This window comes from Nyctibius grandis, chromosome 9 (assembly GCF_013368605.1).
Source record: "Nyctibius grandis isolate bNycGra1 chromosome 9, bNycGra1.pri, whole genome shotgun sequence".
Taxonomy (NCBI): domain Eukaryota; kingdom Metazoa; phylum Chordata; class Aves; order Nyctibiiformes; family Nyctibiidae; genus Nyctibius; species Nyctibius grandis.
The window spans coordinates 18,451,439-18,595,617 of record NC_090666.1 but is presented as its reverse complement, the minus strand read 5'-3'; the positions used below and the strand labels follow the sequence as shown (position 1 = coordinate 18,595,617).

Genomic DNA, 144,179 nt, shown 5'->3' with positions numbered 1-144,179 from the left:
TCTGAATGCATAGACTGCTTCCTAATTATGTGTTTCCTAATTCCATGGGGTGTTTAAAGCTAGGGTTTGGAGGTATTTTCAGAATAATAAAGATAGGTATATTGCAAACCATTATTCTCCCATTTCTGCACCTGTGTTTAATTGCCAATAAGGCACTGAACAAAACAGAGAATTAAATTAAAAGTTCAATAAACACTGATCAATATTCTTGTAAATACCAAGTCTATAAAATGATCTTCTCTTTAAATGTAGTTATACTACAGGTACCATGTAGGCAATCCACATTTGAATTTCATGTGTTTCTTGAAAGTCTAGTTAAATTTCTTTCTAGTAAAAACATTTTGAATCTAGGAATGCTGTCAAAAAGATTATAAACCTGCCTTTATTCTTAAACTGTTGCTATCTTCTGATTTAGCATTAGCTCACAATCAGCTGAATAAAGAAGTCATCTTCTGTCTAACATGTAAATAAATCATCAGCTTCAGTTACTTTACCACTAGCTGTTTGTCATTCAGGAAAATAATGGTTAATCAATGACTAATCAATGAAGATGTGTAACATATTAGTCTGCAGTCCTTCATCATCCTATTTTCCTCAATTGCCTGGGGGTTTGTGTTCAGTACTTACAGAATCGATTACAATTGTGAGTGATCATTCAGCTCATGTTGAGAGCCGTCAGCTGTGCTTTCTGCTAGGAGTTTTTACCCTCCTGTTTAATACGAGATGCTAATATTTAGCTGCATCTGACAAGCTAGACACCATAGTAGAAAATTTTATAAGTAGTGCTTAAGTAACTAATTGCAACACTACATGTCACTTGATGAAACTAAACTTTTCCTGACTTCACAATAACCATAAGCATTACTGGCTTGCTGTGGAAAATTAAAGGAAAATAGCTGTCTGCTTGAGTCTGATCATGCCTGCAGGGAAGGTCTAAGAAAGGCAACTGACAATGATGCCTTTGTGCGTAACTGCAGGGGGAAAACAGATAATTCTTCAATTTTAATAAAAACTGACATTCTTCACCATATGACATTCATGTGTGTGCTCAATTTCCTACCAGAGCCACCAGAAAAGTTGGACCCACAGACTTTTGATACAAAACAACATAAACGGGTAACAAAGGTTTCTATAACAAAAGTAATGTTTCACTCTTGACAAGACTGCTTTGAAGCAGATTTAAGCTTGTCACCAACATAAGGAGGAAAGATTGGCTGTTGTCCCCACACACACGCCAAATATATTACTACCAATGTATAGGTTTATTCACTTTAATTATTGTTTTCATACTTCTCTTAGAAAACGCATGTCAGTGGTAGTCATAGGGTGTGATGGTGGAAACTAATAACTGTTAATGTATTTCATTAAATATTTAGAACTGAGCAGTATTGATTAAAACAGCAATGTGCAAGTGCGCGTTTCTAGTAGTTTTAGCTCCAACAGCTCCCTCTTGTGATTGAAATGTCAAAGCTCCCTTGCCTAAACTGAGCTACCTGGGGATGTTATGCTAAGCTTACCAGCACTCTTTCCACAGCCAATATTAAGAACAAGATGGAGAGAGAAGTTGCCTTACCAGAAAATCATGCTAAGATATCTTTTTAACTTAAAACATTGTAATATAATTCAATATTCGCCAAATTTAATCTAGAAAAATAAAAAGGGTCGTTTTTCCATTAATTTAAGGAATATAACTCACCTAAAAATTATTTTAATATTGTAGGGTTTTGTTCACTTGCCTTGTTTTTAGTTGATGCAATAGACAGGGAAGATAGCAACAGACATGAGGAAACACTTTCCTGCCACAGAAGCTAAAAGCTGCACTGATACTCATGGTGCTGAAAAGAATCACTGCCTGTTTTGTTTTTTTGTTTTTTACACAGTGCACAGAAACAGTCCAAAAACATCCTCTAATTCTAAACAATGTGACCCATTAAAAATAGCTACAAAACAATGCTATTTCCTTGCTATAGAGAAGAGCATTCTCAGCATTAAATCTTATTTCTATGTTTTTGTGCTTCATCTGTATTGGAAATAAAATTACCTTTTGCAAAAGAACAGATATTTGGAACTTTTTGGGTTTATATACAGACTGATTGTTATAAATCACCAATTTCTAACATGATCAGAGAAACTGTCAGTGTATTTAGTATTACTGCACACAGCAAAAATAAAACCAATTAGCTATTAGTTACAAGACTAGTACTAGCCAAATAAAAATATAAGCCCTACAAATTATGTGTAGCAATGATCTCCCTACAGTCAAGTAACAAGCAAATATGGTAAAGGAATAAAACTTAATGTAACTATGTAGTTGTATTATCCACAACAGTTGTAAAAGCATGACAACAATCATTATATTTAGCCTCCATTTTGGAAGAAACTGGTGTGTTAATTTAAGATCACTCAGCTAAGCTGCCCCCAATGATCTGAATATAATTCCTACTGGTAGCTTGGTTGTTTTCCCCCTAAAGCTTCCTATAGTACACAGAAATATTTAGACATGATCAATTCCTTTTAACAACATCTTGAACACCCATTCCAGCTCCCAGCCCTTCAGAATGACAACACAAATAATTTCTCTGAAAACACAAAGTAAAGGAAACAACACTTGAAATCATGGATGGCATTTTTAGTGCAAACCCCTATTGTTTCTCATTTGTTAAGTTCTTGCCAAATTCTCAAAGAACACAAACAGGCAAAACAGATCCATTCCCTCTTAGTTATTTGGTGTCTACAGAATAGCTGTATTTTGTTGGACCAGTTAAGACAAAAATACTTGTTCACTTATATCAAGTTCATGCTCTCAATTACCTTGTTTTGTCAGCTGACATTTTTTCTTTTGGTCTGGAAGGCCCTGGCTCATGGTAATGCTATTATCAATAACAGTCAGAGTATGGTGACTGTGTGCAACTAAAATCTTCTCGTTTATATCTTTGCAAGCCAAACTGTGTTCTGACATTTCATGAAAATGCATTTTTAACATACTTTTCTCGAGTGAAATTGCTAATCTTTGTATTTAAAGTGAAACATTTACACCAAAACATCTAAGCAATCATATTACGTAAGAATGACAAAAGCACTAATTTTATACAAATAATTGATACGAAAAGTCTCATGAACTATGATATGATTCCTGATGAACAGATCATTTTTCTTTTTTTTTTTCTTTTTTTTTAAAGATATAATCATCAAAACAATGACAAATGAAAGACTCAGAAAAGGTTATGACTTGACAAAGTAACATTTTTAAAACTTGGACACCAATCAAATTGATATAAGCATCAGTGATGCAACACTTTCTGACAGTAAAGTCTTTACCACTGTCTAAAACATATAGAATAGCCTATTGTGATTGCTTAACGTCAACTTTTGTTCATAAGCTCTTTTATAAAAGTGAAACAGGGAAAAATGATTTAAAGCATTTCAATTTGTCTATTTACCTTAATCTTTAACTATTCCCATATGTCTTAGCTACATGATGTATGACTCGCCATAAACCAATTTTTCAAAGATATACAAGACAGAAAAAAGTCAGGCTCCTAACCTTTTATGCACTGAACTTTCATAGACAGCTGGCAAAACAAAACACTTCTAGGCTTCAGAAAAAGCTGTAAGATTATTTTTCTCTCTTGATTTTAAGGAACATTTACATCTGTTAAATAGGATACAGTTGAAATATTTCATCATGGCAAACAAACAATCTCAAGGAAGAAAGGTCTTTTTAAAAATTTTAATTAAACTAAAAAGTTGATGGCTACTATTTTAATAGAACAATTAGACTTCCATTTGGGAAGCAAACACTAGAGCTGTGCACTCTTTTTTGAACATCAAATCCTGATGTTAAAAAACGAAAGTGGTGCCATCTCACTTTATGGTCACATGCATAACTCAAAGTCACTAAGTCTAATGACTGTTTTTCCAAATACTTAGTAGTAATGCTCACTTTAACATGCACCATTCTGAAGCACAGGGCAATGCAACACACACTTTTGCCTTTATTTTATCAAGACCTTCACTGGCAACTTAGAAAATAAGAAACACACTGCAGAATAAAAGTGTCTGACTCACCTAGAACAGTCAGTAGACTGGAGCAAGGCAAAGATGTGTTAGTTAGCAGAAAGCTTTTGTTCCATCCAAGATGTTGCAGCATCAGATACTTTTGGTCATTAGGAGTAGGCAGGATACCAGGTAGGATTATTCAGAAACATGCTACTCCCACTCTAAAAAAACAATTAAAAACAAAAACAAAGAATAAGAATATGCATGGACAGAAACAGGTTGTTTTCTTTTATATGATAAATACACATTCCTAATTCTATGTACTGTGGTAAACCAATTAAGAAATATAATATAATCTTCAATTTACATTAAAAAATTACATTTTTTTTTGTTTCAATTTGAAATTATTTAAATAAACTTCTACATTAAAGGACAGAATTGTGAACTTCATAACTCGGGATAGCTTCTTGTATCAACAGGAGCTAAAGCTTTTCAGTAAGTCTAGCAACATACATATTGTCTGTAATTTGGCATCGCTATGCATTTCAAAAACATTTCATGTCTGAGACAGACCAGGCATAGATACCTGACAATGCAGAGGAGTGGGCTGTGTGAAAGTTTTCTAAGACTATTATTTTCAGAAATCTCACTGTCATAAAATCTGTGCTAAAACAAAAAACCAAGAAGGCACATCTATAGAAAGAGGAAAAAAAACCCCACACCCCAAACTTACAACTTTAGAGAAGGAAAAAAAAAAAAAAAATAGTTCTCATCCAGAATATATTCTTATATATATAATATATATATTGGATCCTAGAATTAAAATGGCTGTTTTTTAAACTTCAAGTAAGCTTGAGAAACTGACTGCAGATCATGTATACAATGTAGGGTCAATGCTGTATTGAATTTCTAGACCATTTTCAGACTACCTTCTGGCAATGGAAGCATTTTGACCACTGACACTCCCTATGGGTATATCTGACTATCCTGGTACAATGCACCGTTCCCCATTATTGAATCTACAACAAACTGCTGTAGGTTATTCATTGATTGAGTGTTTAAGTGTATTCTTTGGGAGTAAATGGAGAACGAAATCTGTAAACAATCACGCACACAAAATCAGCAGAATTCTTCATTCAGAGATGGTTTTCAGTTTCAACACTTAATTATCCGTATTATTTTATAACAACTCTGTCACTTTAAATGAAGACGCACAGGAATTTTGCTTTTAAAACATACACCAAGCCACAATGCGGAGCTGCACATTTTATCTCAAAGAAAAATTAAGCCATCATTTGTCAATATGACTACATAGGGACATAAGGTTTAAGCACATCTGTCATACTTTATTCTAACATCTTTATCTAGATCAATTACAATATGCACTATCACTGTTAAATAACCAATATAGATGCAGACTGCAGCTCTATAATATTCCTAAAGGAGATTAGAACAGATATTAAGAGCTACATTTTCAGAAACTCAAGCAGTAACTGTGTGCTTATACACCTGTATCTTTAATCAAGATATATTTTGATATCACAGGAAAATGTTCCTTTTTCCACTTTAACCAGTGCAAAAACCTCTTTCTTTCCTATATATATAGCTCTGAGTTCATTTGTACAGTTTGTCTGCCACTATGTATTTATAGCTATTGCCTGAATCAGTGGTTCACACAGTACTAGCTAAAAAAAAAACAAAACACACAAATAAGACATTTAAAGCTTACTTCATCATTATTTCCACCTTTGATTTAACAAAAAAAATGGTCATCCTGAGAATATATACAAATGATATGATTTCAGCTTGAGAAAATGTATTTGTATGTGTCACTGCAATACAAAAAGCATAATAGAAAGGTACATTTCTTAGAGTTAAATCTTTAAGGTTAATTTTACCATAAATCTACAATGCAGCTTTATTATTCCCTCCAATTCTCATTGGGAAAAAAAAAAAAGTAACTGCAGTATCATTACTTTCTATTTCAAAATAGCATCCAATACAGGAGTTTTCATCATGTGAAGTCCCTTCCGTGCATGTAGCAAAGATTTGACTGTGCTCCGAAGAGCTCAAAGCTGAGCAGTTTGGAGCAAAACACACAGTTAACAACCTGTTGAAAATAACTTTTTTGCTCTATGAACTGAACTTCAAACTATATTAGGATTGTTACACTAAAGTATGGAAGAAGGAGGAGGACCTGCATGCTCTGTGCACAAAGACATAGCAATGTAAATTGAGCATAGACTAAGTTAAAAAAAAAGTGTCCGATCTGTCTATAATCAGATAAAATATAAACACCTAGGTATACATATTCACAGACAAGAAAATATTAGGGTGCAGTAGAGCAGGACTCCACAAGTATCATAATTCAAGCATTCTAGCCATACATGCACTGCAAGAAAATACTCCCCGGTGCCTGCCGGCACCCAGAAACGTGTGTCTCTGTTCAGACCTGCAGGTTGAAGTAAGATCTTCAGCAGGATCCCCTTGGAGACATCCCCTCAGAGAGAACCTTACATTCACAGTCAACCCAGAACGATTCAGTTTAGACAATCAGGGAGTAAGACTGAAAGTTGCATCATGGAGAGCATCTGTTCTGCAACTCAGACACTCCCAATAGGTGCTTTTGAGCGGATACTCAAGTGTGTTATTAAATCGTAGTAAGGTATCAGTTTCCTCTGGTGCCTGACAAGGTTCAAATCCATACCTCCTACCTCCCCAGGGGTCAGCTCAGCCATCTGCCAGTAACCCCAGCCTACGCTTTCCCTTCCACTTCAGTGGAATCATGCACACATACTAGATAGGCTAGTGTGGCACCGGGCAGATTCATATTCTGAAATCCAACAGTACCAGCCTCTAGATGTTTGCCTAATTCCATAGATGTCCAAAGCTGTGCCCAGGAATGGGATTCAGTTGTATCCCATTAAAAGTACTTTTGTAGGAATCCTAGAGTATTTTGCCTGGTCTCCAGCTGCCACTTCAAAAACATGCAGGTTTCTGACAGTATATCTTCTGGCCACGTGCAGATACGTTGAATACTACAAGACTGTCTAAAACAGCACAAAGTATCTACATTTTGACATAGTCTACACTTAAGCTGGCAATAGCCCATAAGGTTCCTAGGGCATCTCAGACACCAGAGGCAGTCTGTCTATATTAGCTTTCTTGAGACGTGATGATTAGCACAGTCAGGGTAGCCACAGCTAATATGGTTTCATTTTTTTAGCCTATAGTTCAAGTATCTCTTCACAACACTCAGTGGACTATGGAGACTTACTCTCCTGTTCTGCTTCTAAATAAGACAAGAAGCATCTCATTCTTGAGCACTGAACAACCTTGTATTCATATAGCCCACTGGGAAGCTACCTTTATGAACAAGATTTCATGCACTTTGTATGAAACAGATAATGGGTAAAACACAAACAGCCACTGGAGCAGGAAGCAGAGCACAGATTTCCCATTCCTAGCAGAGTGCCTCAGCCAGGAGTCCTGCTTGTTCCCTTCAGGCCAACACATCTTTTCTGCAAAGGAAGGGAAGAGCAACCTAGATATAGTATAAGACAACGAGGCCTCTCACTGAAAAAGGAGGTATGGGTTTGAACTTTGTATAGGTTCAAGTCTCCACCAGTCCAACTGATGCTCCTTCTGCTGAACACCTCATACCAGTGGACAGAAAATTCCTTTCAGGAAAGGAATATCCTGTGGCACTTTTTGTAAAGAAACAGCTCCAAGGATCAAACACCAAGAGATAACTTAAGGTTATAAATATCACATAGAGGTAGATGCTCAAGCTCTGGGGAAAAAAAAAAAAAAAAAAGAAAAAAATCAAGGCAGTGCTCCAATACCACTGTAACCATGATTTCTTATTGACTAATTTAGATGGCTGCCTTATATAAGTGTTTTCGCATAAAACAGATCAGTAAATCTCTATCAGTCAAAGAAGCCAAAGTAGAGGTTTCATGTTGCAAATGAGGCCCCTAAATATCAGGTATTGCTACAGGCAGTGTCATAACAGCTCTACAGTGACTCTTTCAGGGCATGTATACCTGCAGGTCCAAACACACAACTAACTGTGCAGGCTATACAGAGGACTTGGAAGCACTTTAAACCTCACCTTGAATCTCTTATGGCTGATTAACTTCAATGATAATCCTGTTACATCACAGGGCTTCCTTTGGAAACGAGGGCTTATGTCATCATGGGAATTTTCATAATACTTCAAAGCAAGGCAATCACAAAAACAGATATAGCAACAAGAACAGTAAAAGCTGGGGGGTTTTGTTTGGTTGTACTTTTTATAATCAATAAAGTTCTGTGGCACCAGTAACTATGCTTTCTTTGTAAGCTCATCTTGTAAGGTTGGGTAAATCTAGTAACAGCAGTATTTGGAAAAAAAAAGGTCACTAGAGTTGTGTATTCTTTTATTTTAGCTGGTAGGTAAAGAAGAGAAAAATGAATTTCTTCCTCTACATAGTAAACACATACAACAAAGCAAACTCTCTTCATAAATAACTTTTCCTTTGGGACAGTTCTCTACACACACCTATCTTTAAGTGATATTAACATGGAAAAACTAGGGCATTCAACATCTTTCTGCTCAAAAATCTATTATGTCACTGTTCCAATTTAAGCGTCGTCAGAACTTGTGTTGTAAACGCCCAAAGGTGAGGCTTAGTCATTTGACAGCAGATGTTTCACTCCCCAAGTCAAGTTCATAGATTTGTTGGAAGAAATTGGCTCTGCTGCAATATTCATTTCAAAGTTGTTCTGTTTTAAAGGTAGGGATCTTACGTGTGATTACATTAAAATGGCCACGTGAAAGAAGTCGGAGCCCATTTGGGTGAGCAACTTGAAACCTGGCAGGGATGCAGCACTTGCCATTAAGGCCATGCTGGGAAGAGCTCACACTCAGGAAGTGACAAGGCTTGAGTTTGCACACATTACATTACCTCTGCTCCCTGATGCATCTATATTAAAACGCAGCTTTGAAATACATGGTCACTTCCTTTTTCAGTCATAATACCTACTTTCTATAGGCAAACGCATGTAGCATCCTATGTTACATATTCCCAGTCAGAGAAAGTCTTCTAGAACATCCACAATGTACGTGTACAATAAGAAACACCATTCTAGAATATAGCAAATGAAGTGCAAACAACTGTTTTATGCTTTCATTCTGCCAAATGCCCAGTTACCTGCCCCCACTTTTTTTCTTGCACCTAAGGGAGTCCTCACTGATGGCTGAAAATAAATTTGTTCCATGGTTGCTACTTAAGTCCGTAAGCTTGCCACAGGGCAGAAAGACTTACATCTTTAGGGTGTACCACTGCCACTGCTGAAAATATGTCACTAGAATCATCTCAGATTTTACCAAGCATGTGCTAGTGAGCACTGTTTTAGGAACTATGAGGTAAAGGAAAAACAGATTAAGTTTACTTTTCACAAACAGTCATACTCAAGAGAGAATAATTATTATTTTGCCTTCCTTTTTTTGTGGACAAGAAGAATGCATGATACACAGAAAACTCTCTGAAGATTATTTAGGCAGGGATCCCGCTTCACTCCCTAGTACTGCAAAGTTATGCCTCACCTTCTCTTCCTCATCAAGGAAAGCTTCTTCATTTCCAGTTATCATGACTTAGAATTTTATCTGTTCTGTAAAATTCTGTAGTAAGAAAGGCTAAAGGAACAAGTTTTTTTAACAACTTTGTGTTACTGCTTCTACTATGAAGCTTAAGGGGGAATGGCAGAAGCAGGTAGGGCAACTTGCAAGAACCCTGGTGAATCATAGAATCATTTAGGTTGGAAAAGACCCTTAAGATCATCGAGCCCAACTGTTAACCTAACACTATCAAGTCCACCACTAAAAAAGGTGATATATGAATAGTCTGGTTCTTTGCCTGTACAACTGTTAAACTCTTGCATTTGGGAGATAAGACCTGAGAATTAAGTAAAAGTAAGAATAACCTTGACAGTCCTATCCCAGGAAACCTAAAAGAGCAAAACATCTCAGAAACAGCCTTTTGAAAGGATTTAGCTCTGATCCACCCCAACCCCAATAACAACAATTTCCTTCTTAGTAAACTATTTTAAGAGAAAAAAAGTGACAGTTAAAATGGAAGACTTCTATATTTTTGAAACTTTATTATTTGCAATTAGTAGATTTTCTGGGTACAAAATTGTCTCTTAATAACCCAAGACCCTTTTCTACATTAAAGGTTTGTTGGTCTTGTACCTTGACAGATTCAAGGCCCAAAATAGAAGCAATACAAGCATATATCTTATATCTTTAAGTGTTATGTGGTACTAAAGGAGAAAAATAATTTTAAAAGCTAGACTGACATCTGAATGCAATAAAGTCACTTCTGAAGGTGCTACATTTTGTTCGTATAAAGTATAAATGAGGTAAGTGTATTTTTTTTTTTTACATCACAGCACAGAAAATAACTGTTGATCTAGAACAGCTGGAAAAAATTAGTTATTGACACATCAGTTTAGAAAAGTCTTAATACAGAAGGACAAGGAAAGGGTTGCATGTCTAACTTTACCATAAGAGTGACACTTATTGCAAATTTAATTACCTAATATGCATATTTGAAAGTTGTCTGAAAATAATCACTGACAACTTATTGTAGTTGCTCGTGGCTATATAGGCACGTTTTGGATAACTAAGGTAGGATTATTGCTAAGGCATCTGGTACAGGTGGTGGGTAAATAGTCAGTTCTAATGGGGGATAACAGCTAGCAATAGTATCTGGTAAACCCTGAAGAACTTTCTCTTCTTCCTTCTTCCAATAATTCTGCTACTTCCAAGTTAGAAAGAAAAAGTCAAGTATGTCTAACATGGTGGGGAACCCAGAAAAGAAATATAAGGCCACCTGATTGTTGCTCACAAAATTGACCCTTACCAACCTATGAGATTGTCCCTCTGTACTCAGCACTGGTGAGGCCACACCTTGAATACTGTGTTCAGTTTTGGGCCCCTCACTACAAGAAAGACATTGAGGTGCTGGAGAGAGTCCAAAGAAGGGCAACAAAGCTGGTGAAGGGTCTAGAGAATAAGTCCTATGAGGAGCAGCTGAGAGAACTGGGGCTGTTTAGCCTGGAGAAAAGGAGACTCAGGGGAGACCTTATTGCTGTATACAAGTACCTAATAGGAGGTTGTAGCGAGGAGGGTGTTAGTCTCTTCTCCCAGGAAACAAGCTATAGAACGAGAAGAAACGGCCTCAAGTTGTACCAGGGGAGGTTTAGATTGGATATTAGGAAAAATTTCTTCACGGAAAGGGTTATCAAGCAGTGGAACAGGCTGCCCAGAGAAGTGGCTTAGTCACCATCCCTGGAGGTATTTAAGAGACAAGTAGATGTAGTGCTTAGGGATATTGTTTAGTGGTTGACTAGGTAGTGTTAGGTTACTGGCTGGACTCGATCTTAAAGGTCCTTTCCAACCAAGATGATTCTGTGAAAATAAACAGACTTTGCCTATAGCCAGCTGAATGCACAAGGTGAGCAGGGATGTCTGATTGATAAAACATACAACACTAGGAAGCCCTGGAGCAGAGAGACTAATCCATGAAATACAAATTTGAAGGAAATAAAGGGGAAAAAAAAAAAGCAGCCTCCCAGACCAGACTGCAAGCTCCTCCCAAGGATGATAGCTGTATAAATTTTGTGTCATGCCTTCTGATAAGAAACAGCTCTGAACATAGGATATGCATGGTGCTGTCACAGAGGTACCTGCCACAGAAGCACCACCAGCCACCAAATTATCTTGGTCAATGCCAAAACGCAACATAAAACTCAAAAAGAGCTATTTTAGTCTCCCCTCAAAATATTTGAGTACTTCTACGTCAATTTCAGCTAAAAACAAGTCACTGAAAATTAAACATAAACATGAAATTATATACATGCTACTAAGGACAAAAGTCAAGTTCAATTGTGTTTGGCTGCTTGGTTCAAATGTTGCTTCCGGACATCAGATAACACAATTCAGAAATCAGGAAGTTTAGATTGTGATTACATTTGTCCCATATAAATGCTTGCAAAGATTTCACTAGGACTATTTAAATGGAAGCATGATTGAATTCTTTCACTACCTAAATAATCTCCAAATGCCAAGGCATAACACAATGCCTGCAATCATACAACAGGGTTGTTTTGCCCTCCTTTCAGTTGACTAGAATATGCACATAACCCTATTAGGATTACAGAAATGGATAAAGGTTGCATGACACAATCTTACCTTGCCTTATTTTTTTTTTTTTTTTTTTAAACTGTAGCATAAATAAGGTCACATTCTCTGTAACACAGAGACTGGGCATGGAGAAGAGCCCACGTAAGAGTTTTACTTAATTCAGGAAATTAAATTGAGGCCCTTTCTATCCCACCATTTTCCAGCAAAAGGGAACCCAGAAGGGAAGAAGAATGGTAAATTTGCAAATCAGATTAAAAGTGTTAGATTTCTCAGGGATCTGAGCTAGACACTGTCACTTAGAAGAAAAAAAATTGCTTACGAGTGATCTCCTGCACAGCAGGACTTTGGTTGTGGTTACTTGCAACCTGCTTCCTGACAGCTACTCATCCATTCTGTGCTCAGGGAGTTTCAAAGCAGAAGGAAACACTGTCCTGAATGCTTGCTATTAAACTGCTCTTAACAAAATGAGTGGACATCTAGCATCCAGCCCTATTAAAACATACACAAGAGTCACTTGGCTCCTTCAAATGCTGTTTAAAGTACACTGGATTTCTGATCAACAGAAGATTGTTTTTCTTCATAAAGGCACAACTGCAAAGGGAACATTTGCCTGAAATTGATCTCCCCAATGCAAGTTTTAATGTGTTGTTAAACTCAGCCATTTAAACCACAACCAGTGAAATAAAACTCTGATGACTCTTAAAGAATTTAAGATTAATGCAGAAGGAAATTACCTTGCTTAGTCATGCCTACTTTTATTAGTACCCTGCAGTTGTGTTTCATTTTGGATGTGGCAAAAGTATGATCTGAAAGTCAAGAAGGCAACTTCTTGCATTTTGTATTTAATTACTGAACATAGAACAATGCTAAAGCTGCATTTCCAAAGTTTGTGCTGTTGTGTTTTGCAAGTTTTACTTAACAAAACCGCAGTCATGGCAGTATGAAATTCTGTCTTCCCATGATCATGCTGAGAAATGGCATATGTATTTTTGAATACATATATCCAGTAATCATTATACCAGCATTACAGAATTTGACAACTTGTTTTTTCTTTCCTTATTTTTAGACTGGATTTTTTTGTTATGGTAAGAGATGCTGTCTTCAAACATTTCAGTAGGTTCCACTGATTATACACGTGGGATACAAACTTTGAGATTATTCCTGGTGTATTACTTTCAAATTTTATCATAGTATGTGGTTTTAAGGAGAGAGCTAGTTTCAGCTTATGGTGAAGTTGAATTTATAAGGGTACAGTGTACAGGGAATTCATCAGTGAAATGGCAAAACAAACCAGACCAACGGGGTTAGAGAAGTGCCAAAACATTTATCAAATTCTTCAGATGAACTGTACTCCCCTTGGCACACCACATGGACTTCTCCCCAGCTCTCTCTCCCCATGAGAGCTACACAGCTACGCTCTTGCACAAATGTTTCAGTGCCTAATCATTCACTACATAATTTAAAATTATCTTTTGAGCTAATTCGTATATTCACTAAAATTAATATAATCTGCTGTTTACTTAGTCCTGCCTTTAAATGCAAATCTGACCTGAATTAAGTAATTTTATCACCTCCCTTACACTCTTATCCTTTCCCTACCTGCAAAAGTAAGCCTCCAGAAAATGCCTTATCAAAATACACGTATACAAAATAGCAACAGGCTGGTGGAAGGCAGTACACTTGTGAGAAATAGTGAGGAACAACAATTTTTATTTTAGCATTGGTGAATACAAGGACCATAGAAGAATGGCATTTGGCGCTTTGTAATTATATTTTGATGGTTGTTCACATGACCAAGAACTGGAGGAAACAGACCAAGTAGCAGTATTAGACTTCTAAGTATTACCTAGATATTCTTTTCTTCCTTTTCTGGCCATAAGAGAAAAGGGAAAAAAAAAAAGAGAAGAGAAACTTTACAGAGAAGAGTAGCATTCTTAAAAGTACTTTGAACTCTTCATAAAGAAACATGAGACAAATAGTAAAAATCTTCTGAGGTATGAAATACTTTCATCATGAAGGAAGCTATTACATGCTGAGATTCAAACTTCTACTATGAATTACACAGAACTCCTTCTAGCTATTTGTGTGCATGCAAGTGTTTAGCACAAGGCCAACAGCTCTACAGAGAGCTAAGCAAATGGTGACCAACTGAGTCTATGCTTAAACCTGCCTAACCCACACTGAAGGTCTTTATAGCAGTCAGCATCACCAGGCAGTATTTTTGGGAAGAAAATGAAGAGTAGATTTTCCATTTGAAATAGCAAATATCTTCTCAGGAAGGCAGAATGTAATTACTGAAGCTGGAATTTGGCCAGGTCATTGGCATTAACTTTCCTCCTCTTGCAAAAAAGAGTGCCATGAAGTCTTTAATGACCACAGGTGGTCAGGACCTTGAATTTGCATCTTGTCTGAAAGACCTGAAGTGTGTTACACAACTATGCATAAAAAAAAAAAGTCTTGAGGTGTCAAAAGGGTAATTCTTCTAGTTAAATTTAAATGTCAAGAAAGACTTAGAAGTCTAATACAATATGATCCCCAAACCTCTAAACTCAGTGAGCACTGTTCATTAAGTCACTAAAAGGAACAGGAAAAAAAAAAAAAACAAATCTTAGAAGTTCTAATTTTATGTCCCAGAAATTTTACAAATCTTCACTGCAGATTGGAGCTTCATCTGAATAAAGGAAGCAGGAACACCAGCAATTTATTAAATCTTGGTGGGGAAGAACAAAGAAACAGAGGGAGCTGGAGAGAGAGAGAAAAAACAGTGCAACATTTGAGCATATACTAAAGTGCCAAAGAGGAAGGGAGTTGATCATTTTATAACCATTTATTTTTGTGTTCAGAGCCATTCACCTGAAGCTAGGGGGAGTGAGAAGCTGTGGGATTTTTCCATTGCTTTATTCAACAAATCACAAGGTGTAACTGAGCATCACATGTCATTGCAATACCCAGTCAACCTCTAAACAATAAACCAATCCAGCCTGCTGACCAACAGGCACTTGCCTCAGGTTTAGAAGGGACTCAAACTCTTGAAAAAAAGATTTTGATAAAAGAGCAAGACTGATCCTTCACCTTTTTTCCTGCCTCACATGGAAGACTTATTCACTGATATTCACCATTTTCTAGTACACCAGAGTCCTGAGCCCAAAAAGGCAATTAGATCAGTAACTAGCATTCAGACTTTAGCAAGGGATTTGTCAGACCAGAACTGCCTGAAAGCGGTAAAAGTAGTTTGTCACCACAAGCCACTCTCATCCTATTTGTGCTGAAGAAGACAACAGTGAGCAGTTCCAGGTCACTCCACAACAGTCATCGCCTCTCGTTCTCACCAAGAGAGGGAACTGAACACTGGAGTCTTCACCTCAAGAGGCAGCTATCCCACACCAAAGCAATTCCTGCCCTCAAACTCTGGTAGCAGCAGTAGGGACAAAGTTTTCTACCCCACAGCTCCCTTTGGGATCAGCCTTTTCTCTCCCTGTAATAAGAGCCAGCACTGTCCATCTTTGCAGCAGCACAGGAAAGTGCCAGAGCTCATCCTTACAACGAGAATGTAGGAGTGGATGTAAACAGGTGCCCAGCAGAAAAATAATTAATACACATGCTGAGGAAATGGTGAGGGATGGATTCAGATATCCTGGGATGATGCAAGTAAAGAATAAACACACACCTGTTCCCTCAGCAACTGTATCCATCTCAGGACCTCAAAACCAGCCTTTTTCCCCCCCAACTCTTCCTCAGAACTTGTCCCTACCATCACCAAAATTATTTAAATTCTGCTTATACAGAAGTCATCTTATGTCAGCTGAACATCTGTAGTATCACTCTTCAGCAGGACTTAAAAATTGTGTGCAATTAAATATACATGCAACTTCAGCTTTATTGTAGAACAGTTTCAGAATCATTTGCTGTGATTCACCATTTGCTGCGATTCTCCATTTGCCTAATTTCAGCCTTTTGCTAATATTGAAGACACACCTTCCCTCTTGCTGCTTGCTCTTAAGTCCTTGTTATGTCTAATATTTCATTTGTATAGCTAAACTATGTGACTACAATAGATTTTTTTTTTAAACTCATCTTTAAAAATCAGTTCCTCCCACATACATATTCCCAATGTGATTTTTTTTTTTTTTTCTTAATTCAAACTCCTCTTGGTTTGTTACTGTAAGTGACTAGAATTGGATGGCAAGAATCACCAGATTTTATCACTGCTTTGGCCAGAGTAATCAGATAATTCCTAGGTTCATGAAGATAACTTCTTTACTTCTCTTTCTGAGGATTTCTGGTCATATTTTTTTCTTAGCAGCCATCAGGCTTATAACACAGAATAATCTCATGTCTTTGAACACAGAAAAGGTTATTTCTTTGTAGTGGAAAACTTTCTATAGTCACACCTAAACAAAAAAATGTATCCCCATTTAGCCAACAGAAACTGGCTATGCTGTTGCATCTGTAGGTTTGGGGTTTTTTCCTTCAATATTTACACACTACTACATATAGCTGCAATTAAACTGAATTTGCACTGCTTACCTATGGCATGAGAAAACCTCTCTACACCACAGTTTATGAGCAGTCCTGGACAGCAGCTGATTCACTTGGCCAATAAGTTACATCTCCTTTCAAACACCATTAAACATGCATTTAATCATTCCCTTGAGCAGCCTGTCAGAAGGCAGCTTGCACATCCAATAACTCTGGGGACATGTTGTGATTGTACTGCCAAGGGTTGGGCAACACTTACTGATGTGAAACCATGCTAGACTGTGGTGTTTCTGCTTATCTGTGTGATATCTAAGTATTTCTAGGGTTCCTGCTATTGCAGCATGTAAGCCTACATTTAAAAGCTTCTCTCTGTACTCTTAAAAGTTATGTTCACTCTACAACAAGCAGGAAAAAGCCAAAAGCACTGAAAGCACAGCAGGACAGGCTTGGGAACATCAAAGGAGCAACAGTTGTGTAACCAGCCAGGTTAGCAGAGCCAGCAGGGAAGCTGCACAGAGAATAGAGGACATTAGATGTAATGAATTTCAAATTTTGAGAAGTGCTGTAAAAATTCAAAATCACACAGAAATAGTATAGTTTGAGCAAAACAAAAAAAAACCCAAATATACCACAGAGAGGAGGGAGAAATATTTCAGAAGAAGAAAACAGGAAGAGTTAAACAAGGAAGGTTGCGGTGAACAAAGAACAACATGCAGCATTTCTCTGGGCATGCTAATAGTATCACAGTATTACCAGTTACCAGCAGGATGTCCAGAAGGAAAATTTCCCTGATCTCATGCACAAGACTAAACACTCAGAAGATCCGAGTTTCCAAATATACTTACACACCTCTGTTCACTAACAGTGGTGCTGTTGTACTCATGATGTTCTACAGTTGTAAGTAGAAGAGATTGGAAGCTTAGCTTAAATCAAACTACATAAAATTGGATTTTTAACAACAGTGAGAAGACAGACAAGTTTCCAAGCTCAGAAGCCCTTCTTCAGGTGTTTTGACTTGTTTCTAAATTGATAACTATCACTCTAAGTTTCATTTGATTAATTTGGAAGAGGAGATTATCTAATCCCTCTAACAGTTTCTGAAACAACAGCATCAAAAGCACAGTCTACCCAAGCTGCAAAACCAAAAAAGCCTGCAGACCTACCACACAAAAGGCCCAGGCCTCCAAACACATCAAAAATTGCCAGAGGACAAAGGCTCTCAAAACACCCTGAGCAACCCAAGAACACCTTGCAGATGCTCCTTTAACCCAAACTCTTGGGACTTTCCTAACTCCTCTAGGAGACATGTGGCTCCTTCAAATATGTACTATGTACATACTCAAGATAAATAAGTGCCCAATACATCTATACCCTAGATTGACATCTACCAGCCTTCCTTGAAACCTCATTTAGCCTTTACAATTTATACTAGGAGAAGATCACATCTCAGAAGAAATTCACTCACAGTGGAAGATTCTGCTTTTAGTCTTCAAATCCCGTAAGTCTAAAGCAAAACCCATCACTGGAATCAAATACCCCAACAAGCCATCCTTTTCTAATGGAAACAGGCAATCACAGAGCAGTCAAGACAGAAGATGCCATTAATTGCCATAACTACACCATGCCAAAATTATTTATAACCTCTTACAAAGCTACCCATGGTTTCAGCTGAAGAATTCCTATCAATCACTGTGAAACCAAACGTGAATAGAGAACTAGTAAAACAAACAGAAATACTAATAATTACTGCAGAATATTTTTCACAGAAGAACCATTCCATATCTAACTTTTCAGCCACGAAGTAAGGAAGAGCTGAAGAAACAAGTAAGAGACAAGACCGGAACTAACACTCATAGCTCTACAGTGACAGCTGTAGTGACAAAACAAAATGAATTTTTTTTTTTAATATTACAGTTTATTCACCAATCTTCTACCCCCAAATATTGCCTTAATGTTGCACAAATTATAATTATATGTTTCTTTCTCTGTGCCACAGAGGTTAGTGACCTTGTCACCCCTCTCCTTGTTAATACTTCCCCTTTGCTCCATGAGTCCAATCACCTTTTCTTTCAAATTGCCTAACTGATGAACATAATCAAGTTAAGCTCAGAGTAGTTGTTTTCAACCTATATTTTGTTTTGAAGGTTTTGGCTTCTGTTTCAGACACTAAGAATGGCTTTGTGTTCAAAAGCTTGTTTGTCCCTCCCCTTCAACCCTGCATCTATAGTACTTGTTTTCTTATCAGTCTTAAAGAGCTTGAAATAGGAAATAAGATTTATTCAAACTAACCAAAAAGCTGAAAAACATACTATTATTACCTTACTTAAACCTTCAGATATGTGGAAACTACCTAAAGAGTCAATTTACATCTGTAATCTGAAGTTCTGGAAGAAGAGATAGGAGAGCACCACATAATTTTCTGTAGTTATTTTTTCTAGATCAATAAACACACAAGCTAAGAACAAGAAGCATTTAATGCAATATTAGCCCTAAGTCTGATGCAGAGTCCCATGTTAAGACAATTCCCTCCCCCTCAGTCTCAAAACCAAACTTATCATGGCTGCAGCAGCAGGCTTTATGCCAAGAAAAACAGAATTTTCCAGGCGTTAGTGGTACACAGTTATAACTTAAAGAGAATATTAAACCTTCTTCCATCATATTTTCAACATATACCTTAGGACCCCAAGTTCTTATCTCCTTTGAAAGGATTGATAATGTTTCTGTTGATGTCATCAGACTCTGCTTTAAGCCAAGCCAGAGACACAGACCTTTGCATCCGAGTACAGGGAACTGATGCCAACTAATGTTAAGAGTCCCCCTACTGCATATTATTCCAATGTTGGGCCATCAGGCACATTGGGACACTAAAATTCAGTGATGGGCTCCAAATAATCAAGCTGAACTTTGCAAGTCCTTATGCACACTACTATCTGCCAGAAAGATGCATGTGCTCTGTAATATCAGTGACTCCTTGGCAATAAAAACCATTGACGACTAAGTATCATTTCAAAGTTAATCATTGTATCAGGTTTTCATTTCAGAACTTTATTTTTTCCTTCAAACTGGCACTGATGTTTCAGGTCCTTTCCCCATACAAAGTGACTCAGGTTATACATTCATCATACTTTAATGTTATACACTTAAACAGTATATATTTTAATAGTTAGTCCAACATTATCAATAAACCACTCCAAATCACTTCTGCAGCTTTCAATTTTAAATGCCCTGGAAAGAAAAATAGCTATTTTGCACCTGAGGCAAGACTAATCTATTGCTTCCCTCCCCACTCAATACTTTGGAGTTATTTTATTTCTGCTGAAAGCAACTATAGATTTATGTTTGCCAGCTTACTTGTCACTGAATAGGCATCCTCACGTAAGCACACCAAGCTATCCAAGAGCTGTAGTATCCCTGCTTTCCAGCTCTCAACATGCTTATAATTGAAGTTGCCAATGGCACTGAATTTTATGGTTTTTGATGGCAGCTATACCAGCAGCAAGAGAGAAAACGCCAAACTGTTCACACCTGCACTATCAATAAGATCTGAATTTGGGTCTCCTGAGGTGAAAGGAGAGTGTATCAAGTCCACCATGCCACCGAGCCCTCAGCATATTAAGATATTAATTAGTCACTTTCCTTATTATTCAGTCAAAATATGCTGGATTGAAACAAATTAGATTTTTAGCACATATTTCACACATTGGATCAAGTATTGCAAGGGTTTTCTTTTATTATTTATAAGATCATGTGCTGTCTTCCTGCTGAAAATGAGATGGTCTGCATGAGGAAAAAGGTAAAAGAAAAGCAGAGAAATGAAAATCAGATATTCCCTAATGATATTTAAAAATAGAAATTTTGCTACTGTTACATACAGCATGTTCCATCTTTTGAGATTTAATGGCTCTCTTGTGGTTTAATGGAGAATTACTTTCAGTAATTGATTATTAAAATTTAAAATTGCTAACCATCTTCATTATTAGAAGAGCGAACATGTTATCCTTGTAATTAAAAAAGCTTGAGATTCACTTTCATCCTGTTGACAGAATGGGCAGATAGGCTCAGCACTCCAGTGTGATGGTTTCAGGGTTCTTGTTTGACAAAAATAGCAAGTTTTTTTGACGATGAAAATATAGAACATCCACAGAGACAGAGCAAAAAAATAACGAACAAAGTTAAAATAATAAGCAGCCCTACAAACTAATTAAAGTTCTCGTTCCAAACTATCATAGGCAGAATACATAGAGTATTTTCCTAAACTCAACTGAAATTCATTGGAAAAAAAAAGAAAAGAAAAATGCATATTGTTTGTGTTACAAATATATATTATGTGATACACTAGAATTTTTTTCCCAGATGAAGAGCTATTTTCAACTTTTGGAATTCAGTAATGGACTTCCTACCTTCAGTAATACAGAAACATGTCTGGGATGAGTCTGAAGACTACCATCTTTCCCCTAAGAAAGCCTTATGGCTGAATGAATGGAAGTAGACGGACATGGTACCTTCAGTCATCCTAGATCATAAAGAAGGAGAGCCAATTTTAAGATAACCTCTCAAGTACAATCTAAAGGGCTGAGAGCTCATGCAAGAAAAGTAATCCTTCGGCCTCTCTGTTGAGACTACCAACAATATTTCAGGTCCTAATTTTAATACCATAGGCAGAAGATTGAAAAAATATATTTAATAGAAAAATTTTAAAGTTAAAAAGCATACCACCTTTCTGAAACTGTCTGTATTACACTGTCAGTTCCCACACTATGCAAAATGGTACAGGACCATCAATAGTTCAATACTGTTACACAGTAGTGGAGCTTCAATCAGGATGAAAATAATCTCTTCATCCTATGTATTTAATAGTAGTTTCTTTGCCAAAGACATCACTTGCATGAATCTATTGGTATATTTTCTCCAGTTTCTTAAGTGAAATGAGAAAATTACCACCTACATTGCTTATCCTGAAAAGCACAAAAAGAAGTTTCCAAAATACATTGCAAAGATGTTAAACAGTTTTCCCATTGTAATTAGAGTAGGAAATATGTTCTTTTTACCATCATATTGTATGATCTTTATAACTAAATAGTAATATCAGTGTCAAATCTCTGAACTATGTCAGGAGCGCATCCCACAAGACCCGCAGTATTTATAAACACATTCTCCTGGCTATTCCAGATTCTGTTTTCTTCCACTCTGTTCTTGCCCAAGACTGTTTTTTTCACCTCCTGCCAAAGCATAAGAATGCTACTTAGTGTATGTATACATCAGCATAGGTTGTACTGTCTCATCACAATGCAATGGCAAATTGAGAATAATTAACAGCAGGCATTGACACATTGTTCACCAGTAACACCCCAGGACATAATGTCAATAAGACTTTCAAAATATGCCATGGAGGGAAATCCCAGATCCTTAGCATAGTGTGCTCCAATACGTAATGTATAAAGTAGTATCAGTTTTCCTCCATATAACTACTAGAAAATGAAGAACAGTAAGTATATTAACTGTCAAATATATACCATATTACTTTCCAGCATTAAAAATATGTTCATGTTTGTTGCTGTATCCTGAGTGGCTTACCCAGAAGTGGTCTTTCTAAGCACTATTGCTGCCTTTGCATTAGTGCTTAAAGGTGTATTATACTGCATTCCTAGTCTAATGCTAAAAGAATTATGCAAAAGGGACATTAAACTATAGTTTGAGTAACAGAGTAGAAGCAAATAAAACAAAGGTCTCCAACTTGAGGGCACCTACAAATCTCTATTAGCTAAAGTGCATTAGCAAAATACAAAATACAGAGCTGTCAATATCTGGTGACAGAGAGCCCCTTTCTGATCCCATGCCTGTAGGACAAGAGAAATGTGCTTTAAGGATCCATTCTTCTATTTACATTATTCCAATAAGACAAAAACTCTAAAGAATTTTCCTATTTGAAAGGAAAAATGAGTATGGTTTTTCTGTCTAACAGGATGCAAGATATATATAGCCATTCAAAAAACCTATGGTTTGTTTTTAAACATAGACAAGCTGAAGCTTAAAGTGTGATGGGTTATGATTTCATGTGGCTCCTGTTGCACATATAGGTCTGAAAATTACCTACATTTTACAGAGATGCAAGATGCTCTTCATCCTCCAAACTACAAAACTGTTTCCATCAGAAATGACAGAATCACAGAACAAATTAGAATGGATTGCAACGAAGGGTTTACTATTTCAAATGTTACTGCGCGAATCATTTTGCATTTTTATGCATCCCTTATTTGAACACTAGACACTTGAGACTCACTGGCATATAACAAAATTCCAAAGTTAAATTATTTCTGAGAGCAAGCAATGTGGGGTTAGGACCAGGGAATTCCAAATTGAGATGCTGATGGGATTATTTACAGGGACAGAACCAGAAGAACTGTATCTTTAATTATAAAAATCAAGTTCTTCCTGTGGTTTCAGAAATTATGTGAAAGTTGTTTGCACATACCTACGATATTCCACCATGTTAACAAACCCACTGTCCATTCTATTTCATTGTGCCTGCACTTCACACCAAGTATTTAATGCCTTAGCAGTGCAAGGATGAAGACCAAGTTTCACCCTCTTTGGTCACAGGCAAATCCATGTCAGATAGGTATCCTAATGCTAAACACATGGATAGGGGTGGGAACACTAAAAAAAATCCTAAATAGCTCTGTGTTCAGCTTCAACTTCCGAGGCACAGAGCAAGTAGAATACTGGCAGATATCAGCAAGGTCTTTAGAGATACAGCGACTTTTGCACACTCAAAACATCAGCAGATTGCCTGTTAGGCTGGGATTACAGCTGAGATTAAGGTTAAACAGAAGGATGTGAAAAATTAGATTTGTTGATTCACTTGAGCAGGCTGTCATGGATATTTTGTACACATCCAATGGATTATGTTTCCTTTTGGTCCTGTATCATTCAGTTATCAAGGCTTGGATAGATGAGTATTTAATGGACTACATTTCATAATCTCCAAATAGTCCCACAACTACAAGTACTTTGCAGGGTAGGGGATGGAGGGAAGCAGGAAAGGGCCAGGTGCAAACAAGTCTTAAATCTTTATATAAATAATAATCCCAATAAGGCCAACAGAGCCTAAAAGCTGAGTCAAAGATGGGGAAGAAAAGGCAATTTACATTTGCTATAATCTGCCCTTTCCTTCAAGGGCATTGAAATCCTGGTAAGCAAGCTCTACCATAAGCAGTGCCAGCATGAAGTATCTTTTCAGATGTCTAGATGTAAAGATCATAACTCTAAGGTTTGTTCTGGGAGGAGAATGGATGGGGTGGGGCAGGAGGTGAGTGCTCCAAAAAGGTACAGATGCAGCTTGGCAAAAGAGCCTCAAGACCCAGCTATCCATTATACACAATCACACAAAGCTAGTGCAAATATCCATACAATCACACGACTATCAAAGACCTGTGCACACTTGTGCTTCTCTTTTCTTAAGTAACTCATCACATTCTCCCGTATGAAAACACTAAATCCCTTGAACTTCACCAAAAGATCTATTTCCATAAGACACTTATTAAAATTACAGATTGCTCTAATTCAGTATGTCATTAACTAATGTTGCCACTGCTGCATTACAAACCCATTGTCACCCCTACATGTGATACACTGGGTATCAGTTGGATATTTGGCTCTGTGCCTGGTTACAGCATGGGGGATCCAAACCTTCAAAGCTGGCCTTGTGTCCTTCTTCCCTCCTGAGAGGGTTTCTCCTTGTCCTTACAAGGCTCTGTTGTGCTCTTATTAAAGCAAGAGAATACCTAAAGCCTAGCGCAAAGAAAACAAATCTCTATCAGCAAGGACAGAGTGGAAACGAGCTAATTGGGCAACGTATATTTTCCCAGAAGTCCATCAATGTTAAACTCACATCTTCCTGCCCTTACGTTATGTAATGTACATACATTTTTCATGCATGCATGAAACTTTCCTCTCCTTGTTTTGGTAACTGCACACTCAGTCTTGGGTCCAACACGCATCACCCTGCTCAAGCTGATTTCCATTCCACTAATATTCTAAAGGACTAGCATATAGTAAGCAACTTCTTGGATTTTATACTTTACATACAATGAGACAGCAGAGAGAACTAATTGTTTTCCTTTTCAAGTGAATCTGCTGAAGTTACATGTAATTTAACATGGATGTTTAATCAAGATGTAGAGAAAAAATTTTATTCTTAAACTTGCTTAGAAACAGCATCAGAAGTCTACTTGTACTGCCTACAAAAAGCTGGGTTTATATTTTAAAGAAACCTTTAAAAAATATAGAAAAATTTACAATGGAAAATTCTACACTAAGTTTCATAGAGGAAAAAAGTGTATAAAAGCAGGGAATTTACTTTCATCTCTAATTAGAATCTCAGAGATCTGAGAAAATAGCCAAAAAAACAACCACAAACACCATACATCTTTTTTTGCTTCTTACGGATGCAGATGAAATCTGATGCTAGTGACACTTGTGCTAGTATTATATACTGCTAAACATTACCATTATAGTTTTTCATTCATATCTACAGTAATTCAGGTAATGAAAGAATCTGTCACGTGGTGATTAACACTTCAATTACAAAAGGATGCACAAGTGCTTAGGTACTGCATTTGGAAAGGGCAATCTAAGATATTAGTATGTTTTTCAATAGCTTAACTACCAAGACATATCAAATTCACAACATTACAACTGAAGTACCGGTTTGAATATTGTCCCCAAAAGGCAAAAGGGAAACTGGAGTACCTTGAAGACTTTTTTCCAGACAGTGCCAGTGACACAGACAGATATGATACAAATTTATTCTACTGACACCTTTCAAATAAGCCTAAAAAATAGCATTCCAATTAAATTGATGATTTTGTTAAAAACTAATAACTTCAGCTGATAACTATAACAAGTCACCACAGAACATTTTTCTGCTTATCAAGCTATAGTCTATATATGCTCCTGATTTAGAGGCCTATGCCACAACCTGTGCAAGTACAGTAAAGCAGAGTATCACCAACTGAAAATAAGACTTCATTAAGAGAGGCTTGCTTTAGTTCTATAATAAACTGTGTTTTTTTGTTTAATTTGGGGGGTTTTGTGAGAGGTTTTTTGGTTGGATGGTTTTTCACTTTGTGGGTTGTTTTGTTTTTAATTTAGAGTGGTCACACACACACACACACACTGACTCACCACCTTGGGAGCCACATGCCCTTCATTACAAAATGTTCTTGGACCAACAGGAGAACCTGCATGGCAGCCCCCATTTAGAGCCACAGAAAACAGTAGATAAACTACAGTTACGTTAACTAAAAAACACAGTGCATTGAAAAGAATTCATTTTCCACTGCTTATACAATTTATATTTTTTCCATTCCATACATTTGCACAAGTACTGCGATTGTAACATCCAAACTGCTGTTTACAGTTTAGCACTCAAAGCTTATAATTTAAGGAGCATGACAAATCATAAATACACACAGAATACTGAGAGTATTAACCATCACTACAAAAGTCAGTGTAATGATTATAAAAGTACGCTGACCTCTGAACTTGTGGCTATTGTTTAGTCATGAACTCTACAAGCATTTTGATGTTGCTTTATAACATACCAAATAGTTTAGGTTACAGATGTTTGGTTTCTCAGTCCTGCCTTTGCAAGAGTGCTGAAAGCCTGTAGCCAGCCTCAGACTGCAGACCAGCAGCAGAGTATGTTACAGTTCCCTGCTGTGCTCAACACACTGATGTGAGAAGTGTAAGAGAACAAGGACAAAGCTTTGCCTCTCCAGCTCTGACAGTTCTGGAGTGCCCCATATAACAGCCAAGAGAGCAGGGCTTTTATTTAGCTAGACCAACCTAGAACCTAGAGTACCAACTGTCCAGAAAAAGGGCACCATCTCACATTAACTAAGAAAATGAATTGAACTATTATGTTTTATCCAGAGCCAAAGCACTGCATAAATTCACAGTGGCTGCCAGGAAGAAATACATGCTTGCTTCCAAAATTGATTAGGTAAAGAATTGCAATTTTAATAGTTGTCTTTTGGGGTGGGGGTGAGAAACAACAGACAGAGATTTTAGTATTGTAAATGTGTGTCTTATTACACACACACACTAAAAGCTGCCAGCTCAAATGGGATGTTTTCCCCTTTCTGAAGGATTTTGAAAGAGACACCATTTTTATTAAAACCCAGGGGAAAGTAGAAGTCGTACGAGTAGAGGGAACAGCTCCTGCTCAGAACAGTGAAAAACAAAGATCTTGTTGCTCATAACTGCTCTGATCCCAGGTCATGTTAGCTTTTTTGTGGCATTAGGCAACGGCTGCTTAAAAACTGTCTTTCTGCAGCCCAGGGGACAAAAACATAGCAGTGTAGATCATTACTTTTCTGATAACACTAAAAAACCTAGGGTACAGTTGAGCTGCTAATAAAGCCTGCAAAAGCCATTTTCCAACAACCCCACATACCCTTCTGGTGTCTTCTCAAGGCACAGTTATTCCTTTTTAATCATATATTACCTGTCAGCAGCTCTTCATCAAAAGATTCCCAGACTCTCTGCCTTTGCTATGTAGGAGGTAGCTATTACCCAGTCTTTTAGCTTTCTCCCTCAATTCCTGCAGAAAAATCTCACCCTCCAGTCCTGGAGTCACAAGTGTCTCTCTCTGCTCAGGGACCATCACCACCTATCTTCTCTTGTCTAGTTGCCCAGCATATTTGATTCTCTCTCTCTCTCAAGGTAGAGCTGAGCAGAGTCTTTTACACCTGCCTCCTTAAGGCTTGCAGATGCACTGCTCAGCCAGCTGGGAAGGTTTCTAGGCTTCTCTTCTGCTTGGTGGAAAAGAAGTTGTTCTGTAACACATGCTTAATTAAGTGTTACTAAAGCTTATGATCCTTTTGGATCTTCACATCACTTTTATAGATCACTTTTCATCAGTAAACCAAGTACAGATCTGTGACCTTCCTCCAGTCTCTCCTGCACTGGAATTTGAAGTGCAAAAATTGCCACATTTTGTTTCAATAGTATTTTTACTGCTATTAAATTTAAACCAAGTATGAGTTGCAAATTTCTTCTAGCCTAGGGCAGGCACATCTTACTCCAGGACTTAATACTTTGACCCTAGTTTGACTTCATATCAGGATCTACAAGACTAATCAAATACATAGCTTCAAAGAAGCTTCAGGCATTAGCTTTTTAGGCCTTTTCCTTAGAAATTCTTTCTTTAAGAACTACCACAACACAAATAGTAGTCAGTATAAGAACAGGGCAACTGTTTCCAGAAGCTTTTCCTTTTCTTCCAAGTAGGAACATGAGATTCAAGGACCTGCAAGGCCTCTGTATACAGCAGTGACCTTATCTAAGAAAGGTTACACAAAGCAATCATACAGGTACTACGAAGTATAATACCAATGTGCTCAAGCAGTTTAACATGTGCAGTACTCAATTTATCCTCTTCAGGAATTCTGACCTCCCACAAACAGAGTCAAGAACAAACACATACCGCACCTATAAGGAGCAATAGTCATATTTTGCATTTACAGTAAACTCTCTAATGGAAGCAGATACACAGCACTTAAAAGGTCTGAAAACATGGGATCTTCATGTTCAGTTCATTGCTTTGCATCCGGAAGGGTTATAGGAAATCTTTCCCCTACAAGTTTTTGACCCTTTTGCCAAAATTCATACACATAGTATCTTATGTACTGTGATAGATGAAGCTGCTTTTTCACCTCTGTTTGCATGCAATCCCTAAAACTCATGACATTATTAACCTCTGTTTTTCAGCATCTAATAGATGTCACCAGAAAAACAGTTTTAATAAATGCATCCTGGAACATTCAGTTTGGAGCTAAGGTACCATATGTAAAAACGAAAAATAATTATAAGTGATAAATGAGATAAAGATTTTAGGGGAATTTTATTGTATTTAATTAATCTACCATTCTTACTAAGTTGCTTTCAAGTGAAATGGCTTTTTACCAACTCCTTTTGAAAAGGTTAGAAGGGTATTCCCTGAGCTACAATCATTAGCATATAGATGTCTCTAAGTGTTAATTTCTGTTTTCACTGAATGAATGTAATTTAAAATGAGGCCCTTTCAAATCAGTTAACTTTGGCCATTTAAGAAAGATAAGAAAAACAGATTCCAGCATGAACCCCAGCAAAACCTGCTTCTTAAGGATAAATACATGTCACTATTTAAGAGTCTCCATTGCCACATGCTGCAAATGATAGATTTCAAGAAAATTATGGGAAAGGGTGGGTGCTGGGATTAAAGTCCTACCACTAAGTGATACAATCCATTAATAGGGTTAACAATAACAAAAAAGAAGGGTTATTTTTATAGTTCATCTTTTAAAAGAGCTGAAAACCAGCCTAGAAATTAGAGTTGTGGCAATTAGTTTTATACCTACAGCAAAACTCCTTGAATTTCTTCTTTTTCAGTTTTATGCAACAAAGGAAGAATAATTTAGGAGCTGATCCAGCTCATAAATTAATGAATGGTATAACAACTATCATCTTCATCTGGATCAGTCTCAGGAGCTTTTTGAAGTTTTCATTTTAAAATAACCTAATACAGGTTCAGTATGATGTACAATGAACCTCTGACACAGCTGTCTATCCAGGCATGCCACATTCCCCAACAAAAGAGGGTTTCTCTTCAGTAGGTCTCCAGCATAGATACACTGTATAACATAGTTAATAAAGACAGAGAATACATGTAGTTAAACATGTCTCATTCTCCATCATAAAACCATATCCTCACCAGGATCATAACTTTCCTGAAATGACATTTTTCCCAGAGTGATCATTTCTTGCTTGAATATCTTTTAACTCACAGGAGGAAAAAAAGAAAATAAACAACCAACTTCAGTCTTGGAGAACTTGTTTTCTCATGAGAAATGAAATTTGGGAAAGTGAGTTGCCCTAACCTACACAGAAATTCCACCTGTTCTGGCAAAGCTACAAGGCTTTTGATTATATTTAATTTGCACATACTGAAATGATCATTGCCATATTTTGGCAGTCAAAGTCCTCAGAAATCACATTTGCTCTGCATATACTGGAATCTGGAGAAGTCAGATCCAAGCCACACTGTTTTCTATCCCTAAGGTGTGGCAGGCACTAGAAAGGAAACCAGGAAGACCATTCTTTGTTTTTACCCATACAAGATATCATTATATTAGGAAAGGGAACAGTGCAGTGATCAGAAAGTCAAAACAGAGAGTTATTAAGAGGAGAGACTAATGCCTTGTCAGCCCTCTTTCCATAAAGAGAATGCAACAGCAGCCAGAAGACCGAGTCTGATAAATGAAAGTTGAAGTAACAGAAAGTCAGACCATTAATACATCACACACACATCAAAAATATGAAATCAAAAAAATCCCCAAAATCCAAGTTCTATATTCTTGCTCCTCAGAGATTAATAGCATTCTCCTTCCAAGTTACTTCTTTTTGCCACTTCTACAAGTTGCTCCATGAAGTCAAGTGAAGTAAAGACTCGCACTGTAGGATACACTAGATGGACTGGCCAAGAAAGAAGTGAATATTGTTCCTTACGTACAAATTCTCTTGTCCCCTACTTCATAATAGAAACCAACTAATTATACTGAAATAGCATTTAGGCTGCAAAGTCAATATTCAACAGGGAAGAAATACTACATTAAACAAGTACTGACAATTACACATGCCCAGCCTACTGTTTTGAGTTCAAATGAATTTGTCTTCCTGAGAAAGGTAATGTCAGTGCAAGCTTTCCCCCTCTAAACAGTCTAGTCAGTGTCTCTCTGCCATGCTCAAGATCAGTTCTCTTGCCTTGGCCTTCCCTCTCCTCTACCAAGAGCCCAAAGGCAAGCCAGATGATGTCAGCTGTTGTATGGATACAAGTCTATTTGGACATGGACTAAGAGCAGCAACACAGTATATAAATTAAATTGAACAGATGGTAACATTCAGCTTTGATATTCTTTTTTATCCCAGTCATTTTTCTGCATCAGACTTGCTTGAAATATGCTGATTATACAAACCCTGAAAATGAGTTTTATACTCTTCAAATATACATACATTATCCAATCTAATATTGTAGCAGCAAATGTATAAACAGACCAACCCCTAGCTGGTATTGCTATGAATCCTTGCTAATAAATCCAGCTTGTTTAAGTAAGTGGCACTGCAGGTACTCCAGCCTCTGCTCTTGGATATGAACTGGCCAGAGGGAGGGATTTCCCACCCACAAAATTCTTCATCAGATTTCCCAAATTTACACTATGTATGAACATTTTCTACACTGCATATTGGCATCAACAGCCCTGTTCTAGGAATAAGAAGCATTTATGTGTAAAAGGCTGAGTAGAAGTTATGAAATCACCTTCCAGAGATATATCTATGCCATTCTTTGTCCAGTGCTCTAAACATATTCTACATTGTTACTTTTATTTTTGTTTCTATTCTGGAAAATATTCAGGAAAGCATGATATACTTTTGACCCTTATTTAAATCCTTGAGATTCTATTCTGCTTTAAGTTTTTCTGCATATAGTTCCCATACAGTTTCAAAAAAGTTCAATAGCTAAATTTCTTCACGTTATCTCTTCCACAACAAAAAAATATGCATGTTTTTAGCAGAGTTGTAAATAAAAAATGCCATCATATTTTTTGCAAGGCCATTCATGTAAGCAGAATCCTTGTGCTCTGTTCTCAGTGTGTATGAAATGTGCACAGTCTTTAGAAATGCAGAGCCACTAGGGAAACAAAGTAATAACATTAGCTAATGCCACACAGTAATGTTTATTTAACAAATCTGTGTTGCATGCCTGACATTTCCCCTGGCATCAATTTATTTTGTTTTGCTTTTCTCTGATAGCAGCACAAATACATTTAAAATGTAAACTTATTTTACACCTACCAAAGTGTATACACAATATAATAAAAACATATACAACTTTTTTAATATCTTATGGGAATACATAACAGAGATGTGCAGAAAGCCCAACAGCCAAAGTAAACTATCTAGATTGTGGAAAATGTTCATTTTTAGCTTTCCCAATAGCTACTAAAACTGCAATTGTCAGTGCACTGTACATCACTGCACTATGTTATTTATAAAGTGCCACAATGTGACAAAATGATGCTACCCATCAGGATCCAATCTTAACTGAAAGTGGCAGGGGAACTGGAGTGGATGGAAAGGTATCTTCACAGTCCATTCAAACTGGCAGTTTAGAATAGTTACAAATCGCAATTTTCAGATGTTTAATTCACTGGTCATTTGTAAAAGTGTATACAAGTGATTCTATGAACCAAATCAGAAAAAAAAAGTTACTACTTTCAAACTTCTCTGTAACCAAGCTACCTCTTGTTCCGCTTTCCTTCCAGCCAAATATCATACCGTTGCATTCATGCCACTCTTGCTTTCTTCATTAGAGTCCTAGATTTGTCAGCCTTTCTTTTCAGGATCAGTACCTTTCTTCACTTAGAAAGCAAGCCCAGCCAGCTGTCTCCAAGAAATCCTTTTTAATTTCCCTTTTCTTTCTTGTCCAGCAGTCTCTTATCTTTGCTGCCTCATTGAACTTTTTCAGAACACTGAAATCCCAAATTTTATGTCTTCTCTTCTAAAATCACAGAATGTTAGGGATTGGAAGGGACCTCGAAAGATCATCTAGTCCAATCCCCCTGCTGGAGCAGGATTGCCTAGATCATATCACACAGGAACACGTCCAGGCGGGTTTTGAATGTCTCCAGAGAAGGAGACTCCACCACCTCTCTGGGCAGCCTGTTCCAGTGTTCAGTCATCCTCACTGTAAAGAAGTTTTTCCTCATATTTATGTGGAACCTCCTGTGTTCCAGCTTGCACCCATTGCCCCTTGTCCTGTCAAGGGATGTCACTGAGAAGAGCCTGGCTCCATCCTCATGACACTTGCCCTTTACATATTTATAAACATTAATGAGGTCACCCCTCAGTCTCCTCTTCTCTAAGCTAAAGAGACCCAGCTCCCTCAGCCTCTCCTCATAAGGGAGATGTTCCACTCCCTTAATCATCTTCGTGGCTCTGCGCTGGACTCTCTCTAGCAGTTCCCTGTCCTTCTTGAACTGAGGGGCCCAGAACTGGACACAATATTCCAGATGCGGCCTCACCAGGGCAGAGTAGAGGGGGAGGAGAACCTCTCTTGACCTGCTAACCACACCCCTTCTAATACACCCCAGGATGCCATTGGCCTTCTTGGCCACAAGGGCACACTGCTGGCTCATGGTCATCCTGCTGTCCACTAGGACCCCCAGGTCCCTTTCCCCTATGCTGCTCTCCAACAGGTCTGCCCCCAACTTGTACTGGTACATGGGGTTGTTCTTGCCCAGATGCAGGGCTCTACACTTGCCCTTGTTATATTTCATTAAATTTCTCCCCGCCCAACTCTCCAGCCTGTCCAGGTCTCTCTGAATGGCTGTGCAGCCTTCCGTTGTGTCAGCCACTCCTCCCAGTTTTGTGTCATCAGCGAACTTGCTGACAGCGCACTCTAATCCCTCATCCAAGTCATTAATGAATATATTGAATAGAACTGGTCCCAGTACCGACCCTTGAGGGACTCCGCTAGACACAGGCCTCCAGCTGGACTCTGACCCATTGACCACCACTCTCTGGCTTCTTTCCTTCAGCCAGTTCACAATCCACCTCACTACCCGATCATCCAGACCACACTTCCTCAGTTTAGCTGCGAGGATGCTGTGGGAGACCGTGTCAAACGCTTTACTGAAATCGAGATAGACCACATCCACAGCTTTACCATCATCTGTCCACCAGGTTATGTCCTCATAAAAGGCTATCAAGTTGGTTAAGCATGACTTCCCCTTGGTGAAGCCATGCTGAGTGCCCCTAATGATCCCCCTATCCTTGATGGGCCTAGAGACAGCACCAAGGACAAGCTGTTCCATCACCTTTCCGGGGATGGAGGGGAGGCTGACCGGTCTATAGTTACCCGGGTCTTCCTTCTTGCCCTTTTTGAAGACTGGAGTGACATTCGCTTTCCTCCAGTCCTCAGGCACCTCTCCCGTTGCCCACGACTTAGCAAAGATGATGGAGAGTGGCCTAGCAATGACTTCCGCCAGCTCCCTCAGCACCCGCGGGTGCATCCCATCAGGGCCCATGGATTTATGGACATCCAGATTGCTTAATTGGTCCCTGACCCAGCCCTCATCTACCAAGACAGATTCCTCCTCTATCCTGACTTCTTCTGGGGCCTCAGGGGTCTGGGGCTCCTCAGGACAGCCTCCAGCAGCATAGACAGAGGCAAAGAAGGCATTCAGTAACTCCGCCTTCTTTTTATCCTCTGTCTCCAGGGCCCCCACCTCATTCATCAGTGGGCCTACATTGCCTCTAGTGTTGGCTTTACCTGCAATGTATTTGAAGAAGCCCTTTCTGTTGTCCTTGACCTCTCTTGCAAGGTTTAATTCCAAGGAGGCCTTAGCTTTCCTAGTTGCCTCCCTACATCCTCTGACAACAGACTTATATTCCTCCCAAGTGGCCAGCTGCTCCTTCCATGATCTGTACACCCTCTTCTTCCACTTGAGTTTGCCCAGCAGTTCCCTGTTTAACCATGCAGGTCTCCTGGTACCCTTCCTTGACTTCCTACCTGCTGGGATGCTCTGATCTTGAGCTCGGAAGAAGCAGTCCTTGAATGCTAACCAACTATCTTGGGCCCCCTTGCCTTCTAGTACTCTGTCCCATGGGATTTCCCCTAGCAATTGCTTGAAAAGGCCGAAGTTGGCCCTACTGAAGTCCAGGGTTGTGATTCTGCTATAAAATAACCAAGTTATGTCACACAACACGAAGGACAACATCAGACAACACACCAGGCAGGATGACATTATCTCTCTCATGCACACCCACATGCTACTTTCACTGTGGCTAAATTTTTTTTTAAAATATAAAAATAGAAGTGTCATTAAATTCAAAGTAATGAGAAAGAATAACCTGAAGCACGCACGTGCAATGACTGTCCACAAGTCAGATACTACCACTTCAAAAACCATCAGTTCAATGCTCAGTAGGTCAGAAAAATAAAAAGTGTATTAAAAACTGTAAAGAAGGAAAACAAGAACAAAATAAAAAAATATTTTTTTTTTTAAATTTCAAAACATTACATGACTTCATAAATCCAAATAAACACAGATCTTTCACTCTAAGTGCAGCTCTGATAACCTCATTAAAGGAAAGCAGAGAGTTCAGAAAAGCACGAGAAGAATCATCAGGAATATAGAAAATGTCCAAAAGGGAGAGATTAACTCTTCAACTAGTCTCTTTCCCAGCAAAGGAGAGTTACACCCCCATCTATAAAGTAACAAACTGTGAGGTAAAGGTGATGATGAGTCACCTGCTCACTACTCATCACTTATAAACATCTGTTTAAACATGCTGCTTGATATGTTTACAACCCACAAAGAACTTTTTCCACATAACAAGAAGTGTAAATCTTTGCCCAAGACGTGGAAGTCAAGAGTATAAACAGATCAAACAGAGCTGAAAATAGTTCATGGTCCAGTAGTGACTAATTAAGAACAGATAAGATGTAGCCTACTGTAAGGAAGTTCTCTAATGACAGACTGGTTGCAGAAGGATGTGCAACAGGGAGGGTGGTCCCTCCATATAGCTCCTCTTTTCCCATTCCCTCTACAAGCATTTATGATCGACCACTGGTAGAAAGAGACTATTAAGTCCATTTGACTTAAATTTATTTGGAGACATTACCAAAAATCATGATGAGCATTTCTCCACTCCACCCAGCATTTTGGGGATGAGGGGAAGAGAAATCCTTACTCTCAAAGTAGCTGTTCCTAGAAGCAAAGGGTACTCAACTTTACAAATTGTTTAATCTCTTTTCTTCAATGCTCCATTCTGCTTTCTCCATCTCTCATACAGAATCAGTCACCCTGCATTTCTACCTCTGGCAATCATTAGCAGTTTTCCAGGTGCAGGAATTTGAGGCAGAAGGTTTCACAGGAGAGAGGATACATCAAAATTATTCCTTGACCCAAAGGAAACTATAGCCTTCAACTAATCTGCATGGGCCCACACCTCCAGTTACAAGCCAAAGTACTCAGGAATTGAAACATTAAAGTAAGCTGACTGGAAAAGGACATTTAAAAAGTAACTGTACACATGTAGGTAGTTTTGACTAGACTATGAAATTAATACTGCAAGGTTTATGTTTTGTTAAACTATCCTTAAGAAAAAGGCCTGGATATACAAGCTATTTTCTAACACAGGAGTCACTGCTATTGCTGCCACAGCAGAATCTGGAAGGATACACTAGAATATGCTGCCATATGGTCATATTTGCTCAGTTGCCCAGCTCCATCTATTTTCTTCTCCAATACAAGAGCAGCTTGTGTTGCACAAAAACACCCTCATTAAATGAAAAGGTATTCTTCTAGGTATAATGCATCATTTAAAAATCTGTTAGCCCAGATATAAATATCACTGTTTACTTCTTTGACTGATAACTCCTTCACATGGCATAAAAACAGAATGTGAATGCTTATCCAAAAATGTAATATGTTTTGCCTTACAAAAAAAATTTTAAAAGTCTGTATGCAATAATAGTCCCAGCTGAATGCCTTTAAATGTACTAACAACACACTGATATATTTGCTACACAGCTATTTACTGTTAGTATGTACACAATACATAGGTTATACTTAAGAATATTTCCTGCTGGGTACCAGTAGTGTAACACTTGAACATGTTCTATGCAATTAGCTAAACTGTTTTTAAGATGGCAGACTCAAAATAACGTTCAATAAAAAGCAAACAACTGAAAAAACACCTCCTTATCTGACCCCAGTGTATCACACCAGCACGATTCTTTTTCCTTCTATCACCAGGATCAACACTGAGTAAATTGGCACATATCTCAATTATGAAGTGGAAGACACCTTCAATGTCAGGCACATAGTTCTTTGGTACTCTCTTCCAGTTTCATGTACTCTTGCTCTCTATTACCTCTGCAGAAAACTCTAGTTTTGTTCAGTCAGCACAGGAAAACTGAAAACCTTACACAAGTAAGAATTTTAGTCACCATATTTATTCCACGTTCAGCAGCTTGATACAACGAGCCTTTAACATTCTTCCTTCTAAAGATGTTTTTTTCCAGCACAAACACTAGGCAACGTAGATGCGTTTATGTCAGACTAATGTGTTACTGGCTGTAGTCTAGGTTGTTTTCTTTCTCTTCTTCTGTGCCAGTGTTGTTTATCCTCATACAGCATCCCTCTAGTCCTTTCTCTGAAACAACTGTTTTTCCTAAGCTGTTAGTTGCCATTGTCTGGGGTCTGTTATCGGCTCTATCCCAAGTGCAAAAACCTTGAAAATTTACAGGCAAGATTTCCTATTGGAAGTCCATGGTGTAATCATTATATGATTTTGGAAGTGTCAGCTGTAGAGAATGTGCCAAAGCCTCTACTTCTTGAATCCTCACTTTTTCTTGGGTTGCTACTACATAAAGCATCTCCTATGCATATAGGAATCCTTTGGTTTGGATGCATAAGGTGTTTTTTTTTTTTAATATTCTTCGTCACCTAAGAGATTTTTATTTTTACACATTCATATTGGGGGTTGTTTCCCTGCCTCTGCTTATGCCAAATATCACAGAATCACAGAATGTTAGTGATTGGAAGGGACCTCGAAAGATCATCTAGTCCAATCCCCCTGCTGGAGCAGGATTGCCTAGATCATATCACACAGGAACGCATCCAGGCGGGTTTTGAATGTCTCCAGAGAAGGAGACTCCACCACCTCTCTGGGCAGCCTGTTCCAGTGTTCAGTCACCCTCACCGTAAAGAAGTTTTTCCTCATATTTATGTGGAACCTCCTGTGTTCCAGCTTGCACCCATTGCCCCTTGTCCTGTCAAGGGATGTCACTGAGAAGAGCCTGGCTCCATCCTCTTGACACTTGCCCTTTACATATTTATAAACATTAATGAGGTCACCCCTCAGTCTCCTCTTCTCTAAGCTAAAGAGACCCAGCTCCCTCAGCCTCTCCTCATAAGGGAGATGTTCCACTCCCTTAATCATCTTCGTGGCTCTGCGCTGGACTCTCTCTAGCAGTTCCCTGCCCTTCTTGAACTGAGGGGCCCAGAACTGGACACAATATTCCAGATGCGGCCTCACCAGGGCAGAGTAGAGGGGGAGGAGAACCTCTCTCGACCTGCTGACCACACCCCTTCTAATACACCCCAGGATGCCATTGGCCTTCTTGGCCACAAGGGCACATTGCTGGCTCATGGTCATCCTGTTGTCCACTAGGACCCCCAGGTCCCTTTCCCCTACGCTGGTCTCCAACAGGTCTGCCCCCAACTTGTACTGGTACATGGGGTTGTTCTTGCCCAGATGCAGGGCTCTACACTTGCCCTTGTTATATTTCATTAAATTTCTCCCCGCCCAACTCTCCAGCCTGTCCAGGTCTCTCTGAATGGCTGTGCAGCCTTCCGTTGTGTCAGCCACTCCTCCCTGTTTTGTGTCATCAGCGAACTTGCTGACAGCGCACTCTAATCCCTCATCCAAGTCATTAATGAATATATTGAATAGTACTGGTCCCAGTACCGACCCTTGAGGGACTCCGCTAGACACAGGCCTCCAGCTGGACTCTGACCCATTGACCACCACTCTCTGGCTTCTTTCCTTCAGCCAGTTCACAATCCACCTCACTACCCGATCATCCAGACCACACTTCCTCAGTTCAGCTGCGAGGATGCTGTGGGAGACCGTGTCAAACGCTTTACTGAAATCGAGATAGACCACATCCACAGCTTTACCATCATCTATCCACCAGGTTACGTCCTCATAAAAGGCTATCAAGTTGGTTGAGCATGACTTCCCCTTGGTGAAGCCATGCTGAGTGCCCCTAATGATCCCCCTGTCCTTGATGTGCCTAGAGACAGCACCAAGGACAAGCTGTTCCATCACCTTTCCGGGGATGGAGGGGAGGCTGACCGGTCTATAGTTACCCGGGTCCTCCTTCCTGCCCTTTTTGAAGTCTGGAGTGACATTCGCTTTCCTCCAGTCCTCAGGCACCTCTCCCGTTGCCCACGACTTAGCAAAGATGATGGAGAGTGGCCTAGCAATGACTTCCGCCAGCTCCCTCAGCACCCGCGGGTGCATCCCATCAGGGATATACCAGAATGAGTTACAATGAGGAGTCTAATTCAATACACAGGAAAGTAGGAATGCCCTAAGACCAACAAAGAACTGCTGCTGACACACTTGATTTAGATTACTCTTACTCCTCTTACCACTACAAGAAATAACATACACGTATGTTATCAGAGAGAAGAAAATCTGTTTGAGACCACTAATTAGAAATAAAGTAGTACTTTGAACAAACAAATTCTCCTTTACCAGACGGCTTCCACTAATAAAAAGCCTGTTTGAGTAGCTTATGTTCACTTAGATTGGAAGAGGCCAGAAACAGCACAACTGTCAGCAATTAATTTCATTAGAAAGATTCTGTGTCAGTTCTGTCCAGGAACTCTGTAGCTTTTACAGCTTCCGTTACTCTGTGCAGCTGTCATTTCTGCAGTACAACATACCTGACATCCTTTCTGTAGCAAAACTGTATTTTTTGGCTGTTAAGACAAAGTCTTAAATGGAATCTTATCAATATTTGAACATGCGTGTATTAATGTGAATCCTTGAGGATTCACCTCCTTGTTCTACCTCGGTCTTCAATTTATTATCAAAGTAAACATGCTGTCTACCTGTCAAAAGTTTTGAACCACTACACTATGACAGAGTTCAGTCAATATATCAAAATCTTTATCATAAATACTGTTTCTATTGGCAAGGTACTGATCTATCTCAAGTGTCAAAGCTCATCAAATGGTTTTCAGCAACAGTTCTTTCTTCTGTTCCTTATTGCATCACCACTCAGACAGGAAATCAGAGGAATATACTTTCTATGAAAAATAATATAATTCAAGTAGTAGGGAAAACAACGCAGCACTGGCCATTTGTCAGCAGAGCTAAGGTACCACACATTTAAGCATGAAATGCAATCCCTTGCCAAGCAAATATAAAGTATCATCATGTAAAACCAAGAGGCTATTTGCTAAATATGACAAAATACAAGCAGTCAGATAGTACACGCACGTTTTGGATATGAACAGCAGCCACAAAAATCCCTACTTACTCAAAAGAAAAGGGAACACACCCCCCCGCCCCCCCAAAAAAAAAACACTAAAAATTTTTTTTTTTTTAAAAAAAAAACCCACACTTTGTTTCTTACTGCCCAGTGCCCAAGAACCACTCCAACCCAAGGTCTTGTCCCTTGCTTAGCTCCTCTCAGTCACCTGAGAACTTTTTGCCACCTTCCCATGCTCTTTGTGGTGGGATTTCTCATTACTGATATTCATTTATAGTTATCCCAGCTTCTGAATACCATCTTATCTCCACCCACACAGAGCAGACCTAGTGAATCGTTCCTCCTCCTCCTCCCTCTCACACCAGTGAGAAAACAAACCTGAGGTCACGACTGGTTGTTTCTTGTTCCTCAGAGTCTGCATCTACAGGCAGAACACTCAAGCCCTTCTGTACCAGTTACACTTTTCCAAACTGGGTTAATATTAAGTCCCTACTTTACTGAAACCAACGTAAATACACATGTACCTTGAATGTAGTCTGAGAGAAAGGTACTGAAAAAAAGAGATTGTCTGAGATCTTCTTGTGCTCACTGTGACGACTTTATGTCCAGATACAGTATGAACAGAACAAGAGAACCTCTTCACCACAACTAGTGCTGGAGCCAAGAGATTTAAACTCACATTACTACTCCCAGGAAACAGAGGTTCTTTGCAAGAATACTGTAGAGAGGTACAGTCTACAGACAGGTCATTTTGTTTCGTTAAAAAGGAAAAGAATGCCATTATTCAACTTATTTCACATTTCGAGTCACTATGTAATGTGTGCATTTTTAAAAATAATCATCTGCATTATGAAGTTTGTGACATCATGAAAATTCTTTAAAGTACTTTTTAAATTGTCCCAGTTATATATGTGAAAAGAAACTATAAAAATCAGAATGAAAGAACAATTCTTAAATTAGTACAAGGGCAGAGCAACAGCTTTTTTCAAAAATGGCTTTTATGCTGAACATGTTTGCAGTTTTCAAATTTATGGGTGTAGCTGTCAACATGTATATTCACTTTTAGAACATCGTCCTGGCTTAATGAGGTCTCCTGGAATGATTTCTTTTAATAAAAAGATAACATGCTTACATATCTGGTTTCCACCTTTCTACTTTTTTTTAAATGTCTACACTACTTTTTAGCAGAGAGATCACAACAAAGTTTGCTTTAAAACTTTACAGTGCATTCAACTACTTCAACATTTCAAAGTCAGGCAGTTTCCAATGAAACTTTCAAGTAACAAATGTCATAGCTAACCCTTTAACAAGTATAGTCCATATCTTCATCACAAGAAAAAAGTTACAAGACAATTGCCTTTTAGTTACAACATGATGCCATCAGCAAACGGTACCACATCACTAAATAGAAATAAGACTTCTTACTAGTCTCTCCATCTTTGGTCAAGCCTCTTAATTGTGGCACATACCATGCATCTACCTCACTTCTGTCTCACCATCTCTCCACCTGTCTCCAGTTTATGCTGTTGTTTTTGTTAAGCAGAGCATAAAATTAGATTCAGAAAACACACACATCCCTCAGAACAAAACTTCCCCTGCAACATCAGGCTGAGTAATGAGTTCAGTTATTCAGTTAAAACAGTGGTATTTTACTAGCTCAGAATTGCTCCATGAGACTCCACAGGTGACTGACAGAATTGGTGACTATCTTCAAATTCATACACATCCCTGCAAGAATGCCTCATAATTATGGGTCAAACAGATTAAGACTTCACCCATGCCCCAGGCAGCTGAAGTAGTTGTTCTTCTCTAACTTCTTCCCTTCTATTTCATCATCTTATTCACTCTTCTACTTTTTAGTGTTTTTCAGGGTTGAAACTGCCACAGCCTACTTGGCTAAACTGCCATAGTTTTCTAGCTTTTACTTGGAGCTCGTTTTCTCCAATCTCTTCATCATCGCAGTTCCCTTCTTCAGGAGCTCTCCATTTATTTCATTTTTCTTCCATTGAGCTACCCACAACCAGTCTGATATGCTATAAAGGCAAACCACTCCACTATAAAGATGTTAAGTTACCTCAAGCCTGATTTTTTTTTTTGTCTGCACAACCAAGTACAGTAGAATTTCTTCACCACCACATTTCTTTGTGAGGAGCCTGCATAACATCAAATACATTTTTCTCCTACTGTTCCAACTTCGAAAGCATCCTGAACAGCATGTGTGCATTAATCCATTCAGTATCATGCTTTCAGCACTAGCTTCATCAACTGTAGATACAGAACCAATGCTGCTTCCAGATTACATCAAAAACTTGTTAAAAGAACTGCAAACCAACAATGCTCTTCACATAGCAAAGAGAGTATTCTCCTCTTTTCTATAGAATTCTAGGAAGATAAGTAACTAACCGAAAAAATATTTCAGAGATTAATTTCTGCAAGTAATAAAGTTATAATCTAGAAAGAATTATATACAGAGGGAAAGAAAATTGAAAGCCTAGAAGATTGTCAATAGTTAACATTCTTGCAGCTCCTTGGATCAACATGATTACAAAAGCATATTCATTCTTCCCTATGTTTCTAAATTCATGCTGAGTGATATGGCTTTGTTTCAAGTGAAAGTAGGAGCAGAAGGGGAACACACACTCCTGCGGACAAAGGAGCATTTAACTTAATCACAGAACAACCTAGAATTCACTTGTTGCAAACCCTCGTTATCTTAAGCAAAGGGGTAATACGATTCAGCTGTACTTTGCATGGGGAGGCCCTTTTAAGGGCCACCTGTACTGCTGATACTCTTTGAATTAGTGTTAGTTTTATTTCTAGCAAAGAAAAAGAAACAATTAGATCATTCCCATAATGCTTTTTTAGTTCGTAACTCTACAGTGCTGAGGGATAAGGAACTTTTTCTTCAAAAGTATCATACATCTTACACTTTCACAAGGGCAAGGCCACTTCAAACATAGGATTTGCAGTTGGGATCTTTCTTATAAAGTAGGATTTGGGGTTTTTTTGGTTGGATTTTTTGTGTATTTTTTCTTAAACACACAATACAAGATAATAAGCGCAAATAGCCTTATCAATGTACAAATACTAAAGAGGAAAAAACATTCTTAATTTTTAGTTCAACTTCATATACTGCTCTTCATTTACTTCAAAATTAGAGATGGATATCACTCACAGTGAACCCAGTGACCACACAGTCCATCATTAAATATAATATCAGCTACAATTTCCACATCATCACCAATTGAAGTATCACCTTATTACACTTTGTGAATTTCCACAAGCCCTCCAAGTTATTTTTGACATCTTTGACTCTGATCCTGCCAACACTTACACACATTATCTTAAGCATATTGAAATCCATAGCATTATGCACAGCACACAAACAAGCACATGCATCATTTCAGAAATGAAGACTTCATTAATTGTTCAGTACAGAAGCAAACCCCTTCAGATATGACATATACAGTTTAGGAAAAAAATCACTCCAATAGCATATCTATTGTTGTTCCAAGTGTTAGTATCTCTTTTAAAATTCCTTCCTTACCCTTCCACCCTCCTACACATATCACCTCCTTTACATTCTCCTTAAATGCCTAAAAATAACTAACTATGCATATGGTCTGAGCACCACAGCCCTATACCATGTAACTGGGGAGAAAGTATTTTAGTTTGAACAGCTGACCTTACATCCGTCACCAGAAGATATTTTTCCATGAGTTATTTCCCAAAACTTAAACGTTTAGCATAAGCTGTAGATTTAGCAATTGCAGAGTTCTGCACAATTTAACAGAATAAGTTTTTTGGTTAAAAAAAATACAACAGCCTACAAACCAACAAAAAACCCCAACCTGCGAAAACTTCATGTGTTTTTTCTCCCATTTGCATCCTCTTGCATTGTAAAAAAGATTTGAAATTATGTATTTCGTTTCCCTCAGTTTAAGGGTTTTTCTTTATATTAGAAAATTTTTGCTGACACTAAAAACCAATCTAAACTTATGATTCCACTTGGGGGCACATCAGCCTACCCCACATTCAGGAATGCAAGACTAAGGATTCGTAATTTTGTCCAGCTTCATCCAGGAGGAAAGCAGGAAACACCTTATTCAACATCCTCTCAATTTTTTCTACCAACGTGCTTACCCTAGTTAATGCTCTTTCCTCTGCTCCTTCTCTTTCCCAAAGTAGGCAGCTAGCATAATAGAAGGGGAAGTTAAAATACATTTGTGAAAAGTGGTGTTTCAACTTAGCTCAGAGCAAAAAGAAAGCAAGAAAGGAAAATTGTACATCTGAGTCAATGCATCTCCCAGAGAACTAGAGAAATACTTACAGGACTATACTCTGCTAAGGAGGTTCCTATGCCACAGTCTAATTTCACACCATCAAAGAGGCACACCTGCTATTTCAGATAAAGAACAACCATTTTTTACTTAGACTTATCCTCAACAGTGAGATCCCAGCTATGCAAGTTCAGTAGTGATCACAATACAAGCACCTTCCTTGGGCCTCACTCTAGAGAAGGCTGTGCTCCAGTTCTGCTGCCTGCTATGGCCAGGGCTAGAAATATGCACTGCCATTCGTATAACTGAAGCCTAAAGAATACTACATAGAGCTTAGCATTTAAAAATTAAAGGCACTCTAATTTATAAACAGAGAAAAAAAAAAAAAGTCAATCCAACAGGTACATAACAACCTCCCCTCATGCTTTCCCCTCCCTAACTCAAGCCCCCGATCTTAAAAAACAATCAATTTCACTCACTATTCATGCTGACCTTCAACCTGGTACATAACATGCCTCCTCCAAGCACACACCTACTAGCCAAAGCCAGAGCACACATATTTATTAAGGGCAACTCATTAACTCTGACAATCTCCAGCTGGTGGGGCTCATCAGCCTCACCTGAGGGGTGACTCCTCCCTTTCCAGGAGGCAAAGGGCACAATAGCAGCTCCTGGGCTGCTCTCACTGCCCTTTGCATAGGGCTTCCAGGAGAAGCTGGGGCAGGCCCTCGCCTTCCTTCAGGCCTTGTCCACAGCAGCTCACTCCTATGGGATGCCTGGGGTCCTTGGCCATGGTGTTCGGTGCACTGCGCCAGGCAGGCCGGAGGCAGAGCTGGAAGGAGAGGGAGAGACAAGTGAGCTTTGTCTCTCCCTGCTGCAGAGCACAGTGCCTGAGGGGTGCTGCCTGCCACCTATCCCACCCACCCCGCTGGGCACCGGCACAGAGGGACGGCAGCGCACAGCTCACCCCTGTGCCTCCCCCGCACCCCCAGCCTGTTCCAGCGCCCAGGGCGCAGCCAGGTCTTGTCACCTCCTGTACCCTCTTGCAGAGGCATTACAAAACGCCTAACACATCACGGGTGCCCACAGACAAGCAGATGCCAAAAGATGCACCACACTACCAGCGCTTGCCAGCACTGGCCACATGGGCTCCCTCCCACCATGGCTGGTGCCCACCGCCTTCGCTCTCCAGGCTGCCTCCACGCTGCCACGAGGCAGCTTCTTTCCAGGAGGTGGAAAACAAAAAGCCAGGCCCTGGGGCCACCTTTCCGCTCCACCTACTCCCTTAATGGGCAATAAAGTCTTTATTTTCTTTCCCCCATAGGAGGGGAAGACAGGCCCATCTCCTCCAGCACCAGCCCTGCAAGTTCAACAGCACGGGGCTGCTCCTGCTCACCCTGGGTTCCAGAAGGTCCCACCTGCATCCACCCCAAAACCTGCCTCGGGCACAGCTGTGAGGGCACAGGCTCTTCTCACCACCCACCTCACACGCACACACACACCCCACCTCGAAAAACTGCTGTGGGGGACAGCCCCTCTTTGGGAAGCCTTGCCTGGCATTTGCCACACTGCCTGGCAGTTCCCTGGTGGCATCAATGTACCTGGGCGGCTCCTGTAGAAACCCCCAGGTTACTCACATGCCTAAAATCCAGCACATGTTTAAGTGCTGTTGAAACTGCATCTTGATATGGTTTAGTTTTTAACCATAAAGTTTAGAGGAATTGTCTGTAGTATCAGCGTTAATCACATAAAGTTCTCTTTTGAAAATATGACTCACTAGTGGATAGTCATCCCAAATTGCTTAAAAGATTAATAAAATAATCAACTTAGCAGAGGGGAAAAAAACCCACAAACTATTCCTGTAAGGAAATCACTTTATTGCCTATACATGTGAATGAGCTGTTTTAATACTCAGGTTCACTGCCTCCTCTGCATTTAATCTCTTCTCTTTTATGTCATACTCTGATTTTTTTAAAAAGACTTTCAGGCTTTTTTAAAATTAATTATACAAATCATTAGTATTAAAAAGGTAATATAATGGTTTCAAGAACAAGCTTCACAGACTATCTGCATATTTAATCATCTCTGCTAATAAATTTTTAATCACTCATTGAGTTCAGGTTCTTGTCTTGAAGCTTAACTTGATAACAAACCTAGCAACTGGTAGAACTAATTGGTACAGAGTAAGTGAATAATTTATAAGATGAAAAAGCACTGGGTGTTCTGGAGGTGTGCAGAGACCACAAGTCACAGATATTTCTGGGAGGAAGCAGGAAAACAGCGGCTGATTACAGGAATTTTGTGATACGCTGCTGACATCCAGAGGCCAACAGTCAATACTGTTCACATATGTGAACCAGGCTGTAAAGCGCACTGTAAAGCCAGATTCATTAAGTTTTAAATATTCATGCATTTCATTAAAGTTAACATTAATTGCACTACCATACACATTGATTATGCATAGACCGTAAGTGTTTAACCTCTGAAAGCTTGCAAGTATATTCAAGCAATGGGTATGTCCCATCTTCGATGATTTCAGTGAAAGCTTCAGCTACGAAGTTGAAATTAGAAACGAAATGCATTACAGTGCGAAGGAACAGTGGTTTGAAAAATCAGAAGAGTAATAAAAATAATTATTTTACTAACGAAACAGAAATGCCAATGTAAGCTCTAAGTTGCTTTGTATTTTTCTAAAGTAAAGTAATAAAGGTAACAAAAATTGTAAGATTTCTTACTGACAAATGCTAGACTGATTTGCAAGCTACACCTATTAAATAGGTTTAAACAGTTAAATTCATTAGTGGCTGAGTGGCTTCTATTTAGATGAAGATGACTAGCCTTAAACAATGACAACAAAATGGGCTATTCTCTTGAAATAAGCTGATTTGCGTCTTAAAATTAGACACCCAAACCCACTTACACTACTGAATAATACTACCCCCAGGGAAGCACAAAATGCTACAATTCTTAAACCAGGATGTAACAGACAACATTTGACAGAAATGCAATTATCCTTGAAAGATCCCACTTGTACATATGTAATCCTCTCTTATTTAATGGGTTAAAGCTCTTTCAAAACATTCAGTTTGATGAACTGAAGACTCACTACATGTCAAAAAATTCATTAAGTGACTTAATAAGATTGTTAAGTAAAAACACTCAGAAGTTTAAAAATGTCATTTAATGCTGCCCATGCAACCTTAATTCTGGCCGCGTACGTAGATGCATTATGAAACACCAGTGAATTAACTTTTAATCTCCTTTGAGCGAAAAAGATTTTAAGATTGGAAACTAAGGCACAAAGGGCATGCCAACAAATACAATGTTGAGCTTTAGAGCGATCTCTGAACTAGCTCACAGCTTGTACCCCTGCAGGGCTAATTACCCCAGGCAGGAAGATGGGCTTGTACAGTTACACTGCCTCTGGTACCTCTGCATGGCAAGCTGAATTCTCTCTTCCTGGCACTCCACTGCTCTACACAGATACACTCATGGAAGTAAAAGATTTTAAATTTGAAGAAAGCATGAAGTGTTTTTCAGGTATCATGCTTCAAACCTAAGTGCTTTGACACTGATTTTCCATCAAGAAGTTTAAGACTGTAGATTCTGACCTCTTCAAAATAAAGCTAAAAACGTATCACTTCCTTATGTATTATAAAAAGCCCTCTGCAAACAATACCAGTTTCTATTCTATTTTTTTCTTAATCAGTCCTTAAATCCTCTATGAGGTAAATATAAAATTGTCCACATTTTGTAGAGAAGCAAACCATTGGAGACAGATAGACGGGTTTGCCCAAAATAGTACTGATTTTTCCCTGAGCTGTTAACAACTCCTGATTAGCCAATTTTCTTCGTGAAGGTGGGCACCAAAGAAGGGTAGTATTCCTAATTAGAAGCCACAGTTAACACACTGAAATTCTGTTTAAACAGCATTGCCTACACCCTCAAAGAACTTTATGGTCAGACATATCCTGGCTGGTATCATAAAAAACCTTGTCATTTTTCTGACAAGAAAATACTGGTTGCTAGCAAGGATCTTGCAAGTCACATATCAACCACCTGTACCATTTTAGTATGTTTTAAAGTAGTCTGGGATATCAAATAGTTTTGTTTTGTTTGGTTTGGCGTTTCGTTTTTTGTTTTTACACATTAAGACTACCTCCTTCATGCTTCCTTCAGTAATATTTAAACAAGAAGGTAGCTTGTTAAGTCATTTAAACACCAAACTACATTTTATTAGTTTTACTGGTTTGTTTTTTATGGCATAGTCACGAACCACCATACACCTCAGGAAAGGTATGCACATTTGTGGAAAAAAAAAAAGATTTTGTATTCTCAGCAAGATTTCAGTTTAGATTTTTTATTGAGAGCTGTCAAAATGCAGGAGACACTTCACAGAGTAAAAATGCTCTGAATATTGCCAGTTAGAAACTTTCAAATGTCCAAAAACCAGGCTCATTAAGCAGTACATTGTTTTACTCGGGGTTTTTTTTATGTTTGTGGGTTTTTTTTCAATTTCACTTTTGAAAAAAACCTGGAAAAGCAGGCAAAGATTCTTGATGGTTGATGTCTCCCCACCACATGACATAATCCCCATGTTCTCTTTTCTTTTCTGATAGGCCCAAAGGTGACAAGTACTCACCCACTGAGCAGTTAGCTTCTCTACCAAACATGCTAGCAAATACGTAAATAGAAATTAAAATTATGGCAAAGCTTTCACATGTCCAAGTAGAAATGGAGTAGAGCAGACAATTCATTTCATTTGTCAGATGATCAAAAAAACAGGATGCAGAGGAGAATGTTTCTCCTTATTCTATACCAATCTCTGAAATAATACCAGGCCTGAGAAGTAATCACATTATTAAACTAAATCTGAAGAGCTTTTACTTAAAATTATATTTTTGCAATTACAATTTGAAACTATATTTGAGGTTTAAGAGTTAAATTTATTAGACTGTGAGGAGTTTTACAAGGCATTCCTACTGTAATGAGCTTAGGCACCATATATGTTGCATCTTTGCTACACGTTATGAAAAGTTGCTTTTTTAATGAGTTTTAAAAACTGTATTTGTGTACCAGAGGAAAAGGTCAGTGACGTGTGGATCAAGTCAGGAAATTAAGTATCACAGTATTATGTTATTATGATCGCCTTCCACAGACACACAATAATAAAACCATAGGCTATAGTTACCATACTATTCTAATGCTTCCATCTATGTGACCTTGTCAGCTTACGCACACTGGTGCTGCTGTGCCCCACGTCCCATCTTATTCCGTCCCCTGCCCAGGCCTCCTTCACCTTCTCTCCCCACCAACTCCTACAGCAGAACAGCTGGTATGTCTGACAGTCAGAGAATCAAAGCAAGCACAGGAAGGAAGGGCTGGATTCAGTGTGATTGCCAATCTCGAAGCACAACCTTGTACTCCAGCCTTTACCCTGAGTAAAGATACCCCGGGCCAGGTCCTGAACCCTCATAACAACATCAAATCTATTGGACAGCAAAGCATCAGGACAGGGACGCCTCTTTCAATCCAAGCCCCATCCCATGCGAGTCTTTGTTCAAGGATGTAGCAGTATCATCTCTCTTTCAAAACACAGACACCAAAAGTATTTCTAAAGCTATTATCCAAAATTTGACTCGGTCTACCATAACAGGTTTTTTTAGTTAGAATGTTAAATGTTTGGTAATCTCTACAGACTGGTTAACTGGTAGCTATATTGATATTTTTATTCTGTTATAAATAATAAAATAAGCTAGGAACTGACTGCAAATACACTCTCGTCAGGTTCTCGGCAAAAAAGTAAAGTTCACTGGATTTACCTTTATTTGTGAGTATTGTAAATATTGTAAATTTGTACATATTATAACATTACCTTTATTTTTTAAGGGTAATTGAAGTTGATCCCTCCCCAACTCTGCAACAATCCACAGTACTTAACAGGTGTCTCTCTCCCTCTCTCTGTGTTAGAGACTGTAGGTATACACTAAACCACATTATGCACTATATGACACTTTGTGCATGTTTATACATATCACAGCCAAGTGACACTCCAGCTCTGTATAAAGATGTAGATTTAGTCATTAGAGAAAAAAAATCCATTAAAATGTTACAACAGTAATAGCACAACTCAATACAACTGATTAGTTATAAGTAGTTTTAATTTTTTACTTTTTGTATATGATAATCCTCAAAGTAGCATTCAAAAATATAGTGCAAAATATTTATTCATTTTATTTACAAATAAAATGTGCAGTTCAGCTTATCCTCACCACAGTAAATGTTATTCTTCCATGTGATGAATAGAAATTATGAGAAACATTTGAAGAGACAAAAAGTTCATTTTAAACCTAAGAACAAAGATCTTTCCTTCAGTTATTTTTGTAGAAGTTACACAATTGGTTTTTCAAAAATTGTTTTCAGTTGAAAAAAACCACCAAAGTCCAAGACAGCACTAAAGAATTACATAAGAAAGAACATTTTTTTAAAACCACAAAGTTAATTTTGCTGTGACACTCACAATGCAAAGTTCTTATCTATATAGAATATAAATGTTTTTGCAGCTAAAACATAGAATCTTTACAACATAATGCTTTTTTCCTTCTTACTCTAGAAATTGCCTTTAGGGAAAAAAGAATTCTAGCATCTTCCTTTCCCTCTGATGAAACAACAGGTGCTTTGGTTAAAGAGCAATTCGTGCGCAATAATGTTTTAACTTGCAAGGCAGTACTCCTTTATTAAGCTGGTAGAATTCCACTAGCTGGATGAGATCAGTAAATCGGGTATGACCATCATCAAGGGTATAGAATAGCTTCCCATCATCTTCCAACTGTAAAAATGGAAAAACAAGATAGAATAAAATCCTCTTTTGCTATGGCATTTCTTCCTGATTGAAATACTTGTTTGAGCAGTCTTCTTGTAGACCAAGATATTCATAATCTTATGTCTACTGAGAGAAGGAAAGATACAGCGATCATTCATAGCAAGATCAAAAATAAACAATAGAAAAATAATGCATTCTTTAACTTCCCCTTTAAGTTAGTTACATGCCTAAAAGGAAAGAACAGTTAAATAAGTATAGGAATATTCTTTCTGCACTAACAATATTACTTTATGCCTTTGCTTTGGAATGATAGCTGGAGTTAATATGAGCACTGAGTTTTCACAGAGTGACAAGAAACAACAGGGTTTCAACTTACTCATAGATTTCAAGCTTTGCTCCATTCCTGTTCTGTGTAACTGCTATATTGTGTATCACTTATTTTGTAAGGTGCAATGAGGCTACACACTAGTGCATTGGTGTACTGGGATGGTACTTGCTATACAAGAAACTGCCCACCACAAAAGTAACATGCTTGATGTAGTAATACATTCTTTGTTGTAGGAGAAAGAACCACTGCAGCTCCAAACACACGTATTAGCGTTTAGATACAGGAGAGAAAGAAGAAACTGCAAAACATACCTTGAAAGATTACTTTTGACTTCTAGATGCTTACAAATTTACAAACAATATTTCCCTATTCTAGGTTACCGAACATCAGCTCTTGCACAATTTGTATTGCATTGGTGACTATATACTTTCTCGATTTATATCCTCTACTGCTGATTTGTCTAATATCAAGAAGCTTCAGTGCAGTAGTGACTAATTACTATTAATGTAAATAGAGGGTAAAAAAAACCTATTTAAACTATTTCTAAAAAGAAAAAGGAAAAAAAGATACTTTACAAGATTGAGAGAGTAGTGAACAGAAGATCCTGAAGTAGGGCTAGCGTAGAGCAGCGGATGGGTGTGCTAGGGAAAGATGCAACTCTCCTACTTGAGTACAGGGGAAGGGAGAAGATATAATTAGGTCTCTTACCTGTAATTAAGATTTCTCATCTGAAGCAGCTGTTGAACTGCTTATGACTCCTGGTTATTCTACCCCTTTCTACCATGTCTGGAAGTAGTTTGTAATTTCTTTATTCTCAGACTTTGGTCAATCCAGGTCAAACACTGCTAGTTAAGGAATTACCAATGTGTGCATGTGTAAACTCCTGTGCTCCAGCCAAGAACCTGAAAATGGATTATCATCCATCGGACTTTTCTTATGCATGCAATTTTCCTGCCAACATACTGAAGACAAGGGAGAGTTGACAATTCAGATGTCTGTTGACTGGGATTTCATTTTTAGCTTATTTTTCCCCCTCCAAGTTAATCTCAAATGTTGAAGTGAATACCAGACAGATTGCTAATTCTAAAGCAATCAATATTTTGCAAAGTAAAAACTCCTATCAAAGTTATGTTGTCCATAACATCTTCTGCAAGATAAGAAGGCTGTTACGAGAGAACATTTATTGGAAAAAGACAGTCCCAGAAATGTATATCCGTTCTTCTTCTTTCACATGGACTACAGAAGAGCTAAATTCCGGACAGACTACACTGCAGTTAACTTGTATCACCTTGGAGGAGTAAGGCTGAAAACCACATTTAAGCTATCAAGTTCTCCAGTTTTCACAGTATGGGATCCCAAATGTATCCTGACAGTTTCCTTTTCAACTTTTTACAATCAATTCCCAGCCACCCACCTGCACGACCTGTTGCACATGTTACCAATGTTAACACGATGGCACCTGTTAATGTGGGGGAAGCCTAAACTGGAAGGCTGCATGCCCTATCTGAAAGGAGACTTTTTAAATAACCTGAAGCAACCTAAAACTTAAGAGAAAGAAAATTCATTTAGAGACTGAATGATTTTTAACTTGTAAAAAGACCTTCTAAATGCCATTTATTTATTTACATTTAGTAGGAAAGTTTATCTTCTCTTCCCAATGACTGGAAAAAGGCAAGAGTTTAGAAGAACAGTAGGATCTGAAGTTCAAAAAGGTAACCTTGATCTCCAACTAATAAGCTACCATCTTACTGCAGTAACACAAAATGCCTTGTTTCTTAGAAAATGATAACTTCATTTAGAAGATCAGCAGCAACTGGAAGCAAAACCTTTTCCCCCTCAAAAAATACTTTTCTGAACTCCTTAAAGAGTATTGTTCTAGCAAAAACAGAGCATACGGTAAGTCAGGGTATTGAGAATGGGATGAGGGGTGCTGAATGCAACTGGAAATTAAGTGACAGAAAGGAATTGAAATACACTTATGTTTGTGGAACTAACAGTTTCCATATTCTCTCTCTGGATTAAGTTGTTCTCATTACAGATGTATTTTTTCTGGTAGCTAGTACAGGATATATTCGTTTACTTTAAAAACGCACAAAAATATTTTCCTTCAAGTAAGATACATTTTGCACCGAAGTGGTACAGGTCTTCTAGACCATGAGCATGGAAAAACTGACCCAAGTCTGTAGACAATCTGTATCAAAATAAAGAACTCCCAATTCTTCCAAAGATCCTACAATAGACCAAGTTTTTAGCATGCGTGTATATGATTAACTCCTCAAATGCACTGCTTACATCTGCAGAAGAACATTACAATTGACTGGATAATTTTTCTGAAGGGGAGAATCATCCAGCTCAGAGGAAACTGAAGATAACTGCAGCTTCCTACTACATGTGCTCTTAGAGAAGACAGGGTCTGTTTCCTGATAGGGAAAGAAAAAGTGGTCTCTTAAATTTTAGTGTTAAATGACATGCCAATGAAGCAGAATCATACAGTATTTGTATGGAGTTCAGAAGGTTTTCTAAACCACACAACAGTTATTCCAAAGTAAATACTAGAAGCGACCACAGTCAATAGAAGCACAGAGATCTTACATCTGGGATTGTGATCACAGAGCATATGCTGATGCTCGCATGGGTCCAGGGCGTAGCTGTCACTTTTGGATGAAGGACTCCTCCATTGTTTGTACCTAACACAACGAAAATCCTGAACAATTCTTTTAACAAACATTGCTTCACTCCTTTCTTCCTCCCAAATAATGCTTCAATTTTATTCTACAGGAGCTTTTTCAGGGGAGGATATCAGTTACAAGCCCCCGAAAGAAATTTGGTGAATGATCGTAGAAGATCACCAGATCAGAAAAAAAAAATGCCACTACACTCATTTCTACTGAGAAACAGCAGAATCTCCTAGAAACTTCAGTAGGAAGAAACATGAAGGCTGGAGTATTATGTGGTCTGGATGAAGTGTTCTTGTGAAGAGAGAAGAAAAAGCTATAGGTCTGCTCAGTTGTCAAGCATCTGTGACTAAAACACATAATGCTAAAGTGTTTCTCATCTCAACAGAAGCAGCCTGTAAAGAGAACACCTCTGGAAGGAGTAGAAGCGATGGAGAAAGCTGGTCATTCTGGCAGGAGAATTGGATGATATCTTCAATGAAAACTGATGGAAATATGATTTCAGTTTAGGAAATTTCAGCTTACCTATAAGTAGCTGGGCTAAATAAGGATATCAATTTTTTGCTAAAATTGTCCCCCTGCAGAAGACCTGGACATGAATATATCACAATAAAATTAATCAAGAATAAAGGTCAGCAAAAAAATGTTTGACTCCAAATATTGAGAGAAACTATCCTGAACAGATGAGTCAGTGAGATATACACACACACACGTTATAGGCAGTCCACTTAAACAGATGACTAAAAAGAAATTGTGCCCATATTGAAAATGAAAAGGCAATATGACCTTTATTAACACATGATTTTCATGCTATCAGGGTTGCTTCTATTCCAGTTCAAATAGATTTGTCTATTTTTTTCAAGACACTTTTTAGCATTTCATAATACTAGTCAAGCTTTATAATAAATCATACAGCAAAGTTCAAAAATGTTCAACTCTACTCAAGAATACTAACTGGGTTTAGTGATGCAGGTATTATGTTTATATCTTCCATAGAACAGCAAAAGAAAAAAATATCCAGCAATATTCTATCACAATTATTCAATTGTTTTGTTTTACAACTGTATATATAAACTGAAAAATTTACTTACTGGCACAATTTGAAAATGCTTTATTTTTAATCCATGACTCAATGACAATACAAATGTTTTGGGATTACTTTGGCTATCACGTACCAGGAATACCCTAAAAGAGATTGAAAATTTTCACAGTAAGATCACTCTGGAAAGCCTTTTGTAAGCGTCCAGTTAAGACTGTTGTAAATTCATGACAAAAGTATTAGTGAAAAGCAAAAATAATATTAATGATGTAAGTTATGCTTTTAATCAGTATTTTTTTGCAAATGTGTTACTGGAAATACTTCTTAAATTCTTCTTCACCTTGTCTATTATGTGAAAAATATGCATTCTCAGAATGAATGACACTGTAGGCGTTAGTTTTTACACTGCATAGAATTACAACGCATCTCTTTAGACAGAAAAGCACCCTCAAAGTTTGTGCTTTGAACAAAACTTTTCTTTACACTCTTCTTTAGACTCTTCTTAGACAGTTACCTAAATCACAAGCATTATAGGGAAAATTCGAAACATAGTTCAATAGGAAGTTTACAGAAAAGGTAATGAAAGACGTACCAGAACGATTTTCACATCTGGCCAATATTCATAAATGTACACTCACTTCTGCACATCAGCAAAATTCCCACTGAGACAGAGTTACACTCTGCCCACTTTCTGGCATCATTATTCAAATCACAACACTCTTAATGGCCAACAGTGTCACTGCGACTAGTTCACTGATAACTTATTCCAGCCAGGTTATGGACACACATAATTTTGCCATAATCCCAGTAGGACAATCTGGTACAGGCAAAGGATGATCACCAATAAGAGACAGCTTTTATTCAAGCACTGGGTTTGGGATATCGGCAGAGAACAGTTTGGAGGACAGCAGGAAGTACCTGAATCACAGCTTTGCAGTGAAGAGAGCCTGAATTGTTTGTACTGTGCAGGTCTGGAACAGATTAGCTAACCAATGTACCAAAGAAGGGAAATGGAGGGACAGCCATTGGCAAGCATGCTCCTCTTTCAGGACAGAAAAGAAACAGGCAAAATAGACTTGCAGGTATCAACCAAGTGAGCACTAGCGGCCACCTACTTTTGCCCAACCACATACCAGGAATTAGAGCACAACTACTATATGAAAATAAAGGATTCCAGGAGAAGAAAGCAGACAAAGGCTTACAGTGGATTTTCACTAATGGCATGGATCCAAACTACTAATTTCATTCCCCAAAGTTTTTAAGAGTTCTGTTTTTACAAAGTAAGAAAATACCTGGAATTAAGAAATTTTGAGTCCATAATCATTAACATTTCTATCAAAATAATCCATCCAGTCTAATTTGGAGCTCTGATACTAATTCATTTATTAAAGAGGGATAATTACCAACTCAGCATATGGCTTGTAAGAGCACACAGCAAGTATAAGGACAAACAGATCTCAATCATCTCTGGCTCTCCTCCTGAGCTCTCTCTCACCACCTGGTGGCCTTTCCTCCTCTCCAGGACATGAACGAAATTTCTCAGACCACAGTTAGATAGATCCTTTGCATAAACTTAAATCTTTTATATGTTTGTCATTAAGGACTGACGTTTTATTTTATTCAGAAAAATGACACTACAAGAATGTGCCACTTTGCAAATATCCAAAATGGGGTCTCTACACCCAAATACTGGGATCCACATTAAACAATACACAAAGTAATCACATTGGGCAGGAAAGAAAATACAAGTTGTTTAGGATTTATATTCCCATTCATCGGTTCTTTTAAAGTTAATTTTCTTATTTTTTTCATTATTTTAACAGCAAAGATAAGCAACATTTGTCCTCCTTCACATAAAAAGATCTTTACTCTTTTCTAACCTTATCACAGTAGACCTACTTTAGTTGTCAAAGAACCTTTAAAAAGATCACTTTACTATGAAGACAGGATTGTAGTTCATAAAATCTTAGAAATGCTGGTTGGAAGGGAGCTTTTTAGACATGCTGGGTGACTCCAATCAACTGCTCCTTCATAAATTTATAAGAAATTCTCTGAATGACCAGTTCCATTTTGTCATGGGCCTTTTGGTAATGCTATTATCCCATTCATCAATCAGATGCCGATCAGTTTGCAATCCTGTCAACCATTTATCACTGATAAGTCTTCAAATGTCCTTTAGGGAATAAAGTATGAAATCTACAATATTGCTATATAAACTTCTTTAAGAAACTTGGTTTTACACCAGAACAGTAGATCCAAAACCTTTATTCCTTCATAGCACACCTTAAGATTGTTGCTGTTCCTAATTCTGTTATTGGGTTATTCAAATACTGAGACTACTGTAGATCCTTTATATCATAATCCCTTTATCTTCTATAAGCCATCACAAACAGCGTATTTGTTGGTACCTACGGTATTACACAGGTCCTACCACCTCTATCATATATACAGATCTCCCTGCTTGGGACCACCGTAAAAGGCTCAACATGGATTATTTTCTCCTACCCCTCCGCACCCCCAGAAACTAAGATCTTATTATTCCCACAAAAAACTTCTGTATTTCTGGTGATAATTCATTCTTTCACCCCATCAAAAAGCACAGCATTTGTCACATGCTGTATGTAATGTATTAATGACTTCATTGTAATTCCTGAATACGTATCTGACAGCATATGAGCGCTCATACTACCATATTCTAATCAATTCCAGGCAGTCCATGCAGGAGTATCATCCTCACCAAAACCATAATGCATATCTACGAATAGATCTAAGAATATAACATAAACAACACTGTACTAAACTAATGTTAGCAAGGTATTCACTTCCTCATCTCAAACACCGTTGCTATTTACTTGTCAAATCTAGTGGGTTTCATTAACAGTATGTGTGTGTGCCCACTGAAATACACTGGAAGATTCATCAGCCCTAGAATGACATACTGCTCAGAAATACAAGTTGGATTCACAGCCATGTTCCGTCCCTCTCATGTAACAAAAGCAAAAATGAATGCAGGGTACAGAAGCAGTTTCAGGATGATTAGCCAGGCTTAAAAACACGACCCCTGAAATCAAAAAATAGAAGAAAAAAATACAAAAGGGAAAGTCCAATTAGCCATTCTTGTTGAGTATGACTATTTGTCTCCCTTTCCTTCCCATCTCTTTTTTCTTTTCCCTAGAGACCTTTTTGCAGATGTAGAAACAGTATTAGAACATACTTGTTGGGGATTGGCTGCATGACAAAGGTCATGGCTCATTGGAACAACTGTACGAGCAGAGCAGATTCTGAGGTGAGCAAGACTAGGCCTCAGGCCCTGGCCGAAACTGCAATTCATGCTGATGATAGCAGAACGGCAAGGATACTGAGACCTTGACAGGGATCGTAAACAACTAACTAAAGGGGGAGTAAGAGCCGTGAGAATGAGAAAGAAGCACAGCTGGCTAACCGCAAGTAGGAGGGATATGCAAAAGTAACTTGTAGAGCTTCAGCCAATCAATAGTTGACTAGTAGGCATAATTAAAATCCACTGTATAAATAGATGCTGTCTGGGCTAATAAAGTGACACATGCTTTATCACTCATAATGAGTTGTCTGCGTGTTGTTCCTCCGCTGCTCGCACATACTTAATCTAAAACTGAAGGAATTTAACCAGTAATCTGATATTACAGGTACCTAACTGGAAACAGACTCAGAGGAACTGAGAGTTTTACGGAATTACTCGTTCAATGAAAGAGGCTCACGTTTACATTTAATACAAGAGTAAGGATAAAAATACGGAAATGAAAAACGGGAGGATTTGAACATAAAATATCTACTTGCTTTGTAATTTTTTAAAAATTAATATTTAAATGAGAGAAAAACAAAAGTGAACAGTCTTATCCTAATGTTTATTGCTTATGACCAAAGGATAATACAATTTTTAGTCATTTCTTGAGGAAAAGCATACTTTTTGTTCTATGGCTGTCTCTGTACAGTTCAACTTAGAATAGGGTTAGTCAATGTTTTCAGGCTTGCTTTCATTCTTTCATCACTAATAAGAGATACAAAAGACACTGGTGCCAGAGTTGACAGTTCCCAGAGAATACTGTGCAAACACAGAGCTCAAGTGCCTGGCTCTGAGCAGACATAAGTAATCTGTCAGTGACAGAATCGAAGTGTTAGATCACCACTTTATTGCTTCCAAAAGATATAAAATAAAACCAACTGATCCCCAGATACCCTTATATAAAAGAATTTTTATTTCTATTAGGTAAGTGCAAAATCTTCCTTCTTCCATCTCCCCCCCAGTAAGAAGTACACGAAAATAGCAGTTGGTGACTAGAAATGTGTCTCAGAAGAGTTATGTAAAGAATTAACTTACCCATCTACAAGTCCATGCTGCAAAATAAGTCTCTGAGCCTCTTCTCTAGAGATTTTATGATGAAACCATGACTGAGATCTGTGTATAGCTGTAGAAATAAACATCTTTAAAAAACATTTTGCCTTTATTGAAAGAACCAGCTATTGCATTTCTCTGACAATGAATTAACTCACACATACCCATGTTAGACATGGCAATAGGACTACCATGTGAGTTCAGTCGTAGACACCCTCTCCTCTGTATGAGAGAGAAGTAAAAGCATGATTTCAAAGCTTTTTTGTTTAAAAAAAAAAAATCAGAAAATATTACTCTGATTAAGCAAAGGTGTTTATACCCGCCACACTAATCCTTCTTCAACTGCAACTGAAAGGGCCTCTGTTGGATTTTCTATAATTCTGCTTCTGTGTCCTGAGAAATCCATTGCTACTAAAGAATTTTCTGAAATGCTTCTCTGCAACAAAGAAAAATAAATTTAGTTTGTTCATTTTTTAAAAGATCCATCATTTCAAAGCGGGCTTCTGAGAAAACATTGTTTTGTAAGTGGTGTTTCAACTATCTGCAGTGTTTCCCATCAGAGCCAAACTCATTTTACCCTAGGGAGCATTTGTAATTCCAGTACGCTGCTGCAAAGCTCAATTTTACAGTCTAGCAGGACAGATCATCTTTTTGCATTACTGCAACAGATGATAAATGCATCACGTTACCATAAACTCTATTTACATTTTAACTATAACTAGCCCTTTTCATGTCAAAACAACTTTTATTAAGTTGTCCAAGTAACAGAAAAAAAGATAAAATACAAAATTCTTACACATAATAACAAAGATTTGAAATATTTTGCTATAAATATGTCATAAATTTATGTATTTTCTACATAAACTTTCACTCACAGTTGACCAGATTTAAGCACTGAAAACAGTCATTTCTATGGAGTTTAACTTCTATTATAGTACATCCCTTCTAACTCTTATCACAGACTCAACAATTGTAGGATCCATTATAAAAAAATGCTTTTTTTTTTCCTCCCAGTGAAAATCAAATTTGTAACAACAGAATAAAAAGCACTGAAGTTTGACAAAATAGTCTTAGAACTCACCAAAATACTTCTCAGAAACCAAAGTTTACAAAACCAAGCTTAACACAGATTGTAATGGCTCAAATATTGGCAGGCAATGGAATATCAAATAATTAAAAGAATATTCTAGCATTCTGTAAGTTAAAGTAACATCTGGAACACAAGAGGCCCAGATTTCTGTAGGGTTAGCAAAGCTTCCCAGTCCAAAACCAAAGCAGCTCTTTTTTGTTCCCGTTTGGTTACAAGCATGAATATAACTAGAAATGGAAGACAGCAATTCTGTACTCCACTGTAATTCTTGACACTATAATCTAAGGTCTGCCTGAGTAACGGCAACCTGTGAAGAACTCTGCAGAAGTAAAAAAACAAGGGCAAAATAAGAGAAAATGTTTGCCTCTAGGAGAGTGGAGGGAACTCCTTGTAGCTGACATGGCTGTGAGTTACTGCGGAATGTGAAACATGGAAGTGGTTCCCCTACGAAGTATGTTCATTAGCTTGTGCACTTAAGTCCCAAGTTTATTCAATTTGCTGTTTAATTCATGAATTATACACAAGTAGAAAAACAGTGCCATGCTTAATACTGGGTATAGATTCTGCCTGTGTTAGAAGCAACATAAGCTAAAATGCACTCAGCAGTGTAAGAGGAGAGAGAACCAGTAATGGCTCCCAGATCTGTTATAAAAGCAGCAGCTGGCTATTGTAACAGCTTCACATAACAGAAAACAAAGACATGGTCAGTGTATTAAGCACAATTCTGAAGCCATGCTTATTAGCAATACCCCTGAAAACTATTTTTGTGAATACCTGTAATAGAAAATGCATATTTTAGGCATTTTAACAGCAAGAACTATAACAAAATCTAAAAAAATCCACCATAAAATCACTGTCACAAGTCCTAGCAACAAGTAATTTTTACCCAATTTAGCCAACAAAAACCACAAAGGTGATATGAATCATCCAAGAAAAAGTCTGAAATCAAATGACTCATAATGAACTGGGATAACACAAGATATTAAAGAAAAGGACAACCTGATCCAATCCCAACTATGTGACTGAGGAGATGGACACAGCATCTAGTATAGGCTGTTGTTCCTCCAAAACTCAGTTCTGACAAATTACGGTGCTCCTCTGAAGTCCAGTCAGTATTACACCAGCTGAAATTCATCTTAAATACTTAATATTTTATATTAAAAAAATAAAATGGAAGTATTACTCTATACCGAAAAGGATGTGTTATAGCTTTCTTACTCATCATTTACAGCATGCGTAACCTTAAACACTGCTTCTTTTTAAATGCATTTATAGTTCTGCTGCTCTGTTTTCAAAATCCTCTCTCCAATCTTTTTGACAGTGATAATAAGCCAATGAACTCCCAAAATACTGGAGACTGACAAAGGGGAAAAGCCTGTTAACTGGTCTGAACTACCCAATTTGTATTAAGTAAGGAAATTAATTAATTAGCTCTCTCATCAACCCTGACAGCCCTAAAGTTTTTGGCAAGCATTCGCACATGCAAAGATTTGCAGGATCAGGTCAGTAGTGTAACTGACGCAAGTTACTTAAAAATAGCACAGTGGCAGAAACAATGTATTTATTCATGGAGCTACTGTAGGACATACCATAGGTGTTACATTCAAAGGGCTGCAGCCACTTCTACCTTGATATGGTTGCATGTAATTCTGATACAGCTGCATCCCATACTAAAACCAGAAAACAATATGGTTAGCATTTTAAATTATAAACCTAAGCCAAGTACATTTTTTTTGCAGGTGTGAAAGATAACATATGCTTTTCTTTACCATTAAAAACCAGGGACAAATGCTGTTAGGATAAGGAAATGCACATTGTCATTGTTGCTGCTGCTTTTATACATGTACATTCTGCATTAAATACTACCCGTTTAATACACCAACTGACCTATTCCTATTTTGTCACAAAGACACATTTTAAAAACATATTAAAGTTCTGTTCTTGTGTATTCTTGTAGCTTTGTCCAACACTACTCAACAATCTCACTGAATTGAGCATATAAGCATATGCTCAATGTTAAGTTTAAGTATTTGCAGGACCGAGGCTTCAGGATATCATCCCATCCCCTACAATGATTCCAGTACTTTGGTCTCTGTTTTTTTGGGATGCAGAAAAACAAGCTTTCAGAGTACAAAATTGATACTGATATTGCATGGGAACCTAGAATTACATTACTTCTCTACCGCACAGTATCAAAATTTCACATAGTAAACTCAAGCAAGAAGTTAATTCCACACAGAGAAATTACCTTAAGCAATCTAATTGCTGTCATCCAACAGGTCCTACTTTGTTCATCATCTGCACAGAGCTGTTTCAGGTCTCTGGTTCCTCCTGATTTGTTAGGCTAGAAGGCCACAGCACATTTTTTTTAGCATTAATGCATATCTTGAAGATAATACCTGTTGAAATAAAAGCCACTAATTCTCCTATTTTATAACAGACAGCTGAATATTGTTTTCAAAAACCTTAAAGAAACTTAAGCTTACCTAAAAACTGTGGCTTGCTTTAATATGTATCACAATAATAAGCTTGTACCTTAAAGGAGAATCCATAGTTTGTCGGTACTCCAGAAATCTTTTTGCCTGTCAAAGACATGTACATATCACTATTGCTGAATTCACAGAAAAACTGCAGATGCCTTGGCTCCTAAAAAGAAGAGCAATGTAATACAGTTAGACTATTTTTAGCCAGCCTCTCCAGATAAGAAACTCAGAAGCGTATAGTAGTTATCCTGTTCGAAAAGACAGTCTTACATACTGCAGTTTTAACTGTGACATCATAAAACCTAGAAAGAGACAACTCAACATTAATTTTATAATGCAGAGAAAAACCACCTCAAACTAGTCAAAGAGTTCATTCTTCTAGAGCGGAAGAAAAACCAAAGTACAAGTGATATCATTTCTTGGAAAACAACCACTAAATTCAAGCCACAATAATAGTAGAGTAGGAGTCGTTTTGAGAGCTGTATGCATTTCAAACATGAAAATAAAATACAGTTTCATAATCTGAAAAACAACATACTGTAATGATTACTGTCCAGTACTATTTCTAACCATTATCTCCATCCTCTAAGGTTAATTAAGTCAAGGAAACAAACAAAAGAAATTTGCTGAAGGATACAAAACCAGCTCAATCAATACTCTGGCAGTTAACACAGAAAATTCAGAACAAGAAAAAGCATTGTTTTAAGTGGTTTACGTAAAAGGTGTCTCAACTCCAGTGTATCCTGCTTAACATAATTTAAAGTTTAAAGTACTGCCATCAAACAGTTGAACTAATAAAATGAAAAACTGTCCAGTGACAAAATTTGAGAACTCTCAAAATTATCCCATAAAATCCTTTTATACATAGTTTTTTGTTATTTTAGATAATGAAGTATTATGTCCACCTTTCAGAGCATCTATTTATACTTCAGAATTTTAACTACTATTGGAAAATTCATTTTAAAAGGGCACTCTGTCAACTGATTGGAAAAATATTAACCATAATGAAGCAAAGTGATCAGGCAAAAAGAAACTACTGTTTCTAAGACAATACTTTCCCAATTTTATACCTCAGTATCTCTCTAGATTTTACCTATAATAAATAGAATTTTTTTTCCTTTTTATCACTGTAAGTTGAAATTCAAATTTTGGTTATTATTACAACACATTTGCTCTAACTTCATAGTTCTCTCTCTGTTTCCCTTTCATTCCCTTACCTTAGATGTACCTTTAGTGGAAAAATAAAGGCCAGATCTTCTCAAAAGAAAATACAATTTTTTCCACGATTTTTTTCCCTGCTCCTTTGCATGCAAATAACCATGAATCTCAGGATACGTGCTGGAGCTCAGGAACATCTGAAAGAAAATATCAGACAGGCATTTTTCTTTTCATTTGAAACCAGCTTTCTATTTTGTTAACATACTCAGGCAGGACCAAGGGGAATAAACCCCTAAATCCACTATCACACCACAGCAGTTCAGTTATGATTGCATCTAATCCCATTAAAGAGCACCTCTGATTTAAGGCGTGTAGAATGTTACACAACTCCAAGGTATGCTAAGCAAGTTACGTATTTATATAGAACATATGGTTTGAAACAAGAGCATTAGTTATGCAATATGTTGATTTCAGCAACAAAACCAGTGTAAGAAGTTCAGATCCCATGCCTCAGACCCTATTTATATAAAACTGCAAATCAAGGCTACTAAAAGAAGAAAAAAAAAATTGCATCCTTCCTGTGTTATAAACTAAAAAAGGGAACTGAACCGAGTTAAAATTAATTCAGCAAAAAAAATCATGAAATCTGACTCACAAAACCATGCAGGTCAGGCAGATAATACCATTTTCAAAAGGAGGGAACAAAGGTCTCAGGACCTGAACTGGTGCTTAAGTAGGAGCTTTAGGAGCTTTAGTTGAACCAAAACCAGGAGAGGCTGGGCCAGTCACCAAGTCAGCTCCTGCGTGTGCTCAAGGTCATGTGGCAGAGTATTGAAAAATCAGGAGGAAGGAAAGAGGATTGAAAAGTCTGACAGATCAGCCATTTTGCCTCCAGAACTGCAAGAAAAAGGCGTGCATCCTCACAAGCCATAGAAAAGGCAGAATGATACGGATAGACAGAGAAGTTAACTAATGCACTGAGAGAAGCTAACTGATGCACTGCCTCTACTCAAGGTATTCAATGGCTTCTCTTTAGCCATTTCAACCAGACATCGTCAGTGCAACACAGCTGTTATCTTGCTAACACCAAGTACAGTTTTACTCAGTCTGCAGAAGTACCCACTAAAAGCTGGCAACCATGCTAACTTTACTCTAATTCCATGTAATGCATTCAGTTTTATTACTCTTCTTACGATAAAACTATTCAGAACTATGACTCACATCTAAACAGACTAACCTAGAATTCTTCAATTTCCATATATGCAAAGGAATCTGTGTTGTTACTAAGCTCTTCAAGGAACCTTGCCCCAGACTGGTCTGCAGAATCATAAACACTATCTAGGCTTATACAGAGGTAAGGAACAAGGGATTTTCTGGTTGATATCTGCAAGTTTCATTGCTGCATTTTCCTCCTGTCCACTACCACTTCCAGAAAATCTGATTCGAGGACACGAAGCAACAGATTACCAGGCAAGAGACAGACTGGCCAGTACCGGACTGCAGCAAAATGATGAAGTGAACATGACTTTGGAAGTACACCAAGTTCTTTGGCACTAAATAATGCAGTCCAACCAAGATACACAAAGTTTCTTTCACTTTTATTGTTTTCCTACCTTGCAGTCAGATGCATGACTGTACCACCTGTAGACCAGCCGGATCTAATTCAATTCAGCTGGTGTGAATGCAGTAACATGGGCAGGCTTCATTTGACAGGGGAGTGCCCTAGCCCACAACTAGGAACATATCATGAATAGCTTCACTGCTATTCACCTGAATAGTTACACTACAATAAGACTAGGTACATCTATCCACATGTGCTGCTGGCACACAGCCGTGTACAAATGCAGTTTAAGCTATTTAAGTCACACTGACGTGGATGAGTAGGTCCTGGTAGGTGTTCCAGCCTGTTAATCTTCCCATTTGCCACGTATTAACAGGTTCACTGACGGTGAATATAAGGGCTAAATCCAAAAAGTATTTTAACTCCATAAACAAGTAAAATGGAAGCTTTAGGATAATCTAAAAGAGTCAATGTATGTAAAACCAAAAGAACGTGTTTTTAGGCTTTAGAATTTCTCATGAAGATGAAAGGAGTGGCTGGCTCCCAGCCTGCACAAGTATCTTCCACAGGATTTCTGCCATAACAACTTCAAACTAGAAGTGCTGTCATGAAAAACACTTTTCTTACTCAGCAGGCAAAGTGAAGGACCAATACAAAGCTCAGCTTCAACAGTCACTGTTGTACCCCTGCTATCAATTAAAATAAAGTAGCAATAATGCTAGGAAAAAGGCAGTCCTAGATCCATCTTTTTCTTTCTAAGACAGCTGAGGACTGTGTGAGAAAATATAACGTGAACAAGCTATAGTCAAAACCATTAACTGTCACAAGGAATGAGCAGTAAAAATATCTCAGAGTGAGAACTGACTATCTGTAATAAATACCTAAACCTAAAGATAGTAGAAAGATAACTTCCTTGGGTTTTTTTTTGTTGTGGGTTGGTTTTGCTTGGTTTCTTTATTGTTGGTTTGTTGTTTTTTTTAATGGAAGTACATGCAAGTTTACTCTGAGGGGGAATGTATCCCTGCTTATGCAGATAAGAGGTAATCAAACTATGACAAAAATAAGAAAAGTAAGAAAAGTCCTTAATATAGGAAGAAGTGGGGAGAGTTAAATGCTGGTATGCTGCAGACAATGATTATTGGTCACACAACATGCAGAAATAAGCTTGCACCCTCCCCCCCATGCAGTGAAATACATAATGTCATAGGTAGGGTGGTGTCAAATGTTACCATGTCTTGCAGATACTAATATATGACAGCACCAAGGACTCAATTATGATTTGATCAGATGTAAAACCAACCAATTTAAAACCAATCTGAACAAAAAACAAAGCAAATGAATGTCTTTTGTTGGAAAAAAAAAACAACACAAACAAAAAATCAAATCAATCAACAAGTACAAAAACAACAGAACAGGAAAAACATCGCACTGCCTCGGACAAATATAATAATAAAAACCACAGAAATACTAGATGTCACTGAATGCAATAAAGATTGAGAGCTGCACTCCTAACTATACAACTTACTCGTCTGCACCTTCAACATTTTCAATGAAAGAATGACTGCAGTAGCGGAGACAACATTTGCTAAGGTGGATGCTTCTCAAGCACTTCCACACTATTTTGGAGAGTCAAAGAAGCCACCATTTTCCTAAGACTCTGTGAATCAAGTTTGAATTTGACGACTGATTTCTTAAAAGATGTGATGACAGCCATCCATGATCCAGCCCAATGCTACTGGGGATAAGCAGGATTTCCCCTGAACCTGCTGATAAATTTTGGGGGCACCAAGTAATTCCAGTGAAGAACTAATACTGATTCTCAGTGTTGCCTCCTATAGACTTCAGTCAATCTGAGGGGTTTAGACTGGGAAACAGGCCAGCAAAACCTAGAGGGGAAGATGAGGAAAGGCAACGGGCAGACTAGAACACATCTAGGAGATTGACAAGAGACTGAAATTCAGTGTATGGCTATTTCAGCCTGAATACTGGAACGCAGTCAGATGAGAAACTGGTCAGGGAAAGAGGGACTTACCGTGGCAGAGAGATTAAAGAAATGAAAGCTTGAATCTTAAAATCTGTGAAGGCAGAGAATGGGAACAACAAAGAACTCATGGCAAGAGATGGCAATGGGGAAAGGGCAAAAAGAAAAGACACTATCAGTGATTCTACCTTTCACAAAATTATGAGTGTTTCGCTTGGTAATCCTGTTCTGTCTTTAACTTAATTTTTGCATATACAACATTTATTTTTTATGTTTATTTAGGAAAGACATATGCTCCCTTCTTTAATATATTCTACTTCAGGTGCAAGTTTTTTGTCATTGCTCTGGAAAATGGCTTGGACATGTGGTATCTACAAGAGGTTCTTTTAATGTTTTCACATAGTAAGTAAAAAGCTATGAGAAAGAAGCAGCCAAACTGGTCAATACAAGACTTGAACTCTGAACTTCAAGTCTCCCTACAGAACCTCAATATCAACTGCATGTATTAAACAATGAGGAAAAAGGGAGGGAATAGGTCTATTCTTAAAGCAAAACCAGAAAAAAGTGTAATTACACGAGTATTTTCAACCTTCTATTTTGAAGATGTCACTGTTACATTTAAAACACTGACTGACATGCTGCATAGTGAAAAAAATTCTGCTACAAATACAATTAAAGATTAAAAAAAACCAGAATTACAAAATTGGAGAAATGTTATTCATAGACAAAAAGAAAATGAAAGAAACCTAGGATAAAATATTGACTTCAGTGAGGCTAGGATTTCACCTATTAACTCAGAAGGATTCAATTCTGTCAACACTATCTATGTTGTGCAGTCTATTCATTGGAAATGCTGTCATAAATAAGAATACAAAAGGATCTAGTATGGACATGAATTCATCTAAAATAAGAGTTGCTCCAATAAGGAGACGATGTTTTAAACAAGACACAAGCCCCATTTAAAATTACATTCAACAACAGTTTCACATCTAATTAGACTAAGTGAATTTAACTTGTTGCCCACCTATGAAAGTTGCTGATTCTCAAAAAACAAACAACCCACCCCAAAATCTGAAAATTAATAGAGTATTTCATTACTATGGGGAGAGGCCTCAGAGTAAAATCTTCATACTGCGTTCATTTTTGACATGTTTTAAAGCATCCAATTTGCAAAAATAACCTAAAGCAAGTTCCAAATAATCCATACTGCCTACCACTAGACATGTGCATATGGTGATGTGTCTCAGAGCAGCCACACTCTAATCAATACAGCAACACACTTTTTATGCTAAAGGTCTTCATGGCAGAGATTAAACCTCTCTCTTTGGTATACGTAGACATTCAGTATATGTCAGACCTAGGAATTTTACTTAGCACATGTCAAATAGATAGGAGACTGGCATGGTTTTTTTTTGGTTTTGGGGCTATTTAGAGGCTCTGATTTAAAGTCATCAGCCAAAATACTCACTCTTTCACTTTCAATGAAAGTCAAGAAAAACATACTTGAAAAACATTTTACTTGCCTACAGCTCAATCCACAAAAAGCTATAAAAGTATCAGAAGTGATTTTTTAATCACTTGTAAGCATTGAGTTGTTAAAACTAATGTCTCTCTTGATACTTGACCAAGCACATCACAAATAATAACACAAGCCCATTAACTTGTCTTAATGAAAGTTTCCAAGGAAACAGTGACACACTGTAAACAATTTACCCAACAGCTTCTGCTGAAACATGCATAATGGCTGCACAATCCACAAAAGTATCTCTAATTTTTGCCTAGTAAGTTTTATTTGATGAAATACAATTAAACAGACAATACTACATAAAATAGCAACAGAGGAGAGTTCATAAAATTTTTTTCCAGCTATCAAAATGGGATATAACTATATGCATTTAGAATGATTCTTATCTTACCAACAAGGTCTGCACATGTTTTACATATCACAATATGGGCTTAAGGAAGTTCTGTGCAAAAGTATATGGCAAACAGTTCCATTACAGAAGTCTGTATTATTTTTTTCAAACTACCAAATTACATTTGCAAGGAAAAAATATTAAGTTCTATTAACAAAGGAGACAAGATTTTCTAAATTAAATGTTTACGTTAGACTGCAAAATCTATTTGCTATTTAGGTAGTAAAAGTGAACCAATTCTCACTCGATATGCAGCATCTTTTGAAATTACAAAGTTTTTATTTAGGTTTGTAAAAATGATTTACAGAATCTAGCATGTGTCAATTTAATTTAAATTGAAACATTTTTTACTATATTTGGGATAATCTTAACTTCCTAACATCCACTTTTATAAGGATATAACAATTTAATACAGAAGAATGCTTTGAGAGTAAGCTCTTTCATGTTTTTCTTGTATTGTTGGATGCCAAGGTAGAATTTAATATATAGCTGCAAAAAAAAAAATCAGTAATTTCTAGATTTCTTTTAGGTCTACCTTAAATATCTTGTGTTACTACGTTCCCTTTCCAATCATTCTTTATCCCCAAAATTCACACACAGGGTTGTTGTCTTAAGACCAGTGAAAGTTCTTCTATTAATTATTTTTTCTAGTGACAAGCAAACAAGAGTGATGTGTATGTTTCCACCTTTATTACTCATTTTTCCCCTCTTGGAGAAGGAAGACGATGATCCCTGATATGGTCATTCTGTGAAATTATTCCCACTGTAAATTAAAATCTTGTGTCCGCTTAAAAGATGACTAACACTGAGTGACCTACCATATTTTTTTTCCAAAGGCTACAGTAGCCCTCAAGCTAACAAATCATACTAGTCAGTCTAAATTTTCTACTCATTAATTTTAACCATTTAACTCTTTTTTTATATGCATTTGTATCACATTACCAGTTCCTCAGTATTCTACCAAGGCCTGCTGTTAAGTATGTGCAAAGTATGGCAGCACTCCACGTTTCTAAGGAATCAGGGTCTTTCACCTGAAATATCCAATAAAGGTATTAACCATTTTTACTGCATTTTGTCTGATTTGGCACTCCTTGATTCTGAAAGAATGTGCAAGTTTCCAAGTGGGGTCATATAATAACTGCCTGGAAAGGACACATCACTTTATATCTCATAAGGAAAAAGTTATTAACAATGTTTTGAGTTATTCAAAACCTAGCAACAGCTGCAACAGTGACAAAAAGCTATGCTCACACAACACAGACAATGGCAAATCCTGAGCTATGCTGGCTCATCTTCATTCAAAGATTACATACCTGTAATATCCCAGAGTGGCTTACGGCTGCATTGGTCTCACTTGGAAAAGATATCATATGATCTGGAAAAAAGCTCTGTAACAATAATAATTTGTAGCAAAGTTCCATAAAAATAAATATTAAACTTCCCATCTCCTTTGGATGTAAAATTAAAGTTCTCAATGCAGTGCAAGACACTGCAGATTCTCTGATCCAATAACTTATGCTTATCTTAATATCATTCCTAAATTTGTGACATCCTATATATTATTTATGAAAAACCTAGAATTTTGAGAAAACATCAGTGGTCTCTAGAAGCAAAAGGGTTTCATACACCAGTGCAAGTCATATTGCAATACTTGGCCCTTAGTGTTGTTTTTCTAGCAGTTATTTCTATTGCTGTTGACATGTAAGACTTGCCTGGGGCTTCAATATGCTACAAAGTAGGGAGGATATACACCAACATGCTGAAAAATATATTGTTTTTCATTGTCTTCATTACACTAGAAAATATTTTTGAATAACTTCCATTAATAGAGAATAAGTCCTCTCAGGTTTTTTTTAATTGTCCATTTTGTATGATACGAACTAACATAAAAATCTGACTACATCAATATGGTGTGGTTAAAAAGTCTACATTTAAAGTTCCAATTTTATTATCAAAGAAAGCTCAAGGGGTAATTTATGGGACAGACCTGCAGCTGGGGAGTTCAAAATAGTCATGCAGATATGAACCAGCCAAGAATTTGACCATTACCAATAAAGTTTTCTCAAGGCTTGGACAAGTTTGAAGCTAATATTCCCTTGACTATCCAATGTCCACTAACTTTCATTTTTAATAAAACTGAACTACTGGTAATGTTAATTCATATTGACTTATTTCTGATAAAGCACCCTTGCTACACCTGGGACCACAGTACCCAGAAGAATGATTCAACAGGAATAGTTGGGACTCTGATTAGCCACAGCTGCTGATGCTAGTCACAGCTGCACGTCTGCCACACTCCACAGCTGGTTCCACTCACTGGTTAACCAATACACAAACATGCTTATTCTTTAAAAGCTTCTCTACTAACTGTAGACCATCTCAAGCTTAGAATTTTTCACTAGTGCAGTGATATCTCCATTTCAGGGAATTACATGATTTGCCCAGACAAACAAAGGTAGAGCAAGAAAAAAACCCTCAGATCTCTTCTGTCTTTTGGTATCTTAATATTTACCTTTTCATCCTTTTCACAGGTAGATAATTTGAGTTCCCTTCCAGTTTCACCTTTCAAGTCCTCATACATTTCTGCTATTTCTCCTTTTGACATCTGAAACAAGCTGGCTCTATAAGAGACAGCATCAGGAGTGATCCAAATCCACCATGCGTTTGAGCAACCAGATGGTGAATTTTTCCTGCTGAGCCAGGACTGCTTCCATGGCCTTTGCCATCAGCCAAGGTCTGAATCAGCAGCATTAACCTTTGGCAACATCCTTGAGTTATAAATTGTCTCTGCTCTCTTTCCATCCCTTACGTACACTAACTTTGGCTTCACTTTCACTTACTCCTAATAGGTTATGGCTGCTCATGGCCTTTTGTGTCAGTTGTCATTTAGCTGCAGCTCTGAGAAGCTGCCATGGGGCAGCGCTGGGCCATAACACTCTATTTTCACTTTAACAATAAATTCATCTTTGCTACAGATGCCCCTCCTCACATTGCTTCACTTTATATCTTGTTGTCACTTGATGGAAACTTCATTCAATTTCAAAAATTTTATTTTGCCGTAGGTGTGCGTGCAAACTTCAGTAAAGTTAAACCCATGTCTGCCTCCTTCACCCCACAAAAAAAGTATGAACACGGACGATTTCCAATTGCAACAAAGGGACTGGCCAACAGTCACACACACTACAATATATTCCTATATGCCATATATTCCCTCCCAATTATTCCTTTTGACTCATGTTACATTAACAGCTTTACAGTCTGCCTATCTGTGTGTAACAGGAAAGACTATTTTGCAGCAACAGGAATTGCACCACTTCACAGATATAATGTTAGGACTCACCAGTGGATTTTTAAAAAACTCATACTTGGCATAATTTTTTCTAAAATACAGTTTGTTTTCCTCTTCCGTTACCCAATTTGACTGGACTTCCACCACTAATTCATGGTCCTCTATAGCTCTTCCTGTAAAAAAAAAACAAAACAAACAAATTAAAAAAAAAACAACACATAACCTGCACCTAAGAGCCTACGAGTAGAATGTGAAAACACAAAGGTCAGATAATAAAAATATTATTAAATTGGACTAATACAAAACATGAAACAAGCAGTCTGAACACAGTCCATTAATCAGGTCCATGTTACACCAAGTTACTGTTCCACCTCAGTAGGGCCCAACTTCTGAGGGAGGTTACACATGAGGTATTTTGTTTGTGTTTTGTTGTTGTTTTCTTTTACAAGAGCAGCTGAGGGCTTCATTCCATTTCATGGCCAAATCCATGCTCTCCCTGCAGAAGCCAGGCTGTTCCTGCTGTGTGAGGCATGGCAGCAGACCTCTTCAACCATTCACTCAGCCTGGCTGAGTGTCAGCAATGTCTTTCTAACACTCCTTTCTCTAATGCATCATTCATAAAGTGAAAGTTATCTGCAACATACAATAGCATTAATTTGTCATCTTCTCCCCAGACCCCTACTATGTCCTGAAGCATTTCTAAAACTGCAAATGAACTTAGGGCATTTCAGTGTTTTAATGTTTTTGCACAAACCAGGGATACTGAGAATTTTAGCAGCTGTAGAACTAGCATATGCAAAAGGAATGGTAAAAGTAAGCCATGAAAAAAACTAAAACAGAAAACAAAACAAAAACCTACAAAGTGAATCCTAATGTGTAGTTTGGCTTTGCGGTGAGGTGAGGGGAAGAAAAGGCAAAGAATTCAGTTATTTGCACCACAGCACTGGTGTTCAGAATCACCATTCTCACTGCTTTAGACTGCTCCTGGCACTCACATTCTTGAGTGAATTTTTCGATTTTACAGCAATATGAATTGCACTTATAGAAAAGAGAGAGAATTTAAGGACTTGCCTGTAGATGTGTTGTGCATGTTTACGTGTTGCATGCTCTGAGTAATGCAATGGGACTACTCATAGTGCAGGAAGTTAAGCATAAATCCTGAAAGACTATGGATAATTTCTGTACAATATTACTTATACTGCCTTTTTTTTAAATAAATTTCAGCAGTTTATGAAAACATGTTACAAAAAAAGGATGAACAGGCTTCCAAATGAGTATACAGTTTTTGTGGCCACTTGTACGTCATTGTGGGCTCATACTAATGAGAACAAGATGGAGCTGAGCAAAGTCATAGATTTTATTTAAATGATCATTGTCACCTCCAAATTTAAATTATACTCCAACAATGAGTTACAGGTTAAGAACAGGTTTGAGATCTATACTTAAGTCTCCCTGCCAGTTACGGAGTTTTAACATCCAATTCTGATCATTGCTTCAAAGGGAAAAGGCAATTAAAAATATCTTATAAAAACCACGTAACTCACATTTTCCGATCACATTTTCTATACTTCACTGCATTATCATAAGAGATCTTATGATATACTTTAAATGAATGTTGATGCTCTCATATAACTGCCTGTTGTTAGAAACTTTTTTAAAAAATCATTACAGATAAAAGAATAGTATAGATTTTTTAAAAAATTTAATTAGGCATAACATTAAATTAATATAAGTGGTAAATTTTTGCAATTGTCCTGGCTAAACACAGAGCCTAACTTTCATAAAGTGTAGCACATACAACTTTCTAAGAGATAAAAATCAAACCTCAAATGTGAAATCATTAAAGCCTCTTTAGAACTACAGCATCTCTTTATTGATCTGATCTCTTGCCACCTCTTTTGCCAGTCACTGCTTCATGCTTCCACATTGTCCAGTCAGGTGGACAGTGTACTATTGTAGCCTGCAAATCTATAAGCTTCTTCAGGAAGTTTCCAGCTAGCAAATTCAGAGACAGTATACTCATACTGCTAAATTTCACCTCAGCAGGAAAATATCAAACTCATGACTAGCAGAAGTCAGAGCACCCTCATGATCTACAGATCAAGTAGGGAAAAGTTAAACTTCCATTAAATTTAACTCATTGTTCATTGAATTTAACTCATTCTTGAGCCCAAGACAGAGATTAAGGATGCCACATGAAACTCACATTTTGTAACCAAATCACATTAAACAAATAAAAACATAAAGCAATTCAGAAAACAAAATATATCCCCAAAATACTGAAAGAACAGTGAGCATTTTAAAATCTTGTACCAGCTGCTCTACTCCAAAACACCTTCTTCAGATGCAGGGGTAAAGAGACACTAAAGAACTGAAGCTCTCACTCAAACCCAGCATTTTTTTTTCCTTTCAGTTTTATAGAGAGAAAGTGCTCCTCTGGGATGACATTTAAAACTCTTAAATGCTTGGCATTGTGACATTTAAGAAAATACCATTTCCTGAAGACTTACTTCTTGGTACAAAAACAAGACATTCTGCATCACTCCAATGGATGGGTAAGGATGCTGGTATTTCTGTATTTTTAAGGTGTCACATCACAGAATATTTTAAAATTGATTCAACTTACTGTCTTGAAGAAACCAAAACACTGAGTTAGTGCCCTCCAAAACACAGCCCTGTAATCAAATCCCTAAATGTTGCCACGAAAAAGCTGCACTTTGGTTTAGTTAGATCATTTTTTGTCTTCCAGATAGACTGGAGAGTTTCTGCCTTCCTCTCTACAGTCTCTTTATTGCTACTATCTAACATGAGAAGCACCTGCTACAGCCCAAAACAAAAGTCTCCTTGACTATAGAAAGTAACTAAAGCACATGAAAGAAGAATTAATATTGAAGTGCATGACAGAACACATTTCAAATAGCCTTCTCTCTAGCCACCCAGCAGGGGAAAAAATTTAAACTAAATAAAAACCAGAAAAGCCGTTGCCCAGTACTGTTGCACAGATAGTGCTTTGTGAGCCTTCCCACAGGCTACCTAAAAGAATGCAGATAGTGAAATCAAAGTGAGAGACAAACACAATGATGATGTGCCTAGCCAAGGCACTACCGCCTACTCAAAGAGGAACCCTAGAACACAAGTCTATTGAGCTGCAGAAGCAAATCGAAAACTGTTTGCAGTCAACACAAAAGTTTCTCACTAGAAAAGGAAAAATTTCAGGATGAAGGCAGTATTTTCCTTGAAAAGGAGAACAGCTATGGAAAACTGATCTGTTTTCACAGCCTTATCTGTACAGGGGAATTGCAGTGGAAGTATGAGACTCCAGCACCAAGGTACCTGGTGGTAGGGATGAGATGGCACCATCTAAATCTAGGCATACCTCAGCTACCTTCAATGATCTTAGACAAGATGAAAAACACCCAAGAATTTCTTTGAATTCAATAGCCTGGGACAAAAAGGACACATACCAGAAGCACACAGTTCTGAAACATACTGCGATTTACAGTGCTGTAATAATCATCATACTTCAGATATTTGAAATAGGACCCAGGCTACTGCAAAACTTCGGAGGTGGGTAGGAAGGCTGAGCATGCCGGGTGTTGAGGCAGTGGCAGCGGGCTGGGTGCAGCGGGGGTGCCCCATGGCAGGCAGATGGGGTGCACCGGCCGGTGCCCCGGGGAAGCAGCGCAAGTGGAGGAACCATCTCACCTGCCCCCTCGCCCTGAATCAACACCACCCGATCAGCACTTGCCATGCAATGCAGTGAGGACATGAACATGCTTAATGTTCAACAATATAGTTCCACACTAAAAGGCATATAGGTATGTGAAAACAGGAACATACAGATTGTGGTTTTATGTTTTCTTTTGGGTGGGATTTTTTTCCCTTTTTTTTTTTTTTACCTTCATACGCAGATACCTCCACACAGAAATGAAGGCACACTCTGGTGATGTAATTAATGTCTGTCTTGATTAAAAGCAGAACGCTGTGCTCAGCTCACTAAGATTCATGCAATCATATCTAATTCAGGAGTATTCAGACAGCTGTTAGATATTAAAGAAAATGTTCACTAATTGATGAATGAATTATTAATCCCCATCATACTGGAATTTACACAGACACACACACTCACTCACAGTACTTCTCCTTTCTATATCCATCCATTTAACTTGGGAGTAGAAAAAGACTGTCCAAATTTCCACGTGTAAAGCATACAACAGAATAATAAATAGCAAACAGTCCAAAGCTAAATCATCATTTGAAAAATATTTGTTCACACTACTCATCCGGTGCTTAAGAATATACTTAATGCAAGTCAAGATCAGTATGATAAACCTTTCAAACAAAACCAGATCTAACACTATCACAAAAATAAATCCATTGTTATTCAGTATCATAAAAAAAAAAAAAATACCTCAAGTTGTTCCTTTCCTTGTCTAGTAATGTTGAATTGCCATCCTCATCATCTAGAAAATAATGTTATTTTAAAAATGAACAATTCACCGTTTTCTAAAACTGTGCCCAAAGCAGCTGGAGGAATCAGAAGACTGTATGGTGAACGCAGATCTTCAGACCTGCGTGCCAGCGATTTTGAGAATTTCAGAATCTTAGGAAAAGCAACTTCACTAATGATTTGATATTGAAATCTTCCAAGAAATCCTTCAGATTGAAGCAAACACACTATTTGACAAAGAGCGTATTGTGCAAATAAATAAACCTGGAGAAACAATACCACTATTGTTCTGGCATGGTTTGTTAAAACTGTGTTCTTCAATAGTTACTACACTACTTAAACACCAGCCACACTATAAAATACAGAAAACACTTCTACTATTTATATAGTAATGTTGTCTAAAGCCATTTTTATACCTTCTCTTCTGTGGCAGTCAGTCATTTACAGCCTCGACCCAGATTTAACTCTGACCTTACTCTGAGCTGGAAGCATCTTACAACTGATGCATTCAGTGCAAAAGGTTATAAATATCTTTGAAATGTTACCATGCAAGAAAAAAAAAAAAAAAAAAAAAACGTTTGTGGCTGCCTTCATAGGATAAAGGAGCAGAAAAGGCCAGAAAACAGTTTTAGCTTTTGTAGTTCATCTTTAAAACACAGCTGTTAATACAGTCGGAGACACACAGTCAAGTTTATTTTACACAAATGCATGAGTCCAGGTTCCCCAGATACATACACAGAAGGGGAGTTTAACAATAGATTTTAGCCATAAATACCCATGGCGTGTGAGATGGGTGTTTGATTTTTTGTGGGTGGTGTGTGTTTTTTTTAAAATGGACAGTACTAGAGTTACCAGGTACCAGTGCAGTCTCTTCTGAGAATTAAGGACTCCAAGGGGTTTTCTATGTGTTTTGCAGGAAGGCCCTCAAAATGTCCTCTTTCTCGAGCCACTCTGCACTAGCAGCTGGAACTCCCTTGAGGTTGCAGAAGTACTACCTTTGGTAACTCTAGTACAGTGCCAAAGTTCAAGAATAATATGGAAACTTTGAGTGACATGAAATTAAAACCGTATTTTTTATGGCATTTGTCTTCTAGTAGATTTTTCTGATAAAATTCCCTATCAAAACCAAACACAATACAGTACTGAAACATAGTGCTGTAAAAGGAAGTAAGATGGTCTGACTAGAGCATCAGTTCAATACTACACCCTCGCAGTGGGCTTCTAAACTCACCTTTCGCTGAGTGAAGTCTTTCCTGTGTTCTGCATTTTTTACATCTCGGCAAACATCCCCTTTCTCCCTATATTTAATTTGTCTTAATGTGTTTTTATGCAAAATTATGTCTATACACTATAAAAATGAACAGAGACCAGAAGTTAAAATCATAGTTGTAATCTGAAACCACAGATGACACATTTTAAACTGTATAATATTTTTTACTAGACTAGAGGAACACTGATGATGTGGAAGGAGTCCAGACCGTTTCGTTTCCAGCAACTTAAAACACTAAGCATAAAGTCACTTCAACACAGTTCACTGGTCCATAACTGGAAGTTTAGAAGAATGGTTTTGTTCTGCTTTTTAAGTAGTCCTGTCCTAGAGTTCACAATAAATCTAGCCAAACTGATTGTAGTGAAGGAAAATACTGACAGCCTACTCTGATGTTGTTTCTGAAGACTGAGTTCTGCTGTCCAGATAGAACAGCACTGCATAACTGCTTTCTGTCCTTGATGTCAGAGCTTTCACTCAGGTGTGTTGGGAACAACAAAGATTTTATGTGCAATGAAAATAATCCCAGTTTTGCTAGAGACAAGCAAGAAATACCAGTAAAAGAGGAAGAACTGCCAAAGAAAAGCAAGGAAGAGTGAGGAAGAATTTGCAGTGAGAACCTTAACAGTCAGTGTCTTCCAAATCACTCTTACAGATGCAGATCGAGCAGTATGAGGTAAATGTACTATGACAAAATGTACTTTATAGCTATGCTTTCAAAAAAAGAGACACAGAAGCAGCGAACCCCCAAAACAACAAATTCACACAAGTCCTCCCATCATTTTGCTTCCAAGTCTTTCTATTACAATTGTGCTTCTATGTGAAAATGAAAACCAAACATCTTATTTACTGCCATACCATTGTATAGTATTAGTCTTACCTAAACCTGTGTGAGTAAGTTGTTCAAAGAGAGTCCAGCTGTGGTCATCAATATAGTGGTTCTTCAATATCAACAGCTGACATACATCCCTGGCTGTTATATCACTTGGTACTTCCAAAGCTCTGCTAGTATCATCTTCACTGTACACTTTAATTACCTGCAATAAATAAAAAAGCTAAAATATCCATTAGTTTAATCTTTTGATTCAGTTAGTTCTAATATGTTCCTCTCTCGGCTTCACAACTGAGACAAGAACCTATACACATAGGACGCAATACTGAAGACAGCCATTTCTCTCTAGTGCAATGGCAGAATTGAGAACAAAACAGCTGAGCAAACCATATCCCACTTCTAAATTTGGCTGTTGGTCATCCGTTGCCACAGGACACTGGACAGATTGGTGCATTCACTTTAAGAAAAAAATTGTAATGGAGAGGTAAATAAACCCAGTGAAACTGTAAATTCTTATATAAGCTAAAGAAGAAACCAGAGAGGATAAACAGTGAAACCCAAGAACTCTATGCCTGCAGAACTGTAGAAAGATTTGATAGAGTTAGTTCAGAGAACAGCAATCAGATTCAAGATGCTCACAGTTCTATAGACAATAAAAACAGGAGATGCTACAGAGCTCCTTACAATTTTGACAAGCAATAACTGGAACTATGAGTAAAAAAAGGCATATATACATACATAGAGAATCAAAAACATCATACACAGAAAATAATTACCATCTTATGAGGACCAGGAAATAAAATGTTCTAGCAAATGTACATGCAAAAAACTTATGATAAAGTAGGCAATTTTTATCACGTTTTACCTCAGTAGTTTTCCAAGTTTCTTTATTCTATTAAGTATAGTTGGAGGGGACAAAGGAGGCAATATAAACTCTCATGACTTACCCTGGTCATTTTTATTTTCAGTAAAAAATTTTATTTTTCAACATTAGTACACATTTTAGAGTCCTGAAAATGGGTGTCCATTAAGTTCTTGAAGAGGTGAAGCTAAACATGCTTACTCTTAGTTTCAAATGAAGAGGCTGAGGAAGTCTTATTGCATATTGACTGTTTGAAAGAAGGCATGATCATTTAGGTATTTTTTTGCTGTATTTTCTTTCTCTGAAGCAGAACAAATCAAATGAATCAGATGAATCAGTGAATTGGATGGAACTGATGCAAATCACTAGTGCTCTGTCTTCATAAGCTCTGCACAGTGACTAATCCCATTAAAGTCACCACAGAAGTTTTTTTGTATAAGAGAAAATAATTTCATATTCCTCACAGCAGTCAAGAAACTCAATACTCTCTTAGATTTCCTCCTTTTCTCATTTTCTAAAAGTAGGTGAAACACAAAAAGTGAAAAATACTGAGGCTCTTGACACAAGGATCAACTCTTATCTGTGGTACTTTATGTTAGAATAGTAACATTGTTCCTAAAATAAAACAGATGTTTGAGATTTTATTATAAACAGAAACAGGCAGGTAAACATGAGCAGTAGGTATAGAAGATTTGATGCAACATTAAATATGCCATAAAAGTCTTCCAGGTGCTCAGAAACACACTAAGTGATCAAGTCTGGAACGCATCTTTTTTATGCTTTGTATTTTCAAACAAGCATTTTCACCCAAAAGCCACTCAATGTAATGAGACTGCGAAGCGAATACATTAATTCATCTTTAAGAATGGAATTTATTCCCCAATATTTACATTTTCCAGTAGTGAGAAGTAACACTGAGCAACATTATTCCCTCTCTACCAAAACAGTAAGAGTCTGAGCATCCATTCCCAGCGCAGTGCCTGCTGCGTGCTGTGCAAATGGGAACACTAAGCATCTCACTTGCTAGTGACAGTCTGGCCACAACAGCAAGGAACTCGGCACAGGTTAAACTACCCTGCCTACCCTGTCTGACATCCTCAAGACAAAGGTCGTCCAAGATGTTTTTAATTTATCTCAAAACCCCTCCTCTTAGTTTATTCAATTTATCCATATTCATCAGAATACATGACACAACTCACCTGAACTTTATGCACAAAACCTAAATACCATTGTAAACCCTTCATTAAACACCAAGACACAAGTTCTTCCTTTAAAGACAAACAAGCATGTTATTGTCAGTCATTAATTGCTACCTTACTAAACACATGCTGATTTCTAGCATCTGATGAACAATCAGCAATGTACTGTTGCCCTAACTTGTTACAGCAGTTCCTTCTCTGGTTTGTGCTGAAGCTGGCAGGAGCAAGGACCTGCAACTGTATCTCCTGCCACCTGCTTCTCTCCCACTAATGGCAAAAATCCAAAAATTGAAAAAAAAAAAAAAGCAGGTCAGCTCACCCATGGTTTCCAAACATCAGAACAAGGAAAAAGGACCCCATTTGAAAACACATAGAGATTAAAGCACACTGATGGCCTTACTTCTCTCAAAAAAAAGTGCTTTTCTCTGTGCAACTACATATACATCAGTTCTGTTACGAACTTTGGCCCTGCATATTAGATCAGCATGAAGTCTGTGATAATCTGCTTTAATATTTCAGCCAATAAGTGATGATTGCTCAAGAGTTCCACATGAGGTTCAGCCACCCTTGCCATGACACCAATATCCAGGATACGGCAAACATTAAAACCACGCTTCTAGAATGGTGAAAATCTCTCTCTACTCATGAATCAACCACCTCAAAGCAGAGCCTTCCAGGGAAAACAGGCAGACCTTGGAGAAAGTCAATCCAAAGTTTCCGCAGGTGTAAGCTACAGCCCTGTACTTATATTTAACATAAAAGGCAAAAAGTCCATATCAATATTGAATCCAATGATCAATACTGCCACAGCAGCCATGGTCAATGGCTGTGGTTGGTTTTATAAGATGTCTATGCTTTGGCAGCGTTCCCACTGCTAAGCAATGAGACAGGTAGCAACGTAGCCTGCTTGCAGTAGGGTCTTGTTCCACACACACAACTTACTTAAACTCCTACTCCAGTCACACAGAAATGATGTTCTGCAGTTCAGGATAAACCTGCATGAATTATTTAAACTCCTGCAGTATTTACAAGGATTCAAAGATAAAATTAAAAGAGGTGTCTGTCATGGTGCGCTGTGAATGGGATGGAGGGCTGTACAGGTGAGTAGACAAAACGGCATTCCATCACCTTAAAACATGTCCTACTCTGGGCAGCACTGAAGGTCAGGGACAGTCTCATTAGCATCTCCAGTAAGTCTGTGTCAGGCTGAATCTAGAAGATTTTACAGGCTGAAGTGGCAGAAAGGAGAGGGACAGTATAGAAGGGGAAAGGAGGGGAGAGAATTAAAGCAACTTTCCTAGTATTGGACTAGATGATGATTGTAGGTGCCTTCCAACTGAAATATTCTATTCTATTTCTCAATATTCTCACAATAAAGCCAGGGTGAGAATCCATGCCAGCGTCCTGGCTAGCGACCCTGCCAGCATGTACTAGCAACTACTGTTTTCTCCAGGTACTCATCAAGTTAGGCGGTGTGCTTGTTTTACAGCAAGAGCACATACAGCCCATGCTGAGGCCCCTGACACAAGATTTTTACAGAAATTCTTTTTAAAAGGGTTAAGAGTCGTAGTGCAGATGACTACACTCTTATTGCTGAAGACATAGAAAAAGACTTTTTAAGATGCTGAAGACAGCAACACAAGTCATGATAATGAGCTGCCTGCAGCCGTTCAACTCGGAGTGGAAAGCCTTGGAGGTGGCCTTGGACTACAGGAGCACAGCTAAAACAAAACCAAACAACCCAACAACAACAAAAAAAAAATATGGAAAAAACCCCCAGAGTTTATATTCTCTGTGCCTTTTTGTTTGGGTTTTTTTTGGCCAGCCGGCAACGGCGGCAACAGCGGCAACGGCAGCAGCGGCGGCAGCGGCGGCAGCGACTGAGGTTAGTGCGGGGAGAGATCACGCTGTAGCGGGCGAGCGGTTTCCGTGCTCTGGGCCCCCCTGAGCAGCAGCCCGAGACCTGCCTGGACCAGGAAGTTCCCGGCAACGAATCAGGAGAGGAGGGGGCGTAGCCGGAGACACCGCGGGAGATTTAAACATGGTGAAACCATAACAAACAGCCAGTCGGCAACGGCGGCAACGGCGGCAGCGACTGAGGTTAGTGTGGGGAGAGATCGGGTCATAGCGGGCGAGCAGTTTCCGTGCTCTGGTCCCCCCGAGCAGCAGCCCGAGACCCGCCTGGACCCGGAAGTTCCCGGCAACGAATCAGGAGAGGAGGGGGTGTAGCACCACCCCCTGTGATCTGGTGATAAAGAGCCTCTGGGAGGACAGGGCCTAGTCCCTGCCCAGAGGGGAGAGGGAGAGTCAGCAGTGACTGTGTGAGTCAGCAGTGACTGGGTGTGTCCCGGGGCGGGGGAGGGCACAGCCCCAGGGGCGTGGCAGTTTGCGCAGCAGTTTGCGCAGGCAGGGCGAGCAGAGTAGGCGGGCAGGCAGGTATGGTTTCCACTCGGCGGGGCCCTAAGTCCCTTGCGGGTGCCAGAAAAGACATGGCAACCCAAACGGACCTGCCGCGGAAGCATGCGGAGGTGCAGGTGTCAGGCTGCAGGGAGTGCCAGAGCCTGGCCCTGGCACTCGAGGGTAACGGAGACCTGACCTGTGTGAGGTGCAAACAGGTCGACGACCTGATCTCCTTGGTGACCCAGCTCAAGGAGGAGGTGGAAAGGTTAAGGAGTACAAGAGCATCCCAGGAAGAGGACGGCGGGCAGTGCTGTTCCCTGCCTGTCCTGGGGAAAACGGACAGGCCTAATGCTCCCTGGGTAGTGGAGGATCCTCTTCCTCCTCCACAAGGAGCAGGAAGAGACCTAGGGGATGGGGGGGAATGGAGGCAGGTCCCTGCTCGGGGTGGCAGGCGAATCCCATCCCAACCTTCATCCCCTCCCCACGTCCTCATGCAGAATAGGTATGAGGTGCTGGAGCCTGAGCGTCTTCCTGAGTGTCGGGAAGACACGAATCTAGGTGAAAGACCCTCTACGGGACTACGTGAACAGATGCAACTGAGTAAGAGGGTTTCAACCAGCTCCAAAAAGGAGAAAAGAAAAGTAATTGTTATAGGCGACTCCCTGCTAAGGGGAACGGAGGGCCCCATATGCAGGCCAGACCCGACTCACAGGGAAGTCTGCTGCCTCCCTGGGGCTCGGGTAAGGGATGTTGCCAGGAGGATTCCTCAACTGGTGAGGCCCTCTGACTACTACCCACTATTAGTATTCCAGGTGGGTAGGGATGAGATTGAAGAGAGAAGTCCCAGGGCTATCAAAAGGGACTTCAGGGCCCTGGGGCGTTTGGTAAAGGGGGTAGGTGCGCAGGTGATATTCTCTTCAATTCCCTTGGTATTTGGTGAAAATAGGGAAAAGACTATGAAAGTACAACAGATTAATATGTGGCTAAGAGACTGGTGCCGGAGGTGGGATTTTGGGTTCTTTGACCACGGGGCAGCTTTCATGGCACCAGGCCTGCTTATGCTGGATGGGGAACAGCTGAGTCAGAAGGGGAAAAGGGTTATGGCCCAGAAGCTGGCAGAGCTGGTTAAAAGGTCTTTAAACTAGGTTCGATGGGGGAGGGGGATAAAACCAGGGCAGCCACAAATAAACCTAGGGGTGACAGGCCTGCGTCGGGGGCAAGGCCGCTAGCCCAGCTGAAGTGCATTTACACCAATGCACGCAGTATGGGCAACAAACAGGAAGAGCTAGAAGCCACTGTACAGCAGGAAGGTTATGATGTGGTTGCCATCACAGAAACGTGGTGGGATGACTCTCATGACTGGAGTGCAGCTATGGATGGCTATAAGCTCTTTAAGAGGGACAGGCGAAGCAGGAGAGGCGGTGGGGTAGCGCTGTATGTTAGGGAGTGCTTGGACTGTGTTGAAATTGAGGAAGATGGTGAGGATGACAAGGTTGAATGTTTATGGGTGAAGATCAGGGGGAAGGTCGGCAGGGCGGACATTACGGTGGGAGTCTGTTATAGACCACCCAACCAGGATGAGCAGGTGGACAAGGCGTTTTACAAGCGGTTGTCAGAAGCCGCCTGGTCGCCGGCCCTTGTACTCGTGGGCGACTTCAACTTGCCAGATGTCTGCTGGAAATACAACATGGCAGAGAGGAAGCAATCTAGGAGGTTCCTCGAATGTGTGGAGGACAACTTCCTCATGAGAGTGGTAAATGAGCCGACTAGAGGAGGGGCCCTGCTTGACCTGTTGTTTGTGAACAGAGAAGGACTAGTGGGAGATGTGAGGGTCGGTGGCCATCTTGGGAGTAGTGACCACGAAATGTTAGAGTTTTCGATAGTGGGGGAAGTAAGGAGGGGCAAGAGCAGAACTTCTGCCTTAGATTTCCGGCGGGCTGACTTTAGCCTGTTTAAGAGGCTGGTGGACCGAGTCCCTTGGCAATTGGTCCTGGAGGGCAAAGGAGTCCAAGAAGGCCGGACATGCTTCAAAAGGGAATTGCTAAATATTCAGGAGCAGGCTGTCCCAGTCTGTAGGAAGGCAAGCCGTCGGGGAAAAAGACCGGCCTGGTTAAACAGGGAACTTGGACTAGAACTTAAGGAAAAAAAGAGAGCCTACTTGCTCTGGAAGAAGGGTCGGGTAACTCGGGAGGTCTATAGGGACGTGGCCAGGTCGTGTAGGGAGAAGATTAGAAGGGCCAAAGCTCAATTAGAGCTCGATTTGGCTGCTAGAGTCAAGGATAACAAAAAAAGCTTTTACAAATACATCAACAGCAAAAGGAGGGTCAAGGAGAGCCTCCACCACTTGCTGAATGAGGAGGATAGTGTAGTGTCAGGGGATGAGGAAAAGGCAGAGGTGCTCAATGCCTTCTTTGCCTCGGTCTTTAATGTCAAGACCGGTTGTCCTCAGGAGACTCGGCCCCCACAGCCTGCAGTTAGGGACGGGGGGCTGTGTGAACCTCCCATGATCCAGGAGGAGATGGTTAGTGACCTGCTGTGCCAGTTGGACACCCACAAGGCTATGGGCCCGGATGGGATTCACCCCTGAGAAATGAAGGAACTGGCAAATGAACTTGCCAAACCACTCTCGATTATCTACCGGCAGTCCTGGTTAACTGGAGAAGTTCCAGCTGACTGGAAATTAGCAAACGTAACGCCCATCTACAAGAAGGGTCGGAATGACGATCCAGGGAACTATAGGCCTGTCAGCCTGACCTCGGTGCCAGGCAAGGTGATAGAACAGATCATCCTGAGTGCCATTACACGGCACGTGCAGGACAATCGGGGCATCGGGGCCAGCCAACATGGATTCATGAAAGGCAGGTCCTGCTTGACTAACCTGGTCTCCTTCTATGACCAAGTGACCCGCTTAGTAGATGAGGGCAGGGCTGTGGATGTAGTCTACCTAGACTTCAGTAAGGCATTCGACGCTGTCTCCCACAGCATCCTCCTGGACAAACTGGCTGCCCAGGGCTAGGATGGGTGGACTCTTAAATGGGTTAAAAACTGGCTGGATGGCCGAGCCCAGAGACTGGTGGTGAATGGGGCAAAGTCCAACTGGCGGCCGGTCACTAGCGGTGTTCCCCAGGGCTCAGTTCTGGGGCCGGTGCTGTTCAATATCTTTATAGATGATCTAGATGTAGGGATTGAGTGCACCCTCAGTAAATTTGCAGATGACACCACGCTGGGTGGGAGTGTCGATCTGCTGGAGGGTAGGAAGGCCTTACAGAGGGATTTGGACAGGTTAGATAGATGGGCCGAGACGAACGGCATGAGGTTCAACAAGAACAAGTGCCCGGTCTTACACTTCGGCCACAACAACCCCATGCAGCTCTACAGGCTGGGGGAAGAGTGGTTAGAAAGCGGCCCGGTGGAAAGAGACCTGGGGGTGCTGATCGACAGCCGGCTAAACATGAGCCAGCAGTGTGCCCAGGTGGCCAAGAAGGCCAATGGCATCCTGGCTTCTATTAGGAATAGTGTAGCCAGCCGGTCTAGGGAAGTGATCGTCCTTCTGTACTCGGTACTGGTGAGGCCGCATCTTGAGTACTGTGTCCAGTTGTGGGCCCCGCACTTCAAGAAAGATGTTGAGGTGTTGGAGCGAGTCCAGAGGAGGGCGACCAAGCTGGTGAAGGGTCTGGAGGGTCTGACCTATGAGGAACGGCTGAGGGAGCTGGGGTTGTTTAGCCTGGAGAAGAGGAGGCTCTGAGGTGACCTTATTGCAGTCTACAACTACCTGAAGGGAGGTTGTAGTGAAGTGGCAGTTGGCCTCTTCTCCCGGGCAACTAGCGATAGGACAAGAGGACACAGCCTCAAGCTTCGCCAGGGGAGGTTCAGGTTGGACATCAGGAAGAATTTCTTTTCAGAAAGGGTTATTAGACATTGGAATGGGCTGCCCAGGGAGGTGGTGGAGTCACCATCTCTGGATGTGTTTAAGAAAAGACTGGACATGGCACTTAGTGCCATGGTCTAGTTGACAGGGTGGTGTCAGGGCAACGGTTGGACTCGATGATCCCTGAGGTCTCTTCCAACCTGGCTGATTCTGTGATTCTGTGAGTATTCTCACTCGACTTTCTCAGTATAGGGAAATAAATCCTGTGCAAGTCTAGGACAACGGATCACCCCAGCTCACAGCTATGACATGTGCTACCTTATAAAACACAAATGCTGTGCCCTTTTTCTCTTCCTTGCAAGGGCTTCAAATACAGCAAGAGACAACAGACAGACAGTCACCTAATAGACCCTTCCAAACTTCTGTTACAGTTTTAGTTTAATGAATCGATTGTGATGGTGTAAATCTCATCAGTCAGAGTGACCTTTGAGGGTTTTTTAATTAGAAAAAGTTGATCAGTCTGTGCTTTCTGCTATGTTTGCAGCAAAGTCTCTTGTAGGATTTGCTGGGAATCTATTTGTACCAAGGGGAGCGTATGACATGAAAAAGGATAAATTCAAAATCCTATTTTTCCTTGGAAATACATTGCAAGAAATACTCCTCTTCCCAGAAGTAGAAGATGCTCCAAAAATTAAAGGGTGGCAGGATTATGCTTAAAGATGCAGTTATGCTGATCTCCTGTAGAGATGAGGAAGACTGAATGACCACTTCTTTATTTTCATTAGCAGTTATCATCATGCATTAGGCTGGCCAGTCTCTTCCATTTTTTCCACTGAAAATTTGTCTGAGAAGTAGCACACAAGAAAAGAGCTGCTAATTGAGAACAAGCTGTCATTACAGTTTTTATTACCATACACTCTCAAGCTTTGTTCTAAAGCAAACTATTTAACTTCCCTTGACTATACTTATTAGCAGACAGTTAGAAAAAGTTGCCACAGTAGTCCTCAAATCTTCTTCTTTCCTGTCTAGCTTATAAATACAAGGAGATTTTAGTTCTTTCCAAGGTCAGAAAAAGAAACATCTCAATAACTTCCATTTAAGCCACTGGAAGTAAGAAATTAGCAGCTCCAAGATCTTCTTACAAGAGGAAAGCACCAAGCTGAGCCTCACAAGCATTAATCATTTTCATTGCCTATGGGAGCAGGCAAGGAGGTACAGCTTTCCTACGTGTTGTCTTTCCATTTTCCAATATATTAAAAATCAGCCAAGATCCGAGAAGTATGTGCAATGCATCTTTATCCCTTCAAAAATTATTTCACTAAGAAATGTTGTTTCAAAATAAAATACATTATTGTTTGTATTTCACTAATCATCTGAACTCTGAATATAAAATCAATGTTGACAAATATAACCTAGTATTTAACACAGAAAAGGCAAAAGGAGACTAGCTTTTACACTGAAAATCAGAAACTGTTGAAAAAGAGTAAGTAAAAGAGCAGACAAGGTAATCGGTGTGGGAGGAGGGAGGAGCAAGAAGGCTGGACTCTACTCCCCCGAGTCTTCTTCCACATTCAACTGTCATCTCCACTACAATAATTAAATAATGTGTTTCATAGACTTTTAAGAGAGGGTGTCCAAGTCTGATTCTTCAGAATCTTCAAGCCATCTGTTTTGGAAGTTCCAATCTGCAGAAACTACACAAACAAATGGCAAGACCATACCCTGCACTGAGGAGTTTCAAACGTGAAACTAAGTACTGACACGTGAAAAAAGCCAGGTAGATCCAACAGAAAAAGAACTGCTCAGCAAATGGAGTCCATGTTTAGGTGCCTCCATCAAAATGACCTGACATTTAGATGATTCTTAATGTTCCTGTATAGCCATGAAGATAGCGGATGGTCAACACCTTTAAAAAAAATCAGGTCACTTTTATTTATAAAGACACAAGTATCTAACGTTCTATCATTTCTACAATTATTTTTCCCCCATGAATAAAACATTGCACATTTTGCACTTACATTACAATTTCAGTCACATTTATGTTACATGCACAGTTATTGTATGCAAAACCAGGCCTTAAAAAGTCTTACACTCCAGGGTGCCATACTTCCCCTGAGATCCTGCCTGGTACTGAGCTAACCTCTGTCTTTAGTGTTAACTAACAGGCCATTTGCCTGAAGCATTTGTTCTCCAACTTCCAACCTTGTCCCCTGCTTGACAAAGTTTTTTGCTTATTGATATTGGCAGAGGGTAGGGGAATTTGGAATGCATTTGAACTACATTGGAAGCACTTAAAATTTCTACCATTTTGAACTATTTTATGACTTCTAGCAATAGTCTGTCTTGGTTTTAGAGAGAACAAACAAAATTCTGCATTTATAACAATATTTAAGGGCAGGTTAACTCATGACTAGTTAAAAAAAAAAAAAGTGCGTTAGTGAAGTTTACGGTCTTCATTATCAGGTGTGAATGGAAGACTTTCCCTTTAAATATCCCAGTCTACAGTTAAAAGGCCAGTTTCCAATATTTCCTCCAAAGTGAAGACTTCCAGGCCAAAAGGATTCCTGTAGTTTGCAGAAATCTACATCTGTCAAAAGAAAAAACAAACAAACAAAACAAACAACAACAACAAAAAAACAAAAAACAACAAACAAACAAACAAACAAACAAAAAGTGCACACAATGATAAACTGTAGCTGCTCATTGTAAAGCAATTGTTTTCTCAATCACCACCACAGGAGCTTTCCAGAATTTGTCCTGTACATGTCCCTGCAAGGAATGAACACAGAGAACTGAAGCACAGACAAAAAAAAATAGAAGATTTGTTAATATTTTAGGTACCCAAACCCAAAATAGTAGCCATTAAGCCTGTGAACCTCTCTTCTGAGGAGGGTTCACAAGGCACCACATGACTTCTGCACAGACTTGGCAACGTGCACACTTGGGCAGGTATGAACTGTCATCCAGTGATTAGGGGCAATTACCTGGAAGCCTACCTATAGGGGAAGAGGGCAAATCTGAGTTCCAGCATGTAATACAAAAAACAAATTTATGTAAAATACACTTCCCAGTGAATACTGACTTCTTATTCGGAACACAGTATAGCTCCAAGAGGCAAAAGGAACACCGCTCCCATGTAGAAAAATATACAGGATATATATACAGTAGCTTAGGTGACACAAGCATTAGACTCAAAATCTCTGTCATGCACAGACTCCCTGTAATCCTATCAACTCCAGGAAGGGAAATTTTAAGATCCTGTTGCCAGCAACATTTTCTATTCTATGGCTCCAATGTTCTAGAATACCTTGCTTTCTTCTCGAGGTACAAACCAGAAAATGTATAAGAAACAGCCAAAATAGGCAGATTGGACACTTTAGAAGTGACGTGAAATGAAATGAAACTGTCATCTTCTTCAGTAGAACCATCAAGATTATTAAGGAAAAGTTAAGCACCTTGTACAGCTTGTGAAGCCATATATTGAAGACTTGGGAGATCAATTTAAAGAAACTGAAGGTAAGCCAAGTCACTGATTACAAGGACAGCAAACATCAAAGAACAAAGCAGCTGCCCAAAGGAGGAGGAGCTGTTCTTCCAAGGGACCAAAAGTGAACTTTGTATACACTTAGATATCTATTATTGATAGATTGAGGTATAGCACTAAAAGACACAAAAACGCTAAATCAGTTATGTCTGTCCTGCAACAAAACCAAAGTGCCAAGAAAGGAAGAGCAAAGTCTAGGATAATTGCCTACCTTTCCTACTGCAACCTAGAAAAATCTCATATTGTTTCCAAAATCAAACCAATTTAAGAATTACATTTCAAAGAGCAAAAATAATGTCAATTTCTAGCTTTTTCAAATATAAGACCACTGCCAAGCTGGATTGCTCTAGCAATTCATGCATTTGTTGCCTCAAAACACAATTAATTTTTTTAAACCTGAATATTCTGTTAGAAGGCGTTAAAAAAACTGTTTTAATTTCACAGTTACCAGTAGGCACACACTATCAACTAAACAATTTCCATTTATTTTCTGTAGCAGTCTTCTGATAGTTCACTATGGCACTATGGCAATTGTCTATATTATATAGTCACTCCCCTCCCCCAGACTCTTAGAATGGCCCTACCTAATCCAGCACGAGACTGACCATCCCATGAATGGAAAAAATCACACACAAAAAAAGAACTAAATAGCAATGTGAAGAAGTAACAAAAAACATTTGAGAATACCTATAGGCAAAAAAGGTCCAATTCTTAGTTTTAAAATATGTATTTGTCATCTGACTTTGGGCAAGTCAATATCAGTCCTTCAGTTTCCTTTTTGTAAAATGGGACAGGGGAACTGAAATCTGTTTCTGTACAGCAGGGTAACAGATTGAACTCTTTAAGATTTGTAAAGCACTTGGACTTCCTCATATGACTACTGCTTTGGATGTGTAAATATGTTGTATTATAAAAAGGGAGGTTAAATTATGCAGATCTCCAAATTATAATAAGATATGTGCAAAAATATACCCTCAAAGTTCTTTCAAACGAAGGTTATGACAATCACATTATGATGTTAAAAAAATGGCAGAACGAGGACAATGCTGACATGCAATCATCTCAAAGACGACATCAGTAAAACTGAGGAGAAACAAGGTTTGAAAGACAACAAGAAAGTTAAAATATAAATTATAAATATCATTATTTAATCCTGAAGTTGATACATTCACTTTTTCAATATTGGTCAACAAAAGCAAAATATAGTTATAAATAGTAATAAAACAGCTACAGAAGATTTCAGTTCTCTGTATAAAACTGAACAAAAGGCAAGGTCTAGAGAAAGAAACTTCCACACTTCGGACAATTAACTCATAGTACAAGTACTTTTAGAGCAGAGAGTAAGATTATTGTTAACTATACAATAACTATAATTATATGATACTTTGCTCAAAAGGTTACTATAATCGGACAATCAAATAACAGCTACATTGTGAAGTTCAACATATTGTAAGTAAGAATTGCAGTAATAAATAACATGTAGATTAAGCATAGAAAGTGAAAGTTTTATCTCCATCAGCAGCCATTACCACAACAAAGGACCAAATCAGGAGTAAGAAATGCAAAAGGTTAGAAGCAAAACCCACAATAAAGCCCTTAAAATGAATGCACATTATAAAGAAAGGCAGGGGTGGACGGGACAATTTATTTAAACAGAGAATCTCAAATTATTCTGCCTTACCAGAGATTTTTTTCAGACTATGGAAATTCCAAATAAAAGCAGCTAAAGAGGCATTTCAAGTACAACTGATATGATGTGTATGAATAACTAGAAAGCTGTGAGGAAATTTAAACATCATTAGAAAAAATTTCAAATAATAGAATTCCATGGAATAGCAGAAATGAAAGAAAATTAGCAGGTTTGCTAGATGATTAAGCAGTCAAAGGATCACTTATACAAGATAAACACACTGCAGAGCAACTAAATTATTTATTTGCATTGATTATTCACAACGGACATGGAAGAATATGTTCCCAGATCTGCTCTTTACAGGTGAAATAAAATTGCCAGTTTAAAAAGAGGGGATACTGGAAATGAAAAGGCAAAAACCAAATAGTTAACAGGTTATACAGTCTAAAATGTAAAGAAACTTAAATGGCAAACCTCAGTCTATCCTAACATTAATAGAAATGGACGCTTAGGCTCCATCTACTACTTCATCTAATGTGCACAGGATATAAACTTCTGTTCAGTCCTGAGAAAAAGTCCAAGGGCTATCGCGGCAGAATAATTTTGGGATATTGTATTGTGAATTTGTGAGCCACCACTGCCACACAGATAGGTAAGAATCTACTAACATTACCTGAACTTGTCTCTTTCTAGAAGAAAATCCACTCTTAAATTTATGAAAACTTTTACCCATCTTGTTCATAGGAGTTACTAGAATGGTTTAGAGTAATCATAATATTTCCGAAAAATCTCAGTGGGGTAATGCAGTCCACATTGATTGGCATCAATAACTTTTCCTAAATCCTTCAAAATGAGAGCTATTATGAAGATCAAACAGTCATGGAGTGAGAGACTGCAAAATAAAGATAAACTTGGAATGAATGGTTCATTTTTAGAACAGCTGGCTCTAGTCAAGTAATTTCAGACTCTTAATCATATTAACCTTTAAATCAGAGTGAAGAACTCGCATCTTACAAGCCATGATAAAAATAAGTCTTTGTTATTTTTCATTACATTATTGAGTAATGCTAAGCGTGTACATTAACATCTGACACAAAGGTATTTGAAAAACCTCTTGGCCCTAGGAAACGTAAAAGGTTCCCTATTCCTGGCTTCTATGGACCACTTACTTACAGACCGCTAATCAAATGTAGGTCACTTCTCAGCCTCAGTGTACGGTACACATGGCTCCCCAGTTAATCTAAACACAGTATACAGCCAAGTAGATCTCTATTAGGAAAACGAGAGTTTTATATCTTTCTATCCACTAACAATAAACAAATAAATAATGATGACAATCCAGTGAATCATAGAATCATTTTGGTTGGCAAGGACCTTTAAGAGCATCAAGTCCAACTGTTAACCTAGCACTGTCAAGTCCACCACTAAACCATGTCCCTAAGCACCACATCTGTACACAAGCTCTTTTCCCTTCTAGCCATGCACCACCACCTCTTACTGTCAGAATCGCCACGCTCTTTCATACAGTTCAGTATGTCCAACCAATACAGCTCACAGTACAAAGCTTAAGTTAGTTAGGCTAAATGTACATGCTTTATGACCCATTATCTTCACTGGGAGCTACCTTAATTTTTCTCACAAAATTCATAGCAAATTGCTAAAATAACTTGCAAGGTATAAAACTCATCTTGGTACTGTCTATGAGTTTCATATTTTGCCCCCAAACTAAGCCCTTCATGATAAAAGTTCAAAAGCCTTATCGTTTGATTTAAAGAGATCAATATTCAGACAGGACTTGATTATTGCATTTAAGGTTAATAAGAGTGTACTTTCATGTGAACTTTTCTTCACGAAAAGTTAATTTAGTGGAGATGAACAACTTATTAGCCCCATTAGTAAACTTATGTTATTTAGTATCTTCAGTCCTTTGCTTCCACACTGTCTGCTAAGTTTTAACTTTACATAGCTTTTATATATTTAACAGTATTACACAGCTTTACATTTTATATATAATAGCAACATTTAGAATGCGCTTACCATATACTGATGGAAAAATACCCAGTTAGACTAACTGAACTTAAAAAGAGGGAGGGATGGAAAATCATACTAGAGGATTCAAAGAATCTGACTTGAAGGAGGAACTTCAGTATTTCATTTAAAAAAAAAAAAAACAATTTGTGAAATAGAAAATTAAGAGAAAATTAAAAAGTTTCCCAGTGCACCAGTGTTCTTTATCCCCTCAAACTAGAAATACGGTAGAAATTATCCACGTACTACTCTACTTTCAAAAAAAGTCATGTGTGAAGATCGGGGGAGAAAGAAATCTCAACATAAAGCCACTAAAAGACACTTCTGGTTTTTGTTTTCTGTGTACAACAAAGTTAAGGGCAGAATGTTATCAGACTTGTGTTTGAATAGCTTGTCCCTATTTGATTCAAAGCACTAACATTATTTAAATGAGGCTTTCTGTATTTAATAGTGCAGTTTGCCCAACATATCCTTCGCTTGTCAGAGATAAATAGAATGCTGTGTTCCAGCACAAAAGACAGCAAATCTGTTACTGCCACGTCCTGGCTGCACTCTATGTTTCTGAAGAGATACCAGCTATAAAAAGAAGTACCTATTGTTTCTACCAGGTTTTTCACACTATGTTGCTGGTTTCTCAGTAGAGCAGGTCTCTTCCTGAAGCTCAGAAAGACCAAGTCTCTGAATAACACCATTAAGAGACCAATTAGTTTCCCACTTCCTATGCAGCAGTCCTAAATATTTTTTTTAAATTTAAAAAAAAAGAAAATACTTGTTCTTAAAACTTTCTTTCACGTTCACCATTTTATACAGAAGTTCTGGCTTAAACTACAATACAGCTTCAAAGCGAAGAATGCCTTTGTCATTACCTTTATCACCTGTGTATTTCCATGGAGGTCACTAGAGGAGAAAAGAAAGTAGACTCTGTAAGACTAAGCAAAGTTTTGATTTTTAGCTAAAGAAGTTACAGTTTGGAATTTTTTTTTGAATTTCTGGAGTGGTACAAGGAATGTTCAGAGCAAATATGACAACGGCTATGTAGGTTAACCCACTATAATAAATAGTTGTTTTAGAATTCTGAAGCACTTTACCATTTGGTATAAGACCAAAAAACCTGCTTTGCTGGGTCAGACTACAACATCCTTCCAGCCCAGTACTGTCTCTGGGTATCTGTTTCTAGTCACTGGTGGTATATAACAGCAAGAATAGTTATTCTGACAGAACGTTTCATCCCTCAGTGCTTTTCAACTTGTCTTTCATTTTATTCACATAGCATCGTTCCCTCTGGCCAAAGCATAAAATCCAAATAAAGAGTAAATCCTGCAATAAAGCTAGTAAGTCTACTCAAACGATGCAAAACCTTCAACTATACACTGTCATGTTACTACAGATTTGTCAATACATTTTGCCAACAAGTCCAAACCACTACCGGAACAGAAAAAAAGACCAGAAGCACCTGGGCATGGAAAGCAGGCCCTGTAATTGTTGGCAAAAATGTAATAGTCATCTAATGCAGGAGATGCTCACTAAAAACAAAGGTGCAAAGTGGAACAAAATGATAATGTTAAGTGGATGATGTAGTAATAAGGAAAGACTAATCATTTCAGCAATTCAGTGTATTTTGACAACATCTACCTCTAATCGTTTGTTCTAAAGCGAAAATGAGGTATGTAGATGGAACAGCCTTCAGTCATACAGGAAAACTGAGAAGTCAGTAGCACATTTCTCACCTCTACACATGCTGTGATACCCTACATTCAAAGGTCTTCTGGGTTGTCTGGCTGCTGCTTCTCTTCCCCCCACACAAGACATGTTCATATCATCATAAATGTATGTATTTTATTTGTGCTATGGTCATCCTAAAAGTCTTGTCAAACAGGATACCCAAAAGGACGGTGACAGACACCAATCCAACAAGTTACAGTCAACAGGACCAAAGAAAAAACGACAACATTGAGGGCTTGCATACACAGCTGGTAGATAATCTGATGAGCTAGTTAAGTCTGGCTGTCAAGCTAACATAAGACAAGCAGAGGGCTCCAATTGCTATTCAGTCTAGATACCGTTTAATTGCTAACCTCTTGGAGAAAGGAATTAACTGGCTCAGAAAAGCATTCTAAGTGGTCTAAGAAAAAAGCATGTTATGTTAGGGCAAATGTCGGAGGTGGAAATGATGCAACAAGAGCAACAAAGACGACTGTGAAGAAATCAGAGTAAACTGAGGACTAGTGAAAAAAAGAGGATTCTAGCAGGAAATAAAGGAAAAACATTAAGGCTTTCACTGAACACTCCCTCCCAGGTCTCAGTCCTTCATAAGAATTTTAGCAGTGCCAAACATAAAAGGTATCAGCAAAAACACAAATAGCAGGAAGTTGTAACCTCAGGGATGTGCAAGGCATAGGAAAGAAAGGAATCAAAGATGTCCCTCCAAGTCAACATTTTTTATGCCCAAGCACATGTATTGGTAGGTAGAGATACAGGTCAGCAGTCCAAGACAGCCATTAGGATCTGTCAGAGATAGAAGATGAAATATGTTATGAGAAATATGATGAAATATAAGAAATATGATGAGATCCTATCAACTCTGGCTCAAGAAACTGGGTATATATTCTTGGGAAGTTTAACTCGTCTTGCTTTGTACAGTTCCCATTATGTGCTGTACTGTGCCAGAATAAATCTATTCTCATATAACTACTTTAGACTATGAAAAACAGGTTGTCTTGAAATAATGTAATCATAAATAAAGGGTTGAAAGCAATCGAATAAGGGCAGCTTCTAAAAAGAAACTTTAGGAAGTCACAACCAAATGTAAGAGACTAAGATGGACTGGAACCAGGGTAAAATTTCCAGTATTACAATAGAGTTATATTGGTTCAGATGTTTTGATTATACAGTCATAACTTCTTTTTTAGGTCCTTAAAGCAGCTGGCATTTTGTTGGGTTGGTCCTGCCTCTGTTCCTGACCCACAAGCAGAAAAACAAAGAGTGGGGGAGCACAGGGCATGGCCAGTACCCATACCAATAGCATGAAAATGAGGAAGAAAGCAAGCTTAAATATGAATAATTCCTTGGTGCAAGGTGACGAATTTTCTTCGTATACATTAGAATATCTTCAACTTAGCAAAACTAAATAAAATCTTCTAATTTTTCAGGTACTTGCTTATGTCTTGTAGCACGTTGAAAGTAACACACAGAAGACATATAAGTAAGGGAAATTTCATTTTTCGCATAGGACTGACACCAACACCTTGTGTGCAGTATGTTGAGTTTCTCCCTTCATATACAGTAATGCAACACAATCAGTACAGCATTTACTACCAGTAGAAATAACTATTCAGCAATAGCTCTTGATATACTTCAAGGCTAGATAACACAGTCTGAAGGTCAAGTTCTGACTTCTTGAAGCCTAATTTATTCAAGAGGAAACTAAAGTACTAGAGCTAGAAAATGGCCAAGCACTTTCTTCAGTTGATGAAAAAGCCGTTTTCTTCCAAAGGATTTCTGCCAACAGAAAAGGAATATGAGCAGAGTAGGGCACTAAACACTGCCAATTTCCTTGGTTACTGTATGAAGAATGTTAGATGTTCAAAGAAGGCAAGGAGAAACTGAAAAACATACCAAAGATTTGTTAAAGAACTGAAGACAAACAGGAGACAGAGTGCAATGTTAATTGTGCCACTAAACCTTGTCAAACGATACAAGGGACAAGTAATGACCAAGTGTATTAAACCACTGAGATTTTAAAAGACTTTCTAAAAAACTCTGTGCACTTAATTGCTCACTCTCATTCACACACACACATCTCTATCTACTTTTCATAGCAACTACGCAGCATAATGCTATACATTTCAAATTCCAAGACCGTTGATGATTTTGTGTAGAAAATATTCTGTATAATTTCATTGCTTGTAGAGACTGAAATGTCACAGGATAGAAAAAACCTCCCTCTCCACCCCAGTAGATGAACCATAGGGATTGCTGAAGTTAGTCCCATTTTGATTTCATTTATACATGTGGGATCATTTTTATACACAATAAAAATGGTAGGAAGCTTTACTGGCTTCATGTTCTTCAAAGCAGGAAATATGACTGGTCAATCGGTATATGACTGCTATACCAGAATGCATTTTTAGGTGCCTGCTTGAGTATAAAGACTACATATTCAAAGCAAAAATTGGTCTACCAGAATCCTTCTCAAGCATAGTATCAGATCTAGATTTATTTGGCCAACATCATCAGGGAGGGGAGAAGTCCTGCAATATGTTCCCCTGAGGAGGCCCTATCAGTAGCTCTCTCCTAAACGGTCCCTGGACCTAACCAGATCTCTTCCACAATGACCGAAAATGTTAGTCTGCCACCCTCATTCTTCCTTATCATCCACAAACTGAATCTCTAGCATCATGTCAGCCTCTATGATGAGTAGGTAACTTAATATCTGCAAGTACAGTACAACAGATGACTGAATTCTAAGCAGTTCATGGACCCTTTCATAGCTAACATGAAAGTTGTATGTTCCCTCTAACAAGTATCTGAGGAAGACACTTGTAAAACTAGTTTCACAAATTTTTTATGTATTATCAAGAGGAAGCAAGAATCCCATATATCCCCAAACAAAATGCAGCTATCTTAGCACATGTTAAATACACAAAGGTCGCAAGACCTTTCCTTGAGCCTACGTACTAGGTTGGCCTTTTAGCAATTTTAAACACAAACTTCTGTCAGAAAACACACTACAAGTCTCCTGAATTCACTTTGTGTCTCTGCCCATTACCATATATATTCCTCCTCCTCAACCTTCCTCAACTCTTGTTCTGGCTCAAAACCTTTACTATTTGTATCAAACCCTGCAGATCCAGTAGCAGCATATCCTGATGCCTTATGCTAGTAATTTAATCTCTAAGATCTAATTCTATACTGAATTTCCACTCAGGCCCATCTTACTGCTTTACCTGTGGTTATCCCCATTATCTTCTCTCAGAGTCCCCAATAAGTCATGAAACAAAACATGCCATTAAGAAGACCTTACAGTGATTCAAACACTTCACCTCAACCACCACAGGTTTTCTGACCACTGTTCCTAAAGTCTTTAAAGCACACTGAAGTCCATCTCCCACTTAAACCTCTCATCTGTCTTCAAATATTTGCGGGATGTTACCCTTTCTTTTATTTTATTATTGTATTATATTATTTATTATTGTCTTTCTTTTGTTACTGTACAAAAGACAAAAAGGGCACGGGTGTTATTTATGCATCTTTATTTTTCAAACTGTCCTTATGAAGAGATGTTTCATATATGAATGCTTTGTTTGCCTTCAGTTATTTTATAAAAGGTATCCATTTAATGGCACCATTATCATGTCACTTAAAGTGCCTTATGTAAAATTCCTGGATTAGCACATTGGCCTTTCATCTCAGGGAACCTAAATGCAAAACCAAAAAATTACTTTCATGCTCTTAGCCTTGCAGGCAGACATTGCTAATTCTCTGTACAATTTGGCTTAAGTGACCTTTTTTCCTTGGGGGAGGGGCGAGTGTGCATTAAAGCAGCCTGTGATTTCAGGCCAGAAAAATAGATGGAATAAAGATGCAAGAGAATCTTGAAATTTGCATGCTTGTATAAGTCCTAGATTTGAGCAATCTAAATCACATCCTCATTTTCTAATCACTATTTCTTCCATTTAAAAGCCACTATGCAATCTCTTCAAGAAACACTGGAAATTATTCAGCTGCAATACATACCACCTATGTACATAAGGCTTTTTACATCGTGTAACCTAGTATGCTATGAAGTTCCCAGCTGCTATGGAAAAAAGTATAGCTCTCACTGTTTAGACACCTTGCATCCAACATCAGGTGCATAAGTACTCTTCTACTTATCATGTAACAAGTCTAGGAGACTTGTGGGTGTTTATCTTTTATATTGAATAAATGATTGGTCTTTAACTGACTGTAAAACAATGTTTTGAATGCATTATGACCTTTTAAATCTAATTTCTTAAAAATGTTTTTAAAGGAGTACAAAGTTATTCATACAAAAGATAAAGACAACATTTACTCTAACTGTTGGATTAATTATATGTCTAGTCTATATACACATTATAAATTTGGTTTTAATAGTATTCAATATGCATAACCCCCCATGCTTATCAAGCAAGTCATTTTTCTGCCTGTGGTAAAAGACCCCTTGGTATCTAAACGAGGCCCTGTGGCTTTAGTTAAGAATATATTACTTAAGAATAAAACATGTCAACTGTGATAAGTACTTCATATCAGATTTTAAAACGGAATGAAGTATGAAATAACTTTGGACAAAGCATATGAGATATTTGGAATGAAAATAAGAAAAACCCATGTATTCAAGAAACTGGCAGAACAGCCAGATTAGCACACTGATAATGCAAAATGTTACCTTTCGTGAGGGAGGAAAAAAAAATAGGAACAAAAAAAAAGACGACTTTCAGTTTTTGCAGTACCATAATTAAACTAGACTTTTTACACAATTACCCATTCCATGAATTTAAGAAATAATGATTGGGGATGATCGATAGCCTGAAATAATGCTTTGTGAGCTAATGCTTAAGTTTCTCTTGACTACGCAGAGCTAACATAACATTTTTACACTTCCAGGTCCTTCTTGCATTACGAAAAACAGAAGTTGCACTATTTTAAGTCAAAGTTGATGTCTAAGGTTCTAATGCCCATGAGAAACAAAAACAAATTTACACATGCACATGTATGCACAGCTGTTACCCCTTACAAGCAAGGCTCACTCTTGCCTGCCTTCCTGCCTTCCCTCCCTGCAGTATTCCTGTTCTAGAAACTAGGGTATTGCTACAGAAGTAATGAGAGCACCTTCTGAACAGAGAGAAGAAATACTTTCAGGAGGAATTCTACATGCATAGATACAAACATCACAAGCATAAACAGGACTATTAAATTTGGCATACAGTGAGCCTTAAGTGAGGACACATGCCTTTGAGAATTATTCCAACTGTGTGTAACCCAATACCTGCCTACGTAAGGCAACATCCTGTGCTGCTTCCTCCTCCCATTTCCTTTATTTTTATTTTGGGCTTACAAAGTGCACAGATAAAGAGAAGTAAAGACAATAACTGTTTACAGCTAATTTGATAGTAGCGTGAAAATATTTGTGTTTTAAAATAGGAGAGAATGCACAGAAAATGATCTTACTCACCGCGCATTTTCAAAAAAGAAAAACCCTTAAGCTTTCTTGGAGAATGACGCTCACCTCTCAACAGCAAAAAAAAAGAAAAGCAATCCATTAAAAGATACAGTACAGTTAAAACTTGAGTTTCCTAGCCTTCTGAATGCGAGATTGAGCAAAGTTACACATCTCTCCCCTCCCACATAGCACCAAGTACTGCTGTGTGCATTACCAGAGGAGTCCAACACAACTACATGCTGCAAGAACAAAGACCTTCATCTCCTAACATACAAATAACCAAAGATGAGCCAAAAATAAAATAACTATGACAACTAAAGATTTGAGACCGTGTGGGGTGTTGGGGGGAGGGAGAGAGGAAGGGGAGGGAACCACAGGATTGAGAGGATGAGAGCTGAAAAGTTAAATTTAAAACACAATTTTTAAAAGAGTATTTTTGAGGAGTACAACAGAGATATACCAAATTGTTAGGATAAAACTTTCTAAGAGCACATCTTGCACACAACTAAATCTGAAAGGGAAGTTACTATACCAGAAAAGTAGTGTATGATCATGTTATTCAGACAGCAGTATAATCTAATTTGTAGCAATCAGTCACACTAAAACTCTATGTTCACAGGCCTCCCCTCCAACTCAAGCAATGAAATAATCTGAAAGAATACCATACATCCCAAATCAACAAGAGCTCTGTGTTCATAAACTACTTTTGACCTGCTGGACTTGTGCCATAAGAAGTATATGTTGTGTCCTGTGTAAATTGCTCATAAGAACCATTTAATACTCCAGCAATATTTCAGTGAAATTTAATTTCTCACACTGCTAGTATATTAAAAGCCTCTGAGTATCAGAAGAGTCTATTAACAGTGATTCAGGCACATTATGCACCAATGAGTTTTTGAAAAATATCTACACATTTACAAAATAAATCGAACTAATGAATGAATTACAGTTTGTTTGAACTAACTTCTTAGAAGTTAATATATCTGGCTTAGCAGAGAATCATATTTCCATACTTCACTTCCGTGTGTATTTTTAACTTCATCGATACCCCCAATGCATAGTGTTACACTAGGCAATCCCAGTGCACATAGGCGTAATGATTTTGCATTGCTTCCACTTTTTAGTGAGATAACAAAAAAAGGCAAGCTACAGTGGCTATGGAGAAACACTGTACAGTGTTACCCTGATTCCCAAAATACATGATGAACCACTCATTATTAAGGTGTTAGCCAGAGAGGGTGAAGAAAAAGTATGTTGTGTTTAAGGCTGATCCAAAGCCTGTGGAAGCAGACTCCAATAGTCCTCCATTACGAACAGTACTATAACCTTCTAGAGAGGCATATTTTAATATTCTGAAATGCAAATATGGCACTTTATATTGAAAAACTACATTAATCTGCAAGCAAAATCAATTTCTTGCACAAGGTACAGAATTATAGTAACAGAAAAAAGCAAAGTAACAAACATTCAATTATGTACATTATGTATATTATGTAAACATATGTTTCACATAATGAAATAAAAAATCTACATTTATCAGAAAAGAAAAATTATTACACTGGAGAAATTAAAAAATTAAGTGAAAAATTAAATGTAGCCCTGTTTATTTTAAACATTGTTTATTTACACTAAGCATATGTATTACCAACCCATACTAAAGTCAGAATTACAAGACTGATTTAAATGCCATACCCATTTCTGCAGAGTTATTGGCATAACTGAAGGCAATGTTACTCTTCTTGAAGACAAACTCATGTCTGCTTTTCACAGAACTTGCCAACCTTCACCCAGGTGATAACACAAAGCAGAACAAAGTAGTTAGCAATATTCCTAGAAGCCTCACTTCTCGTAACTCAAATATTGGAGAGTCAGTGCAAAGAAAAGACTAAGGATGTAGTAAATGTCACTCTGCTTCTGTGAATCCGGTCCTACTCAAAGCCAATTACAGACAACACTGGGATAGGACCAACTAGAAATCAACCAACCAAAGAGCTTGAGAACTCATCTTCTGTCCTTGGAAAGGCCCACACTGATATCTCGGGCTATAAAAATAAGCAGAACAACATGCATTTCTATCACTCAGAACCCTGTCTTCACTGTCAAAACAAAACCAAAAACCAAATCGTTAAAGACTGTATTCTAGCACTTTACACTCAGTGGTTATAGTGTTGTTGGGTTTTTTTCCTGGCTTTTTCCAGCAACCAAAATAATCTTCAGTGCTTCTGATCTTAGGGTTTCAGGAAAGTAACTGAGCATAAGAATAGATACGCCGAATCCATGGAGTTTAATTCCACGATTCTTAACTACCTTTATTCAAAGCAGCAGCAAAACTCCCCTTTTACTTAAAGTAATGCAATTTCTACCTTTGCAATGCAACAAAGGCCTGAAAATGTGGCATGTGTGTTACAAGTGAGTGAAATTTAAGACTGTTTATGAACTCAAGTTGTTGATCTCCCCCACTCACATATTTACTTTATGTATCAAGTATCTCCATAACAAGTCTGGATCCTCTAAGGAAACCAGGTTTTTTTCTTTCCTCCTTTGTCAAACAAGGTAAGATTTTACATCGCTTATATGATAAGGCAAGCTATAATCTTCTTTTTTAAGGTCTCGTAATGTGCTTAATAGTAGAAAACCAGTTTTCTGGTTTTATGCAGCATAAGTAAGCAATAATGCTGCTGTAAACCAAATTATTAAACAGATGTTAGAACTGATATGGGATGTTTCTTTTATAATGCTTGAACGAGCAGTTCACGTTAGAAACATTGCTCATCATAGGTGAAGATGGCAGACATTCTGCAAAAATTATTTGTATTAAGTATTCATAACATCGCAAACGATGTATCAGATATGCAGACTACTGTAGTTTCACAGAAAGTTACTGCAGGTGTATTATTTAGCACTCATCTGATGTACATGTCCTAGAAGCATTCAGAACTGACTGGGCAAGTATTATAATAATCCATGCTAATATTCACTAGATCATACTGATAGTGGTTTTTTCCCTCAGTAATTGGAGACAAGCACACTCTGTAGTAATCCCAAAATGTCTAGAAAAAAAATCTTGTCTCCAGGACATAAGAAACTGTATACTAGCAAGTTAAGATAAACAATGTGATTTCATGTAATGTTCCGTTTTGAGAGTTTTCTAAGCGGCAAAAACTACATAACAAGTTACTGGCACCAGTAAGATATTTCAGAACCCATGGATTCAAAGCATCTATTTTCATGCTAAGTTACTTTCCTGAAATCCTAAAATCAGTAGGGCTTTGGTAAATTCTGTTGATGAACAAGAAGAACAAACATTGTAAAAACAAAAAGAATACAGCTCCCTCCCAAAATCTAAAACCTGCAACACACTGGCATTTTATCTGCAGATCTCAAATCGTAATAAAATACTGCCAAGGAATAGGAAGTAAAGACAATATTTTCCTAAACTTTCAAAACCTGTTGTCCTTGATTGAGACATACAGGGTGGAAAAAACCTGATAAGAAACTGATGCCAAGTCACAAAGAGAATTTGTTTGGAGACAGACATTTGATCCTTCTTCAGTTAGCTTTAAAAGAAGAGCTTTTAATAAAGCCATAAAACCAGTTAAAATAGAGCAGATATTAGCCATTTCCTTGGCTCAATAATAAAGGTTCAGTTTTAACTTCGACTCTTTTTTACGCTGAGTCTATAGCAGCAACAGATACATAGCAACTAATCTTCTAGGTTTCGGGTATTATATTTATTTACTTTTCTTTTTCTCTGTTAAGCTCCATTCCAAAATCCTTATGACTGTTTTGAGAAATCAGAAGAATAAAAAACTATTACAGAGATCAAGTGTTAATTCTGTAACATTTGGAATTAACATCCTTTTCTACCAGAGATAGCTATGATAAATGTCAAGTGTTTGCAATTAGGTTTTTACCTTTCAGGCACAAAGTTTTTATTTCCTGTGGGAGCATGTTCTCAAAATTCTATAATATAGCTTCAAAATTTTGCTGTAAGATTCAGAAAACAACTTGTGGCACCAGAACCTGATCCAGTTGGCATTTTACTCCCAGGAATATCAGACATGCGTATGTTTGCAGCACCAGAACAAAAAACTCCCTCTACAATCTTTTTTCCTCAGATCTTATGGAAAAATGTTTGGGAAACAGTAACTGTAAATCTCGGTGCATTGCATTAGTGTCTTTATTAGGAAAGAAACAAAAATAACCCAATCCATTTTTCCTTACCCCTGGGTACTGAAGGTTCTTGGCTCTTGAAAAGCACGTGCAGCTTTTTGTTCTATGAATAATATTGACCTATTTGTCTGCAAGGTGAAGAGGAGGATTATTTTCCTCAGTGAGACTATCTGTATTTTATCTTCTCTGGTCAAATATACAGATCTATTTAGAAAGTAAGCAAACACTTAAGTGTTATGTCTGACTTTGTAATAAAAATCCAATATTCAGATCTTATTTGATTTTAAACAAAAATACTACAGTTATTTACTTATACTAACAAAAGTACATGTCAGTTGCACCCAAGAGTACTAAAATTGACATTGAGGAATACCTTCATCTCTTAAATTTCACAAACGTCAATTTCATAAATAAAATAAAATAAATGACATCTCAACTTCTAAGTGCAAGCCTTGCAGAATCACTTCACCATCTGAAAGCCAAGAAGAGTTCTGGTGATAGACGTGAGACACCAAAAGGCTCTGAAAGCCAATTATGCCTTCAGGGAAACATACATAATAACTTTTTTTTCTACAGGTAAAAGATCTGACTTGTGCATGGCAGGTTTGCAAAGAATTTTGCTGGTGTTGGTGGACAGGAAGGAAATCAGATCCAGCTCACTTGCTTGAGAGCTCTGTAAAATGAGTATGTTCATGCAGCTTTTCACTCCTATTTTTGTCACTAAGCTACCAGATACAGTTCTGAAAACATTGTGCAGATGCTTTTTAGATACTTCAAAATATATACCACTTCTACTTCTTGCCACTAAAGAAAGAGTGAATAAATTGAGTGGGCAAGAATTGAAAAGCTCTTAATAGGAGTTAGTAGCTCCAAGTACAGGTTTTATAACAACATACGGAATAGAGATATCCTGCTAGTAGAGGAAGGTCAGTGATGTACTTAAGGCACTGGATATGGAGTCACAACAGCTGATCTATTCCTGGCTCTGCCATACATAACACGGGAACGTGGGCATTTATAGGTAACGAGCAAATCAGACTCAGCTTTTGCTTCTGTAGATGAAAAAAAAAATCTAGAGAATATAAATACATTGAGTTTTATAAAAAACTTTTATGTTATTTTTTTTGTACTTGTTTTTTCTTTAAGCTAAGGCAGAAGATTATTACACAGGACCAACATAAAGTCAGGTAAATTATTTATGGTACTATCTGCACTTCCTCAAGAGCGTTCCTGTCTGCTTGGCACAGATGGTCACTTTGTCTCTTTAATAGAAGAGTCAGTTAATACCATCAACATGACTGTGGAAACACATACAGGGTATTTTTTGCATAGGTACATTTGTATATATTTGGCAAATAACTAGTTTCTTTAAAACCACCCCACAAAAGAAAGATTTCAAAGTGATTGAGTGAGTTGTCTTTCTACTCCTACAGTCCCTTATACAAAGAAATGTTACAAGGTCTTATTCCTCAAACAGACCATACAGTACACCCTCTTAGAGGGTTGATAATGATCGATTCCTATGCAGAATCAGTTGCATTAAACCAGACTATATTACCTGTAAAGCAACATATTATAATGTACCTAGGAACTTCACAATGAAGTTTGAGCCATCATGATTTCTCTTCTTCTGTCTCTTCATACAATCATCTACCTATTAAACACTTCTATTTTAAGAGACTAATGCACCACAAAAAAGAACCAGCACAATTCATAGTTTCAGCTCTTCCTCTTCTAGCCTTTCCATGGATAAGCCAGGCATTACAAACAGCATACCATGCCAGAGCAGTTTAAGGGCAAAGCAAGATAACCCTAGATCCTAAACCCTGCACTGAAAAAGCCATCTCCAAATATGTCAATTCATAGTTCTCAGCGGATCACTGTCCTTTTGCTGGCCAAGAAACACAGAATCATAGAATGGTTTGGACTGGAAGGGACCTTAAAGATCACCTAGTTCCAATCCCCTGCCACAGGCTGGAACACCATCCTACATGTACCACATGAATTCTGAACCTCCTTTTTAAATGCTGTACTTGAATTACTAACCCGCGTGTCAGCTTCCTTCCTCCCTCTGGTTATAGCTATGACATAACTGGGTCAAACTGACCCTTAAACATACTTAAAACAAGATTCTTGGATAAAAATTCTCAGCAACTGTACTTTCTATCAGTCAATATTATAGGCTGGTTGTATTAGAAAACAGTTTGTTATTAAGTGTTAGTTTTCCACAGGAAAATATGTTTAACAATACACATAGAACCAAAGCAAAGAGAAACACAGGCTGCAGGAAGAAAGTGAGTGGACAAAGACACATAAGGCAGCTTCTTGGTGCCACGACTGAATCACTGGCTTCAGTTTCACTGTCTCCATACGTTTGACTTCTGAAGGAGCTAGTTTCATTTGAGAAAGAGAAATCAACCAACAGCAGCAGTCAGTCAAGCAAATATGAGACCCCACAAACCATGTATTTTCCTCACTGCTTGGACTGAATCGGTAATGTGTTTTATCTCAGAGTCACAACAGTATATATTCTCTTAAATATTATTTTGAAGAGTCTATATGAATAATTTCTCAGGTCATGATTTTTGTACTTAGGTAAGTACAATCCCTACATCAAAACTGTAAAGTTGCTGGAATAGTTTAGGAAGGATTAAATGAGATTCATATAAGGTTTGTACCAACATATAAGCCCCAAATACAAAGACTTGGAGTATTTTTTCACCACTTCTACACCTCTGTATAAAAAGCCTAGACCCACTCAGTCCTTTCCTCTCCACTAACTTACATACTGCTTCTTTGCAGTTATCCTACAAATGCCCCTCCTTTGGGCCTGAAAAGCTAAGTAGTTTCTGTTTTATAAACTCATTCAGGATTTGGGAAGTCTCCTAAAATAACATCCAACCATGACGAGTTCATCATTCAGCTGTTCCAAAGACCTCTTACTTTAGAATATCTTATGTCTTCTATATGGCTTGGTTGGCACAGCAGTTACACATTCCAATTTTCCATAAAATCTATTCCTTAGTTAAGTTTTTGACAGCTACTGCCAAAGCATTAACAGGAACATTACAAGACTGACATTATCTTTCATACCTATGAGTCTTCTATCTGTTTGCCCAATGCCTGCTAAAAAAAGAACAAAGTTACAAAACTCCTGCTGGATACTTAACTTACTTCAGAAAGGTATTAATGCTTAATCTTCAACGTTATTTAATAAGGGCATTGTCTCATGGGCAGAAATACAAAGGACAGAGTACAAAACTTTCTAAGAAGTAACTGAAGAGGAACCCTTTTCCAAAATCCTTTCAGCTCACTTCTGATCTTACATTGGCGGGGGGCGGGGAACCAAAACCCACAGCATCTCCTTTTCATGGTTGCTCCTCACTTCCATGAATGAGAAGGATATTATCCTAAGATCACATTAATGATTAATTATGTGGACACTTAGGTAGAAATGGATCTCATTGCTCAGTGAGTTGCCCAGAGAAAGCAACACACAAACTTCCTTTGAAAGCTTCAGGTCCATGTTCTGAAGTTACCTGAATACAATAAACTCAAAGTAATTTACTATTACAAAAGTGACTAAACAGGGACTAGAGTGAAATATCTTTTTGTTTTCAGGATTATTGGTTATAAAAACACTAGGAAGAGTCAGCTTTGCTCAGTTTAGAGCAATGATTGCTATCCAGATCACTTCAAACTGAGGAAAGGATTTAAACCTTCATCTTCAGCATCACAAGCAGGACCCTTAATCTTCAACTCTGTAAATCACTTCTTTTTCCCTGTTTGAGAAGTCTAAATGATGTTGCTCTCTCCCAGGTCTATCCTAACTGAGCAATTCATATTTTACCTAGAAAATTAACATCTTAACACAAATCTTCACACAACACTACAGCAGAAGTAAAACAGCTTTCCAGGACAACCTGAAATTAGACAGCTGTTACCTTCTGAACAAGTCACACACACACACATGCGAACACTCCATACTTTGAGAACATTTCAAAGAAGAAAATCACTTTAAGATATAACTTAATGAGAACAATCAGATAAAAATATTAAGTGCAACGAGTCAAAATTACAGATATGGCAACTAAGTCGAAGTATGAAAACCAGGATATGGACACTTTTCCTTTAGCCCTAATGAATAATTATTGTACTAGACAGAAACTAGGCAGATCCTATCTGCTTACCAAAATGGAAGAGACTATTCCTGTATCCTAATGCTACAATGCGCTAATTAGAGAGGGGTTGATGTTAGAGAACAGCCTAATAATGAAAATCACGCGAGCCTGGAAAAAATCTTCTCTTACCAGTTTATTTATCTCCCCTCGAATGATTATGGAAGAGTTCACATTGCAAGAACAATGGCAAAAAGCTCTAAATTTCACAGTATTAAAGAGCATAGTTCACATTGCAAGAACAATGGCAAAAAGCTCTAAATTTCACAGTATTAAAGAGCATAATACAGTTTTCCATCCTTGTTAATTCTGCTCACAAACCTGTGGGATCTTAAAGCCTTGTTACGCACACTCCTTGCAAAGCTTTTCAGCCACCTATTTTCACCATCAATAGGTTCAAGCCTGATTGAAAAGCATACTGATAACAAAGTTCTGTCAATTGAGTTATAAGAAAACCCTCATATTGCATGAGCTTCCCTCTCCCTACATAGCAGTAAATTCCAATGATTATGAGAAGAAATTCTCGCAAACTTCCAGCCTGTTTCTCAACAGTTGATACCATTTCTGTGCCACTATCAAGTGCTTGCAGCTGTTCATAAACTCCAGGTCTTAATGTAATCAGTAACAGGAGTTATAACATAACTATATAAAAAGGCTATTTATAGCCTAAGAATGCAACCACTGAAAAATCAAATTCTGATCACAAAGCAATCTCCTGTATCTTGTTTTCCTATGAATATAACATCAAGTTAAGAAGCAAACAGATAGACACACCGGTATGCAGCATATGCATACATACCAGAAATAGGCAGGAACAATCCATCAGTATCCTAATTAGAAGCACAGGCACACCTCTAAGGTAACCGATATACATTTCTCTCTTGAGACTTAAGTATTAAATATAATGTACACTATTGGGCTAAAAGATGAGCTGATTAGCTGCAAATGAATGTTCTGTGACTGAAACAGGAGAAAAGAAAGTTCACGCTGTTACTAGAGCAGAGAGGTCTAATTTCTTCTCCCTCTTAATTCCTCCTCCCACAACTGCCCTTCTTGAAAAATTTTCTTTGGCCTGATTAGCATTTTTTTTAATCTTCCTGTTTGAGGTGACTCACATCAGGACTCTAACATGAGAAACACACTTAAGTACACTATCTTGAAGGTTTCCCTTTATCTTCATCCTCGTGAGCAAGCAAGGGGCAACGGACGCAAGCTAGAGCACAGGAAGTTCAACCTCAACATGAGGAAGAACTCCTTTACTGTAAGGGTTACAGAGCACTGGAACAGGCTTCCCAGAGAGGTTGTGGAGTCTCCTTCTCTGGAGACTTTCAAGACCCATCTGGATGCGTTCCTGTGTAACCTGCCCTAGATTGGTCCTGCTCTGGTAGGGGGGTTGGACTCGATCTCCAGAGGTCCCTTCCAACCCCTAACATTCTATGATTCTATGATTCATTCCCAAATTAAAGGCAGTCATAAAGGCATGAATTCCCTCAGAAGTAACAGCTTTAAATATGTTGAAGACAAAACAGGAGAATATGGGCAGTGGTCAACTGTCATCTCCTACTTATCATTGGAGGATTTCACCACTTGCTAGACATATATCCCATCTTGTTAATAGCAACAATCAGCTGCTAGAAAAGTTTGGAATCCCTGAGCCCTGAAATCCCCAACTGGAAGCTGTATCACTTCTTGCCTCTGCGCGCGCGCGCGCGCACACACACACACACACACACACGTGATCAACACCAATTGTCAGTAACAGGATTCTGATGCCCTTCCACTGCCTGGCCATCATGGTTCTTGCCATACAAGTACCAAACAGAAGACTAGTCTTATCCTAAAGATACTCATCTAAGTAATCTGCAGATGTCAAGACACAGATCTCAGTTGTCCACTACTATACTGTATGAAATAGGGTGGTGAGAAGGGCGAGAGATCTCAGGTTTGTCAGTTTCTACACTTTTTCTTACACAAGGGAAACTTGGTCCTGAAAGCAAGAGCAAGTAATGCATGGAAGAGATGTAAGGAGGCAACTTAAAAAACGAGGAGTCCTTTTTCTATCTTAACAGTCCCATATCCAATTGGTCCAATTTCCACTACAATTCTAGCTAGAACTCTTAAATACTTTGGCACAATGTAAAGATTACCACTGCAAAGCATTGAAAAAAATCACGAAGCAAAAACTGGGGGGGGAAAAAAGAAAAAAAAAGCATTACTGTATTAGTGGCTCTGGAATTATCATGTGAAAGAACAAGTAAGTCCCAGCTATCTATTGTAAATAACTTTAAAGATACACATGTATAATCAATATAAAATTGTTTTACCAATCAGAAATATTTAAGACTATTCTACATGCACGATCAAGTTAACTCCACCTGTGGAAAATTAACCAGGTTTAATGTTGATGTTTATGTGCAGGTATGGTTTTTTTATGTAAAATCTCCATTATTCTTATTGTGGCAACATTTACTCAGAGAAGTAGGATGGGGATATTCCTCTGCTTGTTTCTAGAGTTCTCAAGTTCTTATTTGAACAGATAGTAACTCTCAGAACATCAGAAATGCAACAATCCAAGGATATGCTAAAAACTGCACCAAAACTCCTAACAGAAATCAATCCGAGTTTGAGCTCCATTCTTCAGTTAATGCCCTAAAACTGGGATAACAAAGTTTTACTATGATAAAATAATAAAATTTCTGATTATGTTAGTTTAAGTACTGTAAAATGTATGGTAAACTACTTGGTATTTTCTCCGTTTGTTGCACAGCTTTTAATTCAAAGGAGGGGAAAGTTGTAAACCTTCAATAAGAAACATCTAAGCTGCCAGCTTTACCAAACCCATAGCCTTTCAGGTAGTTTCAATTCATCATTGACCACTCTCATCTCACTCAATACTACACAGCTATTAAACTGTTTACGTTCTAAAAATAGCAGAATGTTAAATAAAGCAGGAGCTTACAAAGCTGGTCAATGAGAGGACAAAAGCAGACCAGAACAGGATGACAGAGGTTTTATAAGACCAGAAAAGCAAGCTGAGGGAAAATAAAATGGAGAAAAAACACAAGAAATACAAAAGTACGTAAGGCTCGGTCTCATTTTTAGCTGGTTGAAAATGAAAACTGCTGTGGCAACAAAAGAAGAAAATGATCTATGGAGCTTGCACACACATGCAGATGTGAACTTTAATTTTAAACACACCTGCTTTAAAACACTGTCATTTAAGTCTTTCAAGATTGGAAAAAACACAATCCTTTGGGGAATAGAAAAGCGCTCAGTACTTTGGGAGGAATACTGCTTCAAAAAGCAACAGAACTTGGGTCTTTAGTTTAATAACGCTTTTAAACAGCAATCCACATAATTTATTAATATGAATCATAATGTTAATCTAGAATAAATGATACAAATTATGAATGTTACTAAACACTATTCTGATTAACCGAGACTGTGTGTCCTTGGAAGTCAAATGGGAATGTTTATCTGTTTTGACCAAAAGACAGTGGTCTATAAAGGGAAGATGTCAATAGCGTTCTGTTGTTATAATACTGACATCTTGCATGCCCCACTTATCACAGCATCACTTACTGACAATGCCACAAATGAGAAGCCACTTGGAAAAAGATGTGTCAATTAAATATTTATTTAATCGTGGCTCTGTCTATACCATGGCAGGTATGGAGCTGCTACAAAATGACCTAAACTTCTCAGTTCTCCGGTCTAACCCTAAACAAATGCACCCATCCCTGGGAACAATTATGAATAAGAACAGTGTTAGTATCTACCACATCTCATTCCCTTCTGAAAAATTATGAGGATTCAAGCTCCATTCATCAGAGTTTAATCTTTTAAAGCCAAACTCAATAAAACTGAGTTATCAAAAGTGATTCAGCAACATTAGAGCAGAAGTTCCCTGCAGTTTCAGCTGGCTTTAACTCCCAAGTCCCTTGTATATTCAAATAAATTGAGACTGTTTTTATCATTGTCTGCTCTAGCCACCCTGTAATTACATAGTACTATAGAGGTGTCATGGGATCAAAATACCAGGTAGTCAACTCAAAATTCGAGACAAGTACTAGAGAGTTGCTTTTTGGAGAACCAACATTTCCAAATTTACAGAGAAGGTTTTCTACATGAAGAATTAGATCTACTGCAGTGTACCAGAGGTTTCTTGTTCCAAATATAACTTCCCAAATGGGAGAGAAGAGGCAGTTTCTTGTATTGAGAAAATAGTCCTAACAGAAAAGATAAGAAAGTTCCGTTTTGACTTTCGGGCTGCTGAAGCCCAAAACAATAAAAATCAAAAGGATTATTAAAATCATTCCATTTTGACAAACATTGGCAAAATGTCTACCAGAATCTTTGACAGTACTGATGATTATTTTATTTTATATAGCTACAAAGAGTAAAAATTTAAGCCTGACATTTGCCTGATGTAAGTGAATTAAACAACGAGCTTGCAGAGGCAATATCTTAGTAACCAGGAAAGTTAGAGTGACCTTGTTTTCTTGCATATTAGAACGAAAAAAAATACATGCTATTTTTGTGGTTAGAATGTTTAGAGTCTTTGCTTGGGTTGTTTTTGGGCAGTAACAAAGTACAAGGTTAATTTGTAACAACATTGAGGGCTGATGTGAAGTTTGACAGAAAGCAATTTCTTTTCTCTGTAAGAAAGATACACTAATGAATGAACCAATGTAAAGAAGATACAAAAAGAAAAAGACACAAACAGGTGATTATTCTGAAGTTTCCCCAGGCTCATGTATCAGACAGATTGTGCCAGGCCACCTCAATATAAACCAGGCAATATTCCTTATTGCTAAAATGAAAAATGGTTCAGCTCTGCCTCCCCATTTTTACCTATATACACTTGTGACTTTCTGCCACAGTGTTAAGGCAACTGGTCAAAGCACAAAGGTACATGCATTGAAATAGCAAGTTTTAATAGGGCTCTAAATAATTTTAATCTAATGTCATAGCAATAAATCTTTCCTTGGTGGGAGGGTACATCAATTTTAATAAAGAACAGAGCATGGAAACTGGAGCAGAAGTCTTATATTAGAGACTTCAAGTAAAAACCTTGAGCTCTTTAAGTTGGTTCTGTATAGCATGTTTTCTCTGTTAATCTGTAAACTGGTTGGAAGGACTTTTTCCCTTCCCTTCTGTCTTTCAAACGCTACGTCTTTTTTGTGTAATTTAAGGAGAAGACATAGGAAAAACAGTTATATGTTTAGGACCTGGAAGGAAAAAAGACTCAGAACTGATAAGAAAGATGATAGTGCAATGCTCTCCAACCTGGAAAGAAATCTGGCAAGAGACAGACAGACTGGAGTTACAACGTAAATTTAACTAATCCATCTTCTGGTTGGAAAAGATATGTCAATCGTTGGAAATTGCTTGGAAATTCATGAATTATTACATTTCAATACAAAATCCTTTCATTTTTGCTTGTTTAAAAGCCAAGAGAAAACAGGTATTTCAGCCAAAAAATCCGTCATGAAAAAGCCTAAGTAGTAGATACTTCGCCATTTATGTCTGCTAATAGAATTATATGCAAAGTTTTGAAGAATGAGGTTTCAAGTGGGTACACTAGAAGACCCTAAACTATAGCTGTAAAAAAAAATAAATGGTACTGCAATTACAACACTCAATGCTCAATATTATTAATAAGCCTAGAATAGCACACATTTAAAGAAACATCTGCTCTTTGTCATAAAGTTCTTCTCAGTTCTTCTTTGCCAAAGAGCTTTACATTAAAATCTTTGTTAATGAAAAAAGAGAAGTGACGCTCCACTACAATCAAATATGTATTTGAGGTCTCTCTATACAATTGATTTTCTGGAAAGAACATTGTGGGAAATTACTTGGATTCTAAATGATAAAAATATCTACTTGTTTAGAACATCAAGACAGACAAAAGAGCCAAGATAAAGTTCCAAAGATTTGAGTGTTCTTCACCTTGAGATTTACTTGAGTTTTATTTTTGCACTTCTAATTTAATTTAAAGAAACAAGGAACTAATTACCTTGAACTACTTTTGTGATGAAACACTTTTTGGCTCATCCTTGAGCAGGGCAAGAACTGTCACTCCAGTGTAAATGATTCAGGTTTTGTTTTCAGAAACACTTAAAAACTAAGCTTTCATAAAACTGTAGCAACCTCTTTTTAGTTCATTTGACCAAAGAAAACCAAAAGTAGACTAAAGGAACAGAACACTTTTTCTTACGGCTAACAGTTTTGCCTTCTAATACCCCTTCTGATTGTAATTAGAGACAAAAGTACAAAGCGTTTTATATTTTAAGTTCCTTGTCACTTCTTAGAGAATGCAAACTCTGAAACACAATTAGATTTTCCAGACAAGTTCACATACTCCACCTAATAACAGCAAATGATCAATTTCTCAGAGGACGGCAACATATCCCACCATGCACCTAGCTGACTGTGCTGTGTGGGACATGAGGGGAAAGCTGTTTTTTTTCTGGTCTTTTCAGATAAAAGACTTCCATCCAGAAGCATAAAATTCAGTTTACTTGAACATATATAAATATAACATAATTCATGCCAAAAGCACCCAACCCCCTCCTACATTTCTTCCAAGGATACCAAACTTGATGACTTCTTACAGAATGGATTACACAATCCACAAAGTGGTCTGGCCATCCATATGTTCAGCTGTTGATTTCATCTCCATGTTATCCCTTTGAGGATGAGCATGTTAAATACATAATCTCACTCCCAGTTGGGTTACATCTCAACGTTCCACCTTTCCAAACATGGGTGTGATACTGTAACATCAGGTCCACAGGGTCACCTCCATTAAATGCCCCATTGAGAACAGGTCATCTGAGGCACCAGTCTGCATGTTCTCAGCAGCTCAATGCAGACCTCTTCATTCTCCCAGCTACTAGTCCTCCCTCTAGGATAATAAAATTTGTCACTATATTGATTCTATACTTTTACTCCTTATTTTGATCCCCATCATTCCCCCTCCTTTCATTTTTTAAAGGAAAAGAGAAAAAAATAGTCAAGGTTGCCTCTTAAAGAAAGTTTGTTCTAATTACTGTTAATATGTCAGGACTGTAAGTCTCTGAGAATGTAACACAAAAACTCTTCCAAACTGCAGGGAGGAAAAGGAGATGGACAGCTGTGTTGATGAGGCAGACCGAATAATGTTCTGACACACAGATGTCCTACTTCCCAAGCACAGAGACAACTCACTATTCTGCCAAATGCCTTTTACCAATTTGCTTTTAAAAACTTATTTCCAGTAAGTCAACCCCACAAACAGACATGCTGTTCAAGCAGCATGTACAATGTTTTGAGAGGCTTATGATAAAAGATCATCAGAAGACAGTAAGAACTTCAGCTTAGAAAAACAAGAATTCAAAATAATGTTAATAATTATTCAGAGGAGGAAAGATTTCAGATGTCACAGGTGCTATGAATAAGAGAGTAGATACTTGTGACAACTTCTTTCCCTGGAAATGGAAAATCTTCTCTGGAGAGAAAAACAAGTTAGAAAAGGCATACCTTTTTCTTCTTTTAGAAACACCTATTTTGATAATAGTTACCTACTAGACTTAAGTAGAAATTCACTCTGTAATTTTTCTTTATTATACCTGAAATTAAAAACACTGTAGAAAAAGAAACTAAATCAGAAAGAAAGCAATCTAAAAGAAGAATCATTGAAAACATATGTAGATCATCACAAATGCAACAGAAAAAATTCTGGCAGCTGTCAACACTATAAAAAAAAATAGTGCTTAAGTGTAGCTGGTTTCTCTTAAGAGTTAGGAAACTATCAAACTGTAACAGTAATATCCATGACCTTGGGAGCTATATTGAATGAAATCTTTGTATATGGATTAGGTATTTGCAGACAGAGCTGTTACAAAGTTGGCAAAACAAGAACATAGGGTGAAAACATGACATTTCCAAGCACAGCCTCCACAGCCAGCTGTGGGAAGTCAAAGTCACAGCCAGTTCACTTCTCCTCTTTGCACACCTGCTTAGCATTCCCTCTCCTTTTTAAATCTAAGTAATTTTATAGACATATTAGAAGACTTCAACCTGAATTTCAAAGATAAAAGTTTAACTCAACAGTTTCCATTTGGCCTTAACCTTTAATAATTTTAGATGAAGAACGTAAGAACAGCCACACCGACTCTGACTTAAGGTCCACTTAGCCCAGTATTGCTTCTCCTGCAGTGGCCATAGACAGATACCTAAGTGAAATGCTTTCTGACAGAAACCATGGTCTTGTTAAAATGCCTCCAGAAAATAACAGGAAGACTCTTCTCAATTTTTCTGGTAACTGGAAAATGCATCAGGCCCTCCATAGACACTATTATTATTTTAGCTCACTTCTGTCAGTAAATCAGTTGTTCCTGATCCTGCTTTTACCAAAGAGAGAACTATATTCTTAAATGGAAAACCAGGAGAAATGGAAGGACTGGGAGCAGAAACTGTCACAAAAGGTATGACAAGAGCTTTTATGAAGAAACAGAAGTGAAATCAGTGAAGATATGAACTTCAGCTTCTGAGAGACTGAAGCTAACGCTTAGCTGGCTTAACTGATCAAGCCAGTCAGTAATTTTAAACATGACAGACCACAAAAGCAGATAGTTGACCTTTGTGTGTTAAATCATGCTTGGTAAATCCACTTTAAGTTGCAAGCACAAAGATTACCACAATGAGTGCAATTTAAGCCAGCAACATGAGTAATTTAAACTAATTTTTTTAAAATGTGACTTCTAGTCCTTATGTTCTGAAAGATAATGTTACCAATTCAGTGTTTTTCCTGCCTCTGCAGAGACAGTCAATGCTTTCACCTTGCCTAAGCAGAAACTAGCACAATTTTACCCCACTGCATTAGCAACATTCAGATACACACTGACCAGAAATGCTTCAGGTTAGTATTGCTGCTACAGGAAAGAACTAAGAGGAATAAAAGTAGTCCAGAAAGACACCATAGCTATTTTTAGAGAACATGCAAAATATGTCAAGACAGAATTAGTGCAGTTTCCCAGACACATACATGTTTTTCACTGGAGAAGCGGGAAGAAGGTTTCTCCTTAAGGTGCTGGCCAAGACTTTGCTAGTAAAGTTTAATGGTGACATCTCCAATATCACCCCTAAAACTGTTAAGACAGGGATCTCTCAGACCACCAAAAAAAAGAGAATGGGAAGGAGGTGGTACCCTTAATCCCACAGGTGTTCCTTGTCAGAACTCTTTCCAGTCTCAAGAAAAGAGAAGAGAAATGAGACAGGTAAGCTTTCAAAGAGTGAAACAGATCTTTGACAACAGTAATCTCCATTAATTGGAAACTCTTCCCCTTTAACCTCTACCCCTGCTCAGGATAACAAATACACTGTGTGTGAACAGCACTAAGAGAGAGCACTGCCAGGTCCGTCTGCCCACTCAAAACTTCCCTTGACTCACAGTTTAAGGTATTTATGGAAATATAGTAACATCAGCCACACAGATAAACAAACATGCACATAAAATATCGCCATGTACACAGCATTTGCTCCTTCCCCATCAATTTCATTTTTATTCAATTATCCTAGCAAAATTAGACCTTCAGACAAAAGAAGCTGCTCAGTGACTGTTAAAACCCTCCATGCTATAGCACTGATGACAGTAATTGGAGGTGGGGAGGAAGGGAAGAAAGAAATTAACTTCTCATTTAAGGACATAAAGTACTGCCTGCCTGCCCCTTGCTCTGCTTTACCCGAAAAATGTGCACAGTCACATGTAGACTCTGTGAAAGAACAGTCACGTCTTAAGTCACAGATTCCGAAACCTCATTTTCTACAATCATCAGTGACCTACAGAGAAAATTTCACCAAATTACAGAAATATGGAACACCTTTATTAGAAAAGTAACTTAATAGGTAACTGGGCTTTTCCTCAAGCTTTCATGAAACCAATTTAGAATTTGTCAAATAGTAATTTATAAATCTTACCTGATTTTTTCTTGAAGTTGCCTTGGGCAACAGACTGGCTGACAAAACTGATGCAAACGGAGAGCAACACAGCTCAGGAAAAGGATTTGGAATTGATGGTATCTCCAAAATATTGTCATCTTTCTTTTTTCTCCTATTTCAACAAAATACACAATATCAAGCGATAATTGTAACAACTGCTGTTAAAATTGCAATATCCAACCACAATGCATGAAATACTAAAGCACTAATACCACAATACTTGCTGGTTGCAGCAATTAGCTTTTTTGTGCAGTTATTTTTTTTTAATCAGTAGGCTGAATCTATTAACATACAGTGCTTAACACTACTTGAAAACAATCCAAGTATTCAGCTCTGAATATAAAGTTGTTTGAATGTGTAAGTCTTTGCAGAGTCACAGCACAGATATATTTATATTGGCTCCTAAGGACATCAGTAAATACTTTATTGTCCCTATGTTCATGCCACTCCCTATGTACACATATTACAACAGTGGACACATGTAACTTCTCAGTAACACTTTCTCAGTACATCACAACTGTATTTTAAACAAATGGAAACTTTTTTCCCTAGAATCACGAGCCAAAGTGGCAGACAAGACAAAACAGTGCAAAGCAATACACTCATTTCTGTTTTCAGTTACTTTTGTATTTGAATCTTCATAGCTCCATCACAAAACAAATGTCTCAGTAGTTTCTGGCTACTTAAATATGATTGTGTCGCAAGTATCACCAAGCAACATTTGCAAGAGTAGTGAAGATAATCACTACTGTACTTGAGGAAGAGCTCAGCTGTGCACTGGTTTACAGTATCACATTAATAATGTGATTGTTTAGACTGCTGTGTACGTTAACAGCGCATGGTTTTCCCACATAAAATATTCAACAGCACTTTGTCTACTTAATTTCATTTGGAGGGCAGTATCCAAAGCACCCAGAGTATTTCAGTCTGCCAACATATAATCATTTTTCTACATGTGTAAGTTGATGGCTCCAAGCTTAATATTTAACTTTATTACCTTCATAATTATCATTCCAGATTTCACATACTAATTGGTACAAAATAGGGAAATCCATCACTGTAAGGTAACGATGCAGAATGAAGATGCTTTACTTTCTGGAAATCCTCACCAAACATTCATTTAAAGTGATATTTAGCATTAAGAAGAAGTGAAAAATCCTGTAAGCAGTATTTTAAGACTTTCTAAACTTCAGTCTACCGAAATTGAGCAGACACTTCACGAAAAACCTAGCTCACAGTTTCCTTTACTAAGAATAGAGACCAGCGTCTTTAAGAACAACCTGAGGTAACAAACACCGGGTGCCCGTCACCGACAGCAGTCACAGCGCCATCGCTAACGGTGAGCGGTTTATCTGACGAACGTTGTAAGACAGACACTGCAATGACAAAGTAGCGGCTCGGGTCCGTTTGACAAGGCAGGATCGGCAACGTCGCCTCTTTTCACCTCAAACTGGGAACGGGAAACATCTAAAAAAAAGTGTGGGGGGGGGGGGGGGGGGGGGGGGGGGGGGGGGGGGGTGCGCGGAGAGACGCATCCGCAGCGCAGCGAAGTGTCTGTAGGGCCGGGAAACAACTTTCGAGTTCCAGGGAGGCGCGGGCCGGTCCCGGGCCAGGCCGCCCCCCCCAGCCGCTTCGCCCCCTCCCCACACCACTGCTGCCAAGCCGCAGGGCACCCGCACCCCCAGGCCCCGCCCGGCCCCGCGCTCCCGCCCGCAGGACGCCTCCAGCGCCTCGACGGCAGCAGGCGGGCCCTCGTGGGAGCGGGCAGGGCTGGCGGCGCCCGCCCGGCCTTACCTGTCGGGGGGCGAGGGCGGCTGGTCCCCCCCGGGGGGCCGAGAAGGTGGGTAGGGCGAGCCCGCCGAGTCGCGGGGGCTGCCGCCCGCGGGCTCCGCCGCCTCCCCTGCGCCGCGGGGCACACCGGGCAGCGGGGCGGCCATCGGCGGCGGCGACGTCCTGGCTGGGCGGCCGCCCGCGCCGGAGGGACGTCGGCGAGCGGCCCCGGCGGAGGCTCGGGCGGAGGCTGCTCTCCGCTCCCGCTGCGGAGGAGGGGGGAGGCGGCGGGAGCGGAGGGGAAGCGCCGCCCGGGCGGCGAACGGCACCGAACGCCTTCCCCGGCACACGTGCGCGGGCGGCGGCGGGGGCGGGCGGCCGCCAGCTCCACTCTGCGACGGGGAGGCAGCGCGGGGCGGGCGGGGGCCGAGCCGTGCCGTGCCCTCTCGGCTGCCTCCGCCACGCCGGGGCGGGGGGAGCCCTTCGCTCCGCTCCCTGGAGGCAGGGCGAGGCGGGCCCCGGCAGGTGCGCGGCCCGAGGCCGCGGTGTCAGCCAGCCCGCTCGGGGCGTCGGGCCGGGCCGGGCCTGGCGGGGGGTCGGGGCGGCTGAGGGGAGGGGGCGCCGCCCTTGGTCTCCCCAGTTGTGCGCAACGGGGCCCAGCCGCGCACTGCCGGACGGGCCTGACGCTTGTCTAAGCGCCTGACAGATCATTAACTAAGATGCCCCGTCCCTCTGAGAGGTCAGAAATTTATGGTTATGCCTTGGAGAAGCAAGGGACGAACGAGGCCGGGGGACAGGCCTGTTACCTTTGTGCCAAACGAGCAGCTCGTGGGGAGGCCGCGTTCCCAGCTGGGCCCAGGGCTCGGGTTCAGCCACACAGGCCCTCCCAGCGCGGCAAGCAGAAGGGTTTTCCCTAGTTCCTTGGGCTCCTCCACAGCAGCCTGCACCGCTGAGGAAGCCAGCTCCTGCCCTGCTTTATGGACACAAAATCCTGTGTGGCCATTCCACAGCCATCCTTATCAGCGTTCATCCTGTTGACAAATAAAAACAGCCTCTCGCTGTATGAAGAACAGTTTCAAGGCACCAAGCAGCTTGGGTAAAATGGTGTGAGTCAGTCAATTTAACAGAAAGTCAAATAATTAAAGCCCAGCCCCTGGTAAAAACGGCTGTATGTAGAAACCTTCCGACTGTACCTGGCGTGCTCAGGAGCAGTAGCTGAGATGTGAAACTGGTGAAAATATGGAATGTTTTGGGACATGTGTGCTTTGCTGTTTTCTTGAACCCACCGAAGAAATCCTCACATACAAGCCAAAATTTCAATTCTGGAGAAAGATTTTTCTGACATAGAAGCAATACTCACAGTTTTCATTTTGGCTGAGTCACAGATGATTTTGCAGGACGTTTATTTTCAATGAAACAGAGGATTCCTTGTTCTCTGAACAGCTCATTCTCTGTTACACTGACAGCAGAAGTGCAAGTCCGAGTTGATTAACAATTCTTATATACAGAGACTGGCAATCATACCTGGAATTTTACAGTGTCAGATGATTTACTGGATTTGCTCATTGCTTGCAAACAGCTATCTTTTTACACAATTGCACAAACCAGACCACTGTTTTTTCCGTAACTGATTCACTGGCATAAATGTGGCATGTTAAACCTCACTGTCTCCAAAAGAATAGAAGGAAGGACAACTGGCACAGGTGCTCTAGGTAGAAAACTGAGTTCAGGAAGAGATAAACACTTTCAAGTGGCAATTGTATGCTGATATGAATTAGCAATGAAAAAGTTCAGCCACAAAAAGAAAATGTGTTTTGAGTTTTCACCCAGTCTGTGCAACTTCTTACATAGCTGCAACCTGACATACACGGTATGTTTTTGTGTCTTGGGCTTAGTCATGTAATTGTTTTAAAATGGTAGGCAAATAAAAAACACAATTAGAAGGAATATTAGCAAATAAATTAAATACTTCTATGTTTCAAAATAACTTTGCTAAAATTCTAATGAGTCATGACAGCAAAAATGCCACTTGTAGGAAAGATCAATAAAAAGTGTAATGCTATTATAATTTCACTTGAATGTAGTAATTTGAGAAACAAATTGACTTAAAAAATTTTTTTTTCCACTTCTCATAGCCTGTCCTGATGTTTGCTGCTTTCAGTTCTTTCTCTGGGAATAGCATTCTATGAGGAAAATACAGTCATTGGGAAACTGAGGCACAGAAAGACCTACGTGATTGTTGCATTATAGCATTGGAAATGTTGCATAGGTGAGAATGTGAAACTAAAGTTTCTCCTCACATACTGTCTCTCCTTGCAAACAACTATAAGGATAAAAATGATTACCTGAGCTTGGCTAAAGACATCTGAGAGCATTTGACCTAGACTCTGTTCAAGTGTAACTTTTTTTAGCGCTTTCTTTGAACAAGTACAAACCCAGTCATCTCTGGACAATGAATAGCATGGATATTAAAAGGCTAGCAGATTTCTGCTAAGTCCTGACATCAAAATATTTGTTGAGCTGTGTGACTTGGCTTCCTTTTTGTCATAAATACACCTAAGCTGCCTAGTCTGTTTTTTGATACTTGCTGTGCTCCTGCAGCACAGTGGTCCTTGTTTCAAGACTTACACTTCCCTAAAACTAAATTTCTGGGCATTCTTCAATCCTCAACTCAGTAGTTTTGTTTTCTCTTTTAATTTAATCATTGTTAGCCCTAATCAGGTCCAGGTGTTTATCAAGTAAAATTAAAAATATATGTTGAGAAAAACCCCAACAGATTCAAGCTATTCAGTATGTACCCCACTTCCAGAAAATCAAGCTCTCCAGTTCTCAAAAGCCTATGCGCTATTTAGAACCATGGCACTTGATTAATGTGACAAAATGATGCCTTTAATTAGAGTAAACTTTCACAGTTATTACTGACAAGGTTTAAAAAATCCAAACTATCTGTGATTATCTCTGAAAACTATAGAAGGTTTTGTTGGATTTTTTTATTTCACCCTTCCACACTTCCCCCCTTGCTTTATCAAGATATTCAATGTGGTTTTATATGTATAATGGCTTCACTGTAATTTCTTAAAGATGGTTGCACTAGGAGAACTAATATCATACCTTTATACCATCTTCTGTCATAGCCACAGTAGCAGAGAAAAGTTATCTCTACTGAAGTACTAGATTGAAGCCACGTAAGTAGTTTTTCCAGTGCAAGGCTATAACCAGGCCTAAGTTTTGTCTCCCAATACAATGTTTTCTCTACAAGCACCCCAAAATAAATTGCATCAAATGTAATGATATAGAGGACCACCTTAAGGAAAAAAAAAAAAAGTGATTTGCCCAGTAAAAAAAGCATGCCCCAAGATATAAGCCTGAATTTGTAATTTATGTGTATTTATTATCTCAGTGTACTTACAATATGTTGAACACCTATTACGATCCTCATACAATGAGCTGTGCATTCTTGCTCCTTCTTGAGCATTTCAAAAGCCCATTTTTAACTTTGAAAACTGGCCCATCTGTCTGGGCAGTACTTCATGAAAGCCAAATTTATCCAATGAGCACAAGCAGAGATATCAATAGCTAACTTCCTGGCAGTAGTGCATAACTCTTTGAAAATTATCTGTGGTTGAACGTTTTGTGAGGAGTCTTGCTATTATTATAGCTCGCATTGAATGTTAAGTTTAGAATTACTGTTAAAACGTGTATCTTTTATTGCAGATTAAAAAAAAGGTTCCAAGGGATTAGATCAGTACTGCCAGGCTCAGTCATTTCCAGAAACTGCTCTTCAACCTAATCTGAACCTCCCTGTGTGTGCACTTACACAAACAACAGCATCGTAATACTCTGGTGTTTCCCCTGACTTATTTTTCCTTTCCTGCACTTACTATCAAGAAGCAGATTTGCACTGTGTTTTCTGTTGTTGTTTGGGTTGGGATTGGGATTTTTTACCTATTGAAAAGCATGAATACTTTAGCATACTTTGGTAAGAAACTTGAGTAGAGGGATGGATTTTATTGCTAGCTTTGACAACAGTGTTTGCTATTTCAATAGCAAGTTCTGTGATTCCTGGTGACAGCTTTGTCCTCAGCCCAGAACATCCCCCTGCTGGAATTTTGCCTTGAACTGTAACACAGAACAGAATTAAATTCTGTGCAGGGTTTTGAGAACAAGAATGATACCCTTCAAATCACTCAAATCAAATGATCTTATGATTTCTGAAAGGTTGTTGTAGCTAAAAACAAATAATTAGGTTTAGCATAGGGTTGACTGGTGGCATGTAGGGCCTGTGAGACGCAGATCAGACCATGTGACATACTGGCTTCTGCTCCCTCACACTAAGGCTGCATGAAATCAATCATTCAGCAGCATCTATAATAAACTATGTATTAGGTGATGTGATCTGCACTGGCCAGCCTTGAACTTCTAGAAGGCATAAAGTTCCTTTCTAGAGAGAACTGTAATAGTCCAGGGTGACTATTACATATGTATGGATTACAGTGGCTAGGTCTTCATCTAATGGATCTAAATCTACTGGACTAGATGTAATCTTCTGGGTAGTTATGGATGAATGAACTGCAAAATACACTGCTGCAGTTATTCGTGGAAGTGAATTGACGAGTCTCAGGGAACTGATTTAGCAGTGCCAAACATTTGTAATGATGGTATTGTAAAGGAAGAAACATTTTTCTTTCAATACATTTTTCTGTTCTTATTAATCCCTTGTAAATATTTGTGATAATTAATGCTTTATTAGTTCTTCTGAAATAACTACCATGAAGAGTGGACAACTTTAAACATCACATAAGTGATAAAATATTTAGATAAATTAAGCAGGCGATGTTTCACAGGAGCAGAGTACTGCTGATGATACTTTTTACAGCCTTTTTTCTGGAACTCCATCTTACACAAAGAACAAATTTCTGACCTTATGTACCTTCAGAATACTGCACAGAATCATGTAATTATTATGGAGGGAAGAGTGCAGGTGACTATGCTATCTGGTACTCCTTGTGCTTATCCAGCACATAGAAGCTCAGTTTCCATAATGTGAGTTGTTGGGAAATCAGAGTAAAGGTCCTTTAACACTAGTCATTTTGTAGAGTGGAAAACAAAATACAAGCATTAAAAAAAACCAAACCACACCAACAACCAAAAAAACAACAAGAAATGTAGAGTTAAAATGACTTTTCACAAACAGCCACACCACTCATAAGTCTCAGCCATTTCTGAGCTGCTGCCAAGGACACTGAAGCAATAGTACCAGACAAAGCACAGTTAACCGTCTCCAGATATATGCAAAGAGGAAGGGAGATATAGAGTTATTTTGGGCAAAAAGAAAGAACATACCTGGTCAGACTCAAGGCAGGCAGCATTCCACTCCACTGTACACTGATATTCCATATCAGAGTACAAGGCTGATTGATACATGAAATTTAAAGACAAAATGAATTCTGTATTTTGAAAAATTGATGTATAGAGATTTGTTTGCCTAAATGCACACACCTAGCACCAATTTAGATACCTATTCTACCATGCCCTAAGGCGGCATGGGTTTCCTGTTCATCCTATGTCACATGTGACAGCCCAGTGTGGATGTTTCATATATCCTTGGACATTGAGTATTGCACCAGCACTTGTATTTAGGTGCCTGAATTTCACTCATACTGTTTCTTTTCTGCTTCTGTAACATGCAGCTCACAATAGACCATCCATGACTTTGGGAAACAAAATTAAAGTCTAGTACCTTCAGATATACTGCATTGTGCAGTTGGATTTTGGAAGCTTTCATTAGATCTAAAGGGATTTTTCTCTAATTCCGGGAATAGTAAGAAATTTAAAATGGAGGAATTTTCCTCTTCCAAAATCACTAGAATAACTTAGGCCAGATTTGCACGCCCAGATTTGCACCAGCCCTGACTGAGCAAAGCCATTTCCAAATCAATCTACCTGTGCATGTGCAATTAAGAATGCCTTGAAAATGGGCTCTGAAATGGAAAGCTCTGCTGAACTTTAATGATGGAGTCATTATGTTCCTCCCAAATGCCAAAAAGTAAAATAAAATGCTTATCTGGCCAACTGGAATTCCTAAGGTAGTGCCACCGTATGATAACATATCTGGCACCATTTTAATACATCACCTGGTAGGACATTCAGTACTCTCTGGAATGAATTAATCCCACAGGGTTTACACAGAGAAGTGGCATTTGCTCTGTCTCAAGAGTTTTTCCAAGAAATCTATATTCAGGGAATGATGTATTCAATAAGCCTTTGAAAAACCAAACTACCGTTCATGTTTTAAAAGCATTGTGCTGAATACTTGGAAGTTATTATATTAAAAGGTTATTAATGCAAACGTCTGTAATTCAGGAACCGTATCTAACAGTGACAATCTCGGCACTTATTATGAACCTAATTATCACAACATCAGTGCACCTAACATTTTAATGTATTTATTCCCTTCATACGGATGAGTAAATGTTTGCATCTTTATATGCCTGAACATGTTTAAAAATTAACCCTAAGTAGGTATTCAGAGCACCTGACTTTAGACACTATACCAAGTTACGTTCGCCATTTAACATAGAGGCATAGAACTTCCATGGAGAGAAACAGAAGACCCCAGAGGTCAACTAAAAAACACGTGGGGGTTTTAGCACTGACGGCCATCCCAGAATAACTTTTTGTTTCCTCTGACGACATGGGAAGCCTAGGGAGAACTGTCTTCTGACTTAAGCATCTCAGTTAGCTGTTGAAAATTAGACAATGCAATTAATTTGCTAAGTGATTTTCTCAAGATCTAATGGAATTTGTGGCTGAGTAAGGAATGCAAACTCCTGAGTCCAAAATTAGTAATCTAACAATCAGGCCACCCTCCTTTGTAACTATAATGAAGGTTTTTTGTTTCTAAAAATAAAAAAGGTAAAATATATTAATACTTCAGTACTCCTACGATAAGTCAGCTTTAAATCTGGTCCAAAAGGTGATTTTTCTTTGAGCTGGAGAAAAAAGTACCTTTTCCTTTGATTTCATGTTTACAGAAGTTGTTTAGTAGCTACTCCATTTAAAAATTGATTTTTTTCTAAAAGTCCTAATTTTACCATAACAAATAGAACAATTTCATAATAATGAATGTAAGCAACCTTCTAGTTCACTTTTGTGTATTTATGAAGAAGACATTACACAATACATGAATAATAACATACAAGATAATTCCAGACAATTGTTACACACAGTGGCCCTGTCAATTCTACTTAAAAGTCAAAAAAGTGTTACAAAATTTTCCCTTGGGGTGGGAGGGGAAATGAGAAAAATGCTGGCTACTGAACAGGTTCATAAATAATTTGCACCTGACTTCAAAGAAATTTAACATCTGATGTATCTGAAGCATTTGGGAAGCAGGAGTACAAACTGAGATCACATCTAAAATTAGGAAAAGTGTTATAGCCACTCAACCCTTTTAAATTCAGCCTTCAGTGTTCTCTGTCAGTTCCATAAATTTATCTCAATCCATTGTACTTGTCTGAGAATTCAAGTACGAGAAAGCATACACGTATTTTTTACATTCTTTGAACTTATTTTATAAAACAATAGCAATACAGTTTTGAGACTTCTGACCCTCTTGAACTTTCATCCTATCATCCAAGAAGAGCTACTGGACTAATACACTCCCTTTTCATAAAGTCCAGGTTTTAATAAATCCACACTGGACACAAAGTTGGTATTCTTTCTCATGACTGGATTTCTGTGCTGCTGGATCCCTCAAGATGACATACCTATTCCACAGAAGAAATAAGCACAGTCACATTTCTGTCAAATTGCCACAGTACATGATAAAGAATGTAACAGTTTTATGTTTCTGTGTTGACTTTATGCAGGCTGTGGGAGGACAGACAGTATCTGATCTAGGAAAAAGCCTACTGGTAAAAATTCAACCCATTGAAAAATCTCTTAACAAATTTGAACTAACAAAGTGAGTTTGAGGATTCTCCTTCCTGTGGCAACTCTTCAAGGCCTCACATCCATTTTGCATGTTGTCAAGCCATGGCCCCGGAGCCAATACGAAGCCTCTGACCAAGAAATCATATTAAAGCCAGAATGTGTCACTGAAGGTGATACATGAAACTTTCTAACTGATAAATTTGTACTTTGTGCAAGTGTTAGGTGGTGCCTTAACTAAATTCCAATTTACCTTCCGCCAGCCTGCGCGGTTTTAGTTGGAGAATGTACTTTGCACTGTAGCTGGAGGTAGCCCATTGAATATTGCATTCAGTCCAAATGGAATTGCAGTTCAGCAATGGGTGAAGAGAGTTAATTGTTGCATGGGCTAAGTTTTGCTTCATTGCAACTTGGATTCAGGCAAAAATGGATGTACAGTTTTAACAATGTTTTGAGTTTCTGCAGGGAGTAAGAGGCCAGCATCTAAATATGAGGCTTCCAAACATTCTACTTTCAAAGTGGCTTTAAAAGAAAGGTATATTCCAATCTCTTTTATTAGCACAGTCCCTTCAGAACATTTCTCCTTTTGTTTATTTGAAGGGAAAATCTACCATTAAGTGATTTGTTAAGACGTTAAAAAACCCATTCCATTTTCTACAGATAGTTTGGCTGGCTCTCAAGCAAGAACGTAGGCTTCTATTGTAACATATTGGGAGCTCTTAGAACCAAAGCAATTCATAATAAATTTATTCAAATTGACACATTTCTGGTTGCAATGTCTTCATTATTTCTTCAGAGTTATGAAACATGAATTATATCACTGTAACCACAACACTAGTCAAGTAAATCTAATTTGCCATGAAGTCTGTTTGTACAGTCATCATGTAGCTCAAGGCATACATTCGACTATTTTCTTGTACTGTTTCGTATATTGGTGTTATTCCAAAGGCTATAGTGGTATTCTAACCTCATTACATCTAATTTTAAAAAATACTCTTACACAGCAGGCTCTAAAAATATATAGCTACATAACAAATTAGATATAATGACATCACTAAAATCTATTAGGCATACATTGAAGAGAAGTGTATTTCAGATTATTTTATATATTTCAAACACTTTCTGTTTAAGCAGTACATGCATTTTATCATCATAGCCAGCAAGCTAGCCAATATTTTATTCAATTCAAATTAAAGCTGAATTAACACAGCATAGAATTCCTGAATCATGAGAACAGAATCATTAAAATGATCAACATAAACAAAAAAAGGACTTTTTAAAGCAAAATGAAAAGGTTCTCCATAAGTATTTTTCTCTCTTATACTTCGTTTATTAAATTCTTCTAACAAGAATGAAGTGAATTATAATTAAAAAAAAAAAGACGCTGATCACCTCTTTTACAGCTTCTTCGGATGGAAAGATTTTTTCCTCTCTCACTTTGCTGTCAGAAATGAAAGCCTGAGCTGCAATTATTAAAGGTCTGAATTTGCATTTTTCAGCAATCCAGGGAAATGAGAGCAGCTATTGTTATGATCATTATCATTATAAAGTTCTTTGTCTGTAGATCTTCTAACGAAGTTATTGGTCAGCTGTTCGTTAGATGCCTTGCCAGTTATCAGATAAGCTCATAATAGATCGAAAAGAACAGCAAATTAAAATGATAGCTTTGTATGCTCACAGATGGTAAATCCTCTATAAACTAAAGCAACTGGATGCAGTGCCTAGTGCTAGAAGCTAAAAATATATTGATGGATTTGTTTGTAAATAGCTGATAGGATTTTGCCTCCAAACCTGGGTCCCTTTTCCCCCCAGTCTTTCTTGTTGAGACAGCTGGACTAGACAACCTCTCAGAACTAAAAAGTCCCCTGAGCCAAGACCTCTCAAGCTCACTGTATTTTGAACTGCTGTTTGAGGAAGAATGTTAAAGACAAAAAGACTCCTGATAAGACCTTGCTGGCTTGAACTACCAGGGAGAAGGACCAACTTGAGAGAATAGAGAGTGCAAAATCCCTTCTGGAGAAGTGGAAGAAAGTATCTTGTCTGCCAAAAGACAGAAAAGTTCAGATGACTCTTTAGGTAACTGAGCTGATTTGAGTAAAATAGGCAGTCCCAGTCTTATTCTATGAATGAGTCTTTACAGACCTGCCTTGGAACAGTTCCAAAGCCAGCTCAAGCAGACACCCACTGAAACGGTGTGTCAGAGCTTATCTGCTAGAAGTACCTGACAGGAAAAAGTGAAAGCCAAGCAGAAGCTTACTGTCCTAGGGAGGTTTGAAGTACACGTATTTTATTTCCAGTTTTCCCTTACAAAGTGTATTTACTTGTCTTATTTTCCACTGTGATCAGATATGTGCATATCCCTAGTCTTCATGTGAAACCAGTCTGGAAAGATACAGTCTCACATAGCATCCTCTGATAAGTCTCTGCCCTGTTTCACTCCAAATTCTGTTGCTGCAGCAGTTACTGTGAAAGGCTTCAGCATAGGGCTGTGGCTACAGACAGTCCTCTTGCCACTGGCAGCCTTTTACAGAGCCTTCCCCCAGGGCCTATGCAGCCAACTGCCCATGTTCAGTGTGTTACAAGGTAGAACAGGAAAGATGAAGTGAGGTAGTGGGTCCTCACACTTTTGCTTTGAAAGTGGGACAAGATTATATTCCTCTGCAGAGGCTGTTAGGTAATCAACATCATGGGAATAAGTGTTTGCTTCCTTGTCCTGCATGGGATGGGAGGACAGCTGGTAGTGTCTGAATTTGGTGTAGGTTCCCTCACCAACTCTTTGGCTACCTCTGGCAGACTGGTGGCATGGTCACTCTTCAAAAGCTCGTGGTTCACCTTCCTATACCATATATGCACTGCAAGTGAGTTCACGGATGTGCTATAGAAAGGCCTCCCAAATACATGAGAGGTGGTGCAACACCGCAGCAAGGCAGGCATTGTGGAGAACTCTTGTGAATCTGCTGCATAGGTGTGGACAAGGTACTCGGACCTGAAAAGGTCTTCTGAACTGCTTGGCAGCAGTCATATAGAACAGCTGAGGTATTGCCATTGTTTCCAGAGTTCAGGGAATTAATGCATTTCCAGTGGCTGCAGCATAACTAAGGGAACAGAAATAATTTAACAGGTACCACATTTTTTTTCATACTAGGATTCCATTTTTCAGGGAGTTATAGTGAGAATATATCAAATTGTTGACCCTTTGCAAGTAGGCTTCAACATAAATTAATTGTTGTGTAAAAAAAACTGATTTAATGTTTACAGTGCAATTTGTCACCGAAATGGAGGCTCAATTAGAGTCTCGATTTACTAAAGACATTTTAAACATAACGTCAAAACAATGCTACATAAATTAAACATGATGTAATTGAGTGTAACACTAAGTGGCTCATCACTGTTGATTCATGTGGAAATCACAGAAATTTTACTGATCATTATGCATTCATTCATTATTAATGTAGATACCGTATGTGCTTCCATAGGGATTCTACTGTTATTCAGCATTCATTAAGTTTTAATGTACCATTAAAAAGGCATCAAAAGACCCATATAAAAATACTGCCACAAAGGTAGTTCATTTAAAGAGAGTTAAAGAAACATGTTTCATTTTAACATTGCAATACAAAGTAAGTTAATAATGAATCAGCAGAAATAGTTTAGGAGAAAACACAGTGTTTGATTGCAAGCCAAACTAGAAAGAATATTTGAACTAAAAACATTCTCCCTGTTCTAGATTTCTGGACAGCTACCTGTATTTGTAGGCAAAAGTGCTCATCATGCAGGTATATGGTCTTCATTCAACTGATGCTTTACAGTAACTTTCAGCATAGTGATTTACTATAGTGAAAATATGATTTTAAAAAAGGGGAGAGGGAGTATGAACTATGGCCATATTGCCTACTGCATTCAGTGTGGTGGATGGGGATTGAAGGGGGATGAGAAAACCACAGCAGTGTTACTAACTTGCCCACAGCTCCCTGCTTTTCCTGCTAGGCCTGGTGTGAATCTGCTAGCAAAATGTTTTTCCAGGGGTGAACTCTAGCATATCTCAAATATTACACTGCTGTAGCTCCTTCCGCTCAGGGGCATACTTTCCATCAGAGCCAGGTATCGAGGCCCTAAGCACATCCTCCATTGTCTTGTGGGTTTGGCTCCCTGAGCTGAAGGCCAGGCCATTGCAGCTGGTGACCTTGGGAAGAGCTCTTCAGACAGCTCGGTGGGGAGGCTGTAGTCAGGGCTGTCCTCTTCCTGGGGAGCTGCTCTTGACCTGAGGCTCTAGTGCTTTGTCCCTACTTCAGCTACAGTTCCTGCTGCATCCATGCCTGTGTCTGGCTGTGGACCTGCTGGTCTGCTCTTAGAGCCACAGACTTTTCCTCCTCAACATGGACTTGTCTGGTAATCTGGACTCTTGGCTGAGCCTGGCTGCTGTCTCCAGGCCTGCCCTGCTCCTTCACTTATGGATGGTGGGATGGGGCCCTGCCCAGCAGGGTCCCTGTGTTACCATGCTGGGTTCTGTGGTGCCTGTGTTGCAAACCCTTTAGGAGCAACAGCTCATGGTGCTCAGGTGGGAAGTAGCATGAATGTTTGCTTGGCAAGGGGTTTTTTTGGTGGTGGTGTTAAACTGCTTAATTTCTCATCTCACTCTTGGAAATCTTATATATTTATGCCTTGATAACTTCCTAGGAAAATTGCTAATGGATGAATTAGAAAGATTAGATGAGCTATTCTAATCAAACATAGTATGTTGGTAATAGATTTCAACAGAAATTCCTATCAGAAAAATACGTTGAAATTTCACACGTAAAGGTGGCACATTTTAGCTGCCAAAGCAATCTCATTATTTTAAGTTGAAACTAATTAACAACTAGCACAGTAAACTGAACAACCTATGTATCATATCCTCAAGTTTTTAAACTCTTTTATTCACTGGCCAGAGAACTGAAAAGATAATCTGTGAATCAGATGATCACATCTGTGAATAAACAGGACTTAGCAAGGTTCTATTCAGCTGGATATTTATTACTTTAGAAGTGTGACACACAAACTTCTCTCAAACTCTTGATCTTGTACAGAAGATAGGTGTATCCTGCAGGTGACTCGCTATGGCAAATAGCTGCAAAAGGAGACAGATTTGAAGAATAAATGTGGCTAAGAGAAAATATCTTCTTCCCAAGATATTGAGAGATGTGAATCATAAGGCATGCTCAGACCTACATCTTTGTTTTGATAAACCTCAATGACATCTAACAAATAAAATGGCAAAAGTGTACAAGTCTCAAATGCCTATGGTACAACCCCTTACGTTATGGAAAGACATGAGGGGCACAGAAAGCATGAATGGGGATTGATGAGTTAATGTCTTTTTTCAGAAAAAGGAGTGGATAAAATTAAGCTAGCAAGTGGAAGTTCACAACAAACAAAAAAAGATGGTTCTTCAGATAGTGTATCATTAAATCAAGGAACTCCTTGTCACACAGTTCGGTCACTGCTCAAAGTTTACAGGAGTTGAAAGTACAGAGTAGCTGAGTTCTTGAACAAAAAGACTATTAAATACATAGAAATCATCTTCACTTAGGCATTCTCAGAGCTAAAAACTGTTGAAGGTTGAGCATACCTGGGGTAAGTATTACTTTGTGTGGTTTATAATTTTATTTTTTTCCCTAGGCATGAATTTTTGATCATTGTCAAAAGCCGGGTAACAGACTAAATGAACCTTCAGTTTGACCCAGTACAGCCATTCTTCCATTATGCTCTAAAGCTGGAACAGACTATTACTTGAAGATACAATGATTAATCACTTGCCTTTGTGTAGCAACTTTTTTGTGTTGAAACATGGTTATGTCATCCTAATCAGTCTTCCTTTTTTGCACTAAACCAACCTCATTCCTTTAATCTTTCTTGACATGTTTTCTAAAGGTCTTGTAACTCTTGTTTTATTCTCTCTCTTGCCCAAATTGCCTTCCACCTTTAGATTATTAATCTAAAGAGTCAGAATTCAATCTAAAATATCTGCTGCTTTTAACTGCTTTTTTTCACTTTATGAGACAAAATCATTCCTGCTGGGTTGCACCCTGATTTCTGCTATGTTGTTTTCCCCACTGGTGATCAGGCAACTTACGTTTCACATCACCATCAAATTATGTTTTTAAATTAATGTAATAGTTAAACAAGAAAAGATTCACCTACTTCCTTTTTCTGACCATAGGGTCTAGCAGAACTTTCCTTACCTCTCTTTTCAGCCTTTTATCTTTAGTGGGCACCAAAGAATATGCCTTTTATATCTACTGAACTTCCAAACACACCTGACAGCCTAGAATATTTCTTTTTTTTTTATTTTGAAAAATTCTCATTTTTTTGAAAACCATTAATAGCAGACACAGTTTGAATAAAAAATAAAAATTAAACCCACCATTTCCATGTAGAACCCTGAAGCCAACTTCCCCCAAACCTCCCTCTCTCAGGGTCCCTTGTCTTGATGGGCCAGACCCAGGTGAACTCTGTGCATACAGCTCGTGCCTGTGTCTCATTATAGCTTCTGGCAGAGCTCTCTTACACAGCTATATGTAAGAGAGTTACCATACAGTTACCAGCAGCTACACAAACTGTAATGCTCTCCTCTTCCCACCCCTTGGTCATCTTGGTAAAGGGAGACTCAGGTGAACAGTGCCTCTATCAGAGAGCTTTCTGTCCTCAGCACTCTGGAGATGGTTAAAACGTCCCCAGATGTGATCCACATTTGTGCGGCCAAATACACTTCAGTTTGCAGAACATGAGTGTTTAATTAGCTTTTAGCACTGAAGAAATGGGATAGCGTCTGCTGATGGGATCAATCATGCTGTTTAACCAAGGTGACCAATTGCAGCTCTTTCCACATTCCTTCCCATCTCCCTGTTTAGTTCGAGCATTTCATTTAGAAAATTGCCATCAGCTTAACTATTTTAATGATTATTTTCACTGTATTTTTGATAAGTCAGAGCTATATAAAGCCTTAAGCAACTGTGAAATAAATTAATTTGTCCTTGCCTTACCACTTCAGATTAAGTGTGACTGTAGCCATCATGTCTTAGCTCTTGCTCAGGACACATAGAGGGGAAAAAAAAAAAAGTAAACAAACAGGCAGACACACACATATAGCTGAGGGGAAATTATGAAATTCTGAGTCCAACAATAGTTTATTGATTACTTTTTCAACTAGAAATATATTAACCATTAGTAAGTACACTAGTGGTTAATGTACACCAGCACTAGTACACTAAGTACACTACTACTTACAAATAGCCACTGTTGACCAGATTTAGTCTTTAACAGCTGTTGCAACTGCAGGTTCTGTGGACTTAATTCTCCCCCTGCCCTGAGCTGATTGTATGCTTCAACTCCTTTACTCCTCTGGATGTTCACTATCACACATGCAAGCCCATTCTGTAACATTCACGTTCTTTTAACTGTTCCGTCACTGTGAAGATTTCCTTGTATGTACTGTACTTTAGTGTGTTCTTGTTGCTCTGGCTATGATGATATCAAATATCTCAGGCTAAGAAAGGTCAGCCCTGCTTAGTACTCAGAGGGAAGACTTTAAACAAGTGTCATTACCCTCTGTGTGGCACAGGAGAGGGTACTGCATTATTTGCAGCTGGTATTTTGGTTTTTGACTTACTGCGTTACAGATTGGTAAACAGTACTAGAAAACTCTGCTGCATTAAAATTTGCTTATTTATAAAAAACAAGACACATAAGGAGGACTAAGAGTTCTGTTCAGTCACTAGACATGACAAAGACAGTTCTGTAGAGGTGGAAACATCAGCTCTCCAGCCATACTGTATTCTAAGTAACTATATTCTCTGTACCCAGCTTTCCTTTGACACTGGCAAAAGACGTTTCTACAACACTTTAATGCTACAGTCTACACCTGACTGATAAATACAAAACAATTATCCACAAACTCTAGTTTCAATGTTTCAAATCATTCCAATCCTTATTTGAACATAAGCTAGTAGACTTTTTAACATACCCACATAACCTTATGTTTTGTCTTTTTAGTTAAACCTCACTATGTATAATACATCACCATGCTCTGTGTTTTCCCCTCCCTGCTTCTGTATCAGCTTACTTCAAAATTAACAAAATTTTCTGATATGTACACTGACGGACTACACTCTCTTTTCCATTATTACCTGTAGGAATTCAGGTATCTGATACCCACACAAAAATAAAGTACCACTGTGACCATCTAACCCTATGCAGTAGTAACACTATAGAAACTCATGCAGTAATCTCTGCATCAAGCCTGTAAGTTGTGATCAAGTTAAATCTCAATTCACATACAGAATGTAAATAATGACTAAACCTAAGTTTCTGTGGGAAGTTGCTTTAATGGTTAATTAATCTTTCATATTAGTAATGTTGATTTCCTTAAGCATGTTACAGAGCAGCACTTACTCTTGCATTAGTGTCAGCAGCACACAATGTTCTCATTCATAAATTAGAGTAGGCTTGAATTTACATCTTAAAAATGACTGAAGACAGTTGTAAAGGAACCATGACTACTAAAACAGGAACAGCTTGTATTTCAAGAATCACTGACATGGTATAGACACCCTCAGGTGCTGTTCTAGTTCATTTAATAAGGGAATGTTTCTAATCAAAGCCACTGTATACCTTAAGTGACAGTATTTCATTAATGAAGTGATTAGGTCCACCTAATTATATACTGTTAAACATCTGGGGATCCTTCACACTTAAAAGATGTTAAAACATTTTAACAATTGCACATTTGTTCAACATTTAACTTCAACATGAAATTCAGATTTAAAAAAATCCAAAGAGAGACAAAACTATAAAAAGGTGATGCCCCATTGCTTTGACATTCTCTGAGCATGGCAACAGCAGAAGCAGAACCCCCTATACTGATAATTGTTCTATTTTTTAAGTTTAACTTGAAACTTTGAAGACTGATGGAATATTTAATGAGCATTTCTTGGCACACTGCAAATTCTTACCTTCACAGTAAACTGAGATATAGGAGACTTTTACAGATTTACAGTTCACATAACCTGATGCAGGATAACTAGATACCACAGCCGCATAAAAACGCGGACAAATCATAAGATTAAATCTGTGAGTGTTTGTGTAAATACTTCTGAATATTCCACATGGTGATCTAGCTCCATTTTTTGCCACTAAATAATTAAGGGAATGATTCATACATGGCACATAGTTAGGTATACTATGAAGAATCATGCCAATCTAATGAAATCAAAGATTAAGGCTTTGAATTTTAGGTATTTCAGTTTATTCTCTCCAATAGAAGGAACAAGGGAATGGTCCATCAGCAAGTTATGTTTTTTCTCTGAAGGAGTTCAACTACACTGATCTTGAAGCTTCCCCTCCCTCACCCCAACCTCCCCCACCTCTTGATACCCGCTTTTTACTGAGAGAGAGTTGGGCCACTGTTAATACAAATAACAAAACAATGCTGCCTTACATTTCATGTAAGACAAGACTAGAGTGTATTCTTCAGAAACGCCTAGTCTTGCACTCTGAATAAGTTTTCTTCAGCCTCTTCATCTCTTTTACCAGTTGCTCTGAAAAGTATTCAAATGACTAAGGAGGAACCTAAGAATTAGCTTCCCACCCTACTCCTAAACTCCTGTTTTAAGCATTGTTTGGGAATGCCCATGCACTTGTGGAAACTAATGCTTTAGAAATCACCAAGCAGATCATTTGTTGAAACAGAAGACAGTTGTTCTTCACATGCAGCAGCTGATATCAACAAAACAGCTACTAAAAATACAGTTATTATACAATCACAAACTGGAAACTAGTAAATGTCACTGGCGTTTGTGTATAATCACATTGGCTCTAGTATGTTATTGGCACAAGACCATTCTCAAAGTCTGAAAAGTTCACAGAGGAATTAGCAACTTACATCCAAATCCAACTCTTATAGATTCTTTTCGGCACTGGAGTTGTATCTATTTCTGTTGCAGATGACACAGCCCTTGTTATTTCCAGGCCCTAAGTTATACATGCACAGTCACTCTGAAATAGCGATTACCAATAGATGCAGTTAAAATTTCCTAGTGTTTTAGTGTCCTTTTCAGATACAGTTGTTTCTCCCTTTCCCAATGCTAAGAGATTTTCTTTCATTGCTATATTAGCAAATGCAGAACAATGCCTGTTCTGCACAGGATTGCATTTTCATCATTGTACTGATTACATGAATGGGGATCACAAGTTATCAGGCTTTCAGAGTTAAGCTTTTAGTTTCTGGCTTGTACCCATACGTTCCAAAATGGTACAATATTTGTAGAACCCTGAAGCCAAAACAGAAAACATAAAATATGAAAGGTGGGGGGAGAAACAGTACTTCCTTTTTTAAGACACTGATGAAGAATACCAAATTCATGCAACATATTCCACTGGGAAGCAAGTGAAGTCATTCCTCAACTGATAATTTGCCTGGAGAAGATCATTCCTTTGTGCATTAAGCAGAGGAGGAGCAGAAATATCCTTCTGCCTGTCCTCACAGAAGTGGTGATTCTCCAGATCAAGAAAAGCAGAACTCCTCTTCTTTTTCTCTACCTCATCCCCTCTCCTTCCCCCTCCCATTAATTTTATTCTCTTAAGTGTCTTGAATAATTTTGGAATAACTAAGTCCATTAACAGTTTTAGTGGTCTTTCCAGGGTGATGGAGGGAGCAGGGAAGGAAGTGTTCACCTACTTCTCATTCACTTAAACACTAGCTGTTGTACTGTTATGTGAATTGTAAGGTTTAATACAGCTAAAAAGAGATAACTATATGTCTCTTCCAAATCTGCTTCTTGAAGACATTTACACACCAAAAATGTTAAGGTGTTAAGTGCTTGTGTTAACAAGCAGGAACAGCTGACAAAAAATAATGCAACTTTATGTACAATACATTGCAATAGATTCTTGACACACAGTTTCTGTGTTAGTTACCATGTCGCATAGTTCTTCCAAGGAATACAAAACAAAACGAAGTATTTTTCACAAGTGTAGTATCCTGTTACTTGCAAATACAAGGACACCTTCCCTCTCAAAAAGCTACCTAATCAGAAATTTTAAAGAAAATAAAAGTCCACCTTACCTGTGATTTTCAATTGGATTGTATGAAATAATCCACGTAGAAAGCATTCTGTTCAATTAAAAGCTGTGAAGCATTTCCATTGATATTGCTACAGCTTTGCTTAATCATCGAAATAGACTTGGTAAGAAATCCATCTATAACAAGTGATGTTTCAGATTCAGTTATCCAGTCAGCAGCCAAGCTCAACAGAATATTGCAGCTTCAGAACCTCAGACCATTCACAGCACCCAGAAACAGTTGTCATGCCTGTGAAGATGACAGCTCCAGTCCAAACACACTATTTTGACTTCAGCCTCATTTTCTCTTAACACGGATATAGACAATTAAATTAAGACACATTTTCCCTTCTGCAAAGAGGTCTATTTGCTTGGCTACTTATCATTTACAGTTACTCTTCAATCTAGCTGTAGTTGTCCAACACCTGACAGATGCACTCTGGCCAAGCATTACATTCAACGATGTACACCCTACTGCTCAACAGCATCTTTTCTTTGATTCTGTTTAACATAATTCTTTCAACCTTCTTCGCAACTGTGTATTAAAATAGGATTCTAAGCAGCTCCAACTGAAAATGTTTGCTGTGGCTGGTAACAGGTGCCTGTACAAACTTAAAATTAAAAGCATGAGCTGCTCCCATGTTATATTCTCATCCTTTACCTAGTATGTGTGATCCCATGCCTCTTGGTCCATATCCACTGACTTTCCTTCCCTAAACATTTTGACTGCCATTCAAAAGCAGCAAGAGGATTTTAAGTGGTACAGCATTAACTAGTTGCCTTCTGTTGGAAGACATCTGTCGTACACGTTGCCCAAACTATAAGTATTCTTGGGCTAAAATAATAAGTCTGTTTTCGCTCATGTAAGGCATCCACAATGAAAATTTACTGCTGTCTAACTTGGGCTTGCAGTTGCTAAAAACACTTACTCATTACAAAAGCAGAAATGTTTTCTTGTTTGAACGACGAATAAACACATCAAGTTCATCAAGAGTTTTTCTGGTAGGATTTAATACAAGAGTATAAGAAAAAAATAAGTCTCTAGGTATTCAATAGTGAGATTTAGAAATGTCTTACATATATTTGTCAGAAGAAGGGGGAAAGAGAAAGTTTGGCTAAACATTATTGCCAGCTAGTAACAGAAAATCTCATTGAAGAGTTTCAGAGTACTACTGTGTGTAGACATTGCAGTTAATTATCAAGCAAAAGACAAGAAACCCTAAAATTCAAGCTAGGTGTTTTTAGTTTTAACCTCTGTTACATAAGATTATATTTGCCTTCAGGAGTTCACATGAAAGGGCAATGTACTTTTAACATACAAGACTAAGGAACATACAGTAGTATAGTTCTGTAGTCAAAACCAAAGAAAACAACAACAAAGCAAGGCTATTTGATGACCTTTCACCCAAATCAGAATAACTGGACTCCACTGAACTGGTTGAAATAGTGAGATGTCATGTAGACTTGTATTACCACAGATGGAGATGAAATTAGTCCTATGAAATAACTTTAGTCACCTTGGCAGAGAATACGAAGGTTTGAGAAAAAACACGTAACCCTCTCCCACCCAAAGTACAAACAAGGACATTCCTTTCGCAGTGCAACCTATCTGTGGCAGTTACAGATCAGCATGTTGTACAGCAATGCTTAAAACATGGACTTCAAATATCACAATGAACAGAGACACTAGAATCCTGGGAGAGTTACAATTTTCAGGTCTGTCCCTGAAGACACAGTGAAATCTAGAACGTAAGCCCCAGTTATAAAGTAGAAAAAAACCCTACCTCTCCTATCTTACCATTTTCATGTGAAGGATGAAGCGTTCTTTTGCAATCAGACCCTGAAACAGATCTTTTGAACTACCATGTGGATTCCCCCCACCCTTGGAATGAGCCCTTGATTGGAGGCAAGAACAAGGTGGAGAAGGAAGTGGTAATACACATTGACAGGGGACTAAGATATAGGAGAGAAAACATGAGAGAACAGCAGTGAAAAAATGTTCATCAGCTCTCTTTATGAATTTTTATTTACTAAAATGTTCCTTGAAGGGTTTCAGCATTAAGTTAACACTGTTATTTGTAATCAATAATTGACTTTGTACTAGAAAAGTAATGAGACTTCTTCAAGATTATTGCACAAAAACCTGGCAGCAAACCATTAATAACCCTTTGAAATGCACGTTAGATAAGTTTCTGAAACCGAGTTACAGAATGTCTCTAAAGTACAAAATAAAGACCTTGTTAAAGAATAGAAACTAAATACAATTACTTTGATTGAAATCAAGTCCAGCAAGAAAATATTTTAATATGGCAAATACCCCAGCTGCATGCATCCATAATCTAGCTATTTCATCATGAGTGTGATCATATTTCCACCCCTCTCCCCAAAATGTATAACCTTGACAAGAAATGGAAAATTAAGATAAACTATAACATGAAGCATTTTCTTTTAATATATATTCCCATTTTGGTATTTAATGCTTAATCTATAAATAGATGCACTCAGACATGAGAATGCTTTGTAAGTGTGTTATTGTGCTGTTTTAAGATTAAAATATTTTACAATAATAAGTCCACAGCAGTTCATTCTTTAGTCATACTTCCAGTGGAAAAAAAATTTCTTCTCTTTCATTAAGTATCAAAACTGGAATTTGCATTTTATCAGTAAGTGACTATATGCTGATGACTACTTTAAAATACATCTAGTTCACAATAAGTATTGCTTATTTGAGTGCTAGGTAAATACTATATACAGGTAGTCAAAGTGTAAGTGAGAAACATCATGTAGTGCTACAATTAAGAAAAATTTTTAAGTACTACAAAAATTTCCAATAATTTATGTCCTGATTTTTTTGTGTGTGTGCTACCGGGAAAAAATCAAAGGAGATTTAAAAATCAAAATATTCATCCCAACTTCTCTCAGCTGAAGGAGCAAAACCGTCCATTTTTTAAACAAAGTATTGCATATAATTAAGATTTTCTACTAATTACAAATTTAATTTA

At 38.4% G+C, this 144,179-nt stretch overlaps 1 protein-coding gene across 1 annotated transcript; it reads right to left on the bottom strand.

The window, feature by feature from the left end:
- Positions 1-50,750: 50,750 nt before the first annotated feature.
- On the bottom strand, positions 50,751-122,315 carry GRB14 (growth factor receptor bound protein 14). Its single transcript, XM_068407847.1, has 14 exons — positions 122,173-122,315; positions 120,358-120,490; positions 79,381-79,537; positions 72,835-72,956; positions 70,808-70,882; positions 64,096-64,233; positions 62,931-63,041; positions 62,644-62,739; positions 61,985-62,065; positions 59,625-59,741; positions 59,470-59,527; positions 59,291-59,378; positions 54,986-55,079; positions 50,751-50,897 (listed from the first exon to the last, which is right to left on the bottom strand). The coding sequence occupies exons 1-14, from the start codon at positions 122,313-122,315 to the stop codon at positions 50,751-50,753; spliced, it is 1,560 nt and encodes a 519-aa protein (XP_068263948.1).
- Between the last annotated feature and the right edge of the window lie 21,864 nt (positions 122,316-144,179).

Bases quoted from the DNA above. Each gene is read 5' to 3' on its own strand.
- GRB14 (XM_068407847.1), bottom strand. From the start codon at position 122,315: ATGGCCGCCCCGCTGCCCGGTGTGCCCCGCGGCGCAGGGGAGGCGGCG. The intron at 79,538-120,357 runs GTAAGATTTATA...TATTTATTGCAG, and splicing joins CAACTTCAAGAAAAAATCAG to GTAATTAAAGTGTACAGTGA. The intron at 72,957-79,380 runs GTAAGACTAATA...TTTTTTTTACAG, and splicing joins ACTTACTCACACAGGTTTAG to GAAGAGCTATAGAGGACCAT.